This window comes from Rhinolophus ferrumequinum, chromosome 16 (genome assembly GCF_004115265.2).
Source record: "Rhinolophus ferrumequinum isolate MPI-CBG mRhiFer1 chromosome 16, mRhiFer1_v1.p, whole genome shotgun sequence".
Taxonomy (NCBI): Eukaryota; Metazoa; Chordata; class Mammalia; order Chiroptera; family Rhinolophidae; genus Rhinolophus; species Rhinolophus ferrumequinum.
The window spans coordinates 47,298,753-47,442,931 of NC_046299.1; the positions used below are offsets into that span (position 1 = coordinate 47,298,753).

General features: G+C 39.9%; 4 protein-coding genes and 1 pseudogene across 7 annotated transcripts in view; all 5 read left to right on the top strand.

Annotated features, from left to right (window-relative positions):
- Positions 1–2,924: 2,924 nt before the first annotated feature.
- On the top strand, positions 2,925–59,986 carry STOX1 (storkhead box 1). 2 transcript variants are annotated; one of them, XM_033131332.1, is made up of 4 exons: positions 2,925–3,248; positions 51,480–51,632; positions 52,870–55,219; positions 57,973–59,986. In XM_033131332.1, exons 1-4 carry the CDS (start codon positions 2,939–2,941, stop codon positions 58,118–58,120), a joined length of 2,961 nt encoding a protein of 986 aa, XP_032987223.1. In that variant the 5' UTR covers positions 2,925–2,938; the 3' UTR covers positions 58,121–59,986. The 2 variants fall into 2 exon arrangements, with proteins under 2 accessions (XP_032987223.1, XP_032987224.1); XM_033131333.1 differs by lacking the exon at positions 2,925–3,248 and adding an exon at positions 42,711–42,761.
- Positions 22,134–22,349, top strand: LOC117036423 (cytochrome c oxidase assembly factor 5-like; annotated as a pseudogene).
- A 4,055-nt stretch (positions 59,987–64,041) lies between the features above and the next one.
- Positions 64,042–90,832, top strand: DDX50 (DExD-box helicase 50). 3 transcript variants are annotated; one of them, XM_033131204.1, is made up of 17 exons: positions 64,092–64,241; positions 66,984–67,049; positions 67,327–67,408; positions 67,785–68,081; positions 70,358–70,433; positions 70,804–70,982; positions 72,459–72,576; positions 72,692–72,877; positions 73,342–73,487; positions 76,393–76,542; positions 82,958–83,119; positions 83,545–83,664; positions 84,424–84,497; positions 84,722–84,881; positions 87,178–87,312; positions 88,421–88,465; positions 90,331–90,832. In XM_033131204.1, exons 4-17 carry the CDS (start codon positions 67,893–67,895, stop codon positions 90,607–90,609), a joined length of 2,019 nt encoding a protein of 672 aa, XP_032987095.1. In that variant the 5' UTR covers positions 64,092–64,241; positions 66,984–67,049; positions 67,327–67,408; positions 67,785–67,892; the 3' UTR covers positions 90,610–90,832. The 3 variants fall into 3 exon arrangements, with proteins under 3 accessions (XP_032987093.1, XP_032987095.1, XP_032987096.1); XM_033131205.1 differs by lacking the exon at positions 66,984–67,049 and having other exon boundaries at positions 64,095–64,241; XM_033131202.1 differs by lacking the exons at positions 66,984–67,049; positions 67,327–67,408 and having other exon boundaries at positions 64,042–64,241.
- Positions 90,833–97,518: 6,686 nt separating this feature from the next.
- Positions 97,519–118,749, top strand: DDX21 (DExD-box helicase 21). The gene is made up of 15 exons (XM_033130758.1): positions 97,519–97,690; positions 99,988–100,425; positions 101,617–101,692; positions 102,419–102,597; positions 104,188–104,305; positions 105,635–105,820; positions 106,691–106,836; positions 107,511–107,660; positions 108,039–108,200; positions 109,431–109,550; positions 110,879–110,952; positions 112,465–112,624; positions 113,376–113,510; positions 115,559–115,603; positions 116,211–118,749. The coding sequence occupies exons 1-15, from the start codon at positions 97,604–97,606 to the stop codon at positions 116,481–116,483; spliced, it is 2,349 nt and encodes a 782-aa protein (XP_032986649.1). The 5' UTR covers positions 97,519–97,603; the 3' UTR covers positions 116,484–118,749.
- A 6,145-nt stretch (positions 118,750–124,894) lies between these two features.
- Positions 124,895–144,179, top strand: part of KIFBP (kinesin family binding protein) — a 21,962-nt gene continuing 2,677 nt past the window's right edge. Inside the window, exons 1-6 of the mRNA XM_033131369.1 lie at positions 124,895–125,378; positions 131,219–131,317; positions 133,421–133,500; positions 133,771–133,954; positions 136,664–136,748; positions 141,249–141,364. Coding sequence (XP_032987260.1) covers positions 124,953–125,378; positions 131,219–131,317; positions 133,421–133,500; positions 133,771–133,954; positions 136,664–136,748; positions 141,249–141,364 — 990 coding nt within the window. The 5' untranslated portion in view covers positions 124,895–124,952. The remainder of the gene's footprint in view (positions 125,379–131,218; positions 131,318–133,420; positions 133,501–133,770; positions 133,955–136,663; positions 136,749–141,248; positions 141,365–144,179) is intronic.

The window sequence follows — 144,179 nt, forward strand, 5'->3', positions numbered from 1 at the left end:
CTTGCGGGAGTTGAACCAGCAACCTTGAGGTAGAGAGGACATGCTCCAACCAAACTGAGCCATCCGGGAGCTCAGCGGCAGCTCAGCGGCAGCTCAGCTCAAGGTGCTGTGTTCAATCTAAATTGCAGGGGGCGGAGCCCCCCATCAAGTGCGGGACTCAAGGAATTGAACCGGCAACCTTGTGGTTGAGAGCCCACTGGCCCATGTGGGAATCGAACCGGCAGCCTTTGGAGTTAGGAGCACGGAGCTCCAACTGTCTGAGCCACGGGCCCGCCCTACTCTGTGCCTCTTTAAGTGCAGAATGGTACCAAATCTGTCTTCTAAAATGTTTCTGTGTCTGGTCTGCAGAGACCACAAAAATGGAAGACACTTGAGAAGTTCTGTTTGTCTAGTTTTGCCATGTAACACAGGCCATTCAGGTTGGAGGCCCACAGTTTTCCATTTAACTTTTAAGACATGTCCAATTTTGTAGGTGTTTGGAAAAACGTGGGGAGGGCTAGCTGATCCTTTCGGAAAACAAGAGGATACATATTTGGCTGTACGGTTTAAAGTTTTCTCCTTACATTCTTTCCTCCTTGTTTGTTAACTGGACTAGCTTAAATAAAATGAAAAGGGAAATTTTGCACATCTGAACGAATGTTTCCACAGTTTAAGACAGTTCTATTTCATAATTTCAGGCCATAAAACTTCATAGCTGGGTCTACATTGCAGCATCCTTGTAGCTACAGGTCCTGATAATAAGGGCCTGATTGTCTCTGTGTATTTCCAGTTCAAATTCTTAGGAGAAAGAATCAAGCTCAGGACTGTTCACACCATGACACAGGTGCAGTGAGTCAGGGTGATGATCTCCAGGCTTCCCCCTCTAGCCAGGTGTGCGGGCGAGTTGGCATTGGGGTCTCTGCCTCACCACCTATTGAATTTGACCTGATGGACAAGCTGCCTCAACTCTCTCGGCTTTTGCCTTTTTTGTGGGAGATAATAATTTACCTTAATAACATCACCTTTTTCAGGGGGTTAATTTTGAGGATAAAAGTAGACCACACATGTAAAACCCTTAGTACAGTACTAGGCACAGAGTGAGCTGAGAGTAAACGGGAATCATCATCATCCTTATGATCGTGGAAAGCACACTGTGAGGGCTGCTAGATCTATGGGGAACACAGCAAAGGCATTCTTTTTTTTTTTAAGGAGAGCACAGCTCACAGTGGCCCATGCGGGGATCGAACTGGCAACCTTGGTGTTATTAGCACCACGCTCTAACCAACTGAGAAACCGGCCACCCCACCAAAGGCATTCTTGATCCCACAAGATGAGTGCCATGACAGAACTCAGAAGAGGAGTTTTGCCTCCCTGTGGAGATTATACAGACAGAGGAGTTTAATTCATTTGGGCTTTCTGCTGTATTTATCCATTCATCCATCTCAGTGTCATAATTCAGATGTGAGAGGGTTGTCTCCAGCTTGCATACTTATTTGAACTGAAAATGGTGTCAGACTTGTTATAGGGAACCCTGACTTGGCAGTTGTCTGACTCCATTTCTTACTATCTCTGTAACTGGGAAAACACTCTTCATTCAACCTAGCTAGTGTCCTCATCTTAAAAAAATATAGATGCTAACAGTAGTTAATATAGGGTTGTGAAATTAATGCTGCAGTATACAGTGCTCAATAAATGTTAGCTATTGTTATTTAATAGCATCAGCTATCATTTATTGTGTTAGTGTCTTAGTAGGGGCAGGGTATAGATTATCCCAGATTATTATAGTTGTTATTGATGATGGATGAGGTGAGGGAGTGGGAAGTCCAGAATGACCCCCAGGTCTTGCCAAGCACCTGGGCAAGTTCCCTCTTACACTACCAATTTCTAGTAGTAGTAGAAATTCTCCTTCTCCTTTCCACCATTCCCCCCTCCTTGAGAAGTCCTCAGCTGCAATATCCCAATCAGGGTTCTGTCCTCTCTGTCACTCAGTATCTGAACTGTCTGTTCCTCAGTGCTGAGGCACTGGCTAAGTGATGTGTCACATCACAAGCACCTCTCCCTTCACTCCTGTGGCAAGTTGGTGTCTCAATCTTTTCGGATTCACAGATCCAACCGAGGGCTGAATCCTATGGATTTCATCAGGGCGCCTTCCCAATAAGGTTGGCACCTCTGGAATGAATACTTTATGTCTCTTACCACTTAAGTGTCCCAGGGGTGGGACCAGATCCTAGAACCTCAGAAAGCCATGTATGAAAGATCCTTAGAATAGCGTCCCAGCTCCGCATTTTACAGACGGTAAATTTAGGCTCAGAGAGACGGGAAGTAAATTTCGTAAACAGTTTAGGAGCAGACCGAGACTCAAATCTGGGACTCCCGCCCAAGAGACGTCCATGATACCCTTAGGCTGTCCCTAGTGGCCTCTCTCACTGGGACCTACCACAAAGCAGGGCGTCGGCGGCCACCCTAGTCCTCCCAGCTATGGGGACCCCTGGCCATGCCGCTGGCGCCGCAGCAGGAGGCGGCTCGGCTCTCCGGGGGCTGCGGGGACATTCCTAGGACTTGGAAAAGCCCCATTGCGGGCCCATCGGGGCAAGGGGAGATCCGGGCTAACAGGGAGCTGAGAAATGAAGGGAATCGCCCGGGGCGGGGCGGGGCGGGGCGGAGAGGGCACAGCCGGGGCTGAGGTACGGAGAGTAACCTGTAACTCAGCGCTAGGAAACCCCTATTGGGCGCCTCGCGGGTGGAGCAGCGGCCAGCCCCAGGCCCGCGCTTCCCGCCCCACCCCCTGCCCTGCCGACCAAGCCGACCCCGCCCCCTGAAGCCCGGTTCCCCCGGCAGCCGGCGCGGCGCGCAGTAAGCCGATCCCTCCCGTCGGGCGTGCGGCGCCCCTGCCGCCAGTGCTGCGTGGCTGCGGCGCCCGCCGATGCGCTCGGCTGCGGGTCCCGGCCGCCTGCACAGCATGGCCCGGCCGGTGCAGCTGGCGCCCGGCTCGCTGGCGCTGGTGCTAAGCAGGCTGGAGGCGCCAGGAGCGGCGAGAGGCGCGGAGGAGCCCGGCGGGCGCGCCGTGTTCCGCGCCTTCCGCCGCGCCAACGCGCGCTGCTTCTGGAACTCGCGGCTGGCGCGCGCCGCCTCGCGGTTGGCCTTCCAGGGATGGCTGCGGCGCGGGGTGCTGCTGGTGCACGCACCTCCCGCCAGCCTGCAGGTGCTGCGCGACGCCTGGTGTCGCCGGGCGCTCCGCCCGCCCCGCGGCTTCCGCATCAGGGCGGTGGGTGAGTGCGGGGCCCGGAGGGGAGGGGCGTCCCGCGCGAGCTGCGGGGATCGAGCCCTGGTCATCGGGGAGCGTGCAATCCTCGGCTCAACTCTGAGGGAGCGGGAACTGGGAGGACTGAGGGGATGAGGGGTTGGGAGGGCGGGCCGGGTGGCGGGAGGAGAGCTGTCCATCCGACATTCCCTCCTGCTGGCACACGGACGCCCCGGCCGAGCCGCTGCCCTGGGCCAACTCCAGGATACTCCCATTCCTCAACTCTTTATCCTGTGGAGCGCAGAGGTTCCTGGCCGAAGGAACTTTCTAATTAGAAAAGTGGTGCTTCGGTGAGAAAGGTGCAGAGGGAGCCAGAGCTGCAGCCAGGAGACCTCTGTCTCTGCCCCATGGGAGCGCTTAGGAGGGGGTGCACCAGGGGTTGGCCAGAGCCTACCGATCCTGAACTGGCTGTTGCTTTTTTTTTTTTTACAGACTTGAAGCAGACAAAAGTCTGTGGTTTTCATGTCCCGCTGTTCTGGGTGGTGTGGTGGTCTTGGATCAGGGCCTAGCGGAAGGTTTGGGGTCGTTAACTGTCGGGGGAAAAGAAATGACAAATGGCGGGCGCTCTGGACACATCCCATCAACTAAATGGAATTCCTCCTTTCCAACGTTTTCAGAGAGCCCGTTTGTTTGAAGATAGACAGCAGCTTTTTGCTTGCATCAAATAGCTTCTCATTTGAGAACCTAAATCACAGCACCGCTGAGTGAGAGGTCTCTGGCACCGGCCACTAAACTCAGGCGGGCTATCTGCTCCCTGTAACAGCCTGGTTCTGCCTGCATTTATGCAGTGTGGTGACGATTTGATGGTGTGCTGTTGACAAGTCACCAGTTGTTCCAGCTCTGAATTTTGACTCCTACCCTCTCTGTCTCAGTCCATAAATCCCTCCCCCCAGCCCTTCTCCTCTTCCTCCTCCGAGCAGCAAATAAAAAACCTTTGTTTTAGTCCTCAGGGGGAAGGGAGCAGGGGAGCAAGACGAGCTTGATGTTGTGTGTCATCTGCTCAGAGATGATGTCTCCACATCCCAGGCCAGTGAGGTTAAGCCTTGGCTTCTCACCTCCCTGCCTTCCCATTCTGTCTGGAACCCCGCCCCCTCCGTTTTCTTCCCTTTAGAGAAAGAGAGAGGAAAAAAGCTCATTTGCAAAGCCACATAAACACTTTTCATCTCCTTTTACTTGCTGGAGTGAGTGAAGAAAATAGGTTTTTGGCTCTGGAAGCCAAAATTCTCACAGGGGAAGGGGTCTTTCAGACAGGCTGGATGAAAAACTCTTTTCAGTTCTGTGTCCTGGGTTTTTCTGGTTTGAATTAGCAGTTGCATTCTCTGGTTCCCCCACCCCCTTTCAAAGGGTGAGCATATAGTATATTGCAGACAGGGTGGATGGAGTTGGGGTCTAGATCTGAGGGTGAAACAGAGAGGGCTTGTGCTAAGTCAGAGGAAGCCGTGATGCCACTACCTGGGGTCCAGCGAGCAGTGGTGAATGCTGGTTCCTGGGTTGGCCCTGTTTGCTGCCATCTGAAAGATGGTGACCACGTCACCAGATGTTCCAATTCTCCACCCACTAGGTAACACAGTCTGCCTCACTGCACAACTCAGGGTGCAGTGGACACTGTATTCTGTGGCCTGTGCAGATCTTTATGCGAGGTCATCACCCCTGACTTGGGTCTCTTGGCAGAAATTATTTTGAGTTTTTTAACAGAGCCCTGATAAGAATTTTTACATTTAGGTGGAATTTGTACAAAACCATTTACTAGGATATTTTGAGGAGCAAAATGGGGCGAGATCTTATTTGATGCCAGTCAGTGGACGCTCATGAGGAGGGGGGCTAATTACTAGTCTAACCTGGAGTCCTTGGGTCAGGTCAAGTGAGAGGAGGCATCAAGGCAGCTCTTTGGCCATCTCAGAGTCCCAGGAGGTGGTAAAAGCGGGAGGAGCTGCTTTCCCCCAAAGGAATTGGAAGTTTCAGTCTGCTTGCTTTCCGGAATCTGGCAGCATTGGTTTCCAGAAGCTAAAATGGGCATCCAGGGAGGCAAGGGAAGAGCAGCTGTGCACTATTGCAGGGACTCGCTCCCTTCTGCATTCTTGCAGTTACTTTGTGGGAACGAGCAAAATGCTAGAAAAAGACACAGAGGATTGATTTGATCAGACCTATGTGGTTTCTTTGCTTTTTTTTTTTTTTTTTAAGGCTCACTTACCAAAAGTATTTGGGCATAGGGAATATTGCCAGCCAGCTTGGACAGAATGCTGGGAGGGAAAGAGGGATGACCTTGAGCTTTATAAACCCACTGTGTTCCCATGGGTCCTTCTCCAGGGCTTCTGGACCTGGGGCTCATGGGGCCTCATGAGACGTGGGGATGAAGTGCCCTGGCCAGGCAGACCTGAGCCCCAGGTGCTGACCTGAACTTAAGGCCAGCAAGCAGGAGTTTGTTTTCTCCATGTTTTGTGCCCTTTTCTTTCCCTCTTCACTTTCTCTACCTCAGCTTCCCCCGGTGAGGAAAGCAATTTCCATACTGAGAGCATTTCCCTATAAAGAGGGACATATGATCTTTAGCATGATAACCAGGAGTTAACTCTACTTTTGTGCTCCAGTTCTGAGTATTTTCTTTTTAAATTAGTAAATGACATTAACAGATGAAAGGGTGAGCTCTGGAAGCTAGAGGGAGACCTCTGTTTACCTAGCTGAGCCACTGCAGGTGGTAGGGGTGGAGAACACCAGTATTTGTTTGGGAGAATCAGCTGTTACTCTGGAATCACACCTACTGGGAAGGTGAAAGATTAATGATGGCTTCCTGGGGTAAGGGAGGGAAGGCCACTTGGCCAAACAAATTGTTCCCTTCTCCTGAAATTTATAGCTGAAGTGTCCCTACTCTTTCACTCCCAGCATTGCCTTCCATCTTTTCTCATTGCATAAGATGTCTGTAGTTCTTTTTAAATATTTGCTTCGTTCACTCAATCATATGCCAGGTACTGTTCTAGGTGTATTTGTGTTTTAATGCATCATTCAGAGTAGCATGTGCTCAAGGAGAAAATGGAGTCGACTTGTTTCCTCCATATTCAGTTCGAGAGGGATAACCGGGTAGGAGGCTATGTTCTGGAAACTGCTGGTTCACAGTCTTCTCCCATGGTGACATGAGGGGGGGTGCACTGTAGTTTCTGCCTCTGATTTAGTTGGGCAAGTGTTCCCTGGTGTGTGCTTTGAGGAGTGGGTAGGGTGGATCAGGAAGGCCAGGCTGGTGAAGGGGAGGTAATGCGAAAATCTTCCCACCTCTCCTCATGTCCCTCTTACCTGCTCCCTGAAACATCTCAGCACAAAGAGATATCAAGGCAAAATTGCGGTGCCATAGAAGTGCCACAGAAGAGTAGAGGCCAGTCACTCATTTATGCTAGGTATAAGTGACTGAATTCAGAATCTAGGGTACCGCTGCCCACTGAGTTGGGCAAACATCTGAAATGTTGTTCTGACTTACCCTGTGATTTAGGGAATGGCAGAGGGGTGTGTGTAGAGATGGGGAGGGGAGGGAGTGTTCCAAGTCCTATTCTGCCTTGTTTCTGAGGTCCTGCCCTGAAAGGCAGTAGGGCATCTTGCAGGTTTTAGTAGCCAATGGAGTTTTGAAGGTGAAATTTACATTTAGTGAAACACACAAATCATAAGTGTAGCATTTAGTGTATTTTTCAAATATATAAATGTGTGTAACCCAAATTCCCAAGAGGATTTACCGTTACCCCAGAAAGGCCCCTCTTGCCCCTTCCCCGTGAGCTCTGCCCCCACCTTCAAAAGTAACCATTCTTCTCATTTTTTTAACCATAAATTAATTTTGCCTGTTCAAGAACTTAATGTAAATGGAATCATTAGTATGTACCCTTGTGTGTGAGGATTCTTTCACTCAGCACAATGTTCCTGAGTTTCATCTCTCTTGTCTTACAAGTTCGTTCCTTTTTATTGCTGAGTAGAATTCCATTTTATGAATATACTACAGTTTACCCATTTTCCCTTAGACACCTGGGATGTTTCCAGTTTATGGCTATTATGAATAAAGCTTCTAAGAATATTTATGTACAGGATTTTTTATGCTTCTTTTTCTCTTGGGTCATTACCTAGGAGAGGAATTGTTGACTCACTGAGTTGCTTACGTTTAGTTTCATGGAAACTTTTCTCAAAGTGGTTGTACCATTTTACATTCTTACCAACAAAGTGAGACAGTCTGGTTGCTACACATCTTTGCCAACATTGGATGTTGTCAGGCGTTCTAATTTTATTTATTCTGGTGGTATCTATTAATAGTAGTATCTTGTAGTTTTAATTTGCATTCCACTAATGACTAATGATATTGAACACTTTTTTTTTTTTTTAAAGATTTTGTTCGGGAAGGGGAACAGGACTTTATTGGGGAACAGTGTGTTCTTGCAGGACTTTTTTCCAAGTCAAGTTGTTGTCCTTTCTATCTTAGTTGCAGGGAGCGCAGCCCACCATCCCTTGAGGGAGTCAAGGAGTCCAACGGACAACCTTGTGGTTGAGAGCCCACTGACCCATGTTGGAATCGAACCAGCAGCCTTCGGAGTTAGGAGCACGGATCTCCAACCGCCTGAGCCACCGGGCTGGTCCCCTGAACACTTTTTCATGTGCTTATCAGTTGGCATTGTGAAGTGTCTGTCCAAATCTTTCGCTTTTTTTTTAAAAATTGGATTGTCTCTTTATTATCACTTACTTGTTTTATTGTTGAATTGTAGGAGTTCTTTACATATCCTATAAATCAGTTATTTATTAGACATATGCTTTGTGACTACAGTCTAGCCTGTGGCTTGCCTATTCAGTTTTTTAGTGGCATCTTTTTGAGAGAAGTTTTAAATTATGATTAAGTCTAATTTATCAATTTTTCTCCTTTATTGATTATACTTTTTGCTCACTCTATAAAAAAAATTGTGCCTAACCCAGTGATTTTTCTCCTGTGTTTTCTAGAAGTTTTATAGTTTTGCATTTGGGTTTATGATCCATTTTGAGTTAATTTTTGTGAATGGTATGAGGCATAGGTTGAGGTTCTTTTTTTTTTCACGTGGGTGTCCAATTGTTCAAGCACAGTGTGTTGAAAAGACTAGTCTTTCTCATTTGCAAGTTTGTTGAAAATCATTTGACTATATGTGAGGGTCTGTTTCCATTGATCTTGAATCTGTCCTTTCACCAATACCATGATGTCTTATTGTACTTTCTACCAAGACTTGAAATTAGATGTTGTGAGTCTTCCAACTCCTGGTTCTTCCTCAAAGTTTGTAACCACTCCAAACTGTGTCCATAGATTCTTTAAGTCAGTAAGACTGTGGGTTTCTACCAAAGTTTTGGCCTCTTGGCTTGGCTCCTATAGGTCCTGTCTTTAGGTGAAGAGCTGTAAAAAAATGGGAAATTTATTTAATGCCATTTCCTTCTATGAGGACCTCCCCTCCCGTTTCTACCTGTTTTTTTTTTTTTTTTTTTTTTCTTTTTGGTTGCTTTTCAGTACCTTCAGGGAAAGGTTTTTATATTTTGTCCAAAGTTATAGTTGTTAATTTGCAAGAGGTTTGGTCTAATAGGATCTGGTTCACCATTACTGGAAGGAAAACCCCATGAATGAATGTTTTGAATTCCTATCTTCTCTTCTAAAATGCCATTCCATTGATGAGAAAGGTCCAGCCAAAGGGAAACTAATGGTCATGACAAAATCATGTAGACAGTCACCCTAAACAAATGCCTCTTCCATCTCTTCCTTCTCCCAGACAAATCTTGGTATCTCCTCTGCCTTTTCTAGCTTGATTATCCCTTTTGTTCCGTTAGGAGGTAAGCTGGAATAATTCTGCCCATTTTGTAGACAGGAAACAGAATGAAGGCTGTGTTGTGGCTGGTGTTGCTTGGATTTCTTGCCTTCGTCTCTGTTCACCACAAGTCCTCCCAAGGTTCCTGTAAAGGCCCTGGTATTTTTCACCAGCCAGTGCCCCGTCACTCACACTCCCCAAGAGGCTATCAGATTCCCACCAGGCCTTTGGTCTACTTCAAGGCCCAGAAAATGGCAGAAACAGCTGCTCGACCATGCCCCTGCTCTAACCTCTCTCCTTCCCACCTAGGATCTTTCCAGCCATGTTTTTCTGGCTTTGTTCTGCCAGCTGTTGCCTTTTACCTTTTTCTGTGCAGGGGCAGATGAAAGGTTCAGTCTGAAAGAGCCAAAGGGCTCACAACAGGGTGTCTTATAGACATATTGTTGTTATCAAGCTGGATGATCTGTATGTAGCATCTGGGTAGTTGATGAGTGTCCCTGGCTCCATACTTTGACATAACAACTGTGGGTAGGAGACGACACCTGGTTGCTGCCATGTAGTATTGAGGTCCAGTGGGATGGAAAGAGCCATTAACCTGAAAATCAGCTTGGATTCCATTGCCCTCTCCCTCATGCCCCAAGCCAGTAGGTCACCAAATTCCACAAGGCTTAACGTCTCAGTGTTTCTCAAACCCGTCCCTTTCTCTCCATTTCCTCTGCTAGACCTTTGTCCACCCAAGATCTCACTATTTCCTGAGGGAATTGTGGCTCCAGCTTCCTCCCCTTTTGTGGTGCTGCCTCCTGTGTGGCCCTGTACACTCGGTTCATTCTCCTCCATCCTGCAGGCAGACAGACTCAACATATATAATTCTGCTCTTTGTCTGCTCAGACCCCTTTTGCTGCTCCCCGTAGCTTTCCAGGAAAAGTCCAGGGCCTTTAACATGCACTTCAGGCTCTCAAATCCAACCCCAGCTTAAGCCTCCTCTTTTTCCTCACCTCCTGAAAGGTGCCTTCCTTTCTGTATCAGTCAGGGTTCAATCAGAGAAATACCCAGGATGAGACATTACAAGGAATTGGCTCTGCGTGCGTGATGGAGGGAGCTGGCAAGGCAAGTGTGAAATCTGCTATCATGAAGGGCAGGCTGGAAATCTCAGGCACAAGCCAAAGCTGCTATGCATATGTGGGATTTCTTCAGTTCTGTTCGGAAGGCCTTTCAATTGATTGAAACCTAGATTATGTAGGATAATCTCCCTTACTTAAAGTCTAGTGATTATAGACTTCAATCATGTCTATAAAATAGCTTCACAGCAATGCCAGGGTTAGTGTTTGATTGAAAAACTCTGTAGCTTATCCAGGCTGACATGTAAGACTGACCATCACTCTCTCTTTCGGCCAGACTTGGGTGCTGGGTGCTGTCCTCTGAACAAGCTGGGCTCTCACATAGGCTGTGTTTGCATGCTGTCCCCTCTTGGGTGCCTCAGATGGGTGTTCTTTGGTTTCTCCCATGCTCACCATTAGTAGAGTCTCCCATCACTGGTATACTTACATGCCTGTTGCTCTTCAAGGTAAAGCAAATTACTGCGTCATCCTTGAGTTTTAGACACTTTCATTCTTACCTCTGCTCCTGACTGAGAGGTCAGTGTCCAGCAAGTCTGTTGGTCAGCTCCAGGCTGTTTATTTTTAAACACGGTTGTTTTCCTTCTCTAATTGTATCATGCACTGAGCCTTTTAAATATCCTTGGGAAGCTCACGTGCATTACCACTGAAGAACACCAACGCAAAATTGTTTTCAGTTGCAGACAGCAAAACTGAGACTTGAAGAGTCACTAAAAGCTGTAGTTTAAAGTTTCCAGATCACCCAGAACCACTCTGGTTAGTGGAGAAAACTCAGATTCAAATTCCTGCCCTGCCACTTAAGAGCTATGTGACCTTGAGCTAGTTACTTAACCCCTCTCAGCTCTGTTGTCTTCATGGTACAGAGGAGTATAGCTACTCTACAGGTTGTTGTGAAGATAAGGGATCTGAGAACACTCAGCCCATGCCTTATCCAGAGTCCAAGTCAGGATAGTAACAAATGCATGGCATCTCAAGCATGGAGGGAATAGAAAGTGAGTCTCTGGATCTTGTGCTTTAGATAGTCCATCTCCACTGGGACTTGTGCTAACTGTTGTTAGCCTGGCACATGTTTACCGTGTTTCCCCGAAAATAAGACCTAGCCAGACAATCAGCTCTAATGTGTCTTTTGGAGCAAAAATTAATATAATACCCCATCTTATTTTGCTATAAGACCCTGTCTTATATAAGATGGGGTATAATATAATATAATATAATATAATATAATATAATATAATATAATATAATATAATATAATATAAACCTGGTCTTATATAAGACCGGGTCTTATATTCAGTTTTGCTCCAAAAGACGCATTAGAGCTGATGGTCCAGCTAGGTCTTATTTTCGGGGAAACGGTATATTCAATATCTCTCTCTGTCCTTTTGTCCTGTCCTTCTGTTATATCCCAGACTCCTTAGTGCTGGGCAGGTCCACGGCCCTTTGTCATTCAGTGCCTTAGCCCAGATCCCAAAGCGCACCTGGTGCTGTTAGAGCCCTGACCTGGGATTCCAGTGCCTGAGTGTGGTACTAACCCTGCTGCTAAGTTGCTGGGAACCTTCGAGTCAGTCAGCTCACTTCTCCTGGACCTCTGGATCTTCAGCGGTGAATAGTTTACTGCTCACTTTGGCTCTGTTGACTGGCTGAGGCTTCCCAACTTCTGGCTTGGCACTATTCTGTGGCTGGGTCAGCTCCCTAGTCACCTGTCATGAGGCCTAAGGAAAAACAGACAAAAGCTTGCACTGGAGTTGCTTAAGATATTTTCCACAAACAGGAGAGTTGGACCTTCCCTTTAGTCTTGCCCAGACATCTTGATTCTCTCTTTGAGAGAGAACATGCTGTTCTCTCTTTGAGAAGCATCTGAAGTATAACAGCTGTTGGTGCAACCACACCGTGTTGGGCCTCCCTTGCTCACACAGTCATTTGCTAGGTATGCACTGAGCACTTACTGTGTGCCTGCTCCTGCACTGGTCAGTACAGAGGGGCAAAAAGCTCATGCGCTGACATCAAGGAGCGAGGGGGTCAGATGGATGAATAAGTGATACAGCGTCATAGGGAGCAGCAGAAGTATAGCTGACCAAGAGTCCCGTGGGGGTGTGTGCACTCGCACACGTGTGTTTTCAGGAAAGACTTCTGCGGCCGACCAGCAGCCACGAATCAACGCGGATCCTGAAAGGGGGAGTGGGAATGAAAAGACACTCACAATGATGATGATGCGGCCGGTCTCCAGTGATCCTGAAGCACGGAGTTTACTTTCCTTTACCAATATATACCACCTGTGTATGTGCAGCTTAACAATCACGAGTGAGCATTTTCTCATTGAAAGTAAAATTTGCAACTTTTACATATGAACTACAGACTCACTGAAACTCTCCCAAAGTCATTATCTCAATGACAAAGCCCACCAATTACCCTGATAATCATCAGTGATCTGTGTCCGGGAACTGGCCGTTCCCACCTCATTCCTCAGCAGCTTGCAAGCACCCTCCAGGTGTAAGCAGAGACAATGCCTTAAGAGCTAAAACTGAGCCAGTCTGCAAGGTTACAGAATAAACAAGAAATCATGGCTCCCCACATCTCCCCCTTTTTTATTTTATAGGAGCAAAACCCATCCGGCTAGGATGGCGAGGTGACAGCGCCTGACTTAGGTGTCTCGGGACGCCGACTTCAACTTACCCGTCCTTGGAACTTATATTTTATAATACAAGCCCTGTCTTAGGTGTTGAAGCGGTGCCTAAGTACAACCCGTCTTTGACTATCCTGTCCCTCTGAATGCTTGGGGAGGAAGGCTCAGGGCTTTGTCTTAAGTTTAAGCTGATGGATGTCGGCTCGCAAGTCTAACATCCTGCTGATGAAACATTTGATGAAAATGGGGAGAAGGCACAGAACCAAACAGACACAGATGCCCAATGTAAGAAAAATCATAACAGAATGGGTAATATGAGGCATAGATGGCATAGCATTCCTAAGAACATCAACAAACTCAGAAGCAGCCTGGGCTGCATCAAATTTTAAGGGTTCAGCTTCTCTCATATTTTGAATTTCATCATGAAGTCGAAACATATCTAAAGACACATTAGCATCATGCCAAATTCCTTGAAGATGTAAACGAACCCGATTCCAATCATATTGACTATTATTATACCTTTTAGAAGTAACACATATCCAATGATATTCTGAATGACATTCTAAATAAGATTTAACTTTTATACTCTGAATCACATCTTCCATAAACTGAACTCCTACAAAATGTACATTAATATTTCCAATCAAAGTGTATAAGGGGAAGGAACACAAGCAGATACATTAACAGATTTCTTAGACCAGTCTCTAGTCCCGTCTTGTAAGTCAGTCACCTGACTGCAGGGAGTGCCTGATTTACAAAACTTTCCAAATGTTGTTTCATGTGTCCATCAGAAGGCAATCCTAGGGCGTGAGTGTCACTGACATAGACTGGAATCTCAGGACCATCCCATACAGCAGGGTGGAGAATAGGTGGATCAGGTACGTAGGCCCAATACGTCTGGTCTTCTTCTGCATTGCTGAGGGTTATTAATGTCATCAGCAGGTAGAGGGTCCACATGTCGCACCAATCGTTCTGGCAGCCACCGAGGGCCTTCTGCATCCTGTGGAAAAACACAAACATGCCCTCGGCCCCATGTGAGGACTGGGTCTGGGCCTTGCCATGATCCAGTAAGTGGATCCTTCTTTCTGACCAAAGCCTCAGGGTCGGCAGAAGGATGCCAGAAACGTTCAGCTGCACTCTTAACATAGGCATCCAAAGTCAAAAAATTTTGAATAAAAAGACAAGTAATTATGGGGCGTCAGGGGATATAACTCCCCCTTTTTTATCTTTTGTAAATTGACTTTTAATGTGCCATGAGAGCACTCAACAATTCCTTGTCCTTGGGGATTATACGGAATACCAGTGACATGGATAATGGAGAACTGTTGACAAAACAGAGCAAATTTTTTACTGGTATATCCAGAGCCATTATCAGTTTTAATTTTTTGGGCACGCCAATCATAGCAAAAGTAGCAAGACAATGTCTAATGACATGAGTCGTAGCTTCTCCTGAGAGGGCAGAAGCCATTGTGAAGCCAGAAAACGTGTCTATGGACACATGGACATATTTTAGTTTTCCAAATTCAGGTATATGAGTTACATCCATTTGCCACAAATCATTAGGGCGTAAACCTCGAGGGTTAACTCCATAATGAGGCACAGGTAATAAATGTGAACAATCAGGACATTGTTTTACTATTTGACGAGCAGCTTCTCTTGGAATTTTATATTGCAATCTGAGGCTCTGGCTGTTTAAATGGTGAAGGCTATGAGCCTTTTGTGTCTTCTCTATTTGGGTTAAGGCAACGAACTGTGTGGCAGCATCTGCAGCTTGATTACCTGCTGCTAAAGGACCTGGAAGATTAGAGTGAGCTCTAATATGGCCAATATAAAATTTTTTACAGCGTAACTGAATTGTTTGTTGAATTTGAAGAAATAAATCCTGTATAACAGGATTACTGGTACCAATGAAGTGTACTGTTTCTAAATTTCTGACTGCACGTACTACATAATGACTGTCAGAAAATAAATTAAAAGATTGGGAGGCAAAATCAAGTAATGCCATATGAACTGCTCGAAGCTCAACAACTTGAGCGGAGGCTGGAGGTGTCTGTAGTCTTTTAACAACTTTTTTATTGAGTGTATAAACGGCTATGCCATTGCTGGATCCATCAGTAAAAATATTAGGTACAGCAGGAAGAGGGTCATGTGCAACGATAGAGGGAAAAATTGGATCATGATGTTGAAAAAACTGAAGCAATTTATGCTTAGGATAATGATTATCTAAAGTCCCTGTAAAATAAGCCAAGGCAATAGGAAAACTGTCGGTAAACTGCATCAAACCCTGAATCTGAGCCTTTGTAAAAGGGACAATAATAGAATCTGGCTCCTTTCCGTAATATTTTTTAGCCTCCAGACGACTTTCTTGAATTAAACTGGCCACAAATTTATGATAAGGAGTGAGATTCTTTTGAGCAGCCACATGAAGATGTATCCATCTAAGTGGCCCTTCTTGCCATAACACCGCCATAGGCGTGTGCTTGGTTTCTAAAATATAGGCATGCAAGGGCTTGGAATAATCCAAGAAAGAAACATGCTGTTGTTGAATAGCTTTCTCAACTTTAAAGAGAGCTTCTCTTGTAGGCTCAGTAAGAGACCTAGGGGAAGTTGGATCAGAATCCCCTTTTAGAATCTCAAATAGCGGTTTCAGGTCTCTAGTAGTTAAGCCCAAAGAAGGACGCAGCCAATTAATGTCCCCCAACAATTTTTGAAAATCATTAAGAGATTTTAGGTGATCTTTTCTGAGCTCTATTTTTTGTGGAGCAAAGTACTGAGTGAATAACTGAAAACCTAAATAGGCATAAGGCTCACTCCTTTGAATTTTTTCAGGAGCAATAACAAGGCCTGCGGTAAAAAGGTTCTCTTTTATGTTTGCAAAGCAAGCCAACAACATTCCTTCCTGTTTGCAGGCCAACAGAATGTCATCCATATAATGAATGATGTAAACAGAAGGGAACTGTCTTCTAGTCTCCACTATTGCTTCACCAACAAACTTTTGACACAGGGTGGGGCTATTTGCCATGCCCTGAGGGAGAACCTGCCACTGATACCGTTTCAAGGGCTCTTGGAAATTCGGACTTGGGATACTGAAAGCAAATCTTTTACAATCTTGGGGATGAAGCAATATATTATAAAAACAATCTTTTAAATCCAGCACTATCTTATAAGTATCCTTAGGAATGGCAGAAGGATGAGGCAACCCTGGCTGCAGGGCGCCCATAATCTCCATAGTTTCATTAACCTTTCTCAAATCTTGTAACAACCTCCATTTTCCAGACTTCTTTTTGATTACAAAAATAGGTGAATTCCAGGGGGAGGTAGACTCAACCACATGGCCTTTCTCAAGCTGCTCCTGTACAAGCGCTTGTGCGGCCGATATCTTTTCCTGCGTAAGGGGCCATTGATCTATCCACACAGGTGTATCTGTTTTCCAAATTATTGTCTTTGCAGTTTTTTGGTGGAGTACAGGTAAATCTATGACCCCTGGGGAAAATATCCCAGACCTGTTCTCTGTAAATTAGGATTAGGTGAAATGGGCTCTTGGCGTCCTTGTCCTTCTGAGCCTAAGCCTTGACCAGGGAGAAGACCTTGATCAAACATCTGTTGAGTCACTTGAGAGCTAGGACTGTAAAGATAAACTCCCATTTTACTCATAACATCTCTTCCCCATAAATTAACTGGGAGACCAGGGATAATATATGGCTGAAACGTCCCCTGATGACCCTCCGGATCTTGCCAAGACAGAAGATCACTACTTTGGAGGGGGGATTGTGATTGGCCTATGCCTTGTAAATTGGTATTAGTAAAGCGCGTCGGCCAACTGGAGGGCCAATGTTCAGCAGATATGCACGAGACATCGGCTCCAGTGTCCAGAAGTCCTTGAAAATCTTTTCCATTTATTTTGAGTAACAATACGGGTCGATCCTTTTTTATTTCTTGAATCCAATATACATCAGAAGAGCCAAATCCTTGGTTCCCCCGCTCTTGATTTTGCCTGTTTTTTCCAATATTAAGACGAGGCAAAATAAACAGTTGTGCAATACGGGTTCCAGCAGGAATGGCAGAAATATTAAGAGGAGAATGAGTCATAATTTTTATTTCTCCTGTAAAATCCTCATCAATAATCCCTGGAGAAACATGAATTCCCTTCATAATGGAGCTGCTTCTTTCTAACAGTAAACCCACCGTTTTAGGTGGCAGGGGCCCAAAAACTCCAGTGGGCAAAACTTGTATTCCCATTTCAGGAGTCGGAGGTGGAACACAAGTCCAATCCTGCGCTGCCTGTGGTGGCCCTGAATAAATCTGTGACATGCTTCCTCGCAGGGGTTCGTTCTTTTTCGGCTCCTGGGTCTGTTCCTGAACCTGCAGTGCCCCATAACATTGCTGAGTCGGGGCCTGGGGCTGGCCCCTCACCCAGTTTCCCTGCAAGGGTTTGCCGTCTTTGTCAGTTTTGGATTTACATTCATTAGCCCAATGAGCGCCTTTCTTGCACCTGGGACAAGGCCCTGGAGGTTTTTTAACCACAGCAGTAGCCGACGGATTGTTAGCCTCCATTTTATGTGGGCATTGAGAAGCTCGATGTCCCATTTTTCCACAGTTAAAACAAGCTCCTGCGCGTCCACTAGCATGAAGCTTGGCCTGCTGCTGCATTACTTCATGAATGCTTTTTCCTTGCAAGGCAGCAGCCAAGGCCACCCCCTGAGAGAAGGAGGGGCCGACATCGGCACATGAACGGATAAAATCAGAAATAGTGCCTTTTTTCTTAATGGGTCTGATAATCGCTTGACAGGCAGAATTTGCATTCTCATAGGCAAGCTGTTTTATGAAAGCCTGCGTGGCTACAGACGCTCCAAAGGTCCGTCCCGCAGCAACAGTAAGGCGAGACACAAAATCTTGAAAAGATTCATCAGCTCCCTGTCTTATCTGAGTAACCTGTTCTTCTTTGCTATTCTTGTCAGGCAACATTCGCCAAGCATTTTTGGCTGCCGAAGCAATTTGATCATAAACACGAGGTGCAAAACCCCATTGATTTCTAGCATCCTCATACTCGGGTCCCTCTCCTGCAAGCATTTCAAAAGTGATTGGAATATTTCTCATGTTATTCTCATTAGCCCTGATCTTACAATTTTCATAGAATTCTGATTTCCATACAAGATAATCACCTCCGGACAGGCAAGCATGTGTTATGTGCTTCCAGTCTTCTGGAGTACAGGTTTCTCTTGCTACTGAGTCCACAATTGCCATGGTAAAAGGGGCAATGGGACCATATTGGGTGCATGCTTCCTTCAAATCTTTTATTAGTTTCCATTGAAAAGGCCTCCAGTCTCTTATAGGCTGACCATCTTGATCTGCTCTTTCAAAAACGGGAAACGTTTCACGAAGCCGTAAAGGCTTCCAGTCTTGTAGGGGTTTACCTTCCTGATCTACTCTCTCGATAATAGGAAATGTTTCACGATGTTTCGTATCTCCCCCTTGTCTGTAAGAGCCTTCACAATTTCGGGAAGAATACATAACCGAATCTGACCCTGGCCTAGCATATCCTGGCGGAGGTTTAGTTGGCATGTCCCAAACGGGTGGAGGTGGTTCAGATAAAGGAGGGCCCCATGGGGGGGTTCCGGGGGTACCAAAGAAGGTGCTGTAGGAGGTATAACAGAAGGTGGTAATGTTATATTATCAGGGGGATCTTTGCCCCCTGGATTCCACTGTTCTGAGGAAAATGTCACAGAGGGTCCAGTGAGGCTTCTGATTTGAGTCGACCCTTTGTCCTGTTTAAGTTTCATCGCGGCCAGTTGGCCTTGAAGAGTCTCCACCTGCTGAGTCAAACTATGGACTGTATCAAGGAGGGATTTCCCTTCCTGCGTATCAAAAAAGGACTTCTCTTCTTGGGCCACAGCAATTATCGGGGGATATTTTTCCCGATCATACTTCGCCGCAGCCTCTTCCAAATCCTCCTCATCTTTGGGGTCTAAATCCTCCCATTGTTCATCCGAAGACTTTAGATTAATAGGTTCTTCGGGCAGAGTGGGCGCCTCTATTTCTCCCTTTGTCTCGGGCGCAAAAAGGGGAGGCAACTCCTCCGATCCTGCCTGTCTCAATTTTTCTAACTTACATCCCTCATGTCTAAGATCCAAGCAATCTCTGACTAGAGTCCACAGCCCGAAAGTTTCTACGGGGACCTGCTGGGGTCCATGCGCTGCATAATAATCCTGCAGCCTCTCTCCTACTTTCTCCCAAGTTTCCCAGCTGACGGTACCTTCATCTGGGAACCAAGGGCACACTTCTCTCACAAAATCTAAGAATTTTTCCATTTGGTCTCTGCTGACCTTGCTGCCTCTAGCGGCGAGCAATTTTTTCAATCCTCTAATGTAAAGGTCCTTGCTATTAGCGTGACCCATTTCCCTTTTTCCTCGGCCCTTCTTTCACACAAGTAAAACACACAGATGCTCGGCTGGCCGTGCCCCTCGCGGGACCAAGACTGTCGTGGCAATAGGCGTGACGGAATAAAACCCCCGACCAGGCAAAACCGAAGTTTTGATCGCCGTTTAGCCGTAAGACAGTGCCGGAAACGCAGTTACGAGCCTATTCAAGCTCCGTAACACAAAGTCGTGGAGCTATCACTCACTCACACACTCATTCGACCGAGGCAACAGTGCCCTACTCACCGTAGCTCCGTTTAGCTCGTGAACCGAGCCGGTACCAATCTGTACGGTGTTCCTCACTGAATCCCCCGTGTTCAGGCCCCACTTTGGGCGCCAATTGCGGCCGACCAGCAGCCACGAATCAACGCGGATCCTGAAAGGGGGAGTGGGAATGAAAAGACACTCACAATGATGATGATGCGGCCGGTCTCCAGTGATCCTGAAGCACGGAGTTTACTTTCCTTTACCAATATATACCACCTGTGTATGTGCAGCTTAACAATCACGAGTGAGCATTTTCTCATTGAAAGTAAAATTTGCAACTTTTACATATGAACTACAGACTCACTGAAACTCTCCCAAAGTCATTATCTCAATGACAAAGCCCACCAATTACCCTGATAATCATCGGTGATCTGTGTCCGGGAACTGGCCGTTCCCACCTCATTCCTCAGCAGCTTGCAAGCACCCTCCAGGTGTAAGCAGAGACAATGCCTTAAGAGCTAAAACTGAGCCAGTCTGCAAGGTTACAGAATAAACAAGAAATCATGGCTCCCCACAGACTTCCTGGAGGAAGTGATACCTAAACTAAGAAGAAAAATGAGTCTATGTCAGCTTGACGAAAAGCACGTTTTAAGCGGGGCGGGGGGGACATGGCCCACATGGGGAACCACAGGCAGCTGAGCACAGACGGAGAATGGAGCGGGAGGCTGGCAGTGGCATGAATGGGCTGCCACGGAGAGATGTGGCTATTTGAGCCTGAGGCCACTGAAGAGTATTAAGCAGTAGAGTGCGCATATGTGTATGTGATTACATGTATAATCCTGTTGAATGTGTAAATATTTCCCAGCCTATTGGGTGCATTATCTTCCATTGAATTGTTGCCTGGGGTGGCTTTGAGGGGTTGTGTAACCCTGTGGTCCTACTGCAGTTTATGGCGTTGGTACTTATTCAGTGGTGGTCTGTCATCTGAGTAAGGCCACAGAAAGAGCCCACGGACTGTGCAGGACACCCAGGATCTAGTCCTCTGTCACTCATCAGTCGAGTGACCAGCTCCTCATCTAGTCTGTTGGTGGGCATTCTACCTGCCCTTTCTACTTCACAGAATTGGCATCAGGCTCAAGTGAGATTCTGTCTGTGAAAATACTCTGAAAAGTACACAATACAAGCACCAAAATGTCTTTTCATTTATTTATTATGTCTTTATCTTTCATCAGTGTTTTATAGTTTTCAGTATACAAGTCTTTCTCTTCCTTAGTTAAATTTGTTCCTAAGCATTTTATTCTTTTTGATGCTATATTGTAAATGGGATTTTCTTTCTTAATTTCCTTTTCAGACAGTTCCTTGTTAGTGTACAGAACTGCAGCTGATTTTTGTCTGTTGATTTTTGCATCCTGCAACGTTACTGAATTTGCTGATTAGTTGTCACAATTCCTCTGTGGAGTCTTTAGGGTTTTCTACATATATGATCATATCATCCGTAAATAGATCATTTCACTTCTTCTTTTCCAATTTGTATGTGTTTATTTCTTTTTCTTGCCTAATTGCTCTGCTAGAACTTCCAGAATATGTTGAATAGAAGTGGTGAGAGTGGGCGTCCTCGTCTTGTCCCTGATCTCGGAGGGAAAGCTTTCAGTTTTTCCACATTTATTTTGATTTTAGCCGTGGGCTTTTCATATATGGCCTTTTTTATGTTAATTTAATTAAGGTTAATTTAAGGTAGTTTTATCTTGTGTTTATGGATTAGAACTCTTAATATTTTTAAAATGTCCACGCTACCCAAAGTGATCTATAGATTCAGTGCAATCCCTATGAAAATCGCAGTGACAGTTTTTACAGAAACAGAAAAAACAATTTTAAAATTCATATGGCATCACAAAGGACCCCGAATAGCCAAAACAATCTTGAGCAAGAAAAACAAAGTTGGAGGCATCTCACTTCCTGATTTTAATGTTACAAAGCTACTGTAATTAAAACAGTATGGTACTGGTACAACAGACATACACACAAATGCAACAGAATAGAAAGCCCAGAAATAAACTCATGTATTTACAATCAACTGATTTTTGATTAGGGTCCCACGAATACACAATGGGGAAAGGATAATTTCAACAAGTGGTGCTGGGAAAATGATACTTACATGCAAAAAAATGAAATTGGGGGTGGCCAGTCAGCTCAGTTGGTTTGATCGTGGTGCTCTTAACAAGGTTGTCTGTTCCTTCCCTGCGTGTGCCACTGTGAGCTGCGCCATCCACAACTAGATTGAAACAACTAGAACTGATGGGTCCTGGAAAAACATACTTAAAAAAAAAAGAAATTGGACCCATTCCTTACTTCATACACAGAAATCAACCTAAAATGGATTAAAGACTTAATGTAAGACCTGAAACTGTAGAACTCCTAAAAACAAAAAAATGGAGGAAAAGCTTCATGACACTTGGGAATGATTTTTTGAATATGATATGAAAAGCAAAAAGAGACAAATGGTACTAAAGTACAAACACCGAATATTAATATGTTATCTCTGGTGTTGATTATGTCTGGGTTGTTTATGTACGTGTGTGTGTACGTGCACTTGTGAATGTTTTTATATTTTTAAAGTACTACTTTTTCTTTCTGATGAGCCGGCACAGCCGGGTGGTGGCCGTTGTGGGTAGAAGCAGCTGGGGCAGCGGCGGGCGGCAGGTGGCAGGTGCAGCCATGCCCCAGTGTTATGAGGACTAGCAGGAGGGTGGCGTATGTGCGGGTGTGAGGGAGGACCTGGGCGACATGTCTTCTGTAGTCAGACCGTGTGATCCAGGAAGGAAAATCCCCTCGGCAGTTTCTGATGGAAGGAAAGCTTTGAAATACTCGTTTTTTAAATCTAAAAGATCAATGTTGGATGCCAGATGAAGATTCAGAGGAAGAAAAGGATAGTGACACTATTACATTGAAATCAAGATGAAAACAACAAGGGTTTTTCTCTGGTCATTAAAACAAAGAAGCCAAAATAGGAAACATACTTTTCCTTACATCTGTGTGGTCAGACCAGTTTTTTCCCCTCCATGGGACACTGGAGAAATGGATGAGTTCTGGTTTTGAATATGTGTAAAGTAAATGATCCTCTTGCTCTAAGTTGTTTTCAGAAGAAAAATTTAATTGACCAGTTATGAGCTGGCAGTATGAGAATTGGTCTAAAGCACAAAGAATGCAAAGGTGGTTATTTCCAAACTTGAGTCCTCAACCAAATGACACAATTAGTCCATCCTTTGTGAATGTCATGAGGCCCACTGATGGGACTGTTAAAATTGATAACGTGGAGCCTGGGGAGAAGATGTCTGTCAGGAAAGTTTGCGATACAACTTTTTTGGTTCATTCTGCCCTGTTTAGTTCTAAAATAAATTGTGTTTGATTCCTGGTGGGGATAAAGTACTGCTTTTTTTTAGTACCTATTATTTTAATTTAATGGGTTGCTTAGGTAACATGTTCACAGTAAAGTGTCTCTTTTCCCTACCCCCAGCCACTCATTTCCCTTCTCCCCTGAAACAGCTGCAGTGGCCAGTTACCTAGTCCTTCCAGAGATAGTTTACACATCTACAAGCAGTATGTGTAGATATACTCTCCCCCATTTTTACATAAATGTTTGCATATTTCATGTATCTTTTTCATTTTTTTGGAAACAAAAATTTCTATAAAGGTCATTAAAAACAGGAAAAGTACAAATGCAAGAAATGTAATAGCATTGATCTAAGCGTGTGCAGAAACAGCTCCGTGGCATAAAAATAGGTATTACATGAAAGAGAGTTTCCTAACTGAGTTTAAACAGGTTTCAATACTGCAGAGAGTTCTGGGAGATCTTGGTTTGCTGATTGTCTACATCCAGGAGGCGGGAGAAGAATCTAGTGTTCTAAGCTTATTCTACCATGGAAACCACTTTTGCCTAAGTCCTTCTGGGGGGAGATGCTTGAGGCGTTCTCGGAAACTATGGGTTCCTATGAGGCATCTTCTGGAAGGAACTGATCAGCCCGTAGAGCAGGTCCAGAGGCCTGCCTTACAGCAGGTCACTGCCTCAGAGCAGCTCTGATGGTGGGTTGGACAGACACAAAGTCAAAACTGCCCAAGTGCTCCTTCCTCAGGGAGGTAAGAGTGTTGCAGGACGGAGAACAGCAGAGTCTGGTCTGTTTGAAGAGTATTAATCAAGTGATCTGGGGCAGAGTTTTCCCAGGACTGTGAGCCTGCTGTCCTCCCCTTCTAAATGACAGTTACCATGTTTGCCTGCTCTAACACACGCAGGGGAACATGCACACTCAATGGAAGTGTCAGGAAGGGGTAGAGTTCGACTTTCTTTGAGTTCTTAGGTTTCATAGATCTGAGGGCTTTCACAGGCCCCCTGGGGGTTCAGCTACACTATGTTAAGCTTTCACAATGCAGAGAACTCTTTAGACCAACTAACTACAGATGAAGAAACAGAAATTGCTTACCTGAGATCATTTGCAATATTAAGGTTATTACATGATAATTGACTTCAAACAATTTTATCTGTTGGGGAAAAAATGTGCAAACGGATCCCCTTCTTTTTGATGCAAGGCTCTGTACCATTTCTTTAGCAGTTAATTAAGGATCAGGAAGTCCCTTGTAAAATTCTTTTTAAATCAAAACAGGTTTTGTCCCCCCAAATCTGAAACCATCAGTTGTAACTGTATTCATTTGATGGAAGGGTCTGGCCACACAGAGTTTTCCATGCTGATTATTCTTACATAAATGCAATTACTTAAAAATTATATTTTTAAAATGAACTATTTGGCTTCTTTTTCATTTTCATGCAGAAAATTTTATCCTTTTTAGATATACAGGTTTGAATTTTGACAAATGTAAACAGTTGTCTCACCACCACCAGTGCAATTAAGGTATAGAATATTTCCATCACCCGCAAAATTCCCTAGTCACCCTTTGTAATCAATCCCATCCTTCAACCCCCGACCTCTGGCTACCATTGATCTGATTTCTGTCCCTATAGTTTTACCTTTTCTGGAATGTCGTAAGTGAATCATATAGTATGTCACCTTCTGTGTCTCATGTCTTTCACTTTAGATAATGCTTTTGAGATTCATTAATGTGTGTATCAGTAATTCATTCCTTTTTCTTGCTGAGTGGTAGCTCATGATGAAGACGTTCCACAATATGTTCATTCATTCACCCAGTTGATGGACATTTAGGTTGCTTACTGATTTTAGGGATTATGAATAAAGCTGCAGTAAACATTTATTAACAGGTCTTGGTGTGGATATGTTCTTATTTCTCTTGGGTAAATACCTCGGTGTGGGATGAGAGATCTGTTTTCCAAAGTAACTATACTATTTCACCACCAGCAGTGTATGAGTATTCCAGTTAAGCATTTGATAATGTATTGTATTTTATTTGATTATTTTTGGCTGTTCTGATAGGTAGATAGTGGTATTTAATTGTGGTTTTAATTTGTATTTCCCTAATTCCTAGTCAGTTGAGCATCTTTTCATGTGCTTATTTACTACTTATAACTTCTTTGGTGAAATATGTGTTAAAATCCTTTGCCCATTTTTAAAAAATGTTTTTTCTCTTACTGAATTGTAGGAGTTCTTAATATATTTTAGGTACAAGTCCTTTATCAGACATGTGTTTCACAAATGTTTTCTCCCAGTCTATAGCTTGTCATTATTATTATTATTACCAGTGCCTTGCAAAATATAGAAGTTTTTAATCTTGGTAAATTCAAATTTATCTGTTTTTTTCTTTATTGTTTGTGTGTTTGTTGTGTTGTAAGAATTCTTTGCCTTACCAAGATCACAAAGATTTTTACCCTATGTTTTCTTCAAAAATTTTTGTCCTTTTAGGTTTATATTTATATCTATGATGGATTTCATGTAAATTTTTGTATATGGTGTGAGTTATGGGTTGAGATTTTTTTTTTTTGCTTATGTATGCATATGTCCAATGTTTCAAGAACCATTTGTTGAAAAGACTGTCCTTTCTTCATTGAATAATCTTGGCCCTTTGTCGAATATCAATTGACTACATATGTGTTGGTCTATTTCTGGATTCTATTCTAGTCCTTTGATCTATGTACCTATCCTTTCACCAATATTACGCTGTCTTAATTACTGTAGCTACATAGTAAATCTTGAAGTCAGGTATTGTAAGACCTCTAACTTTGTTTCTTTTTGTTTTGGCCATCATGTGTCCTTTGCTTTTCCATATAAGCTTTAGAATCAGTTTTTCAATTTCTACAAAGAAAAACATCCTGCTAGGATTTTTCAGGAGACTTCACATCTTAACAATATTGAGTCTTCTGATGTAGGCACACAATAGATCTATTAAATCTTCTTTGTTTCTGACAGTGTGTTACAAATGTAAATTTTGACCTTTGACTTCTGGAGTCTTTGAAACCCTTCTGTGAAACCAAATGCCTTCCAGATACCAAGGAGTAAGCAATGCAGGTGTGTGAAAAAGCAGAGAAAAGGGAACCCCCAGAAGATCCATTTAAATTCTCAAGAGGCATAGGGACACAGAGGATTAAAAAGGAACAAATCCCATGGGAAGAATTAGAAAATGCATATCAACTGAGGGGAAAAATATTTTGAAAGGCAACAAAAGATGACCCTGGTTTAAGTTTTAAGAGCATCAGCAGATACATGTTTATTGTGGTGGCTTGGGTTGTTGGGGAGTTTGTTTTATCGGGTTGGGGGTAAGCTTGGGGATTACAGTATTTTCAAGGCTTATTATGTTCTGCCTGCCTGCACCCTGCCTGGAATTGATCATGGCCTTTTCTTTAGTTATTGATCAAGAGCTATGCTAGGCCAGGCAGGGCAGTGTGGGGTGCTGGGTCCCTAGCCCCAGGGGGATAGGCTGAGGGGTATTTCCTGCACTGGAAAACATGTCATGCATGTCATGTTTCTTCTCTTAGCTCTGTCAGGACAGAGGCAAGGAACCTGCCTCTAGTCTCTGATACCTGCCTCTAGTCTCTGATAATGGACTATAACTGAAAGGTGCTAATTCCGGCCAGACGTCTGCCAGGTCAGGCCAAACCCAGCTTCACTGACTGCCTTCCTTCCACCTAAGCCCAGGTGGTCTGCAAGGCCTTTCTTTTCTTTTTTTTTTTAAACATTTGATTTATTTAAGTGTGTTTTTCCAGGACCCATCAGATCCAAGTCAAGTAGTTGTTTCAATCTAGTTGTGGAGGGCGCAGCTCACAGAGGCCCATGTGGGGATCGAACTGGCAACCTTGTTAAGAGCACGGCGCTCTAACCAACGGAGCTGACCGGCTGCCCCTGCAAGGCCTTCTTTCACCCGACCTCCACCTGGCTGTTCAGGGGCCTCTGGTGCTGCTGGTTAGTGCTGATATTTCAGAACGGGGAAGAGGGATCTCAGGGCATAGTGCCCAATAAACATTAGTGGTCAAGAGCATGGGCTCTAGAGCTAGACTCCTGGCTTCAAATCCTGTTAAGGCTACCAACTGAAACGGGGCAATTTACTTAATGCTTCATGTCTCTGCTTCCCCTCTGTCAAACTTAGATAATAAAACGACATTGGGTAGTTGGAGAATTGAATGAAATGATACAGTTAAAGCACTTAGAAGAGTGCCCAGCAACAGTGAACTCACAATAAACGTTAGCAGTTCATTATGGTGGACCTTGCGGGGTGCCAGGATAGGTGCAGTGCCCCGGTTTGACATCTCAGAATGCCCTGGAGGCCTCATTCTATCACTCGAGTGTGTGTACTTTGGCTATCTTGATTCCATGTGCTGAAAAAGCACTGGTGGTAAAACAAAGACACAACTTTCATCTGTATTAGGACTGTACTAGTGTGGCCCAGGCTTTGCTTTTTCATATTTGTCCAGGCATTATTGGCCTATGAGTCTATGAGACCTAGATTCCAGTCCTAACTCCTCCCCTGACTGGCCAGTCCCTGTCTCTGGACTTCACCCTAAGTCCGTGGATGTGTTCCACACAGTAATGTACTATTCTCATCCAATTGAATCACGGAATGATTCTCATAGGCCTGTGATTCCTGCTTCTTCCTGTTGTGTAATTTACAAATCACTATTTTCTAAAAATATGGAATGGTCCATAGTATTTACAGTTTAGAGTGCACAAAAGTTATGCTTGGAAAATTTGAAAATTGTGTGATTTCCTCCTACTGCCCGCCTAAGAGTCACTTTCAGCCTCGGGGAGCTGTGGAAGGAGTCCTCAATCAGAGGAGTTCCGATCAGACTAAAGAGAACCAGGCTACTCAAGGCCTGGTTCAGACTGAACCAGTTCAGATTCCAGTCTCTGGATCAGACTGAAGAGAACGAGGCTACTCAAGGCCTTGTCTTCTGCGTGAGGCCTCTGCTGTCTGATTGGGCTGAGGGCCTTGTACACAGAAACAGAGAGCTAGTGATGGTGGGATCTTAGCAGGACAAGGCTTGGGTGTTTGGCCCTCGAATTCCTTTCATGATTGTTCTTTTATCCCTGTTCTGGATTTTGGTTCTTATTGGAATATAGGTGGGAAAATTACCTGCGAGGAGCAGTTTTGAGGTTTACTTTGTCTTTTGCTTTGTTTTGTTTTTGTCCCAGCCTTTCCCAGAATCTGTTTCTCTTAAACTTTCCACCATCTGACACTCCACAACACTAAGAAAAGGAATAAAGGAATGGTATGCCCTGTAAATGGTAATTGTGGGTCACATGAAATGGCCTATAGCCTTTGGTGATGGTGCTTTTCAGAAAGCTCAGGGCTTTGTGTGTGGGTTTTAAACTGAGTTGTCTAGCCTTGCAGTTGCCCGTTGTTTGCTGGTTGAAAGCCTTGGTAATAAAAATAACCATTATTTAGTATTTAGTTTTTTTAATGTTCTTACTGAATCAAAGCGCTATAGACGTTAGGGGTTACTTGAGGTTAGTGCTTTTAGAAAGAAAGTCAAAGGCAGTCTTCTCAGAAGGTAGCCTGGTTCTCAAACACAGGGCACTTCACAAAAACAGTGCCTTTTTTTTCCATTCTTACCCATTCATCCCACACAATGGAGTAGTGCATTATTTCCCAAAGTGTTCCGTGTATAGCATTGGTGCTGGTACACAAGTTGATTTAAATATACATTAAAACATTAAAATTATTTTATTTTTCTTTAAAAAGGACGCAGCTCACAGTGGCCCATGTGGGGATCGGACCGCAACCTTGGTGCTACTCGCACCACGCTGTAACCAACAGATCTAATAGCCCACCCCTAAACATTAAAAATTTTTTTAGTGAACTAAGGTATACCTTCTATTGTAGTAAACGGTACTGATTTTCCACTGAAAGTAGGTACATAAATGTAATTATTTTAATATAATGGAAGATAAATGTATATATATGGATAGGTCCCAAATCCCAAAGGTGACCCAAATGATTGATGTTTAGGAAACAATGGAGTAGGGTTTCTAAGACACTAACTTTTGAACTTGCCTAAACTATAAGGAAATCCCTTGTGGGTTTTGTGTTGCAAAAGTTTCCTTGGAGTTGAATACACATTCATTTTAAAATTGACACTTTGTCAGCAGCTGAGATTCTATGACATCTTGTTTATTTATACTTAGACTTCTGTGTGGGTTTGCCATGCCTCTTGGAGTGTGGGGCTGTGGGGAGGGCTGTGGCCATAGGAACGTTGCTGACTCAGCCCACCATCTTTGATTATATTGGATGGAGGCATAGAGAATGAGGGGAAAGCAGGAAGGGTGAAAGTGTTCATTCTGACCAATTCTCTAATTCACCTACTAATTCCCTCATTCTCTGCAGATGCCAACTAGGTGTCTGACAATTCAGTTCTAACATTAACTACCTGGAATTAGCATCAGACTCACAGGTTTAAGGTTCAGTCCCACAAGACTGTCCCTACTTTAGATGACAGTTGAGGGTATCAGGTCCCCAGGTTACTGACACTTCTGTCCAACTTGGCTACAAAGTTAGGAGTTCCCACAGCCACCCTACTCAGGCTCAATAATTTGCTAGAACAACTCACAGAACTCAGAAAAGTGCTTTACTTACTGTTACCTGTTTATTATAAAGGATACAACACAGGAACAGACAAATGGAAGAGATGCAGAGGGCAAGATAAAGGAGAGAGGAGTTCAGAGCTTTCATGCCCTCTCCAGCACCTTGATGTATTCACCAACCCAGAAGCTCTCCCAACTTTGTTTAGTTTTTATGGAGGTTTCATTAAATAGACGTGATTTATTAACTTATTGGCCATTGATGATCATATTGCAATCTCCAGGCCCTCAGCCATCCCCAGAAGTTGGGAAGTGGGGCTGAAAGTTCCAAGTCTGCAATCAAGGCTTGGTCTTTCTGGCAACTAGTGCCCATCCTGAGGCTATCTAGGGGCCCACCAATCGCCCTTATCACTCAGGAAATTCCAAGGGTTTTAGGAGCTCTGTGCCGGGACCTGAGGACAAAGACCAGATACCTTTCCATGGGTTGATAAGAGGAAACAGGCCTCCACACAAAATCAAACACAACTCCATCCTTGCAAAAAGAATGGAAGAGGGCGGCTGAACATTGTAGGAAGTTTGAATGCTCCATGAGTAAACTTAATCATGAGTCTTAACTCAATTTCTAATTGTCCTCCAATGTGGCAGTGAAAAGTTATTAAATTTTAAAATCATTTAGTGTATTGTTGGGTTTTTAATATTCACCTTTATCTGGAATGCACACATGAAGTGTTTTGGATAGAGACAGATTAGTTATTTCATCACTTTAAATATGTTATCATACTACTTTGTGGCCTGTTTCTGGTGAGATGTCAGCTGTTAATCTATTTGTGTCTCTTTTGTAAGTGCTGAGTTGTTTTCCTCCCGCTGCTTTCAAGATTTTCTTTTTGTCTTTCAGTGTTTTCATTGTGGTGTGTGTGCGTATTGTGTGTGTGTGTGTGTGTGTGTGTGTGTGTGTGTAGCATTATCCTACTTGGAATTTCTTTGAGCTTCTTGGATGTCTAGATTAATGTTTTTCAGCAAATTTGGGAGGTAATTTTACTATTAGTTCAGGTATTTTTTTCTGTTCCTTTCTCTTTCTCCTTTCCTGGTAATTCTTTCTTACACATAGATTGGTGCACTTGGAGTTTTGCATTTCTCTGAGGCTCGGTTCATTTTCCTTCATTCTTTTTTCTCTTTGTTCTTTGGATTTGCTTATGTAATCTCTGTTGCTCTATGAGGTACACTGATTTTTCTGTCAGTTCAAATCTGTTGAGCGCCTCCAATGAATTTTAAATTTTGCTTATTGTATTTTTCACTCCAGAATTTTCGTTTAGTATTTATAGTTTCTCTTTATTGATATTCTCTATTTGGTGAGACATTGTCTTCATACTTTCCTTTACTTCTTTTTAAGCATGCTTTTCTTTAGATACTAGAACATACAATGGCTACCTTGAAGTCTTTAAATCTGACATCTGGTCCCTCTCACAGGCCATGTCTGTTGCCTACTTTTCCCCTTGCATATGGGTCACAGGTTCCTTGTTCTGTGCATATCTTGTGATCTTGTTGAAAACTGGACCTTTTAGGTAATATGTTATAGCAACTCTGGATACAGATTCCTCGTTCCTCTCTCTGGGACTAGTATGTGTTTGCTTTTGTAACTTGACTAGGCTACGTTAGTGAAGTCTGTTTCGCCAGGAGCATGAAGCCTTGGTCATGCACACAGTGACCCTGGATGACAGTAGTTTTAGCATGGCTCTCTTTGACTCTTTAAGATGTCTGCTTCCTTTGGTATTATACCACTCCTGTTAGGCTCTAATTACCAGCTGATTGCGCCATTGTTTTTAACAGTGTTCTGGGGCAAACTAGCTTGGCAGTTTGATCTAATTAAATTCTGGCAGCGATTATTTTATTATTTTATTATTTTATTTTTTTCTCCTTTCTTCCGTCCCCCCACCCCCCAACCACTCCGGTTAATGCCATTGTTTCTCAGTCTAGTTGTATAGGACACAGCTCCGTTGCCCATGCTGGTGGTATTATGAGCCTTGTGCTCCCCTCGGTCATTGTTCAGCCTCTCATAGCAGCTCACAGCAGCTCTTGATGCCTGCTGGCCACTCACAATGGCTGCCGGCCACTCACACTGGCTGCCGGCCACCCATGTTGGCCACCGGCCACTCCTGGCAGCATGCAGCAGCTCACACCAAGCTCCCGCTGCTCATGGCAGCCCAGCTCCAGGGAGAGCCGTTGTTCACAATCTTAGCTGTAGAGGGCGCAGCTCACTGGCCCATGTGGGAATTGAACCGGTGACCTCGGCATTAGGAATGTGGTGCTCCAACCACCTGAGCCACCAGGACGGCCCAGGGATTGTTTTTGAGGTCAGTCTTTGAGGGTTTTTCTGACCCTGGGAAGGTGTTTGGCTGTCTCTTTCTCTGGTTCTCACTCGTACATTCACTGGCCTATAGTTTAGCTTATTGTTCTCAAGTTTAGCTCATTGTTTTCAGGAGTGCCCTCAGGCTTGAACTTTTCTGTACACTTTTCCAAGTAAAGTCAGTTCCTTTGGGGACTGTTTTGGAACTCTTCTTATGGATGCCTCTCCCCTGGGCAAACGGAGCTCCTGCTCTGGTGCTGACTGCAGTGGTAACCTCTGGTTTTCTCAGCTTGCTCCCAACAGGGTGGAACCTATGCCCTATGAGTGAGCTGGGGTGAAGGTGGTTGGGGTCTCAGTATCCTTGGCCTGCTGCTCCTGAGGTAGAGCAAAGACTAGGTGAGTAGGGACAGGGTAGAGGAAGGGACCCCCCAATCTCTCGGCCACACTCACCAGGAATTTAAATTTAGCCTTTTTTTTTTTTTTTAAAGATTTTATTGGGGAAGGGAAAGGGGAACAGGACTTTATTGGGGTAACAGTGTGTACTTCCAGGACTTTTTTTCCAAGTCAAGTTGTCCTTTCAGTCTTAGTTGTGGAGGGCGCAGCTCAGCTCCAGGTCCAGTTGCTGTTGCCGTTGCTAGTTGCAGGGGGCACAGCCCACCATCCCTTGCTGGAGTCGAACCGGCAACCTTGTGGTTGAGAGCCCACTGACCCACGTGGGAATCGAACCGGCAGCCTTCGGAGTTAGGAGCATGGAGCTCTAACCGCCTGAGCCACCAGGCCGGCCCGTAAATTTAGCCTCTTTAGCTTGGAGTTGGAAGGGATGGAAAATGGGCCAGCCTATTCTACTAGCGGGATATGGTAAACCTTGACAGGGAACTAAGGGAGAGGGAGCCCTAACTTCTTGGTTGTATTCACTTGGAGTGGAGCTTTCATCTGATAAAAGTGAACTGGCATTTTAAGATTCTTCACCGTAGAGCTGGGAAGACTATGGGTGGAGCTGGGCCCTTTGTTAGCTCTCTGGTCTTGACTTCCTATTGAACTCTGTGGTAACTCCCGGAGGAGGGATGCAAAGAAAGGGAGAAGCCCTGTTGGGTGCTTGGTTCCTTTATTCTATGTGGGCAGCTGGCAGGCAGTCCTACTGTGAGTGTGCTTGCACTCCTTGGTGGTTCTGTTTCTTTTTCTTTTCCCGAATAAACCGGGTTTTTTTTGGTGTTTTTTTTTGGTGAGTTACCTGGAGAGTTATTTGGCTGGTGGACACATCAAATTGAGCTGGAGTAGGGGAAGAAGAAGGGGGTTGCTCATTGCCACAGACTCTCATTGTTCTTACCAAGTTTTATTAGATTTTTTTGAATAAATGTTTCCTCATTTGGTGTATGCCTGTAGAACAATCTCCAAGGACTTTGAATGGTTGCTTTTTAAAAAAAATAGGATCCACCAGCTTTGTTTTGCTAGGAAGTGATCCACAGAGTTCCTCATACTGAGGTTCTGAAGTGGAACCAGATTAGTTATTACGTAACAACTACATCAGTCCTGGGGTGACGCCATGAGAAGCGGTTGTAAACCTCTCATACAAGTGGCTGGATATTCCATAGGCATCCTCTGCTTATACACAGGAGAAAGGCAGTTGCCTCTCCTTCCAGAAAGGAGAAAAAAAACCTGTGTGTGTTGGAGACAGGAAGGAGAGCATTCTGGGTTCTCTAACTTTTGCAATGTAAACACATCTCTCCTGTCAGCTGAAGGTCAGATAACCTTCAGCTTTTGACCTAGAGATGTATCTATCCAAGGTCCTGAGACTCATTTTCCCTTGAAATATAAACATACCTCCAAAGCTGGGTGAATCGATCTGGAGGGCTCTATCGGTACAATTATAAATTAATTTTCCAAGGCTTGCTCTTAACCCAGGATCCCAAGTGTTCAACAAATTTATTTAGAAAACCCCAAATTTATTTAGAAACACAAAATGACTTCCTTCTACCCCATGATTCCATCACTTATGTTTCTCTGTAGTTGGTTACTGGTAAATTTTTCTGTAGTATGCCACTCCATCGGTCATTTTGTTTTCCTCTGACCTGTGACCAGCAGGAGCTAGAACCAAATCCACAGAGCTTGTCTTAAGCAGCACGTAACCAGCTATTGCCAGCAGGACTCCGAGGGCAGGATGAGGTCAATCCCACTGCACTGGTCTTACTCTCAGCCTCCAAGGCTCTTCTTGGTTTCACTTGAACAAATTTAACATAAAGATCTACTTTAAAATGCCTGGTGGCTTCTTCAGGGTTTTTTGTATTAACCTTGCTAACCCGACCCAAGGCATATACCCAGGTCCAGCTGGATATATTAATACTTTGCACAGACTTTGCCATGGCAAAGAAATCGGTGGCAAATTCTGTCGACCATATACCTGGCCCCCGTGAGTTGAAGCTGACCTGCATGTCTTTGAGGCTGAGACAGGGTCATGAATCACTTCAGTGAGGAATAAATTTCATCCCACCTTTCTAATTGAGTAACTCACATTGTAGGAAGCTGCATTTTAAAGTTCATGTCTGAGGGCTGCTAGGTCTACCTGGGTTGTTTCCTTAAACACTTGAAAGTTTCTGATAATACCTCTAGGTGTCAATCAGTGTTTTCGCCAGAGATAAGTTAATGCCTGCCTTTCATACACACAGCCCCAAAAGCCACACATGGCACCCTCCCACCGGGAACAAAGTTTATAATTGTTAGAGGGCCCCCCAAGTGGGACTGTACATGAGTTAGGCAGCACAAGTGGGCAGAATCCCTAAGATGACCGCCCACCTCCCACCAGTTTATAAGTTTTGGGGCTCCCGCTTCAGCCCAAATAATTCAGGTCAGTTCAGTTCTTGTTTTCAGAGGGCCTGCCTGCAGACAGGCAGTTTTAAGCAGTCCTGCTTGCTCATGATACCAGTTCGTCTGTTCCTGAAGTGTAGGCCACACCTGGAGGTGTTCTGCATGGAGAATACAGGAGCTGGGCCGTCCCCTCCTGTCTGCGGTCAGCTGTCAGGCAGCACAGCGCACTCATAAAAATTACGTAAATAATTATAACTGCATCAGTACCCCAGTCAGTTTCAATTCCAAGTGCTCACCGCAGCCAGGAAGGCAGGTCCAGGAGCAGCATAGGAGCATTCGTTCTCCCTTTGGGAGAAAGGCTCCAGGAGCAGATTCGGGGGCGGGGGGAGGAAGCATTAATTCCCCCTTGTCCCCCAGTCTCCCCAGGTCTAAAGTTTTCCCTTCTCTGAGGCCTTGCTTTTTGCTTTCCTTCCACTGTAACAAAATCAGTGTGCCTTATTACTATAATGTCACAGTTTTGTTTTTAACATCATCCTCTCTCCTCTTACCCAGATCTTTCTTCCAGAAGGGCTGGGTATAAGAAAGACAAAAAGCCTCTTTACAGAACATTTTCACACAATTCAAACAGACTTAAATTGAAACCTCCTAAACCCCTTTTCAGGCAAGCCAATCTGGGATTATTGTTAGGGGAGAGAGAAAGATACATTATGTTCAGGAGAATGGTCAGGGCAGAATTCTGAACTGAATAATTTTTTGAGCCAGACCTATACTGCCCCTGCCCTTACGGTTCTGACCATGACCCAGAGAAAAGCGGAGGAAGAGAATCAGCCCTCCCTGGTGACAGCTGCAATGAAAATCAAGGTGGGTGTACCAGAGTAGGCTGATTGTTGAGTAACCTCTGCTAGAACCAGAAAAGGCCCAGATTGCCCAATTGTGAGTCAGAAAGGCCGAACACAAAAAACCGACAGCAATGAGAGCTCCCCAAGAGAGGGCCCAAAGCCTATTCAGTCAACTTGAGTGAGTAGAGGTGACACGCTTCTTGTGATATGACCTTCTGGTTTGCAGCTTTCCTAGGAGTCCTGCCAGAAGTCAGGCTGGGCAGTGGCCGCATTGGAGAAAACCCCTTTCCGTGGGCATCTGTTTGTGACCCACACAGATCCACCAGCAATCTTGATTTGTTTCCACAGCTCATGACCATAACAGAGGGGTGTCTTTCAACAGTCTCAGAGTCTGAATTCTGCCCACAGAGCTGGGCAACCACGCCTGTTTTCAGCTGAGCAGGGCTGAAAACCACAACAGGCCTGGGTGAGCCAGGCGGTTGAGGGAAACCTTGTGAATCTAGGACTCCCTCTGATGTCCCCCAAAAGCCAGCAGCTTTTCACTGCTTGGGGTGCAGATGGGGATAGCTGCCCCTTTCTCATGCAAACGTAAACTGTTGCCTGGCTAGCAGGGCCTTCCTTTTTGGCAAGGATTTTTTTTTTTTAAGCTCCTTTCCAAATTAATGAGTTGAGTTGACCCATTCCACACATGGGCACATGTGATTCCCACAAGAGCTCATTAAAAAACATGCTTTTCCAAAAGGTATGTATCTAGTAACCCTGTCAAAAACTCCTAAATTGTACCTTAATCTGGAAACTGCCTCCCTGAAAATGCTGTCTCGGCATCCTGCCTTTCCTAAGGGGGGCATCATAGCAGGAATCCCACACAGGGACGTGTGCTGTCTCGCACACCTAGAGTCCAGAAAGGTTTCAGGCCTCGTTTGGTGGTAAGAAGTCAACAGTTCTCTCCTCATTGCCAGAACCTCAGGGTTAAGAGGCATTCACTTCACCCACAGGTGGCAAAAAGCAAGGGAGTCCCATGAACACTTTTCTTTGCGCCTTTTTCCTGATCAGCACTTGTGACAAGCATATAAATATATATGCTTGTCTCCAGCATATTCCTCTCCAGCACTTGTGACAAGCATATAAATATATAACATCCAAATCAATTTCTGCCATACATTCTGATGCAATAGCACTGAAAACAATACAGAGTCATTTTTAAGCTCCTTTTTTCCCCACTGCAAAGTTTTGCACCAACTCAGCAGTTAAAATCAGCATTTACCGGGATAAAAATCACAGCTGCAGAGAGAAGCTGTTTCCTCCCCTTGGGGAGTGAAGAGGCAAAATGCAGGCAGCTGGGTGGCATTTTGGAACATCCCTCTCCTTCTTGCCCACCGTTTGGCCTCTGTGAGAAGGCTCCAGGGCTGTCTGCTCGTTCACAGGTCTCACTCTACCTTCCTCAGGATCTCTGTGTACCCCAGGTCCTCTCTGTAGTATCCAGCAGAGCAATCAACATTCAAAATCTCCCACCCACTCCCCTTTCCACCTGTGTGAAGGGACTAGTGTAGTGTCTCCTGAAACAGGAAGAGCAGCTGGGGTGGAAAAGGGAACTAAGGATCAGAGGGGAGCCGAGAAGTGTCTCCAAAATAGTCGTCCAGACACTGCCCTGCGGCATTAAGCTTAGCTTTGCGATCCTCCTAGACTTGCTCTGGCTGTGGGAACTCATTTTCTCTCTTCTTGCCTGTAGGAGAGAGCAACATAAGCTTCTCTTGTCCCACCTAAAGCCCACCTTAAGGATCTATGGGACCAATTGAAGGAGAGAGCAAAATCCAGAAGTGTCATTCGGGCTGCATTTTCCAAGTCTGTCTCCTGATACCTGGTTATCAAACTTCCCCATCCTTTCAACAGATCTGCTGTTCGTTCCTGTGGATATTCTTCAAATCCTGCTAACCAGCCTCAGGGCTCTCATCTGTGTCTTCCAGTAAAGGATGTGACAAACAGGATCCCATCATCCTTGCTGCCATAACTGTTGGGCTTTTAATATTCACCTTTATTAATTTTATTCAGAATGCACATGGGGTATTGTAGGTCAGAGACAGATTAGTTATTTACAAAATAATAAAAATTATGTAAATAATTATAACTGCATCAGTATCCCTTCCTTGCTCCGTGCTTACCCCTGGGGCAATGCGATGAAAGCCAGATGGAAAAATCTCCATCATGGGTGGTCAGATACTCCATAGGTGAGGGATGGAGAAAAATGAATTATCTTTACTTATAGACAGGAGAAAGAGTCTACCTTTGTTGCTTGGAGACAGGATGGAAAGGACCCTGGGTCCTCCCTCTAAAGTTTTAGAATATAAATACATCTCTGCAGGAGCCAAAGTAACCCCGGTGGCTCAAAGTTTTATGACCTAGAGCTGTCTCCAAGGTCTTGGAGCCTCATTTTCCCTTGAAATATACACACACCTTCAGTTAGGTCCATCTCTTTCGAGGTTTCTCACTGTTGTTAAAAATAAAAGGCTAAAGTGGGAGGCAACAGCATTTATTTGAGATTTAAAACAGAATAGCCATTTGGGAAGCACTGATTCAGGCAGAAACCCAAATTTTGTTCCAATTTAGAGACAAGGACAAAGGGTGTTTATGAGAAAGGGAAGGGGAACAATTACTACATTAATCGAAGGAAGGCATTTCTGTGGGTGCAGAATAAGCTAACATAGTGATGTTAATTCTAAACACTATTTTAAATTTTCAGTCCTTGGTCATTATCAGGTATTCATAATATCTGCTTTCCTGTTCTCTTTGCAAACAGTTCTTTGGGACACAATGTTGCTTTTGGGCCAGTGCAAAGGTTATTTTGCCCTGTTTGGACATTCCAAAGGTTTGAGGTATAAGACATGCAAGGCAGTTCCTCTGGGATGGCAGCTTTGACTCCGTTTTAAAGTAGCTGCATTTATATTATTTTTTGCACTGTATAGTTGTAAATTAACTTAGCTGAGGATCCCAAGATTTCAGCAACATTTATCAGAAAACCCCAGCTCTTCAAAGATTCTGCTTCTCTTGCTAACAGTTCTCTCCATTGGGCCATGACAGAAGCAGGACGATGACCCAGCAGTCTGTGTTGCTTGAGGCGGTTCCACAAGAATTGGCTTTGCTCTCCTCCATCTGAATTGAGACACCGTGCATTGGGCTGCCAGGCTAACGTCTGAGGTGGCAGTGGGAAGGGAAAGAGGTGACTTGGGCAAGAAGGTAGGTGAAGTGAGCAGGAGGTGAAAACCTTCCGTGTATTGGTAGCAGGGAGTACTGTCTGTGCAGCACTTGGGAGAGGGGATATTTCATGAGAAAATGGAGAATGGCAGTCTTAAGACTCCAAAAGGAAAAAGAGGGGGCTAGAGAAGCAGTAAGCCAGGAAGCAAGTGTATTTCAAAGATATGTTGGAACCCCTTCTCTGGGCTGAAACCCAAGAGAGTGAGGAAGAGAGTATGTGTGTTTGTTTTAAGTTGGGGTGGGGAGCCAAATCTGTGTGGAAGGCAAAAGGAGGTCAGATGACCTCTGCAGATGGACCCAACTGGTTTCTGCTTGGACACACAACATCATGGCACAAATCCACACCCTTTCTACCAGAATGTAATCTGAGAAAACACCTGGCTGCCTCGGGTCAGAGGTATAGTAATATATGGCTTAGTGTGAAGTAGGTAGTTGGTTCCTAAAAGCAGTGATCAGATGACCCTCACAGATAGAGATTGGAGCCACTGATACTAAACAAGATCTATGCCAGCCTCTCTTAAGATTCCTCAGGGTGGTGAACTTTACATTTCATTTCTAAGGCATCGACCTTGTGAAAATATGCTCAAGTTCTACTGAGGTAGTCACATCTGCCCAGATGTAATACGAAGCCTTCTGTGCTAAGAAAAGAGAATTCACAATCTTAAAATTGAAAAGTTTATGTCTTTAAAATTTCTAACAGTCTAGAAGTGCTTCTAAGTAAAACTATATTTATGTGAATTGTATTCCCGAAGTGGCTTTTATCTTTTAAAAGTTAATATTTCGGGAGTCCAGCGAGTCTGTAATCGACTTGAAAGCAGCTGGAGCATAGCAGACAGTCTGGGAGAAGTGAAAGGGACCATTGATGCAGAAACTCAGTGATGCTTTCCAGATTGGGGCAGAAACAGTTCAGGGGTGGGAGAGAGGGTGGCTGAGTGGGAGCAGCCCTGCTGACGGGGCACCTGTGGGCAGAGAGTCTGGGGAAGATTCTGTTCATTATTTTGCGTCACCCATCCCCACCTCCATCAGTAGGAGAGGAACCGGCGAGGCTGCAATTTTTGTGATGCTTTTGGTAAAGTATGTTTGTGTGTATGTGTGTAGTCTGGGGTAAAAGGCAGTGTTTATTGTGTTGATTGATCTCAGGATGTACTAAAGGAGAGCCCTCTCCCAGCTCCCGTCACCACAGAACCCAGTCCTCGTTGGAGCAGGAGGCCCGTGCTGGGCTCAGTCCTCCACCGTACAGCCCCAACCACAGAGATCTGGGGCCTGGGTGGATCCAGGCTCTTTCAGGACCAACGGCCACTTCAGCAAATGGCAGGGATCCCCACCCCTGAAATACAAGTGGGATTCTTCATTATTTGCCTCTTTAAATCCTGAGTTAATCTGACATTGATGTTACCGGTGATGGTGACTTTTGGCTCCGTTTCACAAGACTTCTTTTCAGGGGAGATTGAAAGGCATCCCGTTCTCAGGGCTGTAACTGTAGATACCCATTTTGAGAGCGGGCTGTACAGCTGTGACTGTTCTTATCTTCCCCTCTGTGATTTCTACATTCAATAAGGAAATCCTTCCTCGTCAAGAGGAGAGTGCTTATTGTAAACCTTTTAGTACAGATTTCCGCAGACTTAAACATTAGCAATACATTCTTCTCATGGCACGTCCCAGACTTGACATGATATGGGTAAAGCCGCAGGGGCCCTGACACCTTTTCTGTAAATATCCATCAGTGTGACATTCTAGCTTCTCAGCAGTTAAGGTGCTGAAATAAAAGCATTGGCTGGCATAAAATTCAGAAGCTTTTTAATCAAGCCCTCACCAAGACAAGCATTTTGCCCATAGCAGAAACTATAAGGAGGATAGAAATGTCAAATGTCTTTGACTAAGTACTTTGGTTGGAGGTGGGTTTTGTTGTAGCATGAGCAAACGAGGGGTAGATTTGTCTCATAACAAGAGGTTTGGAGGTCGTCAGCCCGGGGCCAGATACCTTGGCTCTCTCTGCTTTGTCTTCTTTATTGGGTGTTTTTTTTGACATCCTACTGGTCACCTCATGGTCACAAGGTGGCTGCATCCTCTTCAAGATCCAGCTGGAAGAAGGAGTCAAGAATGAAACGGTAGAAGATGAAGGAAGGGCCCTTTCCTTGAGAGGTCTCTTCCCCTGGCAGTGGCAGCCAGCTGCCTTTATCTCATTGACCACGAGAATGGTACATGTCCACTAGCTTAAAGTGAGGCCAGGAAATTGAGTCACATGCTTTCCTGCCTCCACACTAGAGGAAGGCAAGGAAAAAAGTGACTGGGAATGTGTGTTGAGTGTGCCTACCTGTAATACCTGCCACAAAAGGTCACAGTAAAATATTACCAAGTAGAACAAAGCAGGGCTGGCAGTCGGCTTTACCAACATAAATTGATTTTTCCCAGTTTTTCTCCAGGTCATGGCCAGGACTGGTGTCTGGTCAATTAGGCTATGGGAGTCGGGAAAAACAAGGATTGGCTAAGAAATCCATCCATGCGCAGAACCAGTGCCCTACGACAAAAACTCGAAGTACTAATAATGACATGGAACGAGGGATGACCAAGTTTAATATCCCTATAAATGCTTAATCACTACTCTGTACACCTAAAACTAATATAATATTGAATGTTAACTGTAATTGAAAAATTAAAATTAAAAAGTAGTTTAATATTCCTAATCTGGGAAGAAAAGTTAAAGAGTGCTAATATTGATAGAAATGATGTGTATCAAATCTTATTTCAGGTGCTTTTGGATGTTTTCCCACAGTAATCTTTGAGTCAGATACTGTGAATCATATTGAACAGTTATGGTCACTAATGACTGCTCAAAGAGGATGCACCGTAAGTGGAAGTGGAGGATTTGAGTCCAGGTCTGCCTGACCAATTCCAGGATCCCCGTACTATCCCACGCTGCCGTAGGTACCCCAAGGCCCCACAGGGACAAGTCTGGGTCTTCTTCCTTATGACGGTCCTGCCCAGGCATCCACAGACTTACGAGAATGGCACTCAGGCGGGGGACCCAGGAAGACGGTCCCAGTCCTACCAATTACAGCCCTCGTGTTGGGTTACGATTGCCTCCAGCCACTGCTCTTCCACTAGAATTGGAGTCCCTCGAGGGCAAGGACTGTGTCCTGTTCAGTATTGTATCCCCAGTAACTGGCATATAGTAGGTACTCAGTAAATATTTGCTGGATAAGAAATGAATAAAGGACTGTGCTATCATACTGTCAGTGTTTTATGAGTGCCTAATGCTAGGCCATGGTAGCCACTCACTAAATGTTTCTGAACTGGTCCATGTAGGAAGGAGAACATCTCTCCATCTGATGTGACCAGACAACAACAGTTCCTGGGAGAGCCAGTCAGCATGTGAGCCAGTCTTTAGGACAGGATTTTGAAACACTGAGGTTTGGGGAAGAGTGCTTTAGGTGGAGGAAATAGGGACAAAGTTGCCAAGATGAGAAAGTACACAGTATTAAGGGAGAGGCCAGTTTGAGTGGAGAAAAGGCACAGCCGAAGGATAATAATAGGTATTGGAGAAAAGGGGTGATTGCCGGATATGACTGGGAAGACCTGGGTTAAATACACTGGTTGTCCATTCTGGTTTTCAGAGAGCCTTTAACAATGCTGTGACTCCAAACGGCATTTCTCAAACATTCGGCCTTGGGACCCTTTTCCTGCAGAGCATTTCATGGAATCAGTTTTCCACAGAACACATTTTGGGAAATGCTGATCTAGCCCAGCCCCACATTTATAGACAAGGAAACCCAGAGAGGTGACTTAGAACCACATAGCAGATCCTGGAATGGAAGCCGTATCAAATCATGTGACCTCCAGTATAATTAGCTCATTTGTGATGTGAAGATGATGTGTGTATAAAGGACAGCTTCTTCATTACAGGGAACTTGAGCTATTATTCAAACAACAACCTTGGTGCTAAAATTCCCCCCGCCTCCCCCGTTTTGTACAGTGGTATTTTATATACATCACCATGACTCTGAGCAGAGATGAGAGCTGCCGGTCTCTGTCGTTGCCTGTGCAGCCTCCAGAATCTTGGGAAGAAGGTTCATCTTAAATCAGTTCCAGGTTTGACTGGAGGCAGAGAAAGGACGTTCTCCTGAACAGCCATTTTTAGGTAAATACCGGGACTGCTGCAAGTCACAATTTGTGCCTCTCTCCTCGGCTCTCCTTGTCCCCAACCCTTCCACCTGCTGTGGTAGGCAGAATGGCCCTCCAAACATGTCCACATCTGAATCCCCGGAACCTGTGAATAGGTTACCTTACATGGCAAGAGGACTTTGCAGATGTGATTAGGTTATAAACTCGAGAGATTAGCCCAGATTATCTGGATAGGCCCAATCTAATCACATGAGCCATTGAAAGCAGAGAACTTTCTCTGGCTAAAAGCAGAAATGAAGCCATGGATGGAAGAGTTAATCTGAGTATGAAGATAATATGATGCCATCTTTGAAGACGAAGGGGGCAACATGAGGAGAAATGCAAGTGGCTTTAAGTTGCTGAGAAGAGGCTCCCCTCTGGCAATCATCAGGGGAACGGGGACGTCAGTCCTTAGTCCTTCTGACCACAAAGAATTGAATTCCGCCCCAAATCTGAATGAGCATGGAAGGAGAGTCTTCCTCAGAGCTGAGGAACCAGTGGAGCCCACTGGACTTCTGACCTATAGACTGTGAGATAATAAATTTGTGTTGTTTTAAGCCACTGAGTTTATGATAATTTATTTTGACATCCTTAGAAAACCAACACACTTGGGTAAAGTCATTAACACGTCCAAAGTGGAAGCCTTGAAAGGCAGAGAAGTTAGGATAGAGCACCGCAAGGCCTGACTGGGCTTTGGGGCTGAGGGGGAATGAGGCTTAGTGTTTTTGAAAATCAGCTGCTTTGAGTCATTCACCTCCTTCTCCAGAGTCAGGCATCCCTGTATCTCTACTCAAAGTGAGGGTGGTGGCCCTGGGTAAAGGCGCTAGCGGTTCAAAGAGCTCCCTGAAGTAGGGCCGCTTCTGTGTCTTTTTACCATATTCATGTGCTGTCCTGACAGCCAAATCGTGGGGTCTCCATCATAAATGGCCCAAGGTCTCTGCAACTCAACTGATAGTTGCTATTAATGGATGTATCACTTGAAAGTGGCTGCTGATTTACTAATCCTGACAGGTTGAAATGTGGTTATTAAAAAAGATAGCTCTAAAGACTGCTGCTGTTGAACAGCCCAGCTTTCTGAGGGAAGCCTTTAGCTTTTCAACAGAGGGCATTTCCCAGAAGGGAAACCATTTGTCTAGGAGTCCAAAATCAACATCACCGCTCTTGGGAAAGAATTTCAGCTTCTATGGTAGATAAACCGACTACCCATTTTCTGAGTTTTGGTACTCTTTTTGTTTCTAAATGTGGAGGAAAGTGTTCGCATTCTTTTATTTTACGAAAATAAAAGGGAGACTTGGAGAGGGGCTTGGTTCTGCTGGCCTGAAACCTTTCTTCTTTTTGTTCCCATTTTGTTTGATTTTCTGAACCTATTTAAAGTTATAACACAATTGATTTAATTATTAAAGCCATGGAAATTTTTGTACAGCATCTTATCTATGATGGCACGCATGTTGTTACAAAATACTTTCATTTTTAAAAGGTCAGGATTAATTTTAATGTTAAAGAAATTTGGAAATACTGTATTGGATAAAAGTACAGTTTAAAATCAGGGAAGCGTCTTAGATTACTTAGAACAAAACATCCTTTTTTATTACACTTGAGTGTATCTGCAGGCTGTTTTATTCATGCTCTATTGTCATCTCTAATGCACGTAGAAGATATCTTTCCCACAGTGTGATTCAATACAGGCGCCCAAAAAGATGGTCTCGGATTTCATGTGTCTGGGTAATTAGTGGAGTTTGAGCGGCTCAGTTTAACCGTTTGAAGGTCAATAATGCATGAATTTCTGGCAGACTGCCAAGCACACAGTTCATAAACACACTTGTATGGGGACTGAACATTTTTATACTTAAAAGAAAATTTGTGTTGAATATGAAATAAGTAATGTTAGGATTAGTTTTGCCTGGAATTTAGTTTTATGGCAAGTTCACGTTTTAGTATGATAGAAAAAAGTTCTGATGTGAATGCTTTCCAAATTTCCAAAGAGCTCTTCGTTTTGCATATTTGGTAGCACAGTCTCTTATGGACCTTAAATCAAATGCAAGCACCCCAAATTAAAATGTCTATATTTAGGGCAGCCGGATGGCTCAGTTGGTTAGAGCACAAGCTCTTAACAACAAGCTTGCAGGTTCAATTCCCGCATGGGATGGTGGGCTGAGCCCCCTGCAAATAAGACTGAAAACGGCGGCTGGACTTGGAGCTGAGCTGCACCCTCCACTAGATTGAAGGGCAATGAGTTGGAGCTGATGGTCCCTGGAGAAAAACACTGTTCCCCAATATTCCCCAATAAAAAAATAAAATAAAAATGTCTACATTTAGATTCCATGAGGCGGCCCTCTTAGAATTGTTTAGATGCCTTAAAATATAAGTTAAATATTACATGGTAATAATAGTTAATTTTTGTTCCCCTAAAGGGAAAGTTCTTACGTAAAACTTTAATTTTGTCCCTGAAATGTAACTAGAGCATTCAGATATCAAAATAAACACACTCAATTTTGATAAAGATGCTTTTACTTCAAGGGTTTTTTCAGTGGACAACGCAAAACCAGGATTGGGCCGAGGCAGACTGTATCTTGATTTTGCTTCTGCCTTTCTCACTTGGAGGCCCGAGGTCCCATGTCTTCTTTGTATCTGGCAGTTTCCTCTAAAATGGTCATGATTCTAAACTTCGCCTTAAACTAATTGATAATCACCTTCATGACCTGGAGTGAAGATATTGTTTGAAGCCCAATATTGTTTCCCCTACATCAGACCTCACACAGGGTGCCGGGGCTGATCACTGTCACATTTCTGTTGGCTTGTGCCCCCTGGACCCACGAACCCTGGGGAAAAGAGCCTTGCTGGACAAGTCACTCTGCTGGCACCAGCGCTCCCATTTATGAGAAGGAAAAATTTAAGTTTGCTTTACTAAAGCTTCCAGTTGGTGATTTGTAACTAGCAGATGGGAGTCCAGTGTCCCTGGTTGAAGATTTCTCCAGTACCACAGCTTGGGGAGGGTTTGCCACTCCAGCTGCCCTCTCTGGGTCTGGTGAAAGACAGTCTTGCTGTGTCCATATTTATCATGAATGTACCTCTTGCTGTTTTATATTTAAGCATGTGTATTCACACCTCATGAACTGGCCCGGAAATGGCTCTTTCAGCCACATTTCTTTGCTGTTAGGAAATAGCCAGGATAGGGTATTCTTCTCTTGGGGCCTTCCGAGGCCTGTGGAGGAGGCCTTTGTGTCTTGACATAAAGAAACCACCCCCCTTTCCTCAGATCTCCGATCATGTCTTTGATTGCACTGGATTATTGTCAAGGGATTGTCACCATCTCCAGGAGCAAGCTACGCTTTTCCAGGGTTCCCGCTCCTGTTGGCAGGGGCTCTCTAGGCCACTGTCATTAGGCACCAGGGGGCAGGGATGGGTTGCCTAGGGTTATATGAATTTATGTCCATCACACAGGAGGGTGATTCTAGTCACAGTTTGAGGATCCCAAGCTATAAGAGGCCTGGGCCTGCCCTGGATTTCTCTGGATGTCATCAGTTTTGATAGTTAAGAGTTCTGTATTTTCATTTGCTGATTGGGCATCTACATGCTACATACATTTAATCTGCTGTGCACTCTTCGCCCCGCCCCACCCCGCCCATAGACTTCTAAAAAAAATAATTGTTTTAAAACTCATAACTTGCCTTATCCTAACTTGGACATTTTAAAAAATTTTATTTACCAACTAAATCCTTTGGAAGTACAGAAGAGAATCATGAAATTAACAAAAATGTCCTTTGCAGAAAAGATGGCATTAAATGTAGCAGGCACAAATCTATATGATTCTGCTTTGTTGCTATGTTTTGTGAAACCAGTCTTTCAGCATGAACACTTTTCCCATTTCTGCAGCACCCAAGAGTACAAGACTGTGTAAACAAAGAGAGCATTGTTGTGAATTGTTTACTCTGCCCCATAGCCTCTCCTAGTCTTCTGATTCTTGCTCCTTCTCAGGGGTCAGAGGTCCACAGCAGGCCTGGACTTAATGGTGCTCTTCAGTTACCCACAGTAGTTGAGGATAAAGCCAAAGGGCGGGCCTTGTCTTACTGTAAGTGGGAAGCTGTAAGTGGGATCTTCTACACAGAAAGTTAAGTTTTGTAATTTAGTTATTATATTCCAAAACCCCAAGAAATGCAGAAGTAACCAACTGTGGTTATAGCTTGAACATGATTCCTGCATCCATCACAGAAGTTTCCATGTCAGGCACGGTTCACTCTGCTTCCTTGAATAAAAAACTCTTGATGATTTATGCACCTGGAGATGCAGCTTAGCAACGGCTGTGAAGGAAATGTACTCTAGGCTTTGTCTAGAAGGGAGTTCCAAAGCAGAGGTTAAATGCGATATAACATGTTCTCTAAAAGGCAGCTGACATATATTTGTATTAATTTTAAGAAGGAAAAAAAGGTAATTTGTCTTCCTAATTGGTAGTAGATTTGTTTACTCTTTTAAAATACACATCCCCTTGAGATGATCACTTCATAAGGTATATATGGATGTTGAATCCCCCTGTTGTAAACCTGAAACTAATATACTATATGTCAACTATAATTTAAAATAAATAAAATTTCAATAATAAAATACACATTTCCCACACCATGGTAGGAATTATGAATACAGTTTCTAAGAGTGTCTTTGGATTTGACCAGCAGTGTTAGGATTCTTTTTAAAAGTTTCCAATTTTAAAAATGTAAGAAAAAAACTTCTTAAATTTCTGCTTGTCAAAGTTTTTCATACGTTTCTGCTTGTCAACTAAAAGTGCTTTTTGAGAAACCTATTTTTTAACTTTTAGTTTGCAATATTTATACAGGAGGTTGCAGAGAAATAAATGTACAGGATCATCCCATGCACCCCATGAAAAATCTGACTGTTTCCCTATGAAAATATGGAAAAAGCTTAAGGATTGAACTAGAAAATGGGCTTTTTCAGGTCTAGCCCAAAGGCACAGTGGAGACCCCAATACTGGACCCCAGGAACAGCTTCCTTGTTTCATTTGCACAGAAATGGGCGGCTACCGGCAGGGGGCGCAGCCAGGGCACCAGACGCGCGCTGACAGCCTGCTCACTCAACTCTATTTTTAAAGTATTCCCCTTTCTGCGCATCTCAAAGTTCAAAGAGACTTGGTTTAGGCAGGGATGAGGTGAGGCTCGAATGTGTATTGTATGGTTAAGCAAGAAGGACTTCTTAGGTTTTGCCCTCTACTCCAATACTCTAGCCCTTTTCTTTCTAGTTAAGGAGACCTTTCCTCCATCTTCTTTGAATTAAGGACTTCTGGTCCACAGGAAGTGGGGGCTGGTAATCAATTTAAGATCACATATGAGGAAAAAAGTCACAACATTTTGACAGATGAGGAAAAGAGATATATAAAAGTTTGAAGTCATTTATTTTAAATAAGCACAGAGAATTATGTTAAAGAAACATACATATATTAGAAATTGTTCTTTAGGCCTTTTTGAGAACCTTGACTTTGCTGGGGTGGGGGTGGGGGGCGCTTCAAACTCTTTGGAGTGTATTTGCTGTTCTAATAATGGCTTTGAGCCACTGCTTTCTGCTTGGCCCCCTTTTAGCTCTTTGAAGTGTACTTTTTCTTCTAATAAACTGCTTTTTCACTACTTAAAAAAAAATTGTTCTTTAATTCTGTTTTGTCTAGTTGAGGAGGGAGATGAAAGAGAAGAAATATTAAATCTCAGATGCAGAGGGAAAAAGAAAGCCAAAGAGGGAATGAAAATAAGGAGAGAGGCTTTTTACCTAACTTAGCTCAAGGAGTTTCTATGAGGATTTTGAGTTTTTGGTCAATTAATGTCCCACTTGGACAGTTTCAAAGCACCATCTCTCATCACTGTCTTTTGAAATGTTAATTAATTGGTTAGCCATTCATCCTAGCTTCTGAGAATGCTATAGGTATCCTAGAGTCTCCCAATGGGATAGCCACAAGCACACCAACAGGGGATCCGTCCCTAGGCTGCCAAAGCAGCAATTCAGTTCTGCGTTGTGAACTTCCATGGCAGAGGTGCTCTAGGCTGACAGAGAAGCTTAAGAAAACAGGGAAACAGTCCAGGTGTGGTCTGCAGCTGAGGAAACTGCAGATCAGTTTCCTTCCAAGAGTCCTTTATCTTCAGGCAGATACGATAAGTATTATGGGACACTTAAACAGCTTTGGCTACAGCCCTTCTCACGTTGCCAGTCCTCACCCAGAACAACCCATACAATGTACTGGGTTCTCCACTGTCACTGGGCGAGGCAACTGCAGGATAAGTATAGCCAAGTTTTCTCAGTTCTTTGGCTTCCTTCTGGCTACACGTCACTCCCCCTGCAGTCCCCGGGCCATGTTTATTTGTTGACTGGTTAGCTGCTTTAACATTGCTGTCGTTAACGTCCTAAGCCCTCCACTCCAAAGAATGGTACTCAGACCTGCAGCCTGGACATCACCTGGGAGGTTGTTAGAAATGCAGAATCACAGGCACTACTTGAGCTCAACCCTTGGAGTCAGAATCTGCACATTAGCACAACCCCTTGATTCTCATACGCACATTCAAGTTTTAGAATCACTGCTGGTGGCATCTTTGGCTCTCATCCTTTTTTGCCATTTCATCTGCCGGAAACCACACTTATATCACCTTGAGATTCAGGTCTTAAATCAGTCTTCATATTGATTTTTTAAAATTTTCCCAATATACTCCAAGAATAGCTCCTTACACGCCCTTTTCACCCTTCATGTCTTCATTCCCATTTTTTTCTCCCATGCCTCTCCACTTTCTCCCTGTCTAACTTTAGAGATCAGATGACCTTGCTATGCTAATATCTTTTTCCTTCTATGCTTCAATGTTCCATTCTTCTGCCACCCTCAGTGTTTTGTTTTTTCTCAAGTCTCAGATAAGGTAATATCTTCCTCATTTCTAAGATAGTTTTTCTACCTGTGCCTTTATATATTTTCCCTTTCCCTTCCTTTGGGATCTTGCTGTATTGCTGGTCTCTCTCCCAGAGTCATTTCAGTCCTTGGCACGAAGCCCTTCCTCTTGGCATACAAATGTGCAGAGATCTTGAAAGAAAACCACAACATACACACACAGTCACATTCCTTTTGTGTTCTATTTCTCCTCTTTTACAGTCAGATTTTTCCAATAAATGGTCTAGAATAATGGTTTACAATTGGGGCTGTCCCGCACCCTGGACATTTAGCAATGGAGACATTTTTGGTTGGCTGCAACCCTGGGGGATGCTACTGGCATCTAGTGGGTAGAGGCCAAGGGAGCTACTGAATATCCTACAATGCACAAGACAGTCCTGCACAACAAATAATTATTTGCCTAGGGTAGCCAACCATCACTGTTTGCCTTCGACTTTCTTGGGTATAGCACTGAAAAATCCTATGTCCCAGAACATCCCTCAGTCCTGGGCATACTGGGATGGTTGGTCACCCTATATCTAGCCCAAAATGTCAAAAGTGCCGAAGTTGAGAAACCCTGACCTAGAAGGAAGCTTCATTAACTTTTTTCTCACAAACTCCCTTCATTCTGAATTTGTGTTCTTGTTTTGGAAATGGTCCTCAAAGTCCCCATTGGTCATCTTTCAATCAAGAAATCTAATGGCCCTTTCTCTTCTTCCTCAACCATTTTGATCTCTTTCAAGCATTTGACACTGTTCATTTGCTCTTCACTTCAAAGCATTTTTCTTCTTCTCATATTCTTGGTTCTCTCCTTCCTACCCTAATTATGACTGTGCTTTCTCTCTTTTGTGGGTGCCTATTTCTACTATCTCTTAAATGTAGATAGTCCCTTATTTAAGTGTTCTTTGGCTCTCTTCTTTACTCCTATTAAAGAATTGATTCCAGTTTTTAGCTTGAAATTGCATCTCTGTTGGTTGATTTCTAAATCTCTTTCCTGAGTCCCAGGCTTTCATTTCCAGTTAATTGAGGGATTCCCTTGGATGTCCAGCAGAACCTAAAACTCGACCCAAGTAACGGCAGGTTAAGACCATTCAATAAGTTGGCAAGGAAGGAAGACCATATAGTTTAGCTTACATTTCCAGCCTTATCTTCCACCTTGTTCTAATATAACCCTTAAACTCTATCCAACCAGGGTAACTCTATCCATGCTCACATACACCTTGTGCTTTCCTCCTTCCATGGTTTTGCTCCGTGTCTTCTTGCTAATTGGAAAACACTTCTGCCCTTTCCTTTTTCAAATCTTCCTAATCATTCCAATCAGGAAAGTATGGAATGATAAAAATACTGGATTAGGCATCAGAAGACATATCTCTGTCACTTTACTTTTAGACCTTTGTACAATTACTTGAGCTTTCTATGGCTTTATATTTAAGTAAAGAAATAATCCCATCCCTGCCTGTATCATATAGCTAATAAGAAAAAATGCTTTGAAATATGTGAATTGTCATATAAGCATTGAATTCTGATAGCACTTTGTACCTTTTGTATGGAAACTTACTATTTCTTGTGAAGTAGTGACAAATACTACAAACTTCTGAAAAGTTGGTACTGCAGTGTAACCCTTTTTCTTCTACATTTTCTATTATTGTGCATGTCATTTTAATAGATTCTGAGTAAAGACTGATGAAAGAATAGCAATTCTACCTGATATTCAGTCTTCATACCTATTCTTGATTCACTAATTACAAATGTTTTATGCACTTATTTTTTTTTTTTTAATCTCCAATTTAGGTGATGTCTTTCCAGTGCAAATGAATCCAATAACCCAATCTCAGTTTATACCTTTGGGTGAAGTTCTTTGCTGTGCTATATCTGATATGAATGCCGCTCAGATTGTAGTAACACAGGAATCACTGTTGGAGCATTTGATGAAACATTATCCAGGTAGAGTAACAAATTTTTCTCTATTAGTTCATTGCATGTATTTGGTTTCTATTTATAAATCATCTTAAACGCAAACTGGGCAATATCTGATTTTTCAAATCTATTATAGAGCCTTATATTAGAGCCCTGCCAGGAAATGGCCTGCATCAACAAATTTGATAAGGGAATTTCTTTTTCTTTCCAATGAATTTTTTCAGAAACACGCTGATGGCAATAAATAAACCAGACTCTGTAGAAAGGAGTGCAAAAGAAAGGTTCGTCTTCTCCCCCCACCTCCTACTCTTTCACTACCACTTCCCAGAGGTGATAACTTCTATTGCAACTATAAACTACTGTTTATAAAGAACTATATACAGTAGTTTATAGTTTCTTATGTATATTTTCATAAATTGTACTTGAGTATATGTATCCTTTTTAGTATAACAGATTGGATCATTCTACACATTCCCTCTGTACATTTTTTAACTTAAAAACATATTTTGAAGATTTTGCTATATCAGTATATATTGATCTATGTCACTCTTTCCATAACTGTATGATATCCCAATGTGTGAATGTTGGAGACTATTTTTTTTATTTTTCTCATTGTAAAATGAGTATGCTTATTGTAGAAAAATCCAGGAAGTATAGAAAAGTAACCAGTTAAGGTATCGCCACCCAAAGGAAACCAATGTCAACATATTGATGTACTTTCTTCCAGTGTTATACAAACATTTTGAATATTATTTTCACAATGTAAATATAATTTTGAACGCTGCTATTTGGAAAAGGGAATTTCTTTTAAAATTATAGTTACCTTCCTAGTTTGGAAAACCACCATAATCCTGATGTTAGGTGGTTTGCCCTCACCCAAGCAGAGACTGGTTTTCATTTTCTCTTTCAGTTCCTATTAAGATTTATAAACTATGATATTGGTTTTCAAAAACTCCCATGTTTGCTCTCAAGAATGCTTTCCTTAGGCAAAATTTAAATTTATGATGGGGTTGTATAACTTAGTGTTTGTATTTGAGTGAAATCAGATTCTTTTCCTCTACTTAACTATTGGCCTAGCCATATGTTTTTGTAGACCAAGTTATATTCCTATTATTCAAATAACTTATGATCATTGTTAATGTTTTGGCATTTTAATTACATATATTGTGTTGTCCAACTAGCGCTGGGTTCATCAAGTGTGGTCATTTCTGAATTACTAATTTCACTCAGTAAAATATTGCTGTAAAATGCTTGTTTGTTTTAGGCATCGCAGTTCCATCTCAAGATATTCTCTATACCACTCTGGGAACTCTGATTAAAGAAAGGAAGATTTATCACACTGGAGAAGGGTACTTCATAGTTACCCCTCAGACATACTTCATCACAAATACAACCCCCCAAGAAAATAAGAGAGGTCCATCCCATGAAAAGCATGCGATGCCAACTTGCATCACATATCTGGTGAGCGTGGAGAGCTGTGCGGAGTTAGCCAAAGAAAATGCCGTCCCCATTTCCCATTGTCGGTCTTGCCGGTGTTTCCCTGATATGTGCTCTCAGGATCTAAAGGAACCACCAGCTGCTGCAGAAATGACTAGAAAAGGCCAAAAAGGTCTTGGGGAATCCAAATCTTTGGTACAGAATCAAGCAGTTTCAGTGTCTGAGGAGAATCACATCTGTGAGAGCACCAAACCTTTACCATACACAAAAGACAGAGACAAAGGCAGGAAGTTTGGCTTTAGTCTGTTCTGGCGTAGTATGTCCAGAAAGGAGAAGTCCAGAACAGAGCACAGCAGTTTCTCTGCCCAGTTCCCCCCAGAAGAGTGGCCTGTCCGAGATGAAGATAACTTGGACAATATCCCTCGAGACATTGAACATGAGATAATCAAACGAATTAATCCCATTCTGACTGTTGACAACTTAATCAAACATACTGTTCTCATGCAAAAATACGAAGAACAGAAAAAATATAATAGCCAGGGCACTTCCACTGATATGCTGACAGTCAGGCATAAATATCCTTCCAAAGAGGGAGTTAAGAAAAGGCAGGGCCAGTCTGCAAAGCCTCGAAGGCGGGGCCATTCTCACAGGGATAGGCACAGAGCGAGGAGTGAGGGGAGTGATCCTCCCCCAGGCAGCGTTAGACTGGAGAAACACCTCAAGCTCCCGGCTACGCAGCCCATTCCCAGAATTAAAAGCCCAAATAAAGCCGTAGTTCAGAAACTACTTGTTGAGAATCCATCAGAGCTGGGCTCCCATTTGATTTACAAAAAAAGAATCAATAATCCTTTCCAGGGTTTGTCTCACCGTGGGAGCCCAATAACCAAAGGGCACAACATCCAGAAGACCAGTGGTCTGAAACCCAGTCAGATTGGACCAAAAGGAAAGCCTTTCCAAAGGTCAAGGTCTTTGGATTCCTCACGAATGTTTGAGAGGGAAGCCAAGCAGCCATGTGCTGAACAATGTAATGATCAACTGAGAGCAGAATCCATTTATATGACTGACTCTACCATTAAACCTATCAGTGATGGCTTTAGAGATCACCTCTTAAATTACTCTCAATGTAGTGTTTTGCAGAATGATAGTAAAAGCTGTTCCTTTAGGGAAAGCATGTTGACATATGAGGTATATGGCAGAGAAAACGAAGCAATCCCTAAAGTCTTGAAGAAAAGTTATTCTCACTTCGACACATCAGGGGAGGCAAAAGAAACACAGCACGTCCTTCCATCAACGGTTTCCTCCTCTTTTGACCAAGCATCCTCTGCTTGTAGATTGGTTGATAAAACAATACACCAGTTCCAAAATCTTGGTCTTTTGGATTATCCAGTGGGTGCGAACCATTTGAGACAACCTGAGAGACAAGACAGAGACTCAGAGGAAAAACTAACGGCATTTGTCCAGGAAGCAGAGACTGTAAATCTAGAAAATGAAGTGCTTTCTGATGATGACCAAGCATTGTATCAACATAAAATGGAAGATGATGATGGCGCCTGCAGTTCATTATATCTAGATGAGGATGACTTTTCTGAGAACGATGATTTATGTCAAATGCTGCCTAGTCACATTCAGTATTCCTTGACAGGGGGAAGCAAGTGGAATCATTTAGGAAAACAAAAGGTGACTGAGAGATCTCTGACTGAATACAACAGTAAAGCACATAGATTTGAGCCTCAGGTGCTTAAGGGAAATGAATGTTACGAACCCTCTGGGTTGCCCACGAACCCAGGCGAACACCAAAACCCTAATGTCTCTGTTGAAAGCTATGGCCTCATTTCAGGGACCCGGTCCGGTTTTAACTATGAAGAGGAACCCACTATTGCTAAATGTGTACAGGCCTCAGCACCTACTGATGGAAATATATTTGATTACTACAGCACAAGAGAAGCCATTTCTGAGATTGAAACTCCGTATGACTCTGTTGGTGACACAGGAAAGGAACCAGCTAGCTGGAGTCAGAGTGCTCAGAATCAGGAAATGAGAAGACAGTTCACACAAAAGTTAGAACTTTTCAACCCTTCACATATGCCAGTGTTGGCCCAGGATATCCAACATGAGCACAATCATTTGGAAGGAGCAGAAAATAGCATGGCAGGAGATAGTGGGATAGATTCTCCACGGTAAGTGCACACAAAAGTATTTCATTAGCTACTATCCCACTGGAATTATAAAGGGCATATTGAGTTACCTAGTGGGAGACTCCTGAATAAACTTTTTATAATGATACAATTCTGCCAGCCTTTACTGAATAGATCGTATAAAGTTACAATGAAATCTCTTATAGGAGAGAGTTCGTTTTTAGTGTGAGCCAAAATGGGACTGTTCTACTACTACTAAATCTTAAATTATTTCTAAAAATAAACTAAGCACTTCCTGAATGTTAGGGGAGGGTTGGAAGTTTTCACTTATATTCCTGGTTCTACACAGGTCACAGGTTGAGAAAGAGATGTGGCTACTTTCCATTAATATTTTCCAGTCCAATTTGTTTAAATAACATGATTCGGATTGTAAAAGTAGTATGGACATAATAGAACATTTGAGAAGTACTGAAAAGTATTTCTAAAAAATACCTATAATCACCCTATCATGTAGATATTTTATAAAACCCTTTTATATTTGGTATAGTAATACTTCAGTCTGAACATATTGATCTGAACATATTTTGTCTATTGGACTTATACTGCACATACTATTTTGCATGTTATTTTTTTCAATTAATAATATATGCTCCCATGTTATTAGTTTTCTAAAAAGTCATTTAAAATTTGGCATATTCGATTTTTTATTATATGAAATTATGTACCTCTTTTTGAAAAAGTAAAGTAATATAGACTTTTACTTTTTATATGTAAAAAGTAAAACTGGAAGTCTCCATTCCCAAACCTTTCCATTCCCATTCCATAGAGGTGACCTAAACATTGTTAACAGTTTGGTTTATGTTCAGATTTTCTTCTGTGCATTTATAAATATGATTATTTTTTAAAAACAAATCATATAGAGCTGGGCTGTTTTTTTTTCCACCTAACTTATCATGGATATCCAGCAATCAATACATATAGACCCAACTCATTCTTTTTAATGGCTGCTTAGTATTCCATTATGTGGACCCCATTATTTATATAATCGTTATTTTCCTTCCTTTGACATTTAGATTATTCCCATTTTTTTGCTATACTCAATCTGCAGTGAATGTTTTTATATATAAATATTTGCAGACATTTCTGATAGGTCATAACTTAGTAGAGACTGTGAGTCTGGAAAATAAAGTCCTTTCTGATGATGACTGCATTTTTAAAACATCTTCTTTATTGAGAAACAGATCTTTTCTGCTTGAAACAGTAGTGTGATTCATATTAAGTCTTAAAAGTATCAAAACATGTTGTCTCCAAAGTAAACAATGGTGATGTAAACCAACAAGCCACGGGTTCCCTTTCTCTCTGGCAAAAGCAAAACAGAAACAAAAACAAATCCCAAACAGATAAGGGAAATTACTCCTTGACATGCAATGGAGAATTTAAATTTGTGAAATAATGCCTTAAAAGTTGCTTATGATTTTCTTGACTTGTAACTATAACCATTAAAGACATACAGAGGAAAAAGGAGGGAAGATAGCATTTGAACATCAACTATGTGCCATATTGTTATAAGGATTCGTGGAATACAGATGAACAAGATGTTGTTGCTACCTTAAGCTTACAATTTAATTTACCCTGTTTCCCCGAAAATAAAACCTAGCCGGACCATCAGTTCTAATGCGTCTTTTGGAGCAAAAATTAATATAAGACCCAGTCTTATATTGTATTGTATTATATTATATTGTATTATACTAGACCCGGTCTTATATTGTAGTAAAATAAGACGCAGTATTATATTATATTATAATATGTTATATTATATAAAACCCGGTCTTGTAATGTAGTAAAATAAGACCGGGTCTTATATTAATTTTTGCTCCAAAAGATGCATTAGAGCTGATGGTCCGGCTAGGTCTTATTTTCGGGGAAACAGGATAGTTGAGGAGACCAGCAAACAATAAACAGATTGAACGCAGGAACAAAGCATAAAGTCTTCATAACTGCCAAAGAGATGTGGAATTAGAGTGATGGGCTGTGTGGGGGAAAACTTATTCGAGGACACATTTTTGAGACATATCCTAATGAAACAGATATGTGATGGAGAGAAGGTAAAGTGGAAAAAGGGTAACGTCAAAAGCAAAATGCCCAAATAGTAACGTGACTTGGCTAAAGCAAGGCAGATGTGTTAGATAAGGGACTAACAGCTTACAGCTCTTAAGAAAGGAACATTGTCAATATGAAAAATATTGTAGTTGGCTTTTCCCTTCCAAATGACTTCTCAAAGAAGAAAGGAATTACACTAGATATTGGTCACTTCAGTTGTACAGAAGAGTTTTTCAGGGACTTAGTATTTCTGACTAGAACATATTTTATATTGGATCTGAGAACAGGTGTTCAGAAAATATGAACTTTTTGGAAAGCAGCTGTCAAAATAATTGATGCTATTGTGAAGCATTTAAAATGTAAAGAGCACTTTAGATTTTTAAAGGTTAATTTATTTGATCAGTGTACCTTAGTGTTAGTAAATGTTATACTGCTTCAAAGAAACAAAGAAAGGTGTAATACCTTGATTAGAAATCTAGGCCCGATCAAATACATGGTGATGGAAAGAGAACTGACTCTGGGTGGTGAACACACAATGGGATTTATAGATGATGTAATACAAAATTGTACACCTGAAATCTATGTAATTTTACTAACAATTGTCACCCCAATAAATTAAAAAAAAAGAAAAAAGAAAAAAAAAAAATCCAGGCCCCTTTTGAAGGTAATAATTCTGTTATTTTTAATATATTTAGGACACAGAGCATGGCATCCAATAATTCAGTCATTCTGGATGGACTTAAAAGAAGACAGAATTTTCTGCAGAACTTTGAAGGCACAAAGAACAGTCAAACACTCACATCCAATTCCTTACTACAATTAACTCCAGTCATAAACGTTTAATTCTTATTTTTGTTTTGGAAACTTTAATGTACAGAAGGATCTTTTCACAACTTATAAGAATTCTCTAAAGCCAAACATATAGGCTATTAATCTTTTTACAAATTTTGTTCTAGTTCCTGGCTTTTTTCCTTTTTTGACATTTTAAAGCTCTTTTCAAGCTTATATTACTATGAATTTATTGGGAATATATAGATTGTTTGCAATAAAAAAATGGAGTCCTTGGTCCTCTTCCAATTGAATGTAATTAACTCAAATTTTCAGATATTCATTAGCCTTCTCAAATACATAGGATGCTCACTGACTACCCAACAGTGAATTTCTCTGCTCACACTGAGTTCTCATGATAAGTGGATCTCACCAGATTTCGACGCAAAAATCCAGAAAATAGTGTTTAGGGTTGCATAGATACTTTGTTTACAGCTAAATTCTTTTATCGTTATCGGAGAGAATTGATATAGATATGTTGGATGCTTTACAGCAAGAATTCCTTCCATCCAATCATTGCTGCCAAGGATCTCTGCGACCAGCTTGAACATGAACTAATGGCATTACATTGTGACTGACTGGCAATGTCCAAATACCTGTGGTAGTAGGCATCTGGCTCTGCTGTTTCTCTGGTTCCTCCCCACATTTGAGGCTCTCTCTATAGCATGGCATTGAGAAGTCGGGATAGTCTCAGATAGCACGGAAATAGAAGGGAAGCAGAATGGTTGGAAATGGCTTATGTGTAAAGGGGAGATTCTGAATTAGAGATTTAGAGAAGAGAAACCATTTGATCCATTTCCACTCATGATAAGACCTATGTATAGTTTTGCCAGAAATTTTTCTGGCTGGCCTTTCCAGACCAAACAGTGGAATGGTCAGTTCTCTTGGGTTTGGGGAGCATGGAACAGTCAAGACAGGTTTCAGGTAGGTGCTAATGCTGACTTATGGTTGAGGGGATGTTTCTTGTAAGGTATCTAAGGATTGTCAAGGCCTTAGATCTCAAGGATGATCGAATAAGTGGAGAGTGCCTCTTCCCAGCTCTCGTCGTCCTGATGAGAGTGAAGGCCAGATGAAGCTCAGCACTGTGGAGAGCTGCCGCCAGCCCCTGTGGGAGTGCGGAGGACAGGAGATCAGACAGGTTGCTCTGTTTTGCAGTAGTTGGACCACTCAGTTTTCAGTGGCCCTGACCAACATATCATTCCGAGAAGATTATAGTTATGGTCACAAGGACATTTGAAACTCTGGGCAAAATACCAAGAAAGGTAATCTGGGTAGAAACACCTTGTGGTGAAGGCATTGTTTTAGGGGGTCTTATAGCTGCGAAGTAGCACCAGTGAATGGAAGTTAGAGAGATTTCAGCTTAGTATGAAGAACATCCTATTCGTCAAATCTATCTGTAGATGAAATAGGCAGCTTTGCAAATGAATGAATTTCCTATTATTTAGAGCATTCAAGCAAAGGCTTGGTGATCCGTTGACTGGTATGTTGCAGAGGTATTTCCGGTACTTAGCTTAATAGGATGGCTGAACTAGGTGATTTTGAAGATTCCTTCCGACAGTAAGGTTTTGTGCTTATGAGATTTGGCGAGGATCCTGTGAAATATTGGACTCATGCAAGATTCCTGAATATTGCTTCCAGTTCTCCATTTCTGCACCTATCCCTGCCAATCCTTGGAAAAAGGAGCACCAACAACTCTTCTTCTATCTTCGGACCTGGACAAGTTTCTGGGCAGAAAGAGAAATCCAAAGTCTTGTGCTAGCCACATCTAGGGACCAATGAAAGCCATCTAACTGTCACTGGATGCATTATGATCCTCTCTAAATGTATTAAATGGAGCCTATTATGAAACCAATAAACTTCCTTTCTACTAAACACAACATATGGCAACAGATATTAAAGATGGGTATATGTGCTATTGTTCTTTGGGAGATTATTCTTTAAAATAAGTGACTTGCATTTCCAAAATTAATGTTTGTGTGTGAAAACTTTAGTTCTTGGTTTCTCTTCAACATTGCAGTCTATCCTCTAATGAGAAAACTTCTCTTGAGGCAGCATGATGACCTGAGCTTAGGAGAAAGACAAGTTTGAATCCCAATTCCAATCCTTGGTAGCTGTGTGGTAGAGCAAGTTGCCAAACTCTGATTAAGTTTTCTCATCTGTAACAGGAAGATAATAATGATATCTACCTTGCAGATTGTTGTAAGCTTTGAGGATAATCTATCAAAAGTGCCCAATGCAGCAGGTACCTAGTATTGTTATAAATATATGTGCATTTTTCCATATTCATAAAACTTGACTGATAGGTAAACACTATACAAGTCCCCTGTTTTTGCCAGGTTGTCTGGTGTTCCTCCATTTAGAGATTCAATCCTTTAGGTAAAAATTAAAGTACCTTAAATCAAAATCGAGATATGCCTGGGGAGGTATTATGCCTTTGGCTAACAAGTTTTCAGTTAACATTTTAATGCTATCGATAGGAATAAAATATGTAAAGCATGGGCTTATTGTAGATATTCATACAATGTGAGATCCCTGTTCACCCTGTGTTAGCTGGGATCACAGCTCCTAGGAATCCTCAGAGAGGAGGTAGCTTCTGCAAGCTATTTTCCATATTTCAAAAATCCTAATAGAAGTTATATATTTCCTTTGTCCTAACTCATTGCTAACTAAAACATTGTTTCTTTGCCAGTGGCTGAAATTACACCAGCTCAGTAATGCAACACTATCACAAGCTGGTATGACATTATAAAACTGCATTCGTATCTTATTTATAGATCAGAAGAATGATTATCAATCAACTATTACTAAATGCAATTTAGCAAAACGTTTCAAAATGTCACTTCCATGAGATGAAAATGTAAAGAGCTGTGGTAGTGAAAAGACTGGGAACCACTACTTTTTGAGATCCCATCCTACAGCTACCTGAGAAGGCTCTTAGGAAATGGGGAAGACAGACTAGTAGTATCTAAAGAAAGTGAGCAAGAGAGACATGACAGTCATGAAACAAGAATGGGAGTATCAAAAAGAAACTAACAGATCACTTTGCTGCTCTCTACAAATCCTCCCATTTGGAAGCTTAGAAGTGAGTTTCCTCTATCAGTAGCAGCTTCCATTTCTTGGGTAATGGTGCCCTCTTTTGGGATGACGGCTACTACTCGATTCAAAACATCTATAAAGTAATGACTAAAGAAACAGTGAGACCTCTCTCCAAAGATTAAACAATTTGAAAAGCTTTTCAACTAGTTTGAATTAGGAGCTAAATACATACATAAGTATGCATGTGCTAAATATGTTCAAGGCTTTCTCCTTTCCAATGCTCTCAAACCCTGTCAAAACCTCGAGCTAAAGGTAGAAATGTAAGCATCATCTCTGTAGTACTGTTACATTATCTGATCCTCCCAAATTCTCTGCACTATCAGAAGGGGAAGTATTTTTGTCTCCACATTATTAACAGGTTGTAGAGTTGGCTAAGGTCATATGGCTAGCAATGGCAGAAACATCCCTTCTGTTCCTGTTTCATTTTTTCCCCTTACTTCTTGGTACTCAACATTCATTTTCTGACTCTAATGTCTCTTGTTCAATTTAAAACTGCCCCTTTAAACTATTTCAATGTCATACCTTTTTAAAATGATGGCTCAATTCCTCATCACATAAGAGTGACACGCAGGTGCAAAATGATGACTCTCTTCTACTTTCTAACTATGGAGTAAATATTAAAATGTAGCCCTGTAGGTTTGAGAATGATCAGAGAGGCAAATTTATAAATAGTCATTTTTAAAAGTATCTTGAGGTCGTAAAATTTAATGGCAAGGGAAATATTTATAGAACTTTGGAACAGAGCAACAGATGAGATTCCCCAACTCATAAATTTTAAGGAAGAAATTTTATCAGTGACTTAAGATATTTAGAAAATAAACATGTTCTAATAAGATGATATTTTGAGTTACTTGTACATTTTAGTTATGCTACCCCTTCATGCTCCCCCTCAAAATTTCATCATCAGATACAAATCTCTTGAGATTTATACAGGGAACAAATATGAAAAAAAAAAAAATTCTCCATTCCCTCATCCCCATTCCCATGTTTTCTAGTTAATACCCATTGAGAACACATACATAACAGTCAATTTTTTTTTTCCAGCTAAGCCATAGCTTGGTCAAATTACTTATGAGTGGGTTTAATTTGCAAAGTAATATTTGCCCTTTCCACCTAATACAGACAGCAGCCAGAGATTTGATTCAATGAATTTGGGATTTGAAAGGCAAAGTTTGTAATGTCCTAAATCACAGGTCATTCTGAAAAACACTAATATAAGTTAGTTTCTTGTATAGGGGGTATTTTACAGACATGCTGTATGATCTCTGACATAATGAATGCCAAAAAGAGCATCTCGAGGAGTTAAAAACGTTGCTCTTCAACCACAACATACTAACATCTGTTTCTATTATCCCAATTTTATGTTTGACATTCTTAACCACATCTACTCCGTGTTCCCATGCACATTATACCCTGTGTAGGGCTACAAACTTTATGATGGTAGAATTTGGATTGACAAAATGATTTAGAAAAAAGCAAAGATCTAGAGATGCATAGCTATTATAATCTAGGGAGAGATGCATTTCCTCACTCCTTTTGTTCACCGTATTGGAATCCGTAAGGTAACATTTACATAACCATACAGCCCTTGACTTCAGGCCAAGCCATTATTATACAGACGGCTTGTGGCAATCGGTTTTAACATTTGTGGTTTCAGCTATTCAGGACCAATCCCCAAACTCCAAGACATGTGTCAATTCGTAATTTTGCTAAGAACACGCATTTGATGATCAGGTTACAAGGCTGGTGTGCTAGACACTGACAAGTGGTTTGTGGAGTGAAACCACATCTCAATTTGGTTTCTTGTTCTCCAAGAGTAGCTGGATTGATAAAATGAAGGGATAAAGAAATGGCTCTGAAAAGACAGCCAACCAGCTACCACAGGTGGCATAAGGTATAGGCTAAGGAATTAACCCTTTGTATTGTTAAAAGGTTTCCTGTTTTGTATAAAGTTGTAACTCGGGCAGTTAATCGCCATCAGTAAAACAAAGTCCTTTTATTCACTGCGAATACATAATGTGTCGAAGATATTTCCGCTTGTTTTCTGTTTCTCCAGGTTTTTCTTACTTATTATTCTGTTTCATGGGAGCAGTCTTCCCCAAAACGCTTGCAGAACTCAAAGCTTTCAGGTTGGTATCGCAGAGAAGGTACTGATCTGGGATTCAGGAGATGAGTGCTCTAGTCCTGACCGTGCGATTGTGACTTCAGTTTCCTCTCTGTCAAATGGAGAATGTGGGAAGGACCTAAAATGAACCAACTGCATGACTAAAACCTAAGACCTGAGGGGCGAATGGCCTGTCCTGCCTTTCACTTCAAGCCCACCCAGCCCGCTCCCACCAACACCGCAGCTCTGGCCTGGCGCGCAGCCGTTAGACGTTAACGCCTCACCCCGCAATGGGCGGGGCCGAGGCCTGCAGTTTCCGGCGCTGAATGGCGGGGCGGCGCGTGGCGCTCTCCCCGGCGCCGCACCGGCCTGTCCCGGCGCCAGTCCGCCGCGCACGCGCGCGAGCCCCTCTCCGCCGCCTTTGAGGGGCTTCCTAGTCCCAGCACTAAGCCGGGAAGCCCCGAAGCGTCTCCCGAGAGAAATGTTCCCAGTGGGGGAAGGGAGGGAAAGAGCGGAAAGAACACCCAATCCTCCCCAACCATTTTATGCTAATCAGTTCGCGCGTTCTTTCTGGAGATTGACCAAGGTTTTAGTTTAGAAGCCAATCACGTTAGGACAAGGGTGGGCAAATCGAGATCTCTCACAGTCATTGGCTGGAGATTTGGTCGCAAGGGAAGAGTTTAAACCGAGTACGGCATTATTTTCCCCCCGTCGTGCGGTGCGTGTCCGGGAAGTGACGTACGGCTTTGGCTGGGCGCCGCCCTGCCCCCGCTTCCTTTCACGCTGTCGCTTGTCTTGCCGTAGGTGGTTGTGGCCACCTTGCCCAGAGGGAGGCGGTTGCGACGAATGATGCCTGGAAAACTTCTCTGGGGGGACATTATGGAGCTGGAGGCACCTTTGGAGGACACCGAGAGCGAGAAGAAGGAGAGGCAAAAGGTGCGATGAGATGGGCCGCGCCTCCTTTTGGGCTGCGCCGGCTTGGGTGGGGAGGGGAGTTGTCCCTGATGGCCTGTCACCACCGGGCCAGAGCATCTGAGGGCCTACCCTCGCGCCGCCCTCGGCCCCCTGTGGGTGCTCCGGGCCTATTCCTGCCTCCACGCCCTCAACCTGGAGAAGGGCGGCCCTGGGCTTTGGCCCGGCTTCCCGTAGTCCCTCAGCCCTTACCGTCGGCGCCTACGAGATGCGCAGACTCAAGGTCCCACCGACGCGGAGTCTGTCCTTTCTTTCCTCTTCTAACTTAAGCAGTGAGGCCTGTCATTTGGTTCTTGTTGGCCATCCTAAAAAAATGATTAAGAAAACTGATCGCCTTAAGTATGTGTTACTTCTTCGTCACCCTGATCTGTGTGCCAGAATCTTGGGGAGAGAGAGCGATCTTAGGTTCACAAACCTCGATAACTAGTCTATAGAGGCTTAAGGAAAAGTGTCACAGCCAGCGTGGCCAGGTTTTGGCTGTGGTGGAGATCGTGTGGGTTGTATTATTAATAGCCTTTACTGTTAGTGTTTTCATTCAATTCACAAGTATTTATTGAACCTAATTTGTGCCAGACTCTTTCTTTGCGGGGCACCAACGGGTTTAAATAAGTCCCTGCTCTCAAGAAACCTGTAGAGTTGTAGAGACTTCCCACTCCACCCCTGAAAAGAAAGAAACTTGGGGAAAACAGCTGAGGATGGTAAGCGTTATTCCAAGGCTGACATTCGACAAAGAATGAAAATCTGCATAGCCTCAGAGAGCAGAATCTATCCTTCCAACCTTATCACCAAGGTAAACTTGCCATTCTAGCCAAGCAATTATTTTTTGTGTGTGGTAAAATATGCACAACAAAGAATTTACCATTTTAACCATTTTACAGTAGACTGTTTTGCAGTATTAAGTACACTTACATTGTTCTGCAGCCATCACCACCATTCATCTCCAGAACTTCACCCTCCCAAATAAACTCGGCCCATTAGATGAACTTCACGTTGCCGGGTCTCTTCAGTCCCTGGCAACCATCATTCTACTTTCTGTCTCTGAATTTGGTTACTCTAGATACCTTATGTGAGTGGAATCATCTAGCAGTTATTTTAATTTTGGCTCCTCCTGAAATAGTTGTTTCTCCTTTTACATTCAAATCCTATCCATCTGTTAAGGTTTAGTGTATGTCTGTTCTAACCACTCCAGTGTACACATAATCTCATTCCCCTTTGAAGTCTTGTTCCAGTGCTGACATTCGATTGGCATTTATTATCCGCTTTGTTGTAAAGTCAGCTCATTTTAACATGTGTATCTTTCCGAAATATTTCCCAAAGATTCTTGAGGGAAATGATCAGATGTTTCTTCATCATTACATTTCACGGTATTCTTGTAAGTTGCTGGCTTTCTCATTGTAGATTCTCCAGAAGTATTTGTTGATTTTCCTTTATGAAAGATAACTAACAATTTGGAAACAGATTGGAGTACTAATAGAGAAATAGAATATTGGGATAGTGATCTGGCATTGAAATGAAGATAACTTTGGTTTGGGAGATGTTGAGATATGGAGCTGGGCCTTGGGTTCTCAGAACTGGATTGCAGGTGAGGAAGGGAGCCTGGTAGTGTATGGTGAAGGCGTGAAACTGGTATGAAAGTGTGTAGAGACGTAAGGAGCATCCACAGAAAGAGGAGTAAGGGGAATCATTGAAGGTAGGGGTAAGAAGATAAGGAGGGAATATAGTGTTGTGGGAGCCAAGGAATGGAGAGTGGTAAGCACTGTGGACCTGACGTAGAACAACATATCTCATCGCCTTGTGATATTGCTGGGCTTGGACCTAGAGGTCTCACTTTACCTTGCTTCATCTCTCTGAAGTGCAGGGCCCAGGAACAATTCAAACCCCAATGCTGACTCTGTAAATAACCTTGTTGTTCTATAGAACCTATTGGTTTGGGGAAATGTGGGCAACTTCAGTTAACTAAAGATCAAATGGTGTAATATATGACTATAACCTGTGTTAATGTAAAGTTCTACTGTTTACAAAGCATTTTCACATACAAGTATGTTAATCAGTTTTCACTGCAACTCCTATTTTATGGAGAAAATCGTATGAGAAAGTACTCCGTAAAAATCGTGTAACTCATGCTGAAATTTTTGGTGGTGGTAGTTTTTACTATCACTAATCACTACTGTGTAATTTATTTTGAACACTTGACCACATAATTCTGAAGTGCTGAATTTCTAAATCTCTTCTTGTCTGTCTGCAGATATTAAAACCCTGGCTACCAGTTTGGCATTTTAAAACTAAAAGTTGCAGAATAGTCCTTTTTTTTCTTTCTTTCTTTTTTTAAGGAGGGCGCAGCTTACAGTGTGGCCCATGTGGGGATCGAACCGGCAACCTTGGTGTTATTAGCTCCATGCTCTAACCAACTGAGCTAACCGGCCACCCCATCGGAATAGTCCTTTTTTTTAAAAAAAAAAATTCTGTTAGCTAAATGTAAAAAACTTTTTTCAAATTTCCCAGGATTAATATACTTGTCCTTCCATGGAGTTTTACATGAATTACATAGTTTTATTTGGAGTTTTACATAAATTATATAGTTTTATTTGGTTTGTTTTTCCTTAATCTGTTACTATACTTATCAAAGTTCAGAGAGGAAGCATGATGTGAATAGAGAATGGGCTTACAAGTCAAACGGGGCTTGATTTCTGGCACTTCCACTTGCAGGAAATCCCACATGTGGTCTTGGGCAAGTAACTTACCTCTAAGAACCTCGTCTATAAAATGGCAAAGGTAATACAGGTTCGCTATCCCTTATCCAAAATCCCTGGGTCTAGATGTGTTTTGGAATTTAGAATTCTGGGGATTTTTAGAAGGGTGACACCCCAGTAGGGTTTGGGACCCCCAACTTAGAATCAAATGCCTTATTAAATATGAATATTTGTACTAAGTATAATAAAGATTATAAATATCCTCACATTCATTCAAGTCAAATTTAGCCACCAGATGAGTTCAGGTCAGGTAAGGTTTTGTCTCCAAATAAGTTACAAAAAAAACTTTCGGTTTTCAGAGCTTTATGGATATCGGAATTTCGGATAAGGGATTATGGACCTGTACTTCCCTTATAGGGTTGTTATGAAGATTTAAACAAGGTAAGCCAAAAACACGTTACACAATGCTGGGTAGGTACTCCATAAATACTATTTTGTTTTCTTTTGGAGCTATTTGAAGTTTTTGTTTGTTTAATTTATAAATCTCATTCTTCTGAAAAGGCGCTATTTTAATTGTCCTTAAATCTAAAAGGATTAGTGAGGGCTAGTGGCCAAGTCTTAAGAATGTAAGAGATGGGATGAGAAAGAAAGCCATAGGTGAGGCTGAGGCTTGGCGTTAGCAACCAGTCTGGATTTCTACCAGGTAATTTTTCAAGATAATGATAGATTTAGTTTTGCTGGTTGGGGAGTCACGCTCTAACTTTTCTTAGAGGAGAGCTTGTGACCCTCTTGTCACTGCTTCTTTGTTTTTTCACAGAGTGATAGAAGGAAGCCAAGGCACCATTGTGACTCAGATGACAAATCAGAAACAAGAGAAAATGGTGTTGCCGAGGACCTGGATGCTCCCAAGTCCAAAAAAGCTAAAATGAAAGAGAAGCTAAATGGAGACACTGAAGAAGGATGTAATAGACTTTCAGATGAATTTTCTAAATCTCATAAGTCAAGAAGAAAAGATCTGTCAAATGGAGATATTCATGAATATGAAAAAAAATCAAAGCGAGTGTCATCCTTAGATAGTTCTACCCATAAATCAAGTGATAATAAGCTAGAGGAGGTATGGATACTTTTTGTTTTGCATTTGACATTATTCCGAAATATAGGCTAATTTGATTCTTTTTAAGATTAATTAGAATTGATTCTATAATAATTCCTGCTTAGTGTCCAATACTCTCAGTTGAACCAGGGAGTCTGTACAGCCAAAACCTGAGCTTTTTTCCCTTTGTCCCTGTTCCATTTAAGGTATTGCCTTTTCTTGAGGCAGAGGAGTGAGGTGGTCAGATTTAAACCTTTCCTGTTCATTGGGATCTTAAAACAGTTTTTCCAAGTTGTTGGCCACCTAACTTGCATTTCTTATGGTTATTTCAGGCCCTACCAGTACTCATGAATTGACTTCTGACTTCCTCTTGACTGTATTTTGCCTTCTGGTTTTTCTGCTCCTATAACAATGGCAACTTTAAATGATCTTTAAGTCTTATTATAACTTGATCTTAAAGCTGTTTGCATTTTAAAAAAAGAAATGATACATAAAAATGATCTGAAGAAATCTTTTCTCCTGGGTATTTTTTGGGAAGTTAGAAACACATGCTTAGTATAGAATCTGCATTTCTTTTGCCAGTACCTGCTAGAGCAGATATTTTCATGCACAGAATTTGTTCAGTTTGTTTTTGCAGTTTTCCTTTAGCAGAGATTGTAGACTTTTCTAGGTATTATCAATCGGCAGTAAATTACTTGGGTCCTCAGAAAGAAACAACTTTGATATTTTTAATAATTCTTGGTAATTAATAATTCTTTGTTTTTTAAATGTGGTACTTGCTGATAATTTAAATACATTTGAGTTCAATTTGATATGTAACCTTTGGGGAGCTTTGGGCAAAGATATTGAATCCTTGCCTTACAATATGGTGGTTTTTAAATTTGTGAATTTTCTATTGGTCAGGACGCGTATATATTAGAGAGTTGACCTAAATAAGGCCTTACAGATCTGTATCACTAAGAGCAGAATGTACAGGTTGTTCTTGCTTACTCTTGCTCTGTTGGGATTTTGCATGGTACAATGCTCTGTATAGGCTTAAGTGTTTCTAATTTTGTTTAGATTATGTTAGGGTTCGGGAATTCTACTTCTAGGAATTTATCATGAGAGATGTGCAGAGATGGATGAATAAGTACTCTTATCACAGTGACATTGTTGATAATAGCAAAAAATTTTAAACATCCTAAATGTCTGGTAGTAGGCAGTTGGTTTAACAAAATATACTATATCCGTGCAGTAGCATACATCTATCCTAAAGGTCAGAGAAGAATGTTAGAAAGGCATTCAGTGTATCTTATTAGATGAAAAAAAGATTACAAGGCAGCATATACAGTATTGTCTTATTTTTACTTTAAAAAATTTATATGTGCCTAGAGTAAGGATTGTGGGCGTGTCTGTTTCAAATGTGGCTTTGGCTGACTGGATTATATATAATTTTTTTATTTCTTTCTGTTTATATGTGGCTTCTAAAATGTTTAATGAAAATGTATTTTGTAATTAAATTTTCTTCCCTTTAATCTTAAAAAGATTGAGGTTTACTTAAATGGCTTACAATTTGAATTTGATATTATGATTTTTATCTGATTCCCTATTTGAAAATTGCTGTTGTATGTGGTTCTAGAGCTACTTTTTTAAAAACATATACCAATAATAAAGTTTATGGGTAGATATATTGTCTTTGTTTTATATACACATTGACTAGGACATAAAGCTTTCAATAGATGTTAAATGATGTTATGCTAATCTGTATATATGTTAAAGAAATTTTCAAGCTTTCAGGAACTTTTCTTTGTATTAGTGACCTAAAAAGTGCTTTTTAGAGCCATAGAACAACTTTTTAATTTTCATTTTTGGAAACAGTTTACTTTCCTCATTGTATAATTTCTTTTAGGGCTATTTTATAGGCTGGTGCTAATCCTTGTAATTAATATTATTTGTACCTGTGAATATTTAGATTATTAAATAGCTCTTTTGTAATATCTCAGTCAAATGGAAATATATTTTAATTTATGTAGTAGATGTATTTCTAAAGGGAGTTTTATGTGTGACTTGATCATTTTTAAGTGTGTTACGAGAAAATGTATTAAGTAAGCTTGCTATTTAAAGGGATACTTTTGAAATTAAAAGAATTTCCCACTAATTTATCTTGTAAGTTAATCTATACAATTTTTGCAAGTGCTAGCTTAAAGTTGATTTGTTAGCTTCTTTAGTAAAACTAAAAACAGTAAATGAGTAAAAGATTCTAAATACCAAGTCAAATATGAACTACATAAGTTAGAACTTTGATTTCATTTTGGCAGACCCTAACACGTGAACAGAAAGAAGGAGCCTTCTCCAATTTCCCTATTTCTGAAGAAACTATAAAGCTTCTGAAAGGTACCATGAATTTTAATGGATATGCAATTGAAAATCTAAATCTGAAAACCAGATTTTGTAAAACTCTGCTTTTTCTGACCAAAAGGAGAATATAGAAAGCATAGAGAAATAGCTCTACTTTAATTGCAGTTATTTCTACATCACCTTTTTGGTATTCTGATCTGTTTTTAACTCAAAAGAATTATACGTATTTGTCAAAAGTTCAGACCAATTTTTAAAAATAATTCTTCTTTGGGGTAGGAAAAACTGTATATGTCACTAGGTGGTACATCTTTAGGCATATGTTGAGGAATCAGGATTATCATTTTCAAATAAATATATTTTTCCCTAATGTTAGTCTTAAATATTTCAATGAAATCTCATTTTACAGGTCGAGGGGTAACGTATCTCTTTCCTATTCAAGTTAAGACCTTTGATCCTGTATATGAAGGAAAAGATGTAATTGCTCAAGCACGGACAGGAACAGGAAAGACTTTCTCTTTTGCCATCCCCTTGATTGAAAGACTCCAAAGAAATCAAGAGACAATTAAAAAAAGCCGCTCACCAAAGGTAACCATTATAGGGAGTAAAAGGTTTAAACGTTACAACAATGGAAAGAGAAAGAAAGAGTATACTGGTCTTAAGTTCAAGTACCTCCAAGATAGAAAAGTTAGTCCTGTGGCATAAAGTAAAAATTTGACTCCTAAAGCAAAAATTTGTTGATTTTTAACATAAAAAAAAATCTCAAGTAAAGCTAAAGTGAAGTAGTTATTGCACATGAGTGTAATATGTATGGATCCATAGACATCTTTGATAACTGTATATTATGAAGCTAGAATATCTAATTTTAGGAGCATTTGCAATTAGTATATTTAGTGACCTCTTTCTTTTTTTCAGTCATGACCTTTGCTTTTAACCAATGAATTTGCTAAAGAGGTATTCATTTATTTGGTCATTCAGCAGATAATATTTATTTCACTGGTTGAATTTTTAAGATGAGATTATAGAAATGATATTGTTGGTCCCTATGTTATTGGGGTACTAGAGATCTGTCTTAATTTATAAGCAGTAAAGACCAGAGAGGATCTAGGGAAACTGTAGCCTAAAATTTGACCTTCAGAAGTTCATAAAAGTAAAGAAGAAGAAAATCATCATAATTTGTAAAGATATGTGACTAAAAGTAATTTGTTCTTTGAGACCATTAAATGGTATTACAGCATGAAAGTAAATTCACATATGTGGATATAATTAAGTTCTAATAGTCTTGGATCAGGTTGGCCAACAGAACAAATCTTTTTCAGAGAATTCTGCTGCTTAGGTGAAATTAGGAAAGACTGAAAGTAACAGAAATAGGACACAGTCCCAACACTGCCTTAAAAAGGCTTTTATGCTACGTAGAGGAACATTACTTGAGATTCCAGCTTCACCATTTCTAGCTGTTTAATCTTGGGGAAGATTCTTCTCAAAGACTCAGGTTCCTCATTTATAAAGTTAGAATAATAATGCCATTTTTTAGGGTTTTTGTTGGGATCCAATTAGATAATTCATGTAAAGCACTACTAGTGCCTGGCACATGGTGAGCATTCACTCATTCATTCAACAAATAGTTTTTGAGTATCTGTTCTGGGCCAGGTACTGTTTGAAGTGCAAGGAATACAGTAACTCAGACTGACATAAATCCCTGCCTTCATTGAGCTTACATTTTAGTGTGTAAGACAGACAATAAGCACATAAGTAAAATATAAATACCTTATATGGTATAAGTGCCAAAAAGAAACAGTTAAGCAGGGGTGAAAGGGTATGAAAAGAGGGTTAGGAAGCTCATTGAGAAAGTGAGTTTTGAAAAGAGACCTGAAGAATGTAAGGGAGGATATAATAAGTAGAAGCTATTCTTCGTGTCCTTATTAGTTGTGTTCTGTCTTTAAATACCGTGTCATTAATATTGAAATTCCTAGTTTTAAATGCACCTTTAAAAAATAGTCTTTTCAATTTGAATTTAGACATCTTTAGAAAAACATCTTTTTGTTTTTTAAACCTCTTGTTCAGGTACTTGTTTTGGCTCCTACAAGGGAACTGGCAAACCAAGTAGCCAAAGATTTCAAAGATATAACTAGGAAACTCAGTGTGGCATGTTTTTATGGTGGAACATCATATCAAAGCCAAAGTGAGTAAATATGTGTGATAGCAGCGCAAAGATCTCTTTGCTACTTAAATCTAAAGAAATAATAGGAAAAGGTATATTTGATTTACATATTACTGATATTTCTCTCCTCTCACAGTTAATCATATTCGAAATGGTATTGACATCTTGGTTGGGACCCCTGGGCGTATCAAAGACCACCTGCAGAGCGGCCGATTAGATCTTTCTAAACTGCGTCATGTTGTGCTTGATGAAGTGGATCAAATGTTAGATTTAGGTTTTGCTGAACAAGTTGAAGACATTATCCACGAATCCTACAAAACTGGTATATCCTAATTCAAAATAAATACATTAACAATTAATACTCTTATCTAAAAGTTTATGAATATTTTATTTCATAATTTTTATTATATTGTCTATAGTGTTCTAACAAAATTGTTTCTGTTTTCTTCCTGAACAAGGAAGTATAATAGCATACTTTAACTATTTTCTTTGCTTTCTTCCGTGTATTATTTTTTTATAGTCAGTAGTTAGATTTAGTAATTCATTTTACTGATGTCTTTGCTCATTGTTCATTCTTAAATTCTTACCTTCCTTCTGGATTCAGTTTTCTTCATATTTCCCCCCAGTTATGCAAGTTGAAATTTTTAATAATTGCAGTGAAGTTTGTTCAAAATTGACTCCATGTTTTGAATTTTTCATTATTTCTTTGACATTTGGGGGGTTTATAAGAGCTCACTACACCATGGGGTATTAAGAAAGCGTTTGAATTCTTTTTGTTTATTTAAGATTCTGAAGACAATCCTCAGACTTTACTTTTTTCTGCTACTTGCCCGCAGTGGGTATACAAAGTTGCAAAAAAATACATGAAATCTAGATATGAACAGGTTGACCTTGTTGGAAAAATGACTCAAAAGGCTGCAACTACTGTGGAAGTAAGTAGCTTTCCAGCATGATAGATTTTAACTTTTAGTTGGTATTTTGAAATTTGTTGAAGCTAAGCTTAAGTTTTACATACTAATTCAGGCCAAATCTCTTTTTATTGCTCTTAGTCAATACGATACTTATGTATGTCTATAGTATGAAACTGAGGAGCAGAATAAATAGGGGAAAAAGTATGTGAACAGGCAAGTCCTAACAGGAGATAACCAAGCAGCCATAGAGACAAAGTCTGTAGAATGTGACAAAGGAAGAGGTTCATATCAATTCTAAAAGAATAGGGCTGGGATATTTGTTAAAGCTTAGGTGAAAAAAAGTTAGATCCTCATCTCATACCCTATAGCAAAAAAATTCCCAAAAGATTGAAAAACTTAAGGCATAAAATCACTTAAAGCAGATGCAGATAAATAGCTATTTGATTTCAGGAAAGAGAAGGCTTTTCAAAACGTAAAGTCTAAAGAGTATACTATAAAGAAAAAGATTGATAATTTTGACTTTATGAAAATTTAAACCAATAGTATGTTTTTTAAAAAAAGAATTAAAGATAATATTTGTATGATATATGACAGTCAGGTATGTACCATATATATAACTTTTCCATTTAGCAGATGTACATATATGTGTATGTAGATAAAAATAGGCTAAATGAACAATAGTATAATTTGTAAACACAGTATAATGGTTAAAAAGAATGAATTTGAGTGATAGAAACCAAATTATAAAATATATACAGACTCATACTATTTTTTAAAAAATACACAAAAATGTTATGTTTGGGTATTTATGTAAATGTACAGAGATAGGTTGGAAGGATAAGCATCAAATTAATAATAATGATTACTTTTAGGAAAGAGGACTTTTATAGTCTGGGATGGTCAAAGGAAGCTTTATATATTCTGTAATGGCTGAAAGTTTTACAATAAGAATATAAAATGTATCAGTGAAAAAGATCTATTAAGGGTATTTTAAAACATACACAAAAAGTGAATAAGGGATCTGATGTAACAATCATCAGGCTTCAAGAATGATCTTTTCTATGCCCCCATATGTTCTTCATCCCTACATTTTAAGCAATCTAGTCATCGTTTCATCTCATGTAATTTTATGTATTTTTTAAAAGGATGAGGGCTCTTAAAAAAAAAGAAAACCACAGTTATCACAGAAAAAAACAATAATTCTTTAATAGCATTAAATACATAGTGTCCACATTACCCTAGTTGTCTTTTTTTAAATAATATGTTAGAATCTGGATCTAAATTTAATCCTTACATTGCCACTGTTTTAAATCTTTTATAATCTATAGGTTCCCTTTTTTCCCCTTGCACTATTTTGTTGAAAAGAATGATCATTTGTCTTACAAGTTTCCGACAGTTCCAATTTTGCTGATTTGCAACCTTTGTGGTGTTATTTAACATGCTCTTCTGCCTTCATTTTCCTGTGACTTAATAGTTAGATTGTGAGGCCTGATCAGATTCAGAGTTTTTGGGGGGGTTTGTTTGTTTTTTTGAGAGGGGGGAAAGAAATGAGACCTTATTGTAGGTGATACAAATGATTCTTAGTTTTCTTGTGCTTTCCTCTGTTTTCCAGATGTTCTATAATGTTACATTTAAAAAAATTTTATTAAGTTATATGTTAAAATGCATAGATTTAAAATGTGCATTATAAATTTTTTTATCATGAAAATTTTCAGGCACACCGAAAAGTTGAATTTACAGTGAATACCCATATACCTGCCAGCTAGATTCTACCATTAACATTTTACTATATTTGCTTTATCATCTATCTATCCATCCCTGTATCAATTTTATTTTTTGATGCATTTCAAATTGCAGAAATCAGTATTCCTCCCTGTAAATATTTTAACATGTACATATTTGCTTTATCATCTATCTACCCATCACTATATCAATTTTATTTTTTGATGCATTTCAAATTGCAGAAATCAGTATATTTCCCTGTAAATATTTTAACGTGCATATCTTTAACTATAATTCAATATTTACAAGTTTTTTTATTGGCGTAAATTTCACATAACTAAAATTAACCTTGTGAAGTGTACAATTCAGTGTCGTGCAGTACATTCACAGTGTTGTACAACCACTTCCAAAATACTTTATCACCCAAAAGGAAACCCTGCAACCATTGAGTAGTTACTCCCTCCCCATTCCCCACTCCCGTAGTCCCTGCCAATCTGTTTTTTGTCTCTGGATTTACCTATTCTGGATAGTTCACATAAATGTAATCATATAATATGTGACTTTTTTGTGTCAGGCTTCTTTCCTTAGCATAATGTTTTTGAGTTTCATCCATATAACATTTACAATTTTTAAAATAAGATTTATATGTAAAAAATACAAATTTTGAAGTGTATATTCTCTTAATTTTGACCAGTTCATCACTCAAACCCCTATCAAAATACAGAATACTACCATCATGCCAGAGAATTCTTTCATGCTTCTGCCTCGTCAGTCGCCCATCCAGAGGCAACCACTGTTCAGAGTTTTTCCATCATAGATTAGTTATGCCTGTTTTCGAACTTCATACAAATGGAATCATACTACGTGTACTCTTTTTCAGTAAGGCTTCATTCACCCAGTATATGTTTTGAGATTCATCCATATTGTTGCATGTATCAGTGTTGGTTCCCCTCTGTCTCTCTTTCCCTTTTCTCAGTTGGTTCCTTTTAGTTACTGAATAGTATTCCATTGTATACACTACAATTTGTTTATCCTTTCACCTCTTGATGATCATTTGTAGATTGTTTTTAAATGGGGTTGAAGAGAATCATTGTCTTGTTGTCTCCCAAGAAGGCCAATTCTTGAACAGATAGAAAAAATGTACAAAGAAATCTTTTTTACTAATTTTAATGAAACAGATATTTGGCTTTTTTTTTCCTCAAAGCATTTGGCTATCCAGTGCCATTGGTCTCAGAGGCCAGCAGTTATTGGAGATGTCCTTCAAGTCTACAGTGGGTCTGAAGGGAGGGCTATTATTTTCTGTGAGACCAAAAAGAATGTAACTGAAATGGCCATGAATCCACACATAAAACAGGTAAGTCGTTTTTGATGCTTTCACTAATTGAGACTATAGGTAGGGATGGATCACTACAACAAAAAAATCACACTGTCCTTTGTGGACCAGGTTTGATAGTCATTTTTAGAATTGAGTCTAATTCAGAAAGAAATTAGAGCAAGTCAGGATGGAATTCTATCCATTCTCATCAAGTTTTTCAAGATTTTGCAAATGTGATATTGAAAATATAGAGGTTGAAACAAAGTGAGTTTCTATTTTAGAATTGTGTTATAAAATGAATCACAAATATTTCTTGAATAAATGGATCAGAATACTAAGTCCATATATGTCTTTTTGTCTTTTAACTTTTTGTAGAAAATTTCAAACATAAACAAAAGTCAATAGTGTAATGAATCCCTAAATATTCATTCTCCAGCTGCAACAATTATTTCATCCAAATTCCCCCTCACTTCCTGCTTCTGAATTATTTTGATGCAAACCATAGATAACATTATTACGTCCATAAATATTTGGGTATGTGTCTCTAAAAGAAAAGGATTTTTTTAAAAAACCCTCAATACTTAATTGCATTTAAAAAACGTAGCAGTAATTAATATCTTGAAATATCAGTTAGTGTTCAGATTCTTACTTGCCTCATAAATGCTTTGTTTTTCATTTTACACTTTTTTTCCTTGACTCTGGATCCAAATAAGATTCATATGTTGCATGATTTCATTAAATCTCTTTAATATATAGATTCCTCTTTCTATTTTTTGCTTATAGTTGCTGGAAACTAAGTTTCCAGAATCTTGAGTATTGCTTCCCTATGATATCATTTGACATGTTCCTCTGTTTTCTGTATTTCCTGAAAATTCAGATTTGGTTATTTATTTAGAACAAAAGTATTTCATAGGAGGTGTACTTCCTTCAGGAGGTATATAATGTCTAGTTCTTCCTCTTTTTGTGATGTTAACATCTATCGCTAACAATTCCATCAGTCTTTATGTCAAGGTCTCTTTAGTCATTTTTGTTGTCTGTGACTTGTCGTCTAGTAGATTCCTGAGGATGGGCTCGTGGAAACAATATTACCTGTTGATAATAGCTTGTTTGTATCTTTATACCTGAAAATCATTTTGGCTGGATATAAAATTCTTGGTTCACATTTCTTTCCTTCAATATCATAAATATGTTTTTCTATTGTTTTTGGAATAAAGCATGCTGTAAAATGTCTGATTCCAGTCTGATTTTTTTTTTCCCATATAAGTGATTTGGTCTTTTGCTTGAATGCAAAAGACTTTTTCTTTAAAAATCAGTAGTTATACTAGAATATATTTTGGTGGTGTTCTTGGTCATTTTTTCTGGGTACAGTGTACATGTTCAAATTGTAGTTTCAAATATATTTCTAATTTCAGCCAAATTTTCTTGAGTTACAATTTTTTGTTATTTGGTTTGTCTGATTGCTTTGGGTTTTTTCTTTAGGGACTCTTGTTATATGTATGTTGGCTCTTTTTTCCTCCTTTGTCACTTTATCTCAAATCCTTTTCATCTTTTTCTTCAAGTTTCAGAATTTCCGATTTTTTAGGCATCATCTATTGTGTTTCACTCAAGCTTCTATTCCTTCCAGTATAGTCTTTATTTGTGAAAAGTATCTTTTATTTCTACTTCTTTTTTGAGTCATTTTACCTCATTTCTTAATTTTTCTCATTTTGCTATTTCTTGTCTTGCATATATCATTTTAAAATTTTCTTTTAACTCATTCAGAAACAGGCTATACTTTTCATCTGTTTTGTGTGCATGCCTTTCTAGAGCTCTTTATTTGTGGGGGTACTGTTCTGCTTATTCTTTTTTATCCCCTTCTCCTAATTATTTCATGGGATTTAACCGTGACCTTTTCTTTTGTTCATTTTTAGATGTAATTAATCTTTCTGAACTTTAGATGGGCAGGTTTGGGTCAGAGTACTTTTCTGCTTCATAGCTGTAGAGCTGATTTTTCTGTAATTTTTGTCAGTGCTCAAGAATTCGATCTGTAAATTATATGTAAATAAAGGTATTTTTTTAAAAAAGGCCTCCCACTTTGTGAGCTCTGGTTGTCTTTTCCTTATGCATCCTTAGTTTGGATTCTAGGTCCAACAGTTTCTCCTTAGTGTGGGGCTTTGTCATGGCAAGGATGCATAGGCTTGTTTGTTTTGAAAGTTCTTACAGGGTCCCGGCTGCCCCATCCTCTTTCAGAATGTACCTCTGGCTCCTCACAATCACCCTTGAATGTGCAAAAAAACTCTTCTGGTTTCAGTTGCTATTCTCAAATTGGCCCATTATACTTTGCAGGAAGCATCTGTTCTTAGGACCAGTAAATTCCCCCCATACATACAGGTCTTGTCTCTACCTGCTCGTGTTTTGGAAATCATGAAAATACCTTATCACTTAGTTTTGTCATAGATATAGTCTATGGATTTTTAATTTTGTTATCCTTGTTTTGCTGTTTGTTTTTATGTGGGAACTGGAGCTTCAAAGACAACGCTGTCACCAGCTTCACCAGTGTCATTTTAACTAATTGTAGAGCTTTAGCTTTGTATCCAGTATAAACAGACTGAATAGTGTTAGAAGGTAGTTGATTTACCTTTCCTGTCATTGCTTTAGTACACTCAGCAGCAGCTGTCTTGCAGAAGCTATTATTTTATCTCTAGGGAGGAATTGCCTTACTGCAAAGGCTGGGTGAGAATTCCCTTCTTATTGGATGATAATCAGTTTCTGTGATTGGGAGTAATGCAGTTTCTCCTCCACTGGTTTGCTATTTAGGTAAAAATTAGTAGTTACACGTCATTATGGGTGATAATGGGATTTTATGGATAATGAAGGAACTTTAATGATTAGTTTCTTTATTTTTATTTTTTAATTTTAATTTTTTTCTTCAGGTTAGTTTTTCCCCCCCTTTCTTCCGCTTCCCACCTCCCACTCCGGTTCAAGCCATTGTTTCTCAGTCTAGTTGTGTAGGACACAGCTCCCTGGCCCAGGCTGGTTTTTTGAGCCGTGTGCTCTCCCCGCTGAGGCAGTCGGTCGTCAGTTGACTGTTGGCCACTCACAACTGCTCACAGCAGGCCACACCAACCTGTGGCTGCTCAGGGCAGCCCTGAGCTGTTGTTCACTATCTTAGCTGTAGAGGGCGCAGCTCACTGGCCCTTGTGAGAATCGAACCTGCGATCTTGGCGTTAGGAGCCCGGTGCTCCAACCACCTGGGCCATTCAGGTTAGACCGGCCCTTCAGGTTAGATTTTACCAGAAAAATACTTTCTTAATTCTAAACAATTAAACGTGCATACACACACACACAAACACACACACACACAATCTTTTGGAAAAAATTTATTCATAAGTTACAGATCTAGTAACCACCACTGGTTTCATGAATGTATTATGTGCCCCTCGACTAGTTATCAAGTAAAAAAAAAAAAAAATCAGTGTTGTATCAAATTTTTTAAGTGAATTTGAAAAATTCACTATGAAAAACTGTCCAACTTATTTAAAGTATATTTGCTTATGACTAAAAAAAATAATAGGATGTTTTCTTTCTTGAGACATTTAATTTGGCTTCCATGATATTGCACAGGTTTTCTCCTTTGTCCTCTGGCTAATCTTTCCCAGTTTTGTTGAGATCTCTTTGTATTCTTGCTATGCTTCAAATAGTGGTATTTCTGAGTTCTCACTTCTGAACTTATTTCTTCTCACCCAATATATTCTTCTTGAGCATATTGATTAATAGCAGACTTCGGAGTCAGACAGATCAGGGTTTAAATCCCAGTTGTGTTACTTACTAGCTGTGTAACGTTGAGCAAGTCACTTTATGTTTCTGTGCCCATGTTTCCTTTTTAAAAAGTGGTATTTAAAAACATTTTTTACACTTTTAATATAAGGGAAATCATTTATTTAAAACATTTAGTACAATGCTTTTCTTATAGCAAGCAAGCAGCCAATAAGTTTAGAAATATAGAAGTGTAATCTTCATTATTATTTTCCAGGTTTTAGCACTGTCTCCAGAGTCTAGACCTGTGTTTATTCTACTGGCTGCAGACACCCTAACCCATTATGTACTTAAAATTGAATTAATTATCTTATACATTCCCATAAACACTGTGTCTCCGACATCCCCTATTGTCAAATGATACATCTACCCATAGCCTAAGCCAGAAATCTATCGCCCCTGACTTTTCTTCCTTACCATTTTCCGTTTAGTTAACCACAAAGTGTTTTTGGATTCTATCTCCTATAGTTTAAAATGGCCCATTTCTTTCCTACTACTTTTGCAGAAACTCAAAATCTGGGAGTCATGTATAATATGTGTCTTTCCCTTATACTCATTTCCACTCCCTTCACCAAGTCCTCCCAGTTTCACCTACAAGTAGCTCTTGAATGTATTTATGGCCTAGCCTCTATTTACCTCTCCAGCCTCATCTTACACTTTCTCCTCATTTCTGCACTCTCTCCATACATGCCATGTTTCCTCTCACCTCAGGGCTCTTGAACTTGTATAGTCTACCTTGCGTAGGCAACTCCCACTCGTCCTTCAGATATCAGTCCAGAGCACCACTTTTCAGGGACTTTTTCGTTGCCCTAGATTAGGTTAGGTTGCCCTTTTATAAATTCTCTTCGCCTCTTAGACTCTTGCATTAACCATTATACTTGATGGCTAAATTTATTTGTGTATCTAATTATTTGATTAATGTTCCTGGCCAGAGTATAAAGACCATAAGGACAGAGGCAGTCTTATTTTTGTTTTCCATTTTATCCCTAGTGCCCGACATGTTGTAGATTAATAAATATTTGTTGACTGAATAGAGAGTCATTGCCTCTGCCTTGGTGAGGCCACTGATAACTCTTTTGAATTTCCACTTTTGCCTTGCCCTTTTCTAATAGTCTATACATTGTAGCCGGAGTGATCCTTCTACAATGCAAACATGTTCATGATAATCTTTTTACATCATTCAATTGTTCCATGTTGTCCTCAGCATAAAATTCATATTCTTTTCCAGTCTCATCTTTCACTACTTCTCTTTTTTATTCTATGTTTTAGCCATACTCGAATATTTGTAGTTCCCCAGACACACTATGTATTAATATATATATATTTTTTTCTGCCTAGCCTCCTGCTCCTTACTACTAGTTCCTTTTTATGTGTCAGGTCTCAGCTTCAGTGCTTCCTTCCTCTCAGATGAGCTAGGTTCCTGTCCTAGGTATTCCTATAGCACCCTGCCCCTAGTTACAGCACATATTGAAAATGTATTGAAAATACTGTATTGAAAATGCTGATCAACTTGTGTCTCAGGGCTGTTTCTTTATGATTGTTCCAGAACCTGGCATAGTGCCTTCTGCACAGCAAGTACTCAGTAAATTAGAGTTGACTGCATTAGGCTTAGATTCAAAGGTTTAGACACTGTTGGGAACTTTAAAATTTTGATGCTGGCCAGTAATCCTAGGATATTTATTTATAATACTAGGTACATTATTTTCAGCACAAATGGAAGATAAATATATAAATAGTATAAATAGATTCAGCTTCACTAAAATTACAGAAATGTAAATTAAAACAACATTGGGAAATCATTTTTGCCTGTTAGACACACAAGGATATAATGATTCATAAAAGGGTAGGTAGGGAATGATTAATTACTCATAGAAGTCAATGGGCACAACCTCTTTTAGAATATAGTTTTGTAATGCATATTAAAATGGTAAATGTTCATAATTTTGACCCAGAAATTCAACTTACAGATATGTGTCCTACTGAAATATTCGTATACAGACGGGTTCAGAGATATAAATACAGTGTTGTTCACTTTAGCATTGTTTCTGATGGTGAATATTTGAATACAACCCAAATGTTCATCAGTAAGAGATTGCTAAAGTAAATAATACTGCATCCTATGACGAAATCATACAGGTTTAAAAAAATTAAGTAGTTATATCTATAGATGTGGAAAAATGGCTAAGATAATTTATATAACAGGTTACAAAACAGTACATACATAGTATGATCCCATTTTTATAAGTAAATACATAAAATTATGTGTTATTAGGTTGGTGCAAAAGTAATTGCAGTTTAAAAGGTTAAAAATAATTGGAAAAACCGCAATTACTTTTGCACCAACGTAGTAGTATAGGTGAGAAGGGTGTGTTGTTGTTTTTTTTAATATCTAGAAAAACAATAAGAAAAAAATGAAAAAAGAAACTGTTATTCACCAAACTGTTAGCAGTGAATTATTAGGAGGCTGATACTAAGGGTAAGCTTTTACATTTTATGTTAAATATTTTCTATAATGTTTGACTTTTTTGAACAGTAAGCATGTTATAATTACAGAAAATAAGATTAAAAAACAACAACAGAGAGCGCAGACTGTATGGTGTTAGGAGGCTATCAATTGTAAGTATGAGCTGTACACTGACTTTTCCCTTTTTTCAAATAGAATGCCCAGTGTTTACATGGGGACATCGCGCAGTCACAAAGAGAAATCACACTGAAAGGCTTCAGAGAAGGTAGTTTTAAAGTTTTGGTGGCAACCAATGTGGCTGCCCGAGGTTTGGATATTCCTGAGGTTGACCTGGTGATTCAGAGTTCTCCTCCACAGGTAGGAAACGAGATTTGATTTGGGGAAAAGAAGAGCAGTTGTATAAACTGCTGTTTTATTTACAAGATATTGCTTCGGATATGAAAAATATATTAATCTGTTCTCGCTCTTAGCCATTTGTTGTTAGTGTGTTAGTGGTGTTAAATTGATCGGAATCCGTTGCCTTTGCAAATTACTACCTTCATTATATGGATTTAAATCATGAATTCATGCAAGGGAGTTATAAAAAGTTGCCATATAAAGAGTTCTAGGAGGGGGTGGATAAAAAGGTTTTAAATCATATGCCCCTTTTCCCAAAGAGCAACAGGATTGAAATAAAAATATTATTATTATTGATGGTAGTAGTTTTGTTATTAGCTTTATTATTTTGATGCTGGAATGTGGGATGTCTGTGTAACTTAAAGTATTGCCTCTTGTATTTTTAGGATGTGGAGTCCTACATTCATCGCTCTGGACGCACAGGTAGAGCAGGCCGGACAGGGATTTGCATCTGCTTTTATCAACCAAGGGAAAGAGGTCAACTAAGATATGTGGAACAAAAAGCAGTAAGTAAAGTAGAGTTAAATTATTTCAGGCTTATTATCGAAATGGTGCCTTAGAAAAGAGTTCTTTTTATGTTTGTTCTCACAAATAGATCTTTATAACTTTTCTCAATTTAAGCTGCATTTGGATGTGAAGCATGTGGAGAGCTAAGTTTATATTAGCTGCAACTTTGTTTTAATACAGCTTTTATTGTGAAGACAGAAGAGCTGACTTTCTCATTTTCCCTGTGAATTTCTCCCTTGATACTGAAATCGGAAGTGCATTGTGATTTAGTACCTCTTAGTCCAGCATTTACAATGCTGGACTGTAACATTGGCTTGGTGTAATAGTTAAAATTATATTGAGCAATGGTGCAATAGTCAGTTTCTATAAGAAATTGTGCATTTTTTGTGGTCTGGATTTTTTGTGGTATTTTACATTTTTTCCTATTTTTATGATGTGTTTTTATACAGTATTTCTTGTACTTTGTAAATGAGATAGGGTAATAAAAATTTGATAGATGTAAATATCATTTTCCTTTTTTTGAATCAGTTTTATTTTGCAAGTAAAATTTCATGATTGTAACTAAGGGGCAATTCAGAAAATCTTTTTTCTCTTTCTATATTTTATAATTAGTGATTTATTAGAAAAAGCAGATTTTTTGATCTGCTAGGGCTTGGAAATCTTTAAGTCCAAGAAGTGGAAATTCAACAAACTATATTAATTTAGGAATTAATTGTAAAGACTTCCATTTTTCTTTAATATAATTCTTTCATTTTCAGGGAATTACTTTTAAACGTGTAGGTGTTCCTTCTACAATGGATTTAGTTAAATCTAAAAGCATGGATGCCATCAGGTATGCTTTCTGACCTTGCTGAATAATTTTTTCTTTTGTATTAGGCTGTGCATCTTTAAGCTCGCCTAGTTCAAATATCAGAAAATTTAATCAACAGTTTTACCAGCAGACATTTAGTTATATTAAAATACAAAAACGTTGCTCTTTCTTTTCCCATTCATTCTCTTATCTTTAATTTTTTCCCTTTGTCTTGACCATGAAAATTTGCTGTTTTTAAACCATAGGTCTCTGGCTTCCGTTTCTTATGCCGCTGTTGATTTTTTCCGACCATCAGCTCAGAAACTAATAGAAGAGAAAGGGGCAGTGGATGCACTGGCTGCTGCATTAGCCCACATCTCTGGTGCATCGAACTTTGAACCACGATCTTTGATCACCTCTGACAAGGTAAAAATCTGTGAGAAAATTATACGTGCTTAAGATTAAAATTGAACCATACATATCTCTATCTGGAGAGAAATACAGCACACCTTCACTTTGCACAGCAGTATGTTAACTGAAACTTGCATACCAGAACATATTCTTCATTTTGTGAGTTGCCATAGTACCATGCAAATCAAGAAGTAGACTCAGCTCACTTAACATAGTACCATGCAAAGTGAGGATTGCCTGTATATGTGGAGGGGGTGGTGTGTGTGTAACATCATGACCTGGCCCCCCCGTTAGGTCAGTATCAGATGTCAAAACAAACCACATCAGAGCCATTGGTTTCAAGTAGTTCAAAGATTTATTACTGACCATGGTATAAGTGAGGGGAGTCACTGGGTGAGGGGACCCATCAAAAAGAGCTATGATGTCTGTGTGGAGAGAGTGACTGTGAGAGAGAGTTGCTGGGAGAGGGGAACAAAAGAGACAGGGCAGGTGTAGCATAAATGAGTGCAACTGGGTTATCTGATGTTTTCCACCTGGCAGGTGTTAATGGTTTAGCCAAATGTCATTTTGCTGAGAGTGACTTAATGTGTCAAACTCAGTCTCTCCCTTTCTGTCTCGCTTCTTGTCCCCTCCCTCCCTCCACACTATCCTTCTCCTCCCTCCCTCCTCCATATATATCTTCTTTAAAAATTAGGACCCAGTTAAAGTTTGTATGTTACAATTGTTTGTTATGTGTTTTAATCTGGAAATGTTTTCCCATCTTTATTGATTTTTTTGAAGATTCTAGATCAGTTGTATAGACAAGAGTCTAGAATATCTCACCTTCTGGGTTTGTCTGGCTTTCTCTTCAGACATTTAACTTTTACCTTTATTCAGTCTTTCCTATAAACTGGAAGTAATGTGAAAGCTTGATTTTATATTCAGGTTAAACAGTTTTGGCAAGAATATTTTTTAGGTGATATGATGTACTTCATTCTGTATCACATCAGGAGGCATATACTGCAGATTGTTTCAGTACTAGTAGTGCTTAGTTTGATCGCTTGTTTAAGATGAAAACTGCCCTATATTCCCATTGTAAAGGTATATATAGTTTACTGTCTTTAACTAGTAAGTAGTCTGTGGGGTGATACTTTAGCACTGAGCAAATATCCTATCCCTAATAACCCACCAAATACTTAAGAAAATATTAAGATAGACATTTAGAGCTAAGAAGTACCTAAGAGGTCATTTAGTCCCAACCCTTACCTAATAAAAGAATCCTTCTTTGGCAGATGGGTCATCTGACCTCTGATTAAAATATCTTAGAAACAGTGTTAGTGGTTTGAAATTTCTCTCATGGGTTAAACCAAATCCTAAATCTTTACCATGAATCTACTACAGTGTTTTCCCCTTGCTACCTCTTTGGCCCTGTCTCTTATCACTCTCGCCTTGCTTGTTTAGCTACCCTAACCTACCTGCTGTTACTCAAACATAAGCCCACTGCTGCACAAGGCCGTTGTACTTACTTGCACTGTTTCAAATGTACTTCCCTTTTAAGAACAACACGGCTTCTTCCTTCATTTCATTTAGGTCTCTCCTTAAATATCGCCGTATCAGAGAGGTCTTTCTTGACACCCTGCCTAAAATAGCTTACTCTTCCTTTACTCTCTGTTCCCTTGCCCTGCCGTATTTTTCTTCATTATGCTTATTACTATCTGACATTCTATATATTTGCTTGGTGACTGTCTACCTCATCCTACCCCCCAGCCCACTCCACCCCACGCCCACACACAGTAGACTGTAATCTCCAGGAGAGGAAGGATTACTTACTGCTGAATCTCTAGCACTTAGTAGAGTCTCTGGCACATACATAGGGGGCACTCAATAAATACTTGTTAGGTGAATGCCTAAATATATCTTCACGATGTTTTTGCTGTCCAGTGAAGTCATACAAAACAAGTAATTTTTGCTTACGTAACTGTCCCTCAAAAGTTTAAAGACGTCTATTCCTCTTGTTTTTCTACTCCAAGCTAACTTGGACTCTTTCAGAATTGACTTCCTTAATTCTTCACTGCCTTATCTTTTTCTCTGATGCTCTAGTTTAATTATCTCTTAAAGCATGATGGTTAGAATTAAATATAGTCTTTACAGCAATGCATATAAAAATGGTAGTTTTAGTGATCTATAAACACTAGTTTTCTATTAAAAAAAGTTTTTTAGCAGTCATGCTGTACTGTTGGTTCATAAGTGCACGGTCGAAGGTCTATAGAATTAGAACTTCATTGTTCTGCTGCTTTTTTTCCCAACCATAATGTGACTTTTATTCCTTAAGGGGTTTGTGACCATGACTCTGGAAAGCCCAGAAGAAATACAGGATGTCAGCTGTGCTTGGAAAGAGCTTAACAGAAAGCTGAGTAGTAATTCTGTCTCCCAAATTACCAGAATGTGCCTCCTAAAAGGAAATATGGTAGGCTTTTCTAGATAAGTAAAAAACTTTTTAATCAACTACCGTAAATATTTATAAAGACTAATAGGTTTTGTTCTTTCTCTTTTTTTTTTGAAGTTTAATGGGATGAATAATATTGTTTTCTCCGTGTGTTAATTTGTTTCCACTTGTAAATTTTTAGAGAGTTATATAAATAACCCATTCCTCTAAAAAGCTGTAATTTATTTTGCTTAGTTTGACTACTACCCACATTATTAATGTCCTTGTATACTTGTTATGTGTGGTTGTGTGTGTTTGTTCTCTAAGTAACTTAGGATCACAACATCTAAACAACTCTATTATTTAGATAATATACAATATTGTTTTTGAGTGGTCTGCTATTGGCTGTTAATGAGGATAATGAAGTGAATTAAGTACTTTAATACATTTATGAAATAGCAAAGTTAAAACCGTCTGTAATCTTAGTGACTGATTTGCCTAACTTTACTATAGAGGTTCATTTTGGCGTAGAATTTATTAACTGGATTGTTTATTGGAAATAATTATCTCTCTCAAAGTTTAATATTACTTACCTTCAAAAAAGATTTGTGGCAAGTATGAGACAAATAGACACATTCAGAAAAAAATGTGGAGGGGGAGGAAAAATATAACGGATCCTTAGGCTAAATTAGTTGCTACACTTGAGTATTTAATTAACTTTCAACTTCTTGGCAGCCACGACCAAAGAGGAAACATCTTGGGTTACATTATTCTCATCTGATAAGCATTGCAGCTCTTCAGGAGAGAAATTTTCTGGCACTAAATTTTTAAAGGAATTTATTAGATGGATCATTTTACAAGAGACATGGAAGAACATTATCGTGTCTATAAAAATTTTTCTAGAGAACACTCTAGATTCTTAGTGTAGTATTTTCTTATTAGATACTGTGTTTAGTTATTTTTCAGATTAAGAAAACATAATAAGCAGCTGCTCAGTCATGTGTTACATATTGTTTTAATCCTATAAGGGGTGTCCTGGGATATACCTAACCTTTTTTTAGCTAATATAAGATTACCAGCAAGGATTAATGTATTAATAAGAAATTAACTCATCTGCATCTAAATAAAAATGTTTTCATTTTGCTTTTAGGGTGTTTGCTTTGACGTTCCCACAACCGAGTCAGAAAGGTTACAGGTATTTTTAAAATTTTATCTGTTAAATAGTTGAATATGTTTCTCTAAAAGATAGGGATTATAAAAAATCAGTCACAATATCATTATCATGCCTAAGTCAATGAACAATTCCTTAATATAAAAATATCCAATTTCCATCATAATTTAAAACATTTTTGTTATAATCTCAAACAAAAAAATAGAATTGCACAATAAGTCCTCATGTTCCCATCACTTAGCTTCAACAATTATCAATCAACTCATGGCCAATTTTTTTTCGTGTCTACTTCCATCCACTTCCCCACTCTCCCATATTACACTTTTGAAACAAGTTTTGGGCATTCTATCATTTCAACCATAGATATTTCCATAAATATTAAGGAAACTTTTTAAAAACAATCATAATACTGTAATCAACTCCCCAAAATAATTCCATATTATCCAACTTGTGTTTAAATTTCCCCTATTGTAGTTAAATATAAGATATATAAGGTTCATACATTGTAATTTGATGTTTCTTAAGTCTCTTTTAATCTATAAGATCCCCTCCTTGCTTTTAAAAATATTTATTTTTCTTATTTAATATACATAATTTGAAACAAGATTATTGTTTTTTAAGTCTTTTAAAAAATTCACACTATATTGTGAATACATTTCTGTGTCAACTATATAGGGTTACTTATTTCTAATGGCTCCCTGGCATTTGGCCATATGGGTGGCCAACTTAATCAATGTCCTATTTTCTGACATTTAGATTATTTCCAGTAATATACTATTATATAAATAGGTCAGCCCTGAATGTTGGTATAGCTAACTCTTTATACATTGCCATGTTTATTTCTTTGAGGTTTTTTTAATAAATTTTATTGGGGAATATTGGGGAACAGTGTGTTTCTCCAGGGCCCATCAGCTCCAAGTCGTTGCTCTTCAATCTAGTTGTGGAGGGCGCAGCTCAGGTCCAAGTCCAGTCGCCGTTTTCAATCTTTAATTATAGGGGACGCAGCCCATCATCCCATGCGGGAATTGAACCTGCAACCCTGTTGTTCAGAGCTCATGCTCTAACCAACTGAGCCATCTGTCCGCTCCTCTGGAAGCTCAGTGGCAGCTCGTTGTCTTCAGTCTAGTTGTGGAGGCCGCAGCTCACTGGCCCATGTGGGAATCGAACTGGCAACCTTGTCATTCCAACTGAGCTTGCGCTCTAACCAACTGAGGCCGCCCCTCTTTGAGTTTTTTTGATGACTGCTTGGCACAAAATTTTGCACATTTTTTTAAGGCTTTGGTCATGTATTGCCACCAGTGGTGTGTGTGGCTGTTTGTCTCTGCTCACTCTTACCAACAAGGCATTTTAATATTACCTTTCCTTGGTAACTCATGATCACAATGAGGAACAGTTAATGTAGCAGGATATCACACGGTGATGCTTTTATGAGCTGCTGATTTGTGTGGAGTTGTTTACCTGACAGTGAATGTTCCCAGTGGGCTACATTTTTTCAGTCCCCTGCTGGTGTTGACAGGTTTTTAATCTCCATCATCAGCTCTCTGTTCTTGTTTCTGTCAATATACCTGCTGAAAGCAATGCACTAGTTATTATTTGTTTTATGCAGAGAAACCTGTGCTCTCTTTCAGAATATGTAAACTGAGTATGAATTTAGAGTCTCAAAATAAGCCTGAGAATTTCTCCTGAAAGAAAATCTTAGGGACTTTTGTGAATGTGTTTTGAATATTTTTTTTCTTCGTTTTCAATTTTGTTCCAGATACTTTGAATTTAACAGATAGATGGGCTTTAGCTGACAGATAGTAGACATGATATAAGAGTCTTCTATACTTATAGGCTTGCTTACGGTTTCTATTTTGCATGTATTTTAATCCTATCAATTCCCCCAACAGGCAGAGTGGCATGATTCAGACTGGATACTCTCAGTGCCAGCCAAGTTACCTGAAATTGAAGAATATTACGATGGAAACACATCCTCTAATTCTAGACAGAGGAGTGGCTGGTCAAGTGGCCGGTCGGGCCGGTCAGGCCGGTCAGGTGGTCGATCCAGTGGCCGGTCAGGTAGACAGAGTCGACAAGGGAGTCACTCGGGAAGTCGACAAGATGGTAGAAGAAGAAGTGGGAATAGAAATCGATCAAGAAGTGGGGGTCACAAACGGAGTTTTAACTGAGAATTCGATAGTTAATCTACCAGTGTGAGCTTGCCTATTTCTGCCTAATCATGTACATTATCCACCAAAAATTAGGTCATCATAGTTGAGGTATGTGTCTGCTATTTGCAAAGAAGTTGGTCGTATTTTTTTAAAAAGTATTTCACAAGAATGGTTGTAAACAAATATACATATGCAGTTTTACCTTTGAATAAAAAAAACCTCCTTTTATTGTCTCTTTTCACTATGTGTTAAGAATTTTCCTCAATGTAATCTTTTAAAATTCTTTCTAAAACATAGCAGTCGAGTTAATCTTAAGGTTACTTGCATTTTACAAAATGTGGTGTATTTGTATTCAGACTATTCCTTCCATAGGATATATGGTAGAAAATAAGAAATCGCTTCTACGTTAAAGGACTGTATAACTGGTGACATGATTGGTTAGGTGTAGTAAGTTCTAGGTATGGTTAATTAAAAGGGTGTGCAAGCAGTGCACACCTGATAATGTATTCCACCAGTATTGGTTGACTGTCCACCGTGCTTATCACTGTATGAACCACTAGGGGTATAGTGGTGAATAAGGCGTGCTCACTGTCTTCAAGGAACTTACAGTCTAAAGACAAGCAAGCAATTATGAATGAGATGAACACCTAAAGGCTAAGATGAAGTAGGTATGGAATGCTAAGGACAGTTGGGGTGTGCCTAACCAGTCTTAGGAATTAGGAAGGCTTTTAGAAGAAATGATGCCCACAAGAAGAAGTAAAGCAAAAGTATCAGTTGATCTAGACAGGTATATGTGTATGGTGGGAAGAGGAGTTAAAAGCAGCATATGCAGAAATCCAAAGGCAAAGAATAGCATGGCAAGTCTGAGGACCTACAGTTAGTTCAGGGTGGTTTGCATGTGACGGGCAGAGGACAGGAGTTAGAGAGATAAGGAGTTAATATTTAACAGGAACCAGATTTTAAAGGCCTGTGTGTACTGTTAAGGAGTTTAAACATTCTTTTGAACATGGAACCATTTAAGGATTAACATGATGAGATTTGTGTTTTAGAAAGATCGCTGGCTACGCTGAGACTAGATTGCAGAAGGGCCAGACTGGAAGCCAGTAGACCTAAGATACTGTCAGAGCAATCTTCAGAGTAATCTAAGGTAGAGGTGATGGTGGTCTGGCTAGTGATAGGTAACATATTTTGAGTGATGAGAACTGAGGCACTTCAGAGGCTGTTGCTTGTCCAGAACCACACAACTGGATAATACACTGTGGAGTGAGGACTTCTGCCAAGATAAGTCTGGCTTCTGAAGCAGCACTCTTAACCCCTGTGCTAAATAGTGGCAGTGGACGTTGAGAAATAGGGATAGGTTTCAGAGGTTTTTAGATAGAAGAATTGTTAGGACCTAGTGCTTTGAATTGGATCATGAGAAAGAGGCAGAATAATGAAACCTAGATTTTTGTCACTACGATAACCTACTAGGACAAAGCAAGAAAAGCTATGTGGAGAGAGTGGGACTATGATTAGTTCAGGATTAGATATACAGAGGGTGCCAAAAAAATGTATACACATTTTAAGAAAGGCAAGAACTATTAAAATTGTAATACTCAATATATACCGATAACCAAAGATGAATACAAGTCACGTTTGACTTCTGCAATTACGAGAGGTGCTCAAAGTGGTTCCCATTAGCGTCCAGATACGTCTGATTACAGCGAACTACTGCTTGAGCAACGTTGACCAAAGTGTCCACGTGTATACATTTTTTGGCACCCCCGGTATTTTAATATTGAGTAGCCCATGAGATATGTAAGGAGATAAACAGTAGGCAGTTGTAGTTAGTCTGAAGCAGGAGAAGGATCTGTTCTAAAAATTTGGGAATAATTAAAAAATGGTAATTTTGTTAAGGTAGTAGATGAGATTATCCAGGGAAAGTATAGTAAGAAAAGAAGACTGAGAAGGGAGCTCAGAAGCATACCATTGTATTTACTAAATAGCAGAGAAAAGGATCCCACTGAGAAGGGATAAGAAGAGGGCACAAAGCCCAGAAGTAGGAGGCTTTCAAAAGGAACTAGAAGACAAGCCTGAAATGGCCACTGGACTTGGCAAAAAAAGACATTTGACATGAAGAGCAACCATATTAATAGTATTGAGAGTAGAAGCCACTTAGCAGTGGATTCATCAGGAAATGGGAAACGAAGTAGGGACAACAAACACGAATATGTCTTCCAGAAATTTGGCTGTAAATCCAAATAGGGAAGAATAAGATAAAGCTGGGAGTAGGACGGACATGAGATTACAGTTGAAAGTTTTATGTGTGTATGTGTGTGTGTTGGGGGTGGGAGGAGATGAGGGAAATTTCAGTATGTTGTAATATTAATATAGGAAGGAGCCAGGAAGGGAGGAGGTAGTAGGCTAGGAGATTTGAGGCAAGTGGAGAAATGCTGAGGTATCAACTGCAGGACTAGGTGAAGAACTCACTAGGCAATCAGGGTAGCTTTGAGGGTCCAGCATAGATTAGAAACTGAATTTGTAGTGGCAGCAGCAGGAGTGATTGAATGTTTTCCTGTAGCAACACTCAGCATTCTGTTGTAGGAATGGAGATGGGAGACAGTTGATTGATCCAGGACTAGGGTTTTGCTCTGTGAGATGAAAGGATGACAAGGTGAAAATGTTAAGGATGCAGCAAAAGTGATTAAGTGTAATGGTCCCTGTTGTGTAGACTGCCTAGCGATTGAAGTGAAGGTGGGGTTGATTACAGGGAGAGTGTAAAAGGGCCAGGGGGCTGAAGGTCAGTGAGGGATGTCTGAATTTGAGATTTCAAGAGTGGAGCAGTTGGGAAGACAGGTGCAGGGTGTGGTAGTAGGCCTGTTGGGGGCAAAGGTTATGTCGGGGTGGTCAAAGCACTGAGAAGCCACGTGTTATATGTGTGGTTTTCATGGGCAATGAAATCTAGAGTGAAGACAAACCAGGAGTGAGGAGGGAGCGGAAGACTAAGCCAGAGGCCCAAATATCAGTGAATGGTGGAGGTTAGTGAATTACCTGAATGAGGAGTATAGGGTGATCATACCCCATATCTTCAAAGGGACACGGGCATTTACATGAAAATGAAGGAGTTTAGAAATGGCTTACCGGAAAAGGACACTTGACACCAGGCAGGGTACATGGAATGTGAGGGAATGAGAAACGTGAGAAAGCTGCAGGGGAGTATTTTTCCGGAAGAGCCAGATTTCAGTTAAGCCAAGGAGGGGGGGAAGGACTCAATGCTGACAGAGAAAGGAGCAAGTTTTGGTCATGGGGAACGGGGCTCCAGATAGCTATAACGAGGGGCAAAAATCGCAGTTGGCTCTGCATTTGAATAATTGTGAGAGCTGGGTTTATACCCCAGATGAAATAGGGGCTACATTTCTAGGTGCATGAGTCAGAATATGTTGTGTATCTACAGTGTTTGGGGTACAAAAGTAAGGAGTGCTCAGTCTCTGCCCCCAGGAGCTCAGAATCTAGTGACATAGTTGGACACCCAAAGTTAGTCCATGGCAATGACTAAGTGCAACGATTTGAGAGCTCTGCACAGGGCACTTAGCCCAGGGTTCACAGAAAGATTCTGGACATGATGACTGCACATGAATTACTCATACGTCAGGGAAAATACAGGTCTAAGTATGATGAATGATAAGTAGCTCTTGTTGCTGGGATCTTCACTATGAGGAAAGCAGTGGTAAGAACATGGCAAGAGTCCTATTTGGAAGGCGGCATAGACCTTGTTTTGGATAGCCACTGAAGCGTTAGGTAAGAGTGAAAAAGAAGCATGTAGCAGGGTGGACATGGATTTAAGGGGTCCACTTGCTAAAGGCTGGCTTCCCTATTAGCAAGGAAAGGGGAGCAGATAATAAGATTAAATAATTGCTTTCCATATCTTGGAAGAAGAAGCGGGGCAGGGAAAATTCCTTATCAAATTCTCAGCTTTGGGCTACATTCTGCCACTTATCTTGACTTCTTCCTCATAGAGCCAGAACCTTCATGGCGCCACCTTTTGGCAGTTTAGAGCCTCCAGTTTGGTACATTGCCTTAGTGTGGTCACCTAACATGTATTTGCACTTGAATCCATTGCCCTGATCTTCAGGTTTTTAATTTGTTGTTTTTTTGTGGGTTTTTTTTTTTTGGGGGGGTGTTTTTATTTTTCAATTACAGTTGATATTCAGTATTTTATATTAGTTTCAGGTGTCCTGAACTTCAGTTTTTGAATTTGTAAATAATATCTGTTTTATTCCCTTCAGCATTAGACTCCTGACTAACGAATTCACATTTAGGTGTGAATGTGTGAGAGCCTCCTTTCACATTATTTTTATTTCATATATTTGGGGGTAGTGCTTAATAATTTAAAAATCATATTACTTTTAAAAATATTAGTATTATATATCCATTGTTGAAAATTTGAAACAATAGAGATATGGAAAAAAATAAAACCCCCCATAATCACATCACTCAGATAATGACTGCAAACATTTTGTTGTGTAAACTTTTTTTTTTTTAAAGACTTTATTGGGGAACAGTGTGTACTTCCAGGACTTTTTTTTTTCCCCAAGTCAAGTTGTTGTCCTTTCAATCTTAGTTGTGGAGGGGGCCGTTCAGCTTCAAGTTGTTATCCTTTCAGTCTTAGTTGTGGAGGGCGCAGCTCAGCTCCAGGTCCAGTTGCCGTTGCTAGTTGCGGGGGGCGCAGCCCACCATCCCTTGCAGAAGTCGAACTGGCAACCTTGTGGTTGAGAGCCCACTAGCCCATGTGGGAATCGAACCAGCAGCTTTCGGAGTTAGGAGCCTGGAGCTCCAACCGCCTGAGCCACCGGGCCGGCCCCTTGTGTAAACTTTTAAATTCATTGTTTGTGTGCATGTATGTATACATACTTTGTGAAACATTCTCCCCCCCCCAATTTTTTGAAAATATATTACATCTACATCAGAGGAAACTAGTCTGGCATAGTTTATATGTCGAGCAGAACTCCACATTTCTATCAAACGTATATAAGAGTCATTTCTTCTACATATTACTAAGTTTTACACTGATGATTAGATTCAATCCATTAGTATGGTCACCTCTGAGCCAGAAACGGCCTTTTGCATGTTTCCTCTTAGAATTTTGGCCTTGTGCCTATGTGCAGGTATGTTATAAAGGAACTTACATACTTTACAAGCCTTGACAACAGTTTTCCATTTAGTAGTGTTCTGGGCTTACTCTCTTGCTCAACATCTGTTGGTAATAAAAATGTCCTTGTACTGTTTACAGCAGTATCACATAGTATCAAGGAGTTCTGTGGTTTTATCAACCAGATTGTCATTTATCAACTTGAGGCAGGGACTGGTCCTTCACTTATGTACTCCAAAGTCTGCAGTACAATGCTTAAATTAGATGTTAAGCATTTTGTTAATCAGCTGGTTGACTGCATTCATGTTTCCCCCCCTTCTCTCATATCTAATACCAGGGTGACTGAATTGCTTTCCTACCTGGGTATATAGTTAAAATCTACTTCAAGGGTTCCATCTCCCCATCTCCACTCCCACATTGCCAGGCACTGTCTGAAATCTTAAGGATACAAAAATGGATAAATCAAGGTTCCTGGCTTAAGGCTATCACAACGTATAAAAGCACTATTGTAGATTTACCTAAATTTATCTGTTAAAAAATTGAGACTCGGGGTGGCCAGTTAGCTCAGTTGGATAGAGCACAGTGCTCTTAACAGCAAGGTTGACGGTTCGATCCCCACATGGGCCACGGTGAGCTGCGCCCTCCACAACTAGACTGAAACAACTACTTGGAGCTAATGGGTCCTGGAAAATCACACCTAACTAAATAAAAGTTAAAAAAAAAATTGAGACTCTGAAACATCAAATAATTTATGTGAAACAAAATGCAGTAAAAACTAATCTTATGAAATACAGAAACAAAACTTCCAGCATTTTCCTGTCATAAAATAATTACATTTTGAATTGTCTTTCTAAACACCTTGAAACACCTGAGTTTTAATAGCTCACATTTATTATGCTGCTAAATCCTTTTCATTCATTAATTTTCTCAACCCGATGAAGTAGGTTTTGTTATGCCCATTTTATGCATGAGAAACTCAGGCTCAGACTAAGTAACGTCCAAAATCACAGTAAATAGGGCAAGTTTTCAAAGCCAGGCGTGATTTCAACCCATTTTAAAAAATGATTTTATGATAAATTGGCTCCCAATTCTTTGGTCACTAGTTCTTAAGAGGAAGTTTAGCACCATTACCATAGATCGTTCAATGCACCACTTTATGTCAACTGCTTTATTTTCCAAATTATTCAAGACTAGGAGACCTTGTGTTTTTTAATAGAGGTTACGTGGTTTGCGGACCCCTTTTGGTTCCAAGGCCGGTTTAGGTGTCTCTATTTGCCTTCAGAACAAGTGACACTCGTCTATTTCCTACCAGTCTCACCCTATATCTTGTACGTAACACGGTGAATTCTTAGGGGATGTTTGTTGAGTGCATGAATGAACGACCGCACTCTACTGAATTCTAGTTCTAAACCAGGCTTGTAAGTCTGGGCGCCTCCTTTCAGTGTTGACTAAAGGATCAAGAATACACATCTCGCAAGTATTTGCAAACTCGAGCAATATCTAAAGTACCGAACAGGAGCCACTCAAAAGCTGCTACAAGTCTGTATTTATCGGGCCCGGACTAGCGAGAATCTGACTAGTGTTTGAACGATAACACAAAGCCAACCTTGGTGGTTCCTTCTAGTTCGACCCTTCTATAAGTACCTTCTGGTTTAGACGCCGTAAGCAGTCAATTCACTACGCCCAAGCAGCGCGAGCAGCCAGTGCTTAAGAACTACCACGTGGGGATCTGCCTTCGTGGAGATTTCAGCTTCCGGGGGAAAGGCTTTCGTAGGCTTTTGTCACAGGAAGTGACGAAAGCTGGGTGGGCCCAAGGGTTACTTTAGTCTCTTCCTCTCCACGCGGTGGACGAAATTGGTCGCTCTACGCAGTCTGTGCAGAGTGATGCCTGGGAAACTCCTTAGTGACGCGGATTTGGAATCAGACACGGCCATGGGGAAAATGGAGATACCTCGAAAGCAAAATGAGAAGGTGCCACCGAGGGCCGAGGGACCTGGGGCAAGGCAGGACGAGCGGCCGGGGCGCTGGGGGGAGCGGGGCCGCGGAGTACGAAGAGGAGGGGTGTCCCGGCTGGGAGCGCGTGGGGGCGCGGCGCTGACCGGCCTCGTGCGGAGACCCGCGTGGGTTTCGGACAAGGAACGTCCAGGAGTGGTGGTCTCCGCGGGCGATGGGCGCGCTGCCGCGCTCGGGTAGTTCTGGCCGAGAGGCCCGGACCGATCGGAACTGGAGGGATGGCCGGGTGTCCCACGTGGTCCCGGAGTCTGGGCGCCCTGCACCCGGTGCGCAGAGTTGTAAGTTCACGGTTAGGCCCCACGTTTTGGCTCAGACTCAGACCTAACTCCAGGCGAGTGCGTTCGCGGAGGGAATCGTAAGTCAAGGTAGGGACTGACTTTTAGACTAAACCAGCGAGACTTGAACCCACCTGTACAGGTACACGTGGGCGGCGTCAGCAGTGACATTCTTTTTACCCTATTAAGTGAAGTACAGTTTGTTTTCCGGTAAGCAACCCTTAGAAGAAGTAATTCGGTTCCTCTTAATGTTTATTCTCCAGATTACCCGTGGAAATGTAAAGCCTCCTGTGGTGCTAACTGTACACTATATTTTTGAGATAGGCCAGCAGAATTCAGTAGCCATAAATTACCTTGATAGCTGTCTGCCTCCTTGCTGTTGCTTCTGTAGATAGTGATATAACTGTAAGGTCAGTGGGAACAAAGATTGTCCCTGCACTTGTATACGATTTAGAATTTTCCTTCCTTGTTGTGTCTGGGTCTTTTTTATGGGGAGTTTTTACAACAGCAATATTTTGGTGGTGTAGAAGCCGAAGAAGCACAGACTTGTCTTCACAAATGGTGAGGAGGTGGTCCTGCTTTACCTGCTGTGCATCATTGAACGTGTTCAGTTGTGGGACGCTCAGATTAGGAGGGACATGACCAAACTCCACTGTGTTCCAGAAGAGACCAAGACTCTTCAAATTGGAGAAGACTCCAATTTGGTGGAACCAAGGGATGAGAGAACTGAAGTCTTGGATGGGGGACCAGATTATTTTTCAGATGTCTGAAGGACAGATCTTGTGGGAGAGATTACCCCTCATCCATGATTTGAGAGCAGAGGCCAGGCCTGAAGTTTCAGGGAGGCAGATTTCAGCTCAGTGTAGTCTTTACTTCCGGGATTGTGCTGTAGCTCTGCCAGAGAGGTTTTAACAGGCTACAACATCTAATTGTTTTCAGTAATAAAGTTTTTAGTAATATGAAAAGTTGGATAGGTCAGACATTTCAGGTAGGAGCCATAATCTGGTTTGGTTTTGAGGTTTCACTCATTGCACTTCCTTGAAACTTTTCTTCTTCTTTTTTTTTTTTTTTTTTTTTAAGATTTTATTGGGGAAGGGGAACAGGACTTTATTGGGGAACAGTGTGTACTTCCAGGACTTTTTTTTTTTCCAAGTCAAGTTGTTGTCCTTTCAATCTTAGTTGTGGAGGGCACAGCTCCGCTCCAGGTCCAGTTGCTGTTGCTAGTTGCAGGGGGCGCAGCCCACCATCCCTTGCAGGACTCGAGGAATTGAACTGGCAACCTTGTGGTTGAGAGCCCACTGGCCTATGTGGGAATCGAACTGGCAGCCTTTGGAGTTAGGAACATAAAGCTCTAACCGCCTGAGCCACTGGCTGGCCCCACTTTTTTTCTTCTTTAAATTAGGTACATCTTTTTTACACGTGGGGTGATAGGTTGTGGGTTTTTACAGCTTTTTGGTTCAAAAAGTGTCTCTGTAAAATCATTTGCACTTGTGAGATAGGCAAGGCAGGTATGAATTCTTGTTTGACCTGTGCAGGAATTCTAGCAAAGAAGTCTGCTTAATATTATTTATCCGTGGACATGTATGTCCTATTACTCTATCAGAATTAAACTGTATTTAGTTTAGAGCCTGTTGGAGCATCCCACGAGCCACCCCAAATCCCTTGTGAAAATTTGATTTTACAATTTGTTTGACCAGTATAAATTAAATAATTACAAAGAAGCATTCTCTTCCAAGCTCATGAAATTACTAATATGTACTTACCTCCATAAAGCTAAGAAATAGTACTAAAAAGGATACTGTTTGATTTTTGCCTTGTTGCAAGGTAAAAGTACAGATGTTGAAAAATACCCCAAATTGTGTTCTTCTTAATTATGTGATTTTGTAATAATCTAGAATTGGTGTATTATACAATACAAATGAATCAGATTCTCTGTTCAATTTTTGTATTTTCTTTATTGATTTTTTTTTTTTTTTTTAGAAAGGTAGAAAAAAGGCAAAATCTGAAGAGGCAGCAGAAGAAAAAGAAGAAGTTGTTTCCCCCAAAGCTAAAAAAGTTAAAAAGAAAGCAGAGACTTCTGAAGTTGACATGATTTCTCCTAAATCCAAAAAGGCAAAAAAGAAAGAGGAGCCATCTCAAGATGACATTATTTCTTCTGAAACCAAACGTGTAAAAAAACCAAAGGAGCCCACTGAAAAGAAAGTTGTTGCTTCTAAAACCAAAAAAGCAATAAAAAATGATGAGCCTTCTGAAGAAGAAATATCTGCGCCTAAGCCCAAGAAGATGAAGAAAGAAAAGGAAATGAATGGAGAAATTGGAGAGAAAAGCCCCAAACTGAAGAATGGGATCTCTCATTCTGGACCTGATTCCAACTCCAAGGAAGCTACCAGTGAAGAAAGTAACAGTGAGTTAGAGCAGGTGAAGTTGTATTTAAATATGTAGAATGTATTTTTTGTTATTGTTTCAGATAAATAGGTAGGTTATTGATACATATTGTTTAATAAAGGGAGGAAATTTGATATGTCAGCACTTCATGGGGGATCCTTTGAGCATAGTGTCAGAATGCCTCCTTTGCAAGTAAACATATCTGTTTAAGTTTGGGGGAAATCTCTCAAGATGTCAACCAGCGTATTTGCATGTCAAAAATCAAGAGGAGGGATATAGTCATGCAAATAGACCCTAGCTTCCCTCTGAAGGATTTCACAAAATAAATCTCGATTAAGTGGAACCACTGAAAGCTATTTGCTGGATTGCATTAATCTCTTTGTTTAGGCCGTTAATCTGAGTTGAACAAGATGAATAAATGTCTGCATTTGGAAGTTCTGTTACCTTTCAGAAACTCAGTCATCAAAGAAAAACCCTAATTTTAATAAACAATTTTGTGTTTGGTATAGGTCGTGATCAGCATTTAAAATTTGTTTTCCGATGATTAAAGTATATGATATAGAGAATTTAGGAAATACAGAATTGTATCAAAAAACTCCCTAGAATTTCTGCATTGAATTTTGATGTTTCCTTATAGTACTTTTTATATATGCAACTACTTTAAATCAGGTTAGGATTGTACTATGTGCAATCTCGTATCATGCCTTTCCCATTTTTATATAAGCATTTCTCCCACTTTTATTAAATATTTAATTGCATATACTTATTAAATAAAAATATTAAATCTTTTTCATGGTTACATAATCATAAATATTTAGAAATTCACGTAATCTGTTGGGCATTCAGATTTTTTACTATCAAATAATGGCACTGACCACTTTATCATAACTATTTGTTCCTTATTTTCTATGGCCAAATATGACATGTTGCTGTGGAAAAGGGCTGATGACCTGTTCAACAGTATATTGAGATTGAATCTGCCTTCACTAGCCACACATAGTACATGTACAGTATATATTTGCTATAGATATTTCTTTTGTTAGGGTTTTATAGATTATTACAATATATTTCCTTTTCAGATCTTCATTTAGCTACCGAGTGTCTTTTTGGTTGATTGAGAAGAGATGATTTTAAAATAGGTTCTTTCGTTTCTTAAAAGACTTCTCTGTATTAACTGTAGGAGTAAAGTTATTGATTTCTTTTCTGTGGCCCTTTACTTGATAGGAAATACCTGTGGAACAAAAAGAAGGAGCTTTCTCTAATTTCCCCATATCTGAAGAGACTATTAAACTTCTCAAAGGTAATATTTTTGGAAATGTATAATTTAGAACATTATTTGGAAGCACTCCACTGTTTTTGTTGAGGTGAATTAGGATATGTTCTTGTTGGAGGACAATATATGCAACCAACTAATTGGACTAGATCTATATATTCAATATAGGACTATTCCAGTGATGGTCCTTTGCTGCCTCTTAAACAGATGGTTAAAATTGATTCAATACAATATGTATATTCCAAAGTGTAATGATTGATAGCGCTGCTGCAATTAAATAGTTGATGTCATGTTAGCATTTTCTTTTTTTATCCTCTTCTACTTCTTGAGCCATCTCTAGGTTAATGATAGCAGCCTGGCTTAGAACTCACCTTAGCAGTGTGCCTGTGAACGAGCTCGGTAGTCACAGATGCTCAAGTAGGTGTTTTCTGAACAGGTGTGGCACAGTCTGGACTGCACAGCACCTGCTTTTCAGGCTTATGCTGACTTATGGGTGATATTTCATGACAAAGTGACTTAATCTCTTAAAATGATAAATATTTACTCTAATTTGGTGCTTTAAAGTTTGTTGATACTTGTCAGTCAAGCAGATTCTTCACTACTAGAATATATGTGAACGTGACTTTGGAGATGTTGCCCAGAACGTAGAATTCCCTAATTCTGCAGGATCAAAAGCATGGGGATGCTTGGGTCCTCCCGTATGGCTGGTATTTTAAGAACTGCAATATCAGATGATGGTTAATTTATTTACAGCCCGTGGAGTGACCTTCCTATTTCCTATACAAGCAAAGACATTTTATCATGTCTACGATGGAAAGGATTTAATTGCACAGGCACGGACAGGAACTGGGAAGACATTCTCCTTTGCTATCCCTTTGATTGAGAAACTTCTGGGAGAAATGCAAGACCGGAGGAGAGGTCGTGCCCCTCAGGTAAGCAGCTTTAACAGGGACCTCAAACGCTTCCAGATCTGCAGAGGAAAAACCATCTATATGTGTACATACCCTACTGTTTTTATTGGGTTCTCCTTAAAGCCTTTTTGGGGTATTTACTGTATAGATCTTTATCTGCTGCTAAACCAGGATAATTTTTTTAAAATTATAGCTTATATTGCTTAACAAAGGTAATTCTTTTAAGAGCGTTGGCCACAAATCCTATGTATTTAAATACTGTAATCTGTCCTGTGTTGTGATCACCAGTATTATTCATGCTTATCATACTCTTTTCAAACTATTAGATGTTCCTGGGGCTCACAGGTTTGTTCAAGTGTCTTTGACTATTTCTGCTTAAAATAGAGCAAACATTTTTACTAGAGACCCATGAATAGAAGGAGGGGCACTCGGAGAGGCCAAGACTCCGACCTCACTGAAATGCCTGTGTTAGCACCTTGGCTGGGGGTAATTTCTGGCCCTACCTTACTGCTTATTGGCCTTCCATGGTCATGCTCGTTAATTTATTTGTTTACTGCTATAAACATATATAGTAGTACACAAATGAATTATTCTAGTACCTAGAATACCACCTGGCACATAGTGGGTGTTCAGTAAACATCTGTTGGATGCATGTAGCAGGTTGTTCTTAAATCATATTTGTGTCACGCTGTTACCATACCTGCAAATCTGTAGCGGTTTCGTGTTGTATGTCCTGTTGGATCAAACTCAGACTGCTCAGTGAACTGATTCTGGATGGTGAACACAGAAAATGATATATAGAAAATGTATTACAGAATTGTACACCTGAAACCTATGTAACTTTACTAACAATTGTCACCCCAATAAACTTAAAAAATAAATAAATAATACAATTATTTGAAAGGGGAAAAAAATTAAAAAACTCAGACTGCTCAAGGATTCAAAGCCCCACAACCATGTTGGCCCAGCCTTACTTGTCTGACTTCCAATCTACTTCAGATTTACCGTGAAGTAGAGGTTCACACCATAGGTTTTAGAGCCTGACTGCCTGAATTTAAATCCAGGCTCTCCCTTTCCTTGCCTCTTGGTTTTAGAACTCTGTTGTGTGTTAGTGTCGGTATTACAATTCAGTTGTACAGTATAATTGTTTGGTGAATAACTTGTGGGAATTAAATGAGAATAATGCATATTTAGCATTTAGTAGAGCCTGAGACACAGTAGAAGTGTAAATATTAGCTAATGTTAATATCAGTAGCATGACTGCTTGCTCAAGTTGTTCCTTTCCTGGGTGCTGTTCTTTAAGTACTAGCAGCTCCATGAAACTTCCCCCAGTTTCTTCAGCCTGCTCGTGCAGCGCTCCTGGAGCACCATACATTTGGGCACCTACTTTTCTTCTGATGGCTAGGATCACAAGCTTTTCTTTTGAGAAAAGCTGTTCAGGAACCATGTTTTATTTATGGTCATTTCACACACAGCACATTGCAAAGCACATAATAGATGTTTTGAAAATATTTGTTGGGATGAGTTGAACCTTCTGATGGATTCCAAATTTGTTAAGGAACCAAGTACTGCATAATACTTTGAATTCAATTATTAGTTTTTCCTTTTCAGGTACTGGTTCTTACGCCCACAAGGGAGTTGGCAAATCAAGTGAGCAGAGACTTCAGTGACATCACAAAAAAGTTGGCAGTGGCTTGTTTTTATGGTGGAACTCCCTATGGAGGTCAAAGTAAGTAAATCCAAAAGTGAGGGAAGGAACCTGCCATCCATTGTTGGGTGCCCTGGTTGGATTTCTTTTGACCTTGATATCCAGCTCTACCTGGTCTAATCTTCTGGTGGTTTTCTTTTGTTATTGTTTAAAGATGGTCAAGAACATGGTCGTACATGATGATGTGTCAAATCCTAAGAATATACCATTCCTAGGACTTACGTATTTTCTATGTTCATCTAAAGGCTGCAGAGATACCTTACTGAACCCAAGAGGACAGAGTCTGTTTGGGCCGTTGGAACTATTATGTTGGTGCAAAAATAATTGCGGTTTAAAAGGTTAAAAATTGTAAAAACCGGAGTTACTTTTGCACCAACCTAACAGAAAGTCAGAATTCAAGGTTACTCTTTTATCTGTCAAGGAATTTGGGTCTCTGCCTCTTCTTGCATCCTTAATTCATTTTTGCTACAGGCAGTCTTTCTTTTCTCTGGGCCCAAGGGCCAAATGTTGCAGCCCCTGCTGTAGTATTCCATTACTTTGCCAGTTGAAGTTTTATAATGTAGAGCAGATACATAATTCAGGAAGGGATTCAAGGCATTAAAAAAGCCTTAGCATTGGCACACAAGGCTGTGATTATTTCTTTCCAGCTTTGATGGAACAAATGTAGGCTTTGGCATCAGAAAGGAGGCCTGGATTTGAATTTAAACTACTCACAGAGTAGCTGTGTGATTTTTAAATTCAAGTTGCTTGATTTTGTTTGTACTTTAGTTTGCACATGTATATAATATGGTAACTAAACTCACCCTGCAGGAGTATTGTGAGGACTGAATTGGATAATGTATGTAGAGTGCCTAGTATCCCTAGACTGCAATAGCAACCCAATAAAAAGCTGCATTATTACCATCTCATCCCAGTTATATTGAACTCTATTTTCTTGAATGTCTCTGTAACTTCTTGGAATGTTTGCCCTTCTATCTTGTCTCATTCTACCTAAACACCACCTTATAGAAAGTTCCTATTTCTTTGAGATTCTTAGTCTCACTTTGTGAAACCGTGACACTTTTCTACCAGCCAAGGAAGTCATTTCCTGGTGCTACCATCCCCCGCTGGTGCATTTTTCTGTTATGTCACATCATACACTGGACTATCACTTATATGTTTTTTCCACTAGATCAAGGAGTGCCTTGAGTATCTTTGTCTTTAATAAAGATACCTTGTACAGTTACCTTGTACATGTTACCTTGTACAGTAGTTAATACATATTTTAGAATAAAAAATACTTAATTGGTATCCCACACTAATAAAAGGACTTGAAAACCCAGTGTGTCTTATCGCTGATGTTCTTTATAGTTGAACGCATGCGGAATGGGATCGACATCCTGGTTGGGACACCAGGTCGTATCAAAGACCACCTGCAGAATGGCAAGCTAGATCTCACCAAACTGAAGCATGTTGTCCTGGATGAAGTTGACCAGATGTTGGATATGGGCTTTGCTGATCAAGTGGAAGAGATTTTAAGTGTGGCATACAAGAAAGGTAAACGCCAAGTACAAGGAACTGATAGACGAGATCAGAGGAAGGGGGGTGATTAAGCAGTCTGCTAAGAATTAAATGAAACCTTGGGAGATTGGGAGATGGCTTATTTTAGTCAGGAATACGTGAATTTTTTTTTTTGGAAAAATGATTTATCACATAACTACAATGGGGGAAATTTGGGAAAGCAAAAGAGGAAAATTTCGTTATCTACCACTTTAGTGTACTTTGCTTTTGGTAGATTTCTTCCTGATTTTGTGCTATTTGTGTACGTGTTAATTATAACCTTAATGTATATTTTGTAAAAATTTTGCATAATCATGAATTGGCTGCACCATGATTTAATTCCATTTGCGTATTTTAATTTTTAGATAATATAAATAATTCTGCTTACAGATGTTTTTGTGCAGAGAGCTTCCTTTCACACCACAGTATTTGGAATTCTTTAGGGTAGATTTCCAGAAGTAAAATTACTGAGTTGAAAAATATAAATAATTCATGCTCCTCAATATACATTGTCAAGTTGCTGTCTAACAGGGTCCTACCAGCTTACACTGCCATTTCAAATATGTGAAAATGCAATGAATTGGTATGTTCCAGTTGGTAGGTTTTTTATAATGGACAGGTTTCCCTTGTGGTTCATAAAGGCCAATGGTTAGAAAGCAAAATAAGTTTAAAGTGCTTTTCTGTTTCAAGAACAGTATTTCTTTGTTGGGAACCTCTGTGTCTTTCATTTTTGTGTCCTCAGTGCCTGGGTTGGCCTAATGGTTGCTGTGCAATGTTTGTTGATGGGCCCCGGGAGAACTGGGTGAGGTGGAATACTATGTAGGCTTGTTTGGGTAATTCATACTGACTTTTTTTCCCCCCCCAAAGATTCAGAAGACAATCCCCAAACATTGCTTTTTTCTGCAACTTGCCCTCATTGGGTTTATAATGTTGCTAAGAAATACATGAAATCTACATATGAACAGGTCGACCTAATTGGGAAAAAGACTCAGAAAACGGCAATAACTGTGGAGGTAAATGATTCATTTGGTTGCTAGAATCAGTAATAGTAATAAATTGTATACCGTTTTTCTCATCTGATAGTTTTAAGACTGCCAAATACAAAGTCTTTTTTCAGATAAATAATAAATCCATATGAAAAGCCAAGTAAAGATAAATTTCTTTTTGAGTTGTATATGGTATGTGTTTTCTAAATTTCGTCATCTGGTAGCCCGATTTCAGAATCTTAAAACCTAAATGGTCTTAAACTATCTAAAGAAATTACACCTAGAATTTAAACACTAGAGGGCAGCAGAGAAATCTAGTGCTTTGTGTTGAAGTGGTTTTTCATCTTAGGATCCTGTACCTAGATGAATTCATTTCACCCAAGAAACAGGTACATTTTTTAAGTGGATGAAAGGACAAAACGTACAGAAACTTTTCTCTTTTCACTTATTTGGTTTCCTGCAGGAATCTGAATGGTATTTCTTTTCCTGGTTAGATCAGAAAATAGATAAAGAAGCGATATGCTCTTTGGAGAAAGGGGAAAGGCTCTCTGCTTTGATGGTTTAGTTTTTTCTCTAAATGGGTGGCACAGTCTGCTCTAGTCAGGCTTAAACAATTGCTTCTGTACCATTACTGTTGAGCATGTGATTTCATGTTCCAACTAGGCTTTACTCAATTGATCTATTTTTCCCTGTCTTATAAGCACCTGGCTATCAAGTGCCACTGGACTCAAAGAGCAGCAGTTATTGGGGACGTGATTCGAGTGTACAGTGGTTTTCAAGGGCGCACTATCATCTTCTGTGAAACCAAGAAAGAAGCCCAGGAGTTGTCTCAGGATACGTCCATAAAGCAGGTTGGTCCTTCCTCTCCATTTCCTTTAGGGAAGAAGCATCTTTTAATTAATAGTCAGAGTATACATGTTAGAGCTCATCGAATCTGTCAATCTCCTCTTAAAGATAAGGAAAAGGTGGCTCAAACCCAAGGTTACACCAGCAGAGTAGATTTGATCACTCTTATCTGGTGTTTTTACCTTGTAAGTATAGTTGGGTACAATGATTTAATGACCAAGGAGTGGAAATAATTTTGAGGTTTGTCCATGTAAGACAAGTGTTTTCCCCTTTGTGTTATATTCAGCAGAAGTATCACCAAAATATGAATGTCTTTTACAGGATTTAAAAAGTACCTGTATTGTTGGATATGGTATTCTTAGGCCAGTTTATTTCTTTGGCAGGAAGCCCAGTCATTACATGGAGACATTCCACAGAAGCAAAGGGAAATTACCCTGAAAGGCTTTAGAAATGGTAATTTTGGAGTGATGGTGGCAACCAATGTTGCTGCGCGTGGGTTAGACATCCCTGAGGTTGACCTCGTTATACAAAGTTCTCCTCCAAAGGTACGTGGCTGATACTTTAATTTTATTTTGTTGTTTTCTTTGGGCCCTAAAACAAAATGGAAGTTGTGTTCTTTACTTTCTTGTGATTAGTAATAGCTATTTCTTGAGTGCTAGGATGCTAAGGTTGATTTTTTTAAATTTACTGTGAGGCCCTCTCCTCCGAACTGACAGTTTAGTGCCAATGTGGTCAGTAGCCAGAGATTGGGAAGATCATTTCTGGTTAGAGGGAAATGCTGGAAGGCTTCATGGAGATAGTGTGATTTTGAACTGGACTTTGAACATGTGTAAGACAGATGGGGTTGGGGAAGGATAGATGAACTCATGAGCTAGATGATAGAGAAAGGAGAAAAGGCCTGTAGTTAACATCCTCTGTGGTTAAAACCGCGTGGGTTTGTGGGCCATGGGAACCTCTCAGGGAGGGCCCTGAATCATAGTTTTTGTGGTGTGGACAGTACTTCACTTAAATAAAAGTTGGTCTGAAGGAGACTGTTTCCATCACTTCAAGCGTGAAGACCCGATAATCTCTCCCAAACTAGCAAATCCCTCAGGATTAAAGGTTGTTTACAATGATGGAAAAAATACCTGATTAGAAGTCATCAGTTCTTACAAAGGAAGTCCTATGGTGGCGTGGCATCGACATTGTTTCAATGAGCCTGGACTGTGCTGTCCAGTGTGATAGCCACAGCCACACGGAACTGGGAACACTTGGAATGTACCTAGTCTGAGTCATCGTGTGCTCTAAGTATAAAATACACATGGGATTGCTTTTTATTTTAAACTTTTTATTATACACATTGGATATTGAAGACATGAAAAAAGAAAAGCTCTCATTTGATAGCTTGTTTTATATATATTAGCATACTGAAATGATAAAACTTTGGGGTATATTGAGTTAAATAATATTAAAGGTAATTTAACCTTGTTTTTTTTATTCCTTAACTTTTTAGTGTGGTTACTAGGAAATGAAAGATTGAAAGTACAAATTATGGCTCTGTTGGACAGCACTATTTGGATGCTTTTGCAGATTTGTCCATAAGATAGGGACCATTGTTCTGGAGGTTTTTAAAAATTGTTAGTTATTTAATTTAAATTGAAATGCTAAGGAAATACCTCACACCCCTGGGAGATGTAACCTGTGTAGGTGTTGCCTGTGTAGACTGCTCAGGTCTTTGTCTCCTTGTTGTTTGTTGTCACTCATTTTACTCATTGTCACATATTTTACTTCAATAGGATGTGGAATCCTACATTCATCGTTCTGGGCGAACGGGCAGAGCTGGAAGGACAGGGATTTGCATCTGCTTTTATCAGCACAAGGAAGAGTATCAGTTAGCACAAGTGGAGCAAAAGGCGGTAAACTATTTTCTTAGCCTTGATCAGCAAATGTTGAGTTCTAAGTCGGTCTTCGGTTTCATTACATTTTTTATTAGCTTTAAATTATTTTTATCTCCAGCATGTGGCCATGACTGAAAGCTTGTTGTTAGATACATGTTTTATATATTATTCTACGATATAAAGCCCTTTTTGAAGTAACTTTGGATTTGAAAGCAATGGTTTTGTTTTCATATTTACAATTACAAGAATTGTTCTTATGTTTGAAAGGCAGTTTTCAGACAATGATAACATGAACACATCCAAAATATTTAAGCACAGATTTGGGGGTTATAGGAATTGCTCAGAAACCAAAAGGATGGGAATATGTGAAGGATAAATTTTAAAATGGGAGAGAAGAGACTAATTTTCCTTATAGAGTTTCTGTAAAGAAATTCTTATGAATTGAACGTCAACTATAATTTTTTTAAAAAGTCACGGGGATGTGTAGTGCAGCCTGGGGAACATAGTCAGTAACGTTCCAATGACTGTACAGTGTCGGGTGGGCAGTGGACTTGTGGGGTTATCACTTGGTGAGTTGTGTAAATGTCTGATCACTGTGTTCTGTGCGCCTGAAACAACAAAAAGGAAATTCTTATGTAGGTGCTTCCTCCTCCAGGAGGTGGAGCTTAGTCTCCCTCCTCCATGAGTGGACCACACTTAGCCACTTGCTAACAAAGAATAGAAGAGGAATTGGGGTGGAGGGATGACTTTATAGTGCAGAAAGCAGCAAATACTACCTGGCCAGGTAATCATGGTTGACATCAGTGATAAGCATGTACCCCTGATAAGATGTAATAAGATGGCATTCGCCTCTGGTCTTATTCCCTAAAACGCATAACGCCAGTCTAAGCATGTAGAAAGTATCAGACAGCCCCATTTTGAGGAACAGTCTACAAAATACCTGACCAGGTCTCTTTAAAACTGTCCAGGACATGAAAAACAAGGAAAGACAAACTGCCATAGGTCACAGGAGACGTATAAGATATGACTAGATATAATGTATCCTGGATTGGGTATTGGAACAGAAAAAGGATGGTAGTGGAAAAACTAGTGAAATTCTAATCAACTCTGGCATTCAGTTCACAGTAACATAGCCGTGTGGGTTTCTTAGTTGTGACAAATGGACCATAGTAATAATAAGGAAACTCAGTGCATGGCATATAGGAACTCTAAAACCATTGTGAAATAAAAAGTTTATCTTATATATAAATAAGTTTGGTTAATATAAAAAATTAGAGAACTAGTAACCTCAGTAGAAACAACGAATGGGCATGTTGTACATTAATCTATGGTTCATTTTCTTGTAGGGAATTAAATTTAAACGAATCGGTGTTCCTTCTGCAACAGAGATAATAAAAGCTTCCAGCAAAGATGCAGTCAGGTATGTTCCCTACCTTCGCTATGGACTGTTTTAGTGTTTATTCTATTTATTGCGTGTCTTTGAGCAGTACTGAGCTTTGGCTTTTTAAATTTTATATTCTTTATGCATTAGTTTTAATAATTTATAACCTGATTGTTCTAAAAGCCCTCCAACTGCGCTGAAGTAAAATTACACAAAGTAAAAATTCTCATTTTTCCTCCTGCCTGCCCAATCCTGTTCCCCAGAGGAAACCACCATCAGTAGCTTGGTTTGGCGTAGGCAGTTGAAGGAGCTATATTTTAGATATGGTGTAGATGCTTGCCATCTGGAGATTGATTAGATTGGATCACAGATTATATTCCAAATCTTCATTCAGTCCCCCACCTGGTAGGAAGGAGAGATGAGTATTTCTTAAAGTTATAGTAAATATCTACATAGTGAGGATTAGATTAACAGTGTTTGTCATTGGCATTGGAAGAAGAAAATTTTTCATTGTGTGGGGTTGTCCTACAAATTGAAGGATATTTAGCTGTTTAGCGTCCCTGGCTGTGTAGTGTGTATTCCTGGGGGTAAGTGGGGTTGGCACTGTTTTCTAAATGTCCCCTGTGTAGGGCAAGAGACTGAGCATCATTTTTAGAGTGCTTTACACAATTACTATTATACATATATGACATGCTTTTTTAAGAAAATAGATGGGGGGAATTCATGATCAAAAGAAAGGCTGGATATTGGCATGTTAATAGCTTGCAAAGGAAACTAATTTAACTCAGCGTTTTTCAAATATATTTTAGCATGGCATGCTTTTCTTCAAACATTCTGCAGACAGGGTTGTCTATGACTGCAGTTAAGGAAATCAGATGGCCAGGAAGCTGAAAAGAGACAAAGGTGCTGCTGATGGTGTATGAGAGAGGGTGTTGCAAGGTGCAGCCCTGCCGAAAGAGGCTGCTTGGCACGGCCTTATCCATCCTCCTGGGTGATCTCTTTCCACTTTGAGATGTGACATTATCACCATAACAATAATGACTCCCGAATAAAAGTAGAGTGTCGTAAAGGCCTATATCATTTGTAGTATGATTTGGGAGTCTTTTTCATTTTAGAACGGGAATAGCTGTGATATTTTCTGATTCTAAAAGTAACACATGCGTATTGTAAAAAAAGTTCAACATTTATCAACATCACTTTTAATGGCAGTATGGCATTTCACTGTTTCTGTTTCATGGTTTATTTAACCAGTCCATATTGATGCACATTTTAAAATTGTTTACAGTCTTTTTTTCTATAACATTGTGATGAACATCTTAATATCTGTCTTACTATTTCCTTAGGTTAAAACTTTTTTGGTTTGGTGGTAAATTAGATACAATGAAAGGAATGTGATGATTGTATACATTGCATCAAAATGATGCATTAGGCATATTAAAGATAGGGTTCGAAAGTTCCTGATTTATCTTGAGATGCTGTTGTCTTGAAAATGAAATCTGTCCACTTCTACTATCCTTTCTCCTAACAAATATACTGTTAATCAAATCGTAGGCTTTTGGATTCTGTGCCTCCCACTGCCATTAGTCACTTTAAACAGTCAGCTGAGAAGCTGATAGAGGAGAAGGGGGCCGTGGAAGCCCTGGCAGCAGCACTGGCCCACATTTCGGGGGCCACATCAGTGGACCAGCGCTCCTTGATCAACTCAGAGGCGGTGAGGGATTCTGTGAAGTTTCTGATGCTTTATAATTTGAAGTTTGAGCAGGATTTGAAAGTGTTCCATTTAAACTTCCCTTGTTTTAACTTTTGCATGAAGGTAGATGTCAATAAATCCATAGAGACACGAAGTAAATTATTGGTTGCCGGTGTCTCGGTGAAGGAGGAGAATGGCAGTGACTGCTAATGGGCATGGGGATTCTTTTTAGGGTGATGAAGTGTTCTGGAATTTTAGGTAGTGGTGATGGTTGCAAAGTTTGTGGACATACTAAAAACTCTTGAATCGTGTACTGTAAAATGGTGAATTTTATGGTATGTGAATTATATCTCAAATTTTTAATCCTAAAATAATACATACACATACAAATGTATATAATACATTTATCCAGAATATCTAGAGACTTTAGAAGGTGTATTCTTTTCTCTTTTTGAAATCTTGAGATCATTGTAGGTTCACATGTAGTTAGAAGAAATAAAATAGAGCAATCCCTTGTACCCTTTGCCCAGTTTCCCCAATGGTAACATTTTGGAAAACAATAATATCACACCTGGGTTATTGACATGTGGCACAATCCGCCAATCTTATTCAGAGTTCTTTAGTTTCACTTGTTCTAATTTGTGTGGTGGTTGGGGGAGGTATATCCTATTAGGAAGAACTGTTCCAGGAACATTTTAGAAACATGAGGGCAGGTGTTTATCAAGTTAGGTTTGTTTCTGAGACGTTAATTTTGTTCCCCTTCCGCCCATAGGGCTTTGTGACCATGATCTTGCGGTGTTCGATTGAAATGCCAAACATTAGTTATGCTTGGAAAGAACTTAAGGAGCAACTGGGTGAGGATTTCGATTCCAAAGTGAAGGGAATGGTCTTTCTCAAAGGAAAGCAGGTAAGGAAGGCCGGGCCTCTGCTGTGACCTTGCTGTTGGTTCCATGGCTTTAGGCGGTCAGTAAACACTGTACAGTGGCTTCTCCCTGCTCTACGGGAGTGCTGCATTTTTTAATTCTGTAAATAGTCTCCGGGCAGTGTCGTCCATGACCTGCAGTTGCCACTCAGTCACTGACGGCTACCTTACGGGGGATCTCTAGCCTGCTCCATCTACACGCAGGGCTAGACTGAAGATCCAGCTGCTTCCCTGACATGTCCACCAGATGGCGTTTATTAAGCAACTTGAAACCAACTTATTCAAAATTGAATTCAAAACCTTTAATTGAAATTCAAATTTTAAAATCTTGCCTTCCGAACCTGGTGTTCTTTCTCCTGAGTCCTGCTCTCAGTTAATGGCATAGACCACCAGCACAGCAATTCTTAAACATTTTGGTCTTACGACCCCTTGATAGTCTTAAATGTTGGGGACACGAAAAAGCTTCTGTTTGTGTAGGTTGTATCTATTGATGTGTACTGTATTAGAAGTTAAAACTGGAACTCTAAAAGAATGTCATGTTCTGTTAGCCATCAGAGCACTGATGTCATTCCATGGAATGTAGTGTCTGGAAAACTCCACTGTACCCTTATGAGAGAATGAGTGAAAAGGATTGAGAACATTTTAGTATTATTAGGAAAATAGTTTTGACCCTGTGAAACCCTCAAAAGTACTCAGGGTTCCAGGAGAGCGTACTTGGAGAATCACTGGCCTAGTAAACCAAATCAGGTTTATTTCCAACTCATTGCATGTCTCACCATGTTGGTTATTTCCTTAAGCAACTCCACGTACTCTATGGCATAAAGTCCCAACTTTCAGGTGGAAAATAAGATCCTTTGTGAGATGACTCCTGTCCCCCTTACAGACTTCATCTGCCTACTCGCCAGCAATACCCTTCACTCCAGCAATGCCAAGCACACCTTGCCTTCTCTCATCCTAAGTGCATGTTCAACCCATTGCATAGATTTCTCCCTTGATGGTAGCCTTTGTGACTTGACTTAGCCTTGGTCTCCCTGAGAAGCTTTTCCTGGCCGTATGGCAGAGTTGGGGGCATCTTTGTACTGCAGAGTTCTTAGGGCATACCTTTATTCAGGTAAATGTTACCTTGCTGTGCTTGCTTACTGACGGAGAGTCTGAAGAACATATGACTTACTCAAGGGCAAAGACTGTTTTCTAGTTCTCTCTCTACCCAAATGAGTGCCTGGCATTGAATACTTAGTGAACACGTGAATGAAGATTCCCACAAAGTGCAAAATCCATCAGTACCTGGTGCTACCTGTGATTATAATTGGGTAAATTGTTGGGTGGAAGGGGTGTTCCTCACAAAATGTTGGAATTAAAGACAGCCAGTGGGGAAGGGTGCTTGTTTCACTTGCAGGGGTATTTTGACTGTATTTGTGGAGAAATAGGAGGACTCCTTATTTGGAAATGATGTCACTGCTTATTATAAAAGATAGTGTCGTATATAAAGTATTGAATTCCTTAAAAACTTCATAGGAAAACAAAACTTCATAGGAGGCTGAATTATGAAAAACTAGAAACTTAACAATAGAAGATCATTTGTTTTTCTGCTTTTAGTTAGGCCATCCTGAATAGTTCACACTCTTCCTGTTAGAAAGCAGGGTATTTTAATGGTTTTAGACCATAGGTTTTGGAGCCATACTGACCAGATTTTTAAAACCTGCTCTACTTATCAGCTGTGGGCCCTTAGACGAGTCACTGAGCCTCTCCAAGCCTCTGTTTCCTCTGCTGTAAATATAGCTAATAGCTGCTTGAGTGACAGCCAATAATGACCTCTAGTCAATTCAGAATCATTTTTGAGTCCCTTTTTTTTATACCCTTGGCTTGTTGCTATTGTACTTTTGAGAAGTACAATATGTTGGCCTTGGTCTAAAATTTATTTATCGATACCTTTTTTTTTTAACATAATACCTGGTTATTTGGAGTATTACTTAATGTGTTTTTCATAATTCTAGTCAAAGGCTGGATTAACTTGAATTTGTCTTGATTTCTAGGGTGTTTGCTTTGATGTCCCTACTGCAGCAGTAACAGAAGTACAGGTATTCTTTCTCTTGGATTTCAAAGTTAACATATCTATATTAAGAAATGTTCATTACTGATAATACAGAATAGAAAGGGTAAAAATAGCTGTGGTTCCTTTACTAAAAGACAATTTAGAATTGTAGTATTTTTTCTCCTAGCCTTTTATTTGGATTTTTTTTTCTTGCTCAGCCTGCCTGTTTTCCTTTCTGCAGACTTGTGAATATTGGATATTTCCAGCTTTTCCGCCCTGTGTGTGTTATGTGGGATTTACGCAAACATTTTAAATTGCTGTATCTTTATTGAGTACTGCTGTGAGAAACGTGTTTGTACGTAATATATTTATGTTTTACTAGCTGACAGCTTTGGCTACTCTATAGTAATGGAATTGGATAATGATACTCTTTGAGGGTACTTCTCATAGTGAAACTATATTCCCACACTTCAGTGATTCTGGATTTTGGGCCGTGAAAGATAGTATATTTTTGACCATGACCTTTTAAGCACTTAGGTTATCAGTCTGCTTTTTGTCTTTGAGAAAGGGCAAAAATGTTGTCTTTCTAATGCCTTTTTAAACCAAATTCAATAAAAATCAAAGCAGGTAGAAACAAAAGCATCTCTCAACAGGAAAAATGGCACGATTCGCGGCGCTGGCAGCTCTCGGTGGCCACGGAGCAACCAGAGCTGGAAGGACCACCGGAAGGCTACCGAAGCTTCAGAGGACAGCGGGACGGCAATCGAGGTTTCAGGGGCCAGCGGGGAGGAAACAGAAACTTCAGGGGACAGCGGGAAGGAAATAGAAACTTCAGAGGACAGCGATCAGGAGGTGGCAACAGAAGTAACAACAGATTCCAAAACAAAGGCCAGAAGCGGAGTTTCAACAAAGCATTTGGTCAGTAATTTGAAGTAGAGGATTTCTATGGCAAAACAACTGTGTTTGGCAACAGGGAACTGAACATTTTTTTCACGCAAAGTTAAAAGCACATTGTGTTTCCTTCCTGACCACTTGCCCAGGTCCCATCTCTTCCAGAGAGACAAGCTTCATCTAAATGATTTCATCTGATGATTGTCATTTATAACTTAATAGCTACTTCTGTGTCAGGTCTTTCTTTTGAAAAGGTGTACGAATTTATTATATTTCATTCTAATGCATTGTCTATAGATCATAAGGAAAAGTCAAGCATGTATCTGTCTTTAAGTTGACCTGTTTTTATAATTAAAAGTGTCCTAATAGTGTTCTTAAATACGAGGAATACAGCGATCTCTGGAGAAGTACTTTGAGAAGTCAGGCTTGCTTCTGTAATTGGCATTCCTCAGCCACCTGCCTAATAATTACTGCCGTGGTCCTATCCTATAACATGTCTTCTGAGAATTAATACTGAGTGATGTTTTGAAGCAAGATTTCAAACGTAGCTGGGATATAATAAAGTTTATGCCAGCATATATTCTAGATCTGGAGGGTGGTGGTACATTTGATAGCAGACATGTAGATTAGCCATCAATATGTGCATTTTGATACACTTTTAGCTTCTCAGTAGAAGGTAATTCATGCTTCAGTGAATTCTTCACAGATTTTTTTATATCTATATCTATATAACGAACTATTGTAATAGAAAGCAACTGTCTTTAAGGAATTCCAAAATGTGTAAGATGGCCCCATAACTTAATTCATAAGGAAGGAGGCTGGATAAATGGGGCTTGAAGATGTACTCTACTTACTCTTGGAAGATTAAAGTTATTTACCAAAAAGGAATTAATGGAGGGAGTCCGGGGTCAGAGATTTTTTCATTGCCGAGTTAAAAAAAACTCACTGAAAATATTTTTTACATGTGAGGAAGAAACACTGATGTCTGCTGAGAGCAAAGAGAACAAGTGAAGATACATGATACAGTATTCTTTTAATAGTGCAAACTTAATGAGTCAGTGTTTCTGGAGGTTAATTTCTAATGGGCAAACGGGGGTTATTAGGTAGAACGATCCAATTTAGTTTCTCAAAGACCTAGTTCCTGTAGATTACAATAAAGTCATCTATTTTCATTATTAGACTGCTATTCCACTGAAAGGTTTTAGCTGCTTACAGCCTTTTTTTGTTTAAGACAAACTATGGTTATTTTAAGTTGTTGCTTTGAGGAAACTGAAGAACTTAGTATAGCCCCTGGCCAGATAACTCTGAGTACTCAAATATTCTCTGGGAAACTTTCTACATGGTGCAGGAGCCTAAGAGGGGCATTGTCTTCTCACCTTAATTCCTAGAAATTCTGTGTTGGAAATCTCAGGGAATACGCCATGATGGAGAAATTAAACTAGATGGCCTGTGTTGTTTTCATTTAATTATTTTGAATAACAAGTCTTTCTAGGCCCTGATGTGTCTCAGTTGAGTCTATATGTAGCTGCCTTTCTTGATCACCTGGCAGTGTTAGGGGATCAGAACTCTTGATTCTTGAGGCAATGTTCTTTTTTTGTTTGGACTTCTGTTCTATCAGAATCCTGATTGGAAGTTTGTGTCTCTGTTCTCAGAAATCCTCTTGCCTTTATTCCTTGATCTACTTGTCAATTGTAATGCTTTTCCTCCTACTCCTCATGGCTTCCCATCAAGCCACAGGGATTTAGGGGAAGTTGTTGGATGATAGACAACTCCTGTGCCTTGTGTATTACAACATATGAGATTCTAGTTTTGCTCAAATACTGAGCATACTTTAATAACCAAAACATTTCACAGTTTGGATAGGAATGAGTACTTTACCAAGCAGATTAAAAGGACATGGTACCTGTTGTTTAGGAAGGAACAGGTAAAACCTTGATATGGATTAGCCTAAAGAATAATCAAGCATACATCAAGGGTAAAGGGGAAGATTGTTGGATGTTTCACTTTATGCAACTTAATTTTAAGGAAACCGGTTGTTTTAATAGGTGAAGTTAAAGTTTCTCCTGGATCCCAGAATTCAGACTATATTTATAAATGTATAATTCAGCTATTGCTTTTTCTAAGTGGGCTAGTTGGGCTAGCCTGGGAAATGTTAACCATTTTTACTATTTTCTACTGAGAAAATATTTTCCAATTTATGTATCAAGTCAACAAACTGTTGAAATACAACACGATTTTACATTGGAGTTATTTGTGCAGTGGTTTCTTTACAATTGTACATAAAATGTTTTTATTATAAAATTGAGTTAATGTATAAAATACTACTTTATGCCATAATAAATATATTAGTACTTACTGTTTCTGTTTTTGGTGACTTCCTAAAATTGAAAATAGCTTGAAAATGTTATTTTAAAAATAAATGATCGGTGTAAAAATCCAAACATAGGAGAAAAAACAACTAATAGTCATCCCGTATCTAACATTTTTGTGAGCATCTCTTTCAGGAATTCATTTACAAAATTGGAATCATTGATTCATTTTGTGAATTGATCTTTCCCCCTCAACACGTTATACACTCTTTTCTGTAAGTACAGATCTGTGACTTTTTTGATCTGCAACATTTTTGATGACTACTTGGTATCTCATATTTAACCAGGATTCGAGAAAACTATGTTGATTAAGACTTCACTATTACAAACAACCCTAAAATGAGTGTCCTTATATAAATCTTTGCCTACTTATGTTATTGTCAGTTTAGGATAAATTTTCTAACAGAATTGCAGGGTCAAAGTGAACATATATTTTGGTGCAAGTGGCTCTCCAAAGCAGTACCAGTTTCCATTCCTACCCTACAACAAATCAGAAAACCTGTTTGCCCATAGCACCGGGACACTGGATTTTGGCTTCCTTTTGTCAGTTTGCTAGGTGCAAAATAATATTGTATCATTTTTATTTGCATCTTTTAATTGAGTGAGGGTTAACATCTTTCATTTATTCCCATTTGCGTTTAAAAAAATACCTTATGCATTTGTCTTCTGTTGGGGTCTCTTATTAATAAGAGTTCTTTGTTTATTAGTAACAAACATATGTAGCAAATACTTTTTCCAAATTTTCATTTGTCTTAGCTATATGGGGTGTTTTGACATAAAGTTTTATTATTTTTTTTATGCAGTTGTAACTGAATGTTTTATCATTTCTGGCTGTCTTACATGTAGAAAAGTATTCCCCACCTCCAAGGTTATAAAAATATCCACATTTTCTTCTAGAACTTTTTTGATTATATTTCAGGCTAAAATTCATCTGGGATTTAGTGTGAGGATTAAGTAGGGATCTAGCTTTGTACTCCCCTCTCCCCCAAGGGAGTAGTAATTCCATGCTATTTATTAAATAATCCATCCTTTCTCACTGACTTAAATATTGTCTGTATTTTAATTGGAGACAAGTCTCCTTTTAAAGGTAACTTTAAATGCACTTTATTGTTTCTTTCCATTGGACCTACATAGAATTGGGAGTTATCCAATTTTTAAACAAAGATTTAAATTTTTTTTATTTTGAAATAACTTTAGATCTACCAAAATTTTGCAAAAATAGTAGAGTTCTTGTATACTCTCCACTCAGTTTCCACCAGTGTTAACATTTTTTATAATCATAGTACAGTTATCAAAATCAGGATTTTTAACATGAAGAGTGCCATCCGATAGAAACTGCTTTGCACTTTGTTTTATTTCCTTAACAATACATCCTGGAAATCACTGCACTTATGTATGGACACATAGGTTGTTTCCAGTATCTTGCAGTTACAAACTGTTTCAGTGAGGAAACGTGTGTATGTATTTTCGTACTGTTGAAAAGTGTATCTTCAGGGTCCTGGAAGTGGGAGAGCTGGGTCAAAGGTAAGTGCATACGTAGTTTTTTATTATTACGTATTGGCAAATTCCCCTTTGGAAGGGAGAATTCTTTCCTTGCAATTTATTTTTTGAAGAAGCCAGGCTATTTGTTCGGTAGATTCTGAGTTTTATTGACGCATCTCCACCTGTCATTTAACAAGCTTCTTTCCCCCCTGCATTTAATGCAAATAATTAGACCTAGAAGGGTGCACAATGTCCAGTTGTCCCTGTCTTTTGACATTAGCAGCAAGAGATGATCATTGCCTGAATCCACGGTATCATTAGGGTTCTTGCAAAATTGTGATATTCTACCATTTCATTTTCATTCATTAGCAAAAATACCTCTGAGAAAGGAAACTTGCCTAATCAACACTTCATTACCCTGAATGCTATTCCTACAGAAAAGGCCAGATAAGTGCTTGATACTTTTCCCTTTATTTATTATGTACCAGTTTTCAGAATTGGTTCCCTTGCTTCCTCCAAAGGTGGCCAATGAGTTTTTGATTATTATACTTTTAATTTATTAGGAATTTGTGGATTTTAGCATGTGATACTTTTTTTTTTCCCCAAAGAATTAGGTAAACTTTATTTTAGAAATACAGTTCTATAACCCTTTTAAGTTTCTAAAGGATCTAGTTGGTGTTTGGCAAGTTTTGCTTTTTTTTTAAATTTATTAGGGTGACAATTGTTAGTAAAATTACATAGATTTCAGGTGTACAATTCTGTATTACATCATCTATAAATCCCATTGTGTGTTCATCACCCAGAGTCAGTTCTCTTTCCATCAATATATTTAACATGTGATATACTTTTGCAGTTATTTCATTGAAGATCAAATTGTCCTATCTTGGGCCATTGAGAATCTTCTTTTAAGTTGGCACCTTTTCAGTACTTTTAACCTGACCCTTCTAGTCTTTGATTGTTTCCTTGATTTCCGGTGTGACAAGATATCCAGGTTCATCCTGCCCCGGATCTGCCCATTTTCTTTAAGGAACCCTGTTTCCTTATAATAAGAATTGCTATTTAGGGCCTACAATCTGGGGACCAAGACTTATTATATGGCCTACATTATTTTTATCTGGCTCATTAAATTGCTTAAGTTTATATTGGATTTTTGTTGTTGCTATTATGAAAGGGATCTTTTTTTTTTTTTTTTAAAGATTTTATTGGGGAAGGGGAACAGGACTTTATTAGGGAACAGTTTGTACTTCCAGGACTTTTTTCAAGTCAAGTTGTTGTCCTTTCAATCTTAGTTGTGGAGGTTGCTGTTCAGCTTCAAGTTGTTGTCCTTTCGGTCTTAGTTGCAGGGGGCGCAGCCCACCATCCCTTGCGGGAGTCAAAACCAGCAACCTTGTGGTTTAGAGGATGCGCTCCAACCAACAGCTATCCGGGAGCTCAGCGGCAGCTCAGCTCAAGGTGCTGTTTTCAATCTTAGTTGCAGGGGGCGCTGCCCACCTTCCCTTGTGGGAATCGAGGAATTGAACTGGCAACCTTGTGGTTGAGAGCCCACTGGTCCATGTGAGAATCGAACCAGCAGCCTTTGGAGTTACGAGCATGGAGTTCTAACCGCCTGAGCCACCGGGCCGGCCCAAAAGGGATCTTTTTCTCCATTGCATCTTTCCTCCAATAAAAAGTTGTTGATTTTTGTATCTTTATGTGTGACTGGCCTACTCACTGAACTTTACTTTTTCTGTGTTGTTATTTTACTTTGCCTTTTCAGGAAGACAGTCATACCATTTGTAAATAATTATTCCATTTCCTTCCCAATCATTATATCTCTTACTTTGTTCTGTCCAGTTGCATTTTCTGGCACTTTTCAGGTCAATATTATATACTAAAGATGATACAATCACCTTAGTCTTATTAGTGCATTGTCCATTAATGATAATGATGTTAAAAACAAAGAAATTAGTGCTCTTACTAGTGTGTTGTTTTTACTGGAATGAACGTAATTGATAGACATTTGTTGTGATCTGACCAAACAAGTTCACTCCCTTTAGCCACAACGTGCCTTACACTTTTCTGTCCCTTCTAATTGTTCATGAAATCTCAGATCACTGCATTTTGGTGATCTGTACTCTATACCACTCACTGGACAAATTCCACCAGGACTGCTTTATAACATCTCACAAAGACCTAAGAATGCTACACCCTCAAAATACTGATATAAAAAGAAGGCTAAGAAGGAATATGCTCCCCAAATAGCAGCCAGAACTCTTCCACCTCAAGTTTCCTATTCCGATGTCTTTGTGTTTCTTAGGTGTGTCTGTAAGGATTTTTCAAAAATCTCTTTTAGTTTTCACCTGGGTGTTCTCCAGCTAGATCTTTAGAGGTCAGTACCACGTATTATTGTGGTTTATTTATTGAACTCCTACTACAAGATAGTACAGCATAACTGAAAGTGGACTGTGAAGCAAAGCTGCCTACATGTTGTATGTGACCTTTGGTAAATCATTAATCTCTGGATCACAATTACTAATCTGCAGAATGGGAATAATAGTATCTCTGAGGTGCTCTGAGGATTCGATGATTTTGATAAATAGAATGTTATCTGGCTCAGTAATTAGCTACCTTTGGTAACCATGTGCCAGTTACTTTCCTATTTATGAAGAGATCTATACTAAGCACCTACTATGATTAGTACAGTTGTTTCCTTACCAGTCTCCCTGATTCTTCCCTGTCTCCCCTTCAGTTTTCTGAGTAATCCTATGTCAGATCTTGTCACTGTTTTCTTCCAAACTATCCAACGCTCCCATCTCACTGATATCCAAAGTCCCTAAAGTGGCCTTAACAAACCTTACATAATTGGGCCCACATGTCTCCACTCAAGCCAAGCGATGTCCTTGTTTCACGAACATACCAGGCACACTCCTGTGTAAAAGCTAAATGTCAAATGTACTGTTCCTCTGTCTGGATATTATACTTCCCCTTAATGTCTTCATGCCTCACTCCCTTACCTTCAAATCTTTACTCAAATGATGTCTTCTCAGAAAGGCCTTTCCTGACCACCCTGTTTAAAAACAGCAACTTTGCCTCACCTCTTAACACTCCTTAACACCTGTTTGTTTCCATAACATTATCTGGCATTACTATGTAGTTTACATAATGTATTTAATGTCTTTCCCTGTACATGGGCAGAGTTTTTGTCTCTTTTAACTGTTGAATTTCCAGAGCCCAGCACACTGCCTGGCAAATTAACAGACACTTTTAATATTTATTGAATGAGTGAATGAGTCATACAAAGTTGTGGAAAATGCACTGGTAGGAAGCCAAACTGGCAGCAAGAGTACCTATTAAAAGTAATGCAGATGATGGTGATCTAAACTAAAGTAGACAGAGCTATTTAGAAGGGGCACCAGACAGCACTTGGTTTTACATTTAAGGATGAGAGGAGAAAGCGAGATACCACTCTCAGGTTAGAGTATAGTGGTGCCATTCACTGAGATGCAGAACATTAAGAGCAAGTGTGGTGTGGGAAGGAGTGGGCATGTGAAGAGGGAGATGATGAGTTCCCATTTGAGTGTCCTGATATACAGGAGTCAGCACATGTGAACATTCAGATGTGGTTGTTCATTAGGAGATCGATATTACAGTCTGGAGCTCCAGAAAGCCATTTGGCCTGGAGACCAAGTTTTGGAAGTGAGCAGCACGTGTAATAGAAGCCCTAGAAATGCACATCTCCCTGACAAAAATGACAAAAATTAGGAAGTAATCCTGAAGAACAGTAACATTTTTAAGGGACACTCAATTTCACTTATTCCTTAGAATAATTCTATAGAGATAAGTAATATATTATCACTATGTTTTACTAAGACACCTGAAGCTTAGAAAAGTTGCCTTGTCAATTAGATCTGAGATTCAAACTTTGTCTATGAGTTTCCAAAATCAGTGCTCCTTTGTATGTCTCAACGCATTTTATAATAGTTAGTGCTTACTAGTTAAAACCTCTGCCACCCTCCCACCCCCATCCTCCGCGCATTTGACTTGCGAAGGATGTAATGGAAAAAGTCACGCATGAGGTGGCTTGTCACATTTCTGGGATATAACTTGTGTTATTTTGGGAAGATGTACACACTCCTACAACCTGTATTCTGGTGTTGAAGTGAAAATATTTATTGGTCACTGAGTGCTTCTTACATTCATAGCTTTCACGTAACAGGCTATATATTAATAAAGGGATCCTTGTTACATTTTTATGCAGTGACGGGCTGAGTTACACATGTCAAAAAGCTTCTGCCTTTAAGCTTATATCAATTAACGAGAGTAGTTAGTAAATATGTTTGTAAACAATATTGCCATGTTATCTTAAAGTCAGCCGATATTTTTATATAATTTCACCGGGTCAAGCGAGAGATGAATTCAGCAGTGCAAAGGGCTGGGCTGAAGATGGGGGCCACCCTCCTTGGCAGCTTCGTTTCCATGACAACAGTTGCCACGGTAATCACTATGCCTTCCCATTGGTCACTGCCGAGCATACTGCGATTCCCTTGGCGTACTTCATTGGTTACCGTTCTGCAGTGCTCGGGCTTGTCGGGGCCGTAAGTGAAGTGTCGCAAAGCAGAAGGAAGGCGGGAGTCCCGATTGCAAACTGAGAAAACCTGGATTGCAGAGGCCACTATGGCGAATGCTGCGTGGGCCGAAATTCGTGAGAAATTCCAGGCCGCGCTGGCCCTTTCGCGGATAGAATTGCATAAAAACCCCGAGAAGGAACCGTACAAGTGCAAATACGGCGCTCGAGTGCTGCTGGAAGAGGTCAAGGCGCTACTCGGCCCCGCACCTGAGGACGAGGATGAGCGGCCTCAGGCGGACGACGGCTTGGGCGCCGGGGACCACGCCCTGGGGCTGCCGGCTGAAGTGGTGGAGGTCGAGGGGCCCATCGCCCAGGGGGCAGTGAGGCTGGCGGTAATTGAGTTCTATCTCGGGATGAATCACATCGACACCGAGGAGCTGTCGGCGGGGGAGGAGCATCTGGTGAAATGCCTGAGGCTGCTGCGCAAGTACCGGTTGTCGCAAGACTGCGTCTCTCTCTACATCCTGGCGCAGGTGAGAACGAGCCTGGCCCGCTGCTGTCGGCCAGATGCGCGGGGAAGGAGGGACCGCACCACTCAGGCCAGGGACAGAGGCAAATGTTATAAGGCACAGTTTTTCCCACGTTTTTGAAGCTTGGGGATAAGCGGCTTCCAAACTCCCTCTCCACCCTCATCGCTCACTTCAACATCACTTGCTGCTTCTCCCTCCTACACTCGTAAATGCCTTTTCCACCTCTTCTTCACCCGTTCAAATCCTGTTCATTTTATTATGAAAAAATCCAAAGTAATTTTAGTCTTAATTTAAGATCTCAAGGAAATTACAAAGAATGACTGGAGTACATTCTTACTTTCAACAAAGTATCTAAAATCTTCGGTTTCTATTCTTGCCGTATTCGTTCGTTTGTTCCTCAGGGAATTCAAACCCATTATTTAAAACCCATCTCAAGATTCACCTCATACTTTCAGTAACTTCCTTTGGATCGTTTTGGTCCCAGTTGATCTCTTCCCTCCTATCTTTGGATTCTTATATTACTTATTGTTTCCCATGTATATGGTACTTGGTTTACTAAGAAATCTGATATTCTCATCGGGAACGTAACACTTCAAAATACAAATATGTATGAATTCTTTGTACTTTGCCTAAGCTCACAAACTTTTAAGCTCACATCCAGTGTTTCCAGTTCCTAATATTTGTGATCTAGGGAACATTTACCAAAATTGACCATACGGTAAGTAGGCCTCAAAGAAAAAAACACCTCAAAATTAAAAAGGAAATTGTATAGTCATATTTTATCATGGCCCAATAAAGTTAAAAGCTACCTGATAACTTTTAAATACCTTATAACTACATAAAAAAGGAGCTATATTTCACTTTGCTCACTATTTACATCCTCAGTACCTGGCACATTCTAAATATTTGTTGAGTGGATGAATGAAATCCATAAACTGTTGAATTCAAACAAAATCTCAATTATTTGATATTTTCTTTGGCTTCTTAAGATCTTAAACATGTAAAAAATTACTTCAATATCTCAAAAACAGAATTAGAAGCTTTCCTTAATATAGAAACTCCAGTATTTACTGTATTTTATTGATTTTAATATGGACATTCTTTACTATTTTAATATCTGAAATCAGGGTGCGTCTTCTAGCTGATTGATTTTTGTGTCATAACTAACTTGGCACTATTTTTAATACATAAAATAACTTACAAATTGTGACATCTTACATTCAATGAAATGTAATATTTCAAGCAGCCAACCTTTTCTGAAGGGTGAATTATTAGAGGACTCCTTACTAGATCAGGAGCAAAAGCTTGATTAGAAGTTCTGGCCATTCTAATATATAGAAAATAAATTAGTTATTTTGGAAAAATAAGATAATTTATAAAAATAAAAATCATCATTTGCATATGAGATCTTTGTATACCTAAAATACCTGAAGACATCAAATGAAAAACTATTAGAATTATCAGTTCGATAAAGGAGGAGGATATATATATATTTTAAAATATATTTTACTTATATAGAGTAGTATTCCTCTATATAAGCAATAACTTAAAAATATTATTTTGAAAAATTGCATTCACAACAACAATATTAGAGGAAATAGAACTGATAACCTTAAAAGGAGAGATATACCATGTTCCAGGGTGGCACAATTAAACATAATAGAATCATTATCCTGATACTCATTTATAGGTCTGATGCAATAGGTCTCAGCTCCAGGGCCAGTTGCCATTGCTAGTTGCAGAGGGTGCAGCCCACCATTCCTTCCGAGACTCGAGGAATTGGACTGGCAACCTTGTGGTTGAGAGCCCACTGGCCCATGTGGGAATCGAACCGGCAGCCTTCGGAGTCAGGAGCATGGAGCTCTAACCGCCTAAGCCACCCTATCTTTTGATTAGAGCATTTAATCCATTTACATTGAAAGTAATTGTTAATAGATATATAGTCATTGCCATTTCATTATTCAACAGTCTTTTTATTCAATGATCTATTCAGTGATTTTTTGTTTGTTTTCCATGTAGAAGTACCTCTAAGATTCCTTGTAATACTGGTTTGGTGGTGATGAACTCCTTCAGCTTTTTTGTGTCTGAGAAGCTCTTTATGTGTCCTTCGATTCTAAATGATAGCTTTGCTGGGTAGAGTAATCTTGATTGTCTTGATTGTCGGTCCTTGCTTTTCATCACTTTGAATATTTTGTGTCAATCCCTTCTGGCCTGCAAAGTTTCTGTTAAGAAAACAGCTGATAGTCTTATGGGTGTTCCTATGTAGGTAACTAATTGCTTTTCTCTTGCTGCTTCTAAGTATCTGTCTTTGTCTTTAACCTTTGGCATTTTAATTTACGATATGTCTTGGTGTGGAACTCTTTGGATTCATCTTGTTTGGGACTGCACTTCGTGGGCTTGTATATCGATTTCCTTTGCTAGGTTAGGGAAGTTTTCTGTCATTATTTCTTCAAATAGGTTTTCAATGCCTTGCTCTCTCTTCTCTTAGTACTCCTATGATGGGAATGTTGTTACGCTTGATGTTGTACCAGAATCTCTTAAACTGCCCTCATTTTTTTTAAAAATAAATTTTATTGGGGAATATTGGGTTTCTCCAGGACCCATCAGCTCCAAGTCATTGTCCTTCAATCTAGTTGTGGAGGACGCAGCTCAGCTCCAAGTCCAGTCGCCATTTTCAATCTTTAGTTGCAGGGGGCACAGCCAACCATCCCATGCGGGAATTGAACCAGCAACCTTGTTGTTGACAGCTCGTGCTCTAACCAACTGAGCTATCCGGCTGCCCCTCCAGAAGCTCAGTGGCAGCTTGTTGTCTTCAACTTAGTTGTGGAGGGCGCAGCTCACTGGCCCATGTGGGAATCGAACTGGCAACCCTGTTGTTCAGAGCTCGCACTCTATAACCAACTGGGCCATCCGGCCGCCCCGAACTGCCCTCATTTTTTAAATTCTTTTTGCTGTTCTGATTGGGTGTTTTCTGCTGCCTAATCTTCTAAATTGCTGATTCAATCCTGTTTCATCTAATCTGTTGAGTCCCTCTAATGTGTTCTTCATTTCAGTTATTGTATTCTTCATTTCTGACTGGTTCTTTTTTATATTTTCTATCTCCATTTTTGTTTTCTGTCTCTTTGCTGAAATTCTCCCTGAGATCATTGAGCATACTTATAACCAGTGTTTCAATTCTGCATCTGGTAGATTGATCGTCTTCATTTTGTTTAGTTCTTTTTCTGGAGTTTTGTTCTGTTCTTTCATTTGGGACATGTTTCTTTGTCTCTCCATTTTGGCTGCCTCCCTGTGTTTGTTCTGTGTATTGGGTAAGGCTGCTATGCCTCCCGGTCTCAGTAGAGTGGCTTTATATAGTAGGTGTTCTGTGGGGCTCAGTTGTGCAGTCTACCTGGTCACCAGAGCCAGGTGCTCCAAGTTTGTCCCTTATGTGGGTTGTGTTTGCCCTCCTGTTGTAGTTGAGCCTTGGTTGCTATTGGCATGTCATTGGGAGGAATTGACTCTTCAGCTGATTGGTTGTGAGGATTGGTTGTGACTACAGTGGAGGAGCTGTTGTGCAGGGGCTGATCCTACAGAGCAAGATTCACTTTGGCAGGGCTCTGGTGCCTGCCCAATCTGCCCTTGAGGTGGCTGGATGATGCTCCAGCTTGGTCCGAAGCTGGCCACCAGGGGTGCCCGCCCCCGGGTCTCCTGGGAGGGTCCTGCCACAGGTCAAGTTCAGCCACAGCCAATGCTCTGCTCAGGGCCACCTGGCATGAGCCACAAAGCAATCTGCAGATGGTCGCTCTCCGTGCTGAGCTTGGAGGTGCCTTGAGAGGCCAAGCCGCTAACTGATGCCAGCTGTCACTAGTGCTGGGCTTAGGGCTGCTCAGCTAGAGGTACAGATGCTGCTTGTTTGGGGTTTGTGAACCTTTGAGAGATTTTAGGAGAGTCCACAGCATGAGCCAAGATAGGCCACTTGTATGGAAAAACTACTGGAAGCAGCTTGGATGTGTTCGAAAGTTGGGTGGGGCAGGGTCTCAGGGAATCACCAGGGGTGAATTGAACAGTGGGGTGAATGAACAGAGGGGTGAATGAACAGTGTTAGCCAGGTGGATGGAGACTCAGTTATGGCAGCCACCTGTGTATGCAAACCTGGAAGGGGGAGAGCTCAACAAAGAAACAGTGGCTTCTACCAGCTCCTCCATCAGGGAGAATGCTGCCCGTCTAGCCCTCTCCCTGAAGGCAGACAATTCAGTTCCTCCTCTTCTGTCCTTGGAGCCTTTGGACCTGCTGCCCCAGTGTTGGAGCTCAGAGCAAGTGAGTCCTTCAGCGAGTAAGTTTGTGCTCATGCCATTTAAGAGGAGCACCTGGGACTCCAGCAGCCCTACGTCTCACTCAACCACAATCTCTGCTGGTTTTCACAGCCAGAAGTTATGGGGACTTCTCTCCCTGGCACTGGAAGCCTGATGTGGGGCTGGGACCCCTTACTCCTTAGGGGGGCCCTCTGCAGGCGAGATACCCCTTCCGATTTTTAGCTGCCATTTGTGTGTGGGACCAGCCCATTCCTCATCTCCACCCCTCCTGCCAGTCTCCATGTGGCCTCTTCTGTATGTCCTTACTTATTGGTCTTCTGTTCAGCTAGACTAGGTGATTCTCGGTGATGGTTCTCTAGTTTAGTTGTAATTTTGATGTGGTTGTGGAAGGAGGCAAGTACACCATTTACTTACTCCACCATCTTCACCAGAAATTATTGATTGATTTTCCAGTGTTAAACTAACCTTTTGTTCCTGTGATAAACTCCACCTGGAGTTTTTACCAAGTAAAACTTGGGTAAAGTATTACCTTTTCTATATATTTTTGGATTCAAGTTGCTGATATTTTAACCTTTTTGTATCTGTGTTCATGAAAGATCAATTTGTAGTTTTCTTATTATGTCTTTGGTTTAGTATGAGGTGGGAAGTGGTCTTTCCTCTTCACTTTTCTTGAAGAATTCATGTATAGTTTGTATTATTTCTTCCTTACATGTTTAGCTGTTTTTATTTTATATTTAACTATTTTTCCTACCTAGTCCTGAGGACAAGAACATGATGATGCTGTGTGAATGATGCAATACTCTCTGGTGTATGTAGGATTTATATTATATTTAAAAAGTAATTCATGTAGAATGTCAATAGCAGTTATCTTGGTGGAGTAAACACTTAAAACACTAACATTATTAATTCCGAAAAATCAAATAAATTCTAGATCCCTTGCATGGTCCTTACCTTTAAGACCTCAATAGATTATGGTTCAAAAGAAAAACTTTAGTTGTTTGTAGACATAGTCTAGGGTCTCTGCTTGGTTTAAGATTTATCACACACTAGAGTTGTTTTCTGTGGCATAGCCTTTTCTGGGTCTGGCAGGCTAAATGTATCACCATCGCATTGAAAATAGAGCAAATGTGGCTGACCAGTTCCCGGTACTAGGTAAATCTCTAGACTCTCTAGGCTAGGTACAGTATTGTGGGGTTGGGCTTACTGCTGTCATGGCCAAATGGAGTATCTTAACAACTATCACCAGAAGAAAAATAGCTTGAACTGGGGATTGAGAAAAGGTGACTTGTGGATCCATTTCTAAGATCAGGAAATGAATATTAAGGGCGATTATATTTGAGGCGGGTGAGCAGAATAATCTGTAAGTTAGTAATGGGCCAGCGCCCTTCAAGCTCCCCCAGGGTCCTACCTACCACGGCATGAGGACAGTATTATTATGAATAATTAATTCACTGTTCATGAGACAGGTAAATATTGACTTTGAAACCATGAGTTACTTTAATTGGAAGATTTATATTGTCATTATTTATTTCTCTTTTCTTTACTTTCCAGAATAATCTGGGTATCTTGTGGTCTGAAAGAGAAGAAATTGAAACTGCACAGGCTTACCTAGAATCATCAGAAGCACTATATAATCAGTATATGAAAGAGGTATGTTGCATGTCAGATAAATTTTAAGATTTGACTGAAACTAGTCAAGCATTGATGTTAAGAATTCCTTGGTCATACTACTAGTCTATGGCTCTTCAGTATACTTAGGGACCTCTCTCTAGATCTGTCTAGGTGGTCACCTAAAAGTTGAAATTATACAATACTTGCAGGCACTATTTTAAATTTTAACTTAATCCTCGTGACAATTTATGAGGTAGTTACTTTTATTATCCTCATTTTAGAGATGAGCAAACAGAAGCATAGAGATTAAGTGACTTGCCTAAAGCCACACTAGTAAGAGGTGAAGCTGGAATTCCAACCCACATGATCTGACTCTGGAAACCATACTTTTAACCACTTTGCTGCCTGTTGGACTTAGTGGAAAACACAAGTGCGAAGTGCTGTAAGAACTGTGTAGTGTAGAGAGGACTCCCATATTTATACCAAAATGACGAGAGCAAATAGAAGGAACGCGCTGTAAGCAGAATGTATAGGCTGAGCGTTCCTGTCTTCTTTGTCAGTTTAATTCACTAGATACGTATTGTTTTTACTATGTGCGAGGTACTGTGCAAAATGCTATGGAACCAAATATGAATAAAAATACGGTTCCTTCCCATCACGTGCTTCCCCTGGAGGATAAAAATTGGAGCAAATCAACAATGTTAATCACACCTACAAGGAATTTTAGAATGTACATTTAGAATATGTGTTTATAGGCCCTTAACACTTTTTTCTGAGTAATATATCCCCAAGTGGGAGAACTTTAAAAGTCATGGCTCGTGTACCTTGGTGTTATAACTTTTCTCCTAAAGTACTAAGAGGAATAGAGCACCACGAAGCCAAATTGAGATGTTAGTGTCCTTTTATGATTTTAGGCTTACACTCTTGTACATGAAATTGTTCATTTAAAATGTGAAGCTACCAGACACCTATTTCGTTAAAAACTAGTACTAATAAGGAAACATAAAACACATAGCAAAACTCTGTGTACTTAATTATACCTCTATAATTATACCTCTTGTTTTAGGTAAGAGACTGATTTAACTGTTAGTGTTACACATGAAGTGTGATAGCCCTAACAGTGAAGTATGTATATAAAAGAATACATTGATTAATTCCCCTCATCAAGACAGGGGTAAGCATACTAAACAGCCTCCAAAATTGTTGAGGCGGTCTCTGAAGAATTATCTATTGAGTTTGCCTTGGGTTCCGCTTCCTGTGGTAGTTATTTTTACTTTTTGTGAATTCTGGGAGACCAAGTCATTATGCTGTTTGTTTGCATCCAGAATGTAAGATCACTTTTTTTCTTTTAATTTAATAAAAGCACTGTGGCTATTTGGAGTTTAGGGAATCCAGATTAAAGCAAGGGTGGGCTTATAGATGGGACTGTCCTCACAGAAGTAGAATGAGGCAGAGGTTAAGTGCCGTTCTTTTGGAAGACTTGAGATGGGATTATAAGTGATTTACACATTAACTCATTGAATCTTCATAGCATCCTTGTGAGGTGGATACTATTATTATCCTTATTTTACAGATGAGGAAACAGAAGAACAAGAGATGGGTGACTTGCCCAAGGCAATAAACAGTGGACTCACTGGTTTTAATGTCCCTGTGTTGAAGGGGGGTAATATATATACTTGTTCCCTTGAGAAAAAAATATTAGAATAAGTATTAAAAACTTTGATTTGCTTTTCATTAGTGCTCAATGAAATTAGAACAATATTACTCTAAGGATGTATACATTTTTTCTACTAGTCATGCTTATGTAGGTTTTTAAGTGAACTTTTTTAGCTGACAAAATTAAGACTTAAAATTCTTAAAAAATTATATCTCTAAAAGCAAACTGGTATTTTTTTTTAAGTGTATTTGAAGTTCACTCGCAACAGCAGTCAAAATTTTGTCCACTATGAGTTTATAGGCATTCTTCTTTTATTTGTTTGACTCTTTCAGATTTTATGGTTAAGAAAATATTGGTTCACATGAAAGTGGACTAGTAAAAAATAAAGTGTATTGGGCTTTTAAAATTTGATTTCCCCAGTTCTTCCAGAAGAGGGCGCTTGGTGTTTACAGTAAAATTTTAGTTTTGTTTTCCTTTAATTGTAGATTGGGAGTCCTCCCCTTGATCCTACTGAGCATTTTCTTCCTGAAGAAGAGAAACTTACGGAACAAGAGAGATCCAAAAGGTGAGTAGGTATAGAAATGAGTCCTCACACGTATTTCCACATAGTGTAGATGATTGTTCAAGGTAGTCATAAAGGTTATAGAATATGGATTCTGATGTGGATTTAAGCCTTCATTTGACCCTGTTCCAATCTGAGACTCAGTTTCCTTATCTGTCAAATAGATACACTAGCCATGCCCAATTCAAAGGATTGGTGGGAGGATCAAGATAAATGTATATGAAAGTCCTTATCAATTATAAACCGTTACGCAAATGTTGTTTTTCTTCATAGATTTGAGAAGGTTTATACTCATAACCTGTATTACCTGGCTCAAGTCTACCAGCATATGGAAATGTTCGAGAAGGCTGCTCATTACTGCCATAGTACCCTAAAACGCCAGCTTGAGCACAATGCCTACCATCCGATAGAGTGGGCTATTAATGCTGCTACCTTGTCACAATTTTACATCAATAAGGTAAGCTTCTCAAAGTGGTTATCTAACAAAGTCACTGATAAGTGTGTCTAAAAGCAAAACCAAGAGTACCTTGAAAATGTTATCTTTTAAAAATAGGCAGCTTGTGTTTTATGATGTAAACTAGACAGAAAAATGTAAAGCAATATACCAGTGTCCTAAAATTCTGTGGCTTTTGTTGCGTTAATCCTTTGAATCTTAAAATACTGAGTTTTATCATTGCCTTACATGTTGCAAGCCCCTAAAATTGCATGTTACCAAGACCAATTCTTTTTTGATAGAAGCATGCTACCTCAATTCATTTTAGTGCGATATTACCTTAAATTGCAGATTTTATCTTGTAGATAAAACTTTATCTTTAGGCAATGGTAATCTGGTAACTATGAGAATTTGTCTGAGGAAGTTGACTGTTAAATGTGGGCTTTGATAAAATCATGTGATGCATTTCAGTTATTCTTAGAATTAACTCCTCGATAATAATTTTTCTGCATTGGAAGTATCTCTGCTCAGTTCCAGAGTTTCAGGTCTTTATGATATACTTCTTCTGGAGTATTATACAGGGACAAATTTGAACTTTTCAATTGTTTATCAGAATTATTCAGAATCATATTGGTGTATTAACTGGTTTATTTAATACTTTAGTCCTTAAGAGTTTTTAATGCTAAAACACTTTGAAACCACTTTTCCCAGCTAGATTTTCTGTTAATCCTCAATAAGATATCTCAGCAGTAGAAATTACTTTTATTTGTATTTGGTTCACAAGCCTCTGTAAACCTCTGGTAATTCGTTGCTTATCAGAGTTTCTTAGATCTCTCTGGGTACCTGCTGCTGTATCCTTACTAGGCCTTTATCCTTTCTAAGGTTTTTGTTAGTGCTGGTTCTATAAATGCACCCTATGTTTAAAGTATTATCCCACAGAATTTCATTCAGAAAAGCTATTAGCAGGAGAGAAAAGGCTGTAGTGACTGCAGCATTGCTTCTAGGACTTTGGTCTAAGATCAAGCATGTAAGTAATGCTACTGCATATATCAGCATTCAGTTAAATCTAATTCTCATGAATCCATTTCATTGTGGTCATCATGAAAAAGTGTTACTTGGTGCCTCTGTTTGTGGCACCTTTTTTATATCTTCTAGAAGCCCCTTATTTTGTTTAGCAGCTATAAAATTATATATTCACTGTGGTTTTAGTTAACAATTAATTAAAACAACATGGATATTAATAGTACTAAGATATCTAAACATTCATTTAAAGTGCAATTAAAAATTTAAAGTTGTTAAGCGTTGCTTGTGTGGAGCATGCAGTAACTTTCATGAGTACCTCCCCTATCCTGTCCTTCTATTTTTTTTATCAAGACGTTTTATATGTTTTTGTTACAGTTAGGTTGTATTATAAAAGGAAAAATCTAAACCATTTTTTTTTACGAAAGCAGTTGTCATTTACATCACCCTCATCTTCATCTGATTCCAGTGAGGAGGTTTTGCTACTTGCCGAGTCCCTGCCTGGCAGGTGCTAAAATCCCACATTTACCAGCCACCTAGAGGGCACAGGGCACTCATTGTTCTAGTAGTGGCTGCTCACAGGGAGCCAGTCGGAAGAAAGCTGAAATGATAATGATGGGTAAGGGATTGTGGAGGGACAAAGATGCTTTATATGAACTGTAACTTTCTTTTAGTTTTTGAGGTTTAGCACTAACATTTTGATCTATAGATATTGCTGGGCTAATATAACATGTGGTCCCCAGCTCTAATGCATCTTTTGGAGCAAAAGTTAATATAAGACCCGATATTATATTACATTACATTACATTACACTACACTACACTACACTCAGTCTTATATTATAGTAAAATAAGACCGGGTCATGTATTTTTGCTCCAAAAGACGCATTAGAGCTGATTGTCCGGCTATGTCTTATTTTCTGGGAAACACGGTATGAAGTAGACATTATATTTGATAAGGGTGGTGTCCAACTAAAAGCTGGACTTGAACTTTGTAGTTCTGCTGGGTGGTCCTGTGACTTACATGATACATGCAAAATGTTTATATTAACAAGATCTTCTTCAAGTGTTTGAGAAACCATGCCCAGATTTTGAATTATGATGTCTTCAAGTGTGTTGGTAAAGCAATTCCATGAAGTTTATCTGTGGAAATCTGTTGACTTCAAAACTTGGTGGGAAGCCTCATTATAAATTCCAAAGATTTTTAGAAGACAGGAATCTCTTCATATCAAAATTTATTCTTTTTGTCTTTGAATGGTAGGATATAAAAAGGCTCTCTAAACCTAAAAAAAAATTTAAACCTTTCAGACCTCTGATAGAATATAAATGGTCTAAGAATTTATTGTGCATGGAACTTTAGCTATTTGGACTGAACCTAAAAACTGTCTGAGGCACTTTGAGTCTACGATGATAGTAACTGTTGTATACTTACTGATGACCTGAGGAGAGCTGACTTTCAGTCAGCAACTGTCTTTCAGCCAGTTTGAATTATTAAGAGTTTGGGGGCATTGTACTTGTTTGAAGTAGCTTTTTAACCAGGTAATACTATATCCTGTCTTATATTCCTTCTCAATGTTCAGCAACTATAAAGGGTCTCCTTGGTGGTTTTTATCTGATTTTATAGTTTTTCCCATATCTAAAGACTTTATGCAAGTATCAGTTGCAAATAAGGCTATAGGATAATTACGTTTACTCTTGTTTATTTCCGTAACAGCTATGCTTTATGGAGGCCAGGCACTGTTTATCAGCTGCTAATGTCATTTTTGGTCAAACTGGAAAGATCCCAGCCACAGATGACAGTAAGTTTACGTGTGCATGTTTTATTATATAAAGCTGTTTAAAAACTTTATTTTGAAATATTTTTAAACTTTATGAAATTCAAAAATAGAACAAAAAACTACCATATACCCATCTAAATTCACCAAGTTTTAATATTTGCCTTATTTGCAATCACATTTTATTTTGCTTTCTGAACCATTTGAGAGAAGATTGCATACATTTGGCTCCTTTACTCTTTAATACTTCGGTGTGTATTTCCTCAAAATAACGTTTTCTTGTGTAATCATAGAACAGGAAATATACCACTGACGTAATTCTTTTATCTATAATGCATGTTTGTGTTTCAGTAATTGTCCTTTGTAGCAGTTCTTTTCTAGTACCAGAATATCCAGTTCAAGATTGCATATTGCATTTAGTTGTCATACCTCTTTAGTCTTCTTTAATCTGGAATGTTCCTCAACCTCTTTCTCTTTTATCACAGGCATTTTAAAAAAATACAGGTCAGTCATCTCATAGAATTTTCATCAATTGGTGTTTTGATGTTTTCTTACACCAAGATTCAGACCCTTATCTGGGGGATACGTTCTAAGACCCTCAGTGGATGCCTGAAATGACAGATAGTACCGAACCCTATATATATTATGTATTTTCCTAAACATACATATCTATGATAAAGCTTAAGCTACTCTTGTGCCTTGGGGCCATTATTAAGTAAAATAAGGGTTACTGAACACAAAAGCACTGTGAGACCACAGCAGTCAGTCTGATAACTGATACGGCTACTAAGTGACAATCAGCAGGTAGCATATACACAACGGGGATACACTGGACAAAGGGATAGAGCAGGACAGCGTGAGATTTTATCACACTACTCAGAATGGCATGCAATTTAAAACTTATGAATTGTTTATTTCTGGAATTTTACATCTAATATTTCTGGACCGTGATTGACCTTGGGTAACTGAAACCAGGGAAAACAAAAGTGCAGATAAGGAAGGACTACTGTATACATTTTTGGAATACTATATAAGTGATGTGTCCAAATATCTAGTTTTTTAATTATAATGTTTTAGTCATAAGAATCACAGTTAACATTTATATTTGAGCAAATCAAAACCACAATGAGACATCACCTGTTAGATTGATAATTATCAAGAAGTCAAGAAATAACAAGTATTGGTGAGGATGTGGAGAAAAGGAAATCCTTTTGCACTTTTGGTAGGAATGTAAATTGGTGCAATCACTATGAAAAACAGTATGGAGTTTCCTCTAAAAATAGAACTACCATATAATCCAGCAATTCCACTTCTGGGTATATATCCAAAGGAAATGAATAACTCGAAAAGATACCTGTACCCCTGTGTTCACTGAAGCTTTATAATAGCCAAAATATGGAAGCAACCTAAGTATCCATTGGTGGATATATACATAAAATGTGGTGTATATATACCGTGGAATATTATTTAGCCATAAAAAGAAGGAAATCTTTTTTTAGAGGAAGGTACAAACTTCCAGTTATAAAATAATTGAGTTATGGAAATGTGATATATAGCATGGTAACTATAGTTGATAATACTGTATTGTATATTTGAAAGTTGCCAAGAGAGTAGATCTTAATAGTTCTTGTCACAAGAAAAAAGTTTTATAACTGTGGTGATGAATGTTAACTAGACTTAGCGTGGTAATCATTTTGCAATATATACAAACATCAAATGATTATGTTGTACATCTGAAGCTAATATACGTCAATTATGCCTCAATAAAAAAAAAGATTGGTACTTTCCATTATTATAAAACCTGTAACACTCTTATAAAGTACTGTTGAGTATTTTTAGTAAAACATCAATCCATTAACTTTTGCTTTCAAACCTTAAGAAATTCAAGAACCCAGATCCACAGGCCATTTCTGAAAAGGAAAGATCAGGGACTTCATATCTAAATGCAGGTTCCAAAGTACAGTTAATCTTCATTATTTGTGGATTCCATATTTGCAAATTCACCTACTTGCTACAATTTACTTGTAACCCCCAAATCAGTACTTGAGGCTTTTCTGCGGTCATTTGCAGATGTGCAGAATAGCCAAGAATTGGGAGTCGCCCAGTTTGAGGTGTTCTTTCCCAGCTGAGGTTGAACAGGCAACATTCTGCCTTCTTGTTTCAGCTGTCATACTATAAAACAAGTGTCCTTTTTGTGGTCTACTTAGTGCCACATTTTTGTGCTTTAGTTGGTGATTTCATTGTTTAAAAAGGCCCCCGGCTGTCCCGGTGGCTCAGGCAGTTAGAGCTCCGTGCTCCTAACTCCGAAGGCTGCTGGTTCGATTCCCACATGGGCCAGTGGGCTCGCCAGTGGGCTCTCAACCACAAGGTTGCCAGTTCAATTCCTCGAGTCCCACAAGGGATGGTGGGCTCTGCCCCCTGCAACTAAGATTGAACACGGCACCTTGAGCTGAGCTCCTGGATGGCTCAGTTGGTTGGAGTGCGTCCTCTCAACCAAAAGGTTGCCGGTTCGACTCCTGCAAGGGATGGTGGGCTGCGCCCCCTCTAACTAGCAACGGCAACTGGACCTGGAGCTGAGCTGCGCCCTCCACAACTAAGACTGAAAAGACGACAACTTGAAGCAGAACGGCACCCTTCACAACTAAGATTGAAAGGACAACAACTTGACTTGGAAAAAAGTCCTGGAAGTACACACTGTTTCTCAATAAAATCCTGTTCCCCTTCCCCAATAAAATAAAATAAAAAGGAAAAAAAAAGAATTTTAAAAAACTATGCGTAAAAAGACAGTATTATTTTAAAAAAAGGCCCCAAAGTGTAGTGCTGAAGTGCCGTCTATTGTTCCTAAGCACATGAAGGCTGTGATGTGCCTTGTGGAGAAAATGTAGTGTTAGGTGTGTATAAGTGGACCCATGCATTTCAGACTCATGTTGTTCGAAGGTCAACTGTAGTTGTTTTTCCCCTTAATTAATTGTAGATTGGTTGAAATCTACAAGGTGTGATCAAACAATATGGTGAATGTTTAAATTTTAAAATATTACAGTAAAAGACACATTGCCATTAATCCCCCTCAAAATACTACCTCTCACTTCGAACACACTTGGCCTATTGTTCTCGCTACTTTCTGAAGCAGTTCTGGAAGTCCTCTTTCGTGAGTGTCTTTAGTTGCGCTGTCGTGGCTGCCTTGATGTCCTGAATCATTTTGACTTTGGGGAGGAGCCAGAAGTCACACGGTGCCAGATCCAGTGAATAAAGTGGATGAGGACACACCCTAATGCCTTTTTTTTTTTTTTTTAATTTTTATTGGAGAACATTGGGGAACTGTATTCTCTCCAGGACCCATCAGCTCCAAGTCATTGTCCTTCAATCTAGTTGTGGAGGACGCAGCTCAGATCCAAGTCCAGTCTCCGTTTTCAATCTTTAGTTGCAGGGGGCACAACCCACCATCCCACGCAGGAATTGAATGGGCAACCTTGTTAAGAGTTCATGCTCTAACCAACTGAGCCATCCGGCTGCCCCTAATGTTTTTATTTGACAGAAATTGTTATACCAGACACGATGTGTGACACGGAGTGTTGTCATAATGGAGGATGATTTATGATACACTTTAAAACACACCTCTCAACCGTATCCCACACCCGACGGACTGAACTGAACAAGTTGAAACTTGTCACACACTGTTACTAAGGTTCTGTGTGCCCCGTCCCATATTGGAGATCCCTGACTTTCCGGTGGATGGCACTCAGCAGCAGCATTCACTGTATTTTTTGATCACACTGTGTAAGAGGCACTTGTCCAAAAAAAAAAATTAATAGAAACTAAACCACTAGTAGGATATCATTTTGTTTTTACTCTTCAAAATAGAAAGCTAAAAAAAAATTACAATGTCCAGTGTTTTCAAAGTGCTTGCATTGAGTAGCCTGATATATTGTTGGTTAGAGTACTTGTTGAAAATAATTTGGTGGTATGTATCATGAACATTTGAAATGGTGTAAACTCGGACCCAGTAAATTCCACTTCTAGGAATCTGACCTAAGGAAATAATCCAAAATCTAGACAGATTTATGCACAAAGATCTTTTCCTGTTTAGAGTTGTTTGTAATAGAAGAATTGGAAACAACAAATGCCCCGTATTAGAAGAATGGTTAAAGTACATAACATCTGTATAATTGTATATAATGCTATACTTAAAAATCATTAACATAATGTTTAGTTAGTAATTACATGGGTAAAGTTAGTGGTATAATATAGGAACAAAAGGCTGTATTCAAAATTGAATGTATATTATAACCTTAGTTTTCACGTACAGATAATACATAACAAAAAACTAGAAAGGAATGTGCAAAAATAATAATAGCAGTGAGTGCGTCTGGGTGGTAGGGATTTGGGGTGGGTTTTTATCCCAGTGCTTTCGTGAGGATCTTTTACTTTTATGGTCAGGAAAAGGTGATATAAGAAAGAATGCAGTACACAATGAAAATTATAATTATGACCACTGAGTTCAACAAATCATGTTTGTAATTTTAGCTACTGAAGCTGAAGGAGATATGCCAGAGCTTTATCATCAAAGAAAAGGGGAAATAGCAAGATGCTGGATCAAATACTGTTTGACTCTCATGCAGAATGCCCAACATTCCATGCAGGTAATGTAGTTAAAAGTTGCCTTTTAAATGACCAGGATATAAGTAAAAGCTTCAAAGGGTATTATGGTCATTGAGCTCACTACGTGTTTATTATGCAAGACATGCAGAATGGTCTCATAAATATTTCTTACTCTCCCCATCTTTACCTTTTAAAATCTTATTTATCATTCAAGGCCTATCTCAAATCCACTACTTCCTTGAAGACTTTCCTTTGGATAAAAAATAAATCCCCAGAGAAATGGGGTCTACATCATATTCATGTTATATCATTATCTCCAGGCACAATAGGTTCTCAATAAATAATTGTTAAATGCATAATTCTTCACCCCCTACAGATACTGTCTCCTTCCTTTAAACTCCATATCGAATTTTTCTTAACCCTTCCTAAATTCTGCTTTGTGTTATCCTTATTCATGTTCGTTTACCTCTTTTTGGACTATAAGCAACTTGAGGGTTGCGAACAATTCTTACTCATCTTTATATACTTTATGTGGTATGTGAATGTTTATTTTTTAAAAAGTAAATACAAATATATCTGGAAACAGCCCTGTCAGTTTGTAGCTGTGTTCATGGCAATTTTCTTAATCTCTCTGTGCCTCAATTTCCTTACAAGATGGAATTAATAATAGTATGTACTTAATACGTTGTTATGAGAGTTAAATTTATACACACACAGGGCTCAGGAAAGTGCCCGAGCCGTAGCAAGTCCTCAGTAAATGTTAACTGCTATTACCATCATTATTATCACTGGTCCTAACCACTACAGAGGAAAATAAATCATTTGGATGCAGTGTAGATACATAGACATTCTTGAAGGAGTTATGTTAGTTTTTGGGGGTTTTTTTTGCATGTATTGAAGTATTATTTTTACTAGTAAATAATACAGAATCTTGTGAAATGACTAAACAAAATAAAACCAAACCAACCACAGACCCCCAGAAGCATAACTCTTACAAAGATGAGAGCATTATAGAGGTTGAGGGTAATTATGAGGCATGTGTAGGAAAGAAGGGAAATAGGGAAAAGAATTAGGGAGTTTTATATCCAAAGAAGTTGGAACCAGGAAGAACTGTCACCTTTCTTCTGCTCAGAAAGCAGCCTGGAAAACATGTAAACAAACAAGCAGCCAGGAAGCAAGTAAGTAAACAAGATTAAGAGACTTAATGGCCTGCCTTTGAAGTAATTGGGTCAAGCAAAATACACTATTGATTAACTCACCCTTTAGTTAGTTGATGTTTTCCAGACTGGGCACTAGAATTTACCACCCGATTACTTTAAACTCAAATATTTGCCATGCTACTTAAATTACTCAGATTTTCCTTAATCTGCCATTTTTTGTTTCTTTAACTTCATCCTTTGATCATCTGTTTATCTGAAAAGCCTTCTTCAACTTAAAAACACACACCAATTTCATTATTTATGCCAGCTCTATGCTAGTCATTGTACTATGATGAACGAAAATAGACCTGGTTTTTGACTTCATGTAAATGTGCCACTTTGATAAATTCCACAAAGGAGAGACATGATCTGAGAAGACATAATAGGTGGAAGTAACATGTGAAGGAAGCTCTGGAAATGAGTAGGACTTATTTAGACTGGAGATAAGAGGGAGCACTGTTACAAGGAGCTGAAGCAGCAAGTTGAAACGTTCTAGGGCGTAGGGAACTAGAAGGGATGGAACAAAGGCCTGTGGGGCTGGAGCGGAGTCAGAGCATGTGATGTAAATAGAGTTAGAAAGGGGCTAAAACAAGCAGGGCCTTAAAAAGAATGGAAGCCTTGAAGGGTTTTTGGAACAGTCACTTAAGTAGCAGAATGGAGAATAAATTGAGGGAAAGCAAGAGTAGATGAGGGAGGGGCTGGGCGGTTAGCTCAGTTGGTTAGAGCGCGGTGCTCTTAACAAGATTGCCGGTTCAGTCCCCACAGGGGCCACTGTGAGCTGCGCCCTCCACAACTAGAATGAAACAGCTACTTGTCTTGGAGCTCACAGGTCCTGGAAAAACACACTTAAAATAAATAAAAGTTAAAAAATAACATATTAGATGAGGGAGATTAAAAGACCACTGAAATAGTCCAGGTGAGATGTAAAGGTAGCTTGGTGGCAGAAGAGGTGGAAGGAAGAAGAATGGATTTAAGAGGTATTCAGAAACAAAGCATGAAGGGCTTGGCGATAAATTGGAAGTGTGGGTAAAGGCGAGAGGAGAGGGGACATTTCAAGAGTGATTCGTAGGTTTCTAACTGTTCACATCGATGGAGTGTCCTTCCCTAAAATAACACTAGACTAGGAACCTGTTTGTTGAAGAGTAGGACTTCCAGTGTGGACATGAGGATGAGGTGTCTTTGAGTCTTCTAAGAGGAGATGTCATAGGGAGCAGCAGTTTTGTGCCTGGAGCTTGAGAAGAGGTCCAGGCTGTAGCTGTAGGCTTGTGAGTGAGTCGTCCTCCCATGGATGGCAGTTACAGCTGTGGGCGTGGATGAGTCACCTCTCCAGAGCAGCGCTGTCCACAGAAATAGAGTACTAGCTACAGATGTCTTTTTAGATTTTCTAGAGGCCACATTAGACAAGGAAAAAAAGCAGGTGAAATTAATTTTAATTATATGTATTTTAACACGGAATATCAAAAAATGTTGTCATTTCTATATGTCATCATTATTAAAAACTTAAGAGATATTTTAAAACTTCTAATTGGAAACTTATTTGTACAAAAATTTCTTACACAGCTCACATTCTCAGTTTGGACTCACCACATTTCAAGTGCTCAGTAGGCATCCACACATGGCTCTTGTTTTGAACAGTGTAGGTCTAGAGAGACATCAA

Coding starts and splice junctions, on each gene's coding strand:
- DDX21 (XM_033130758.1), top strand. CDS start 97,604: ATGCCTGGGAAACTCCTTAGTGACGCGGATTTGGAATCAGACACGGCC. Junction 107,661..108,038: donor AGGATACGTCCATAAAGCAG/GTTGGTCCTTCC, acceptor TTTCTTTGGCAG/GAAGCCCAGTCATTACATGG. Junction 112,625..113,375: donor CCTTGATCAACTCAGAGGCG/GTGAGGGATTCT, acceptor TTCCGCCCATAG/GGCTTTGTGACCATGATCTT.
- STOX1 (XM_033131332.1), top strand. CDS start 2,939: ATGGCCCGGCCGGTGCAGCTGGCGCCCGGCTCGCTGGCGCTGGTGCTA. Junction 3,249..51,479: donor CTTCCGCATCAGGGCGGTGG/GTGAGTGCGGGG, acceptor TCTCCAATTTAG/GTGATGTCTTTCCAGTGCAA. Junction 55,220..57,972: donor AGTGGGATAGATTCTCCACG/GTAAGTGCACAC, acceptor TAATATATTTAG/GACACAGAGCATGGCATCCA.
- DDX50 (XM_033131202.1), top strand. CDS start 64,152: ATGATGCCTGGAAAACTTCTCTGGGGGGACATTATGGAGCTGGAGGCA. Junction 72,878..73,341: donor CCACGAATCCTACAAAACTG/GTATATCCTAAT, acceptor TGTTTATTTAAG/ATTCTGAAGACAATCCTCAG. Junction 88,466..90,330: donor CCGAGTCAGAAAGGTTACAG/GTATTTTTAAAA, acceptor TTCCCCCAACAG/GCAGAGTGGCATGATTCAGA.